The following is a 144,179-nucleotide window of genomic DNA, read 5'->3' as shown; positions in this document are numbered from 1 at the left end:
TTGACATCACTGACTGCTTCTTCTCCCTTTTGTTCACCAGTTTGATGGTCTTTTTTCATACAGCCATTGAATGGACTTGCACTCATGCCTGTGAAAACATCCGTATGATTGGGAAGCAAGCCAACCACTATCTCTTCTCTTAGCCCACCTTGCAGGGTTGTTGGGAAGCCAGAATAAAAAGGAAGAGCAACAACAGCGCAGGGTGTGTGTGGGGGGAGAAAGCTGGCCACTATTTCTTCTCCTAGTCCACCTTGCAGGGTCATTGGGAAGCCAGAATATTGGGAAGAGCAACAACAGTGCCAGGGGAGGGGGAGAAAGCCAGACAACACCTCTTCTCTTAGCCCACATTGCAGGTGTCAAGGGCTCCTTGGAGGCCTCTCTCAGTCTAATCCAGTAGCCAAGTCCAGACACAGACAAAGGGATTCCTTTCAAAGTTTTATTCTTCTTTTACAACTTAACAACTCTAGAGGTAGCAACTAGATCTGAGCAGCAGAGTACCTCTGCCCTAAGTTGGAACAGTTGGTCCCTGTTTGAAAGGGAATTACTGGCAGATCCCTGAACTTAAGGACTAGGGAGAGTCCCTCCCCTTTTCCCTTGGATCCTCTGGGCGCAGCCGTTGTTTGCGCGCCAACCGGGCACTACGCCTCCTTTCTGCGCCCTCCATTTGGCGCCGCTCTCTGCGTCGGCGTCGCGCGTCCACCAAGTCTGCTATCTGCGTTCTGTCACTCCCTGGACTGCTATCTAAGCTAGGAATGCTGGTGGGAGGAATCTCCGTCAGCTGTGAGCCCTGGGAAAGAGGAGCATGCTCCTCTCCCAGGAGCGACTGCTCTTCCTCAGAATCAGAACTACTCTGGGATTCTATGGGCTCAGTGTCTACCCTGACAGCAGGGTCGTTGAGAAGCCAGAATAAAGGGGAAGAGCAACAACAGTGCGCGGTGTGTGTGCGCAAGCTGGGTCTAATGAAGGAAGTGTCCCCGTGAAGCAGATGCTTGGAGGCGGGGGGGCTGCTAGGGATGGCTTGGTGCATTGACTGTACACAAGTCTGTTTGTGGATTTCTTACTTCTGTAGTTGGGAATCCGGAAATCGGTATACCTTTCAAACTCAGTAGTGCAAGCAACGTACTGCATTTAATTCCATCACACGCTGACATATTTAGCAGAGAAGTGGCTTACCCCAGAGGACTAGCAGAGCCAGCAACCTCAGGGTAAGCCACCGAGAAGACTGTCTCTCCCTCGCCACAAAGTCGGAGGAAGGAGGGGGCAGGGGACCAGCTCCCATAGCCCACTATCCTGGCCACTAGAAGGGCTTCTGATGTCCCTCCTGCTGTGGAGGAGTGGAGGGATGGGCTGAGCCATCAATCGTGTTACAGGAACCAGTGATCAGGGGAGGGGAGGGGGCATGGGGCCAGCAGCCCCCTTCTGTCCTGATTGTTCAGTGCAGCTCTGCCCACCATGAAAAGTACAGCACGCAGGGAAGCGCTATGAGAGATGCCTGTATACAGGGCCAGTCTAAATCCCAGAAAGGATCCGAAATCAAAAGGACCAGTTTGTAGTGGGATAAAATGCCAGCTGTGAAAAGAGCCAAAGTCACAAAGGAAAACACAGGGAACTTGTGCAGTGTGCCTTTTTGTGGACTCTGAATGTGTGTATATCACATATGAATGTACGAGTCACTCTGTTTAGGCGTTTGCCTAACGGCTTAAAGTGGGTACTGACAGTGATGGGACTATGCATGCTGGCCCTGCCCCCTACATCTGCAGGGGAGCTGGCCTGGTCCCCCTCGATTCAGACCTTGCAGTGTTGAATCGGCAGCGTCTGAACAGGAGCTCTCCTTAGGTTCACTTGAATGTGAGAAGAACTCTTCTCACAATTGCAGACTCCGCCTTATCAGGGTTCCCGATTGCGCAGAGGGTTCTACTCGCATTCAAGCAAACATGAGTAGAACTCCCTTTCGGATCTTGCCAATTCAACACAGCACAGTCTGAACTGAGGGGCAGTTCAGCGTGTGTGGCCCCGACTCTCTACCCACTTTACGCCCTCATGCATTCAAGCGAATGCCCAAACAGGCCTAGTGTGTGTGTGTGTGTGTGTGTGTGTGTGTGAGAGAGAGAGAAAGTGCATTGGTGTTACATGTGATATGAATGTGTGTGTTATGTGTGAAATGAATATGTGTGTGAATGAAAGGATGTGTGTTATGTGTAAAAAATGGATGTGTATGTGAAGGAAAGAGTGTAGAATGGGAATGTGTGTTCTCCATCAATGAGTATGAATGTAGGTGTGGTGCATGAGAGAAAAAGAGCAAGAGTTTTGACCCTGCCCACCTCTAGCATGCAGCCTCGCAAGGAGGGAATGCAATCCTGGAAGGGAATGCAATCATGGGCTAAAAATGGTTCCGCAGCCCTGATGTAATATATCACTTAATCAAGAAGCTGTAGATTTTGACCACATTATTGATGGCTTTTGATCTGAACAAATGGTACACAGAATTCATAGTCTTCTCAGCTCTAAACTGTGGCCTATCATTTGCATCAGGGATGTCAAAGGTGGTTTGATATGATGCCGTCCACATCATAGCACAACCCAGTAGAAGTGGTTTGCAGTGGACTAACTGGACTAAATGGACTGAAGATTCCAGTTTTTGATGTCATTGGCCAGCACCAAACTATTTATTTACTCATTTTATATATGACATTTGTATGCCGCCCCATAACACAAAGTGTTCTGAGTGACCAAATAAGAGTTCCATTATATACTGAAAATGCTGTACCGTATAAATCTAGCAAATAATGGGGATCTAATTCTACCAGCACTTGAGCCCTATTCATCTTGCACTTTGAGGGACAGGTTGCAGAGATGGGGGGGGATTGTACTCCAAGATATTCTGCAAGAAGAAAATGAGGCTAATGGAATCAAACAAATGATCTATTGGAGTTTTACCCATTAGCATTAATCTTAGTACAGGCAGACCCTGCTGGTCTCATTTGGAATAATGGGGGGAGAAATGAACATTAATTTTAGAGTCTTTGCCAGAACGTTTAACTAATGAGCAAATCAAATTAAAAATGATTGGAGATTTGCCTTTCCCACACTTTGCCTCCTTGTATCATAAGGCCAGTTTCTCTGATATATTTCACGAGTCTTCCTATCACTTTTCTATTTGTTCTTAAGGCAGGAGAAGGGAACAGATGGCCTCTGAGGGACTTCTTAATTTTAAAAAAAGTTTTGAGTTTTCTAATAATAAAATTTAGGAGAAATACAACATATGTTAAAAACTCAGCAAAGAAAGTAAACATGGGCTTCTCTGCATGAGGCTTTTAACCTGTATCTTTACCAAGGCGTCTGCTTCCGGATTCTTTGTGGGATTAAGCTTGGCTCCTTTACACGTGCTTTTTTCGAGGGGTTTCTTTCTCTGCCTTTCTATATATTCCATTACACAACTACTAGGTGGTGCTTTGGTGTAGAAGAATTGGGCAAATGCATGAGAGCTCTATAACAGGATTCAGAGAAAATACCAGACTTTCCTTGTTAAGAAAAAGCATGTGATAATGGGTGCAAAGTACGGGAGAGGGCTGGAGGATGAGGATGTCTACAAATTACCTGGAGGATGACAACATCAGCAAACTACCATGAGTGAAGAATCATGAGTGCACAACAACAGCCTCATGTAGAAAGGCTCTATAACACAAGATGGGTTGGGTAAAAAGAGGAAAGTAGAGGGGTAGGGAATATATACAGTGGGAAAGGAGGTAAAATATGCTTTTCATGTAAACGGGTAAAGCTACAAATATCAGCATGTTGGAGCATCTTGCAGATAAAGAATAAAGAGCTTTCAAAATCAACATGCTGCTAATCTAAGTGTAATGATCTGTAAAGGAGTACCAACCATCAGAGCTCATGTCAAGGGTAGACATGGTTAGGCACCTGTTTTCTGCTCTAATCTGCCATTTTGAGGCTGTAGATTGTTGGCAAGTTGAAGTTATGCTCTTTCCCATATCTTCTGCATATATCTTTCCGATGGTGCATGTGTATAAAGAAGAATCATAGGCAAGAAGAAATGGGTCCTTGTTTTCTAATGTGTGTAGTACAGAGCAAATTGTATGTGTGTATGCAATGATGCTAATCATCTTCTTCAGGGTGTACCACAACCTAACAAACAAGACATTATTCCAATTAAAGTCTACCACTGGAAACATTTTGGACCCAGTCAACATCTTGAGTATGACAGAGTACAGATTTTAATTTTAGGTTACCTCAGAGTACATAGTATGCAATGGCTCCTTTAGTCTCATGCTGGTAGCCCAAAGGGGAAATGCAGTTTCCTTAACCAGTGCATGAGCTGGCCAGGCTGGCTGGCTGGCGGTGTGCCACCTACTCTCTTCCCCCATCATTGCTAGCAGAAGAGGCCGTTCCCTTGGCATAAAAGCATTTGGGGAAGTAATTCACTCCAGTGCAATTTAGAGAAGATCAGCCTGAAGTGAACTTTGTCCTGGGAGTTGCTTTGAAGTGACACGACAAAGGTGATCTAAGGGAGCTGATTTGTTTCAGATCCCGCAGCTGCACCCAAGGAAGCATGTTCTCAACTCATTAATATTCAGCTTCAAAACATCCTTTGATATTTCAAATCACCATTCCGTCGTCCTATTAATTAGTGTGTTCCTTTCAACTGAAAGAGATTTGGAGGGAGACTTTACATACACCAGCTTCTGATAGCATAAATTAATCGTAGGTGGCCGTAGCCCTTCAGGCATGAGAAGCCAGGGCTGGCCCTGCTTACACACGGTGAGGCAACTGATTTGGGGGGGCTATTGAAGGGACACATTGTAAGGCATTGAATGTATAATTATTGAATTCTTACTGTCAAGGAGGGTGAGCTATCGATACGATTTGGCTTCCTTTGGATACCATGCACCTTGACTAAGGGGACAGTGGGTGCCATTTACTGCTCCACCCCAGGCAGCCAATTGGCACAACAAGATGATTAAAACTTTGTTTTTACTGGTCAAAATGGCATGTGAGGAAAGGAACAGAGCAGATCCATGGTGCTTGCATCCATATGTTGATGAATTCATACAGCGCTTGTACATACAGGTTAAAAATCCCAAATCCATACAGCATTAAAAACAAGAAACCCTGTACAAGATAAATGGTAATGTTAAATGCTAATTTATGATCAGGAGAAAATAAGGAAGAAGCAGCTCCCCCCATCCCAGTCTGTGAGGTGTTGGTCAGCCCCAGCCAAGGCATCTTGCTGCCTGAGATGAGAACACGCACCGCCTCCGCCTTGCACCTCTTCCCCACCCCTTGCTGCTGCCTCGCACCCCTCCCCCTTCACTGCTGCCTCGTGCCCCTTCCTGGTTGCGGGGCTTTGTGAGAGCTTGGCTAGGACTCGCGAGATCTTGGCCATGGGGCACTTGCAAGAGCTCAGCCAGCCAGCTGGAGCCCTGGAACAGCAACGCTAAGGGGAAGGGGGGACTCAGCATGAGGGAGACAAGGTGGCTGGCTGCTCCAGAGAGGCCCGCCAGCTGCTCTCTCACTGCAGCAAATGCCACAGCAGGAGAGTGGCTGCCCAGGCTCTTCAGAGCACCAACTGGAGGTGGCAGTGAGCCTTTCTGGCAGGGTGTGGGGAGCGCCACAAGTCACTGCTCTGATGCAGGCACCTCAGTTTGCCTCATGATAGGATCAGTCCTGGCTTTGGCAGTAAGTTGCAATTCTCTTTAATGTCTGACCATCTTTTGTGAAGGAGAAAGCCATGTGAAATAAAAAAGGATGGTACAGCTAAGGGATAGGCCAGCTGAGATATACACCCCATGTGGATGTAACATGAACTAACCTACATCAGCCTTCTCCAACCTGGTCCTCTCCAGATGGTTTAGATTTCAAATCCCATCAGCCCCAGCTAGAGCTGCCAATGGTCAGGAATGCTGGGAGTTGTAGTCCAAAACAACTGGAGGGCACCAGGCTGGGGAAGACTGACATATGTGAATGAGCCTCCGGCTTGCATGTGTCTCCCTGCCTTTTCTTATTCTGGTCCAGCCATGAGGATGAATATCTTCTTTTGTTTTCAGCTAAACACACTTTCTATTTTTGTCCAAATAGAGATAAAGGGCATTTCTACATGAGGCTTTTACTGTGCACTCGTGATTGGTCACTCACGGTTTTCTTCAAGTCCTTTATACAACGTCGTCAACCTCCAGGGCCCGTCCCGTGCTTTCTTGCCATTATAGCACCATAATTCCCAACAGGGATAGCGCGATAAGAGATTTTATAATGCTTTGAAGTGCAATAAATTTCCGGTGAATTTCCGGCTTTATTGCAGCACCATCTAGTGGCTGTATAATGAAACATATAGAACTTGCCCCAAAAGAAAAAAACTCAGAAACAACCACAGGTAAAGGAGGCAATCTTAATCCTGCAAGGAATCCGGAAGCAGAAGCTCCGGTAAGGGTGCAGGATTTTAACCTCATGTGGAGAAGCTCAAATTATGATTAGTTTAAACCAGGGGTGCAGAACCACAGCCCCGAGGGCTGAATGCCCCACCCCCTGACCACTGATCGCTTGGTGCTTTCCTGGCTTTTGAGCTGTTTTCTCCCCATTCTAAAAGGCTGAAATGCCTCTCCTAAGGCTTAGCTACTGGCAGTAAGAGCTTTAGGCTAAAATATGCTGGCATATTTGGTATTTTTGGCATAATTCCTTTCGTCTTTGGCCCACCACTGGAATAGGTTTCTCAGAGAGCTTCTCTGAAACTGAATTTGGCTGTCAGCTGAAAGAGGTTCAGCACCCCTGATGCTGCTCTGCATGAGGATATGCATATGGGAACATACACTGAAGAGTCACTCTCAGCTTTGACAGCATTGATCATGTATGCAAGGTGCATGATGACGCCGAACTCAGTCCTCCCCCGGTGTCGTTAAAGCTTACCACTGACAGCCATCTGTTCATTGCTGCATGGGTGGGGCTCTAATACAGCAGTGAGGAGCATGTGCAGCCTGAGATGTAGAGATCCATCAACGGGAACAATGTGCATGGAGCTGAATCCTGGAGGGACCATACTTTCCTGAGCAGATCAGTCCTATTGCTAGATCAGGTCTAGCACACAGCAGCAGGCGAGTTCTGTATGTGCGTAGTTCTTCTCTGCCACCAGTAGAGGGCGATCTAAAGACATTAGGGAGTTCTGCGCGACTTTCTGAACCGCACAGGCTGAGAGGGAAGCTGTCAGAAAGTGGGAATCAAGGTCAGTAGAGCAGCATTTCATTTAATTATATCACCGCACAGAAAAGTGAGTGCGGTTGCTCAGTAAGGTAAGATATGTTAGGTTTGCTAAACTGAAGCCAGTGTCCGTTCAGTAGGGCGCATTCTTACTTTGGCAGGCGACGATCTGGAATGTCTGGTCTTTATAAAGAAGCAAATAGACGTTTGTGGATTTCTCAATTTCAGACTTGGTATGTGCTCCTGAAATGATCTTTAGGAACCAACAGTGTAACAAAAATGCTTACAATCCACACTGACCATTGGGAACTACACCAACAGAAGCAGTCCATGAATAGCTCTTTTCATGAGGATAAACCTGCAGGTGGGAAGATGTGTCACGCTGATGCCTGATTGTTGCCTGGTGAATTTATTGTTCTTAAGAAGCCCTTTGGTGTGCATCGGTACTGGCAACTTTTCTAAGGATTTGTTTGTGTGTTATTGTGTTCTACTATTTCCCTTATTATTCCTCATTTGTAGGGCTCGTCCAGAGAACAGCTTCCTTGGTGGCTTGTTTTATGCTGTACTGAATTAGAAATAAGAGGAAATATAAGAAACTGAGGCAAGAAATGCCAGCTGGTGTATATGTGCATGTATGTATATCACAGTACAATTGAACCCTTGGACAATTCCTACCATGCTGATCCTGCTACCCACCCACTCCTTTGGCTGTTTGCATATCTGCCACCTGGACAGTTTTCCTATAAAGTGCAGGCTTTACTTATAGAAGACTGGTTTGGTAAATCTAATTGGTCAAAGGGGTGGCTCTACCATTAGGCAGAGTGAGGAGGCTGCCTCAGGCTGCAGGTGCTGCAGGTGGCTGGGGAGATGTTGGAGGACAGAGCTGTGTGTGCCACATTGCCTGGCTTGCCCCCTCAAAGCTAGCCTGCTGCCGTCAGGTACAGTAGAAGATGCTGGTGCATTTCCTGGGGGTGGCCCTTCCATTAGGCAGAATGAGGCAGGGGATTTTGGGTGCCACAAAAGGGCAGCAAATTGTTAGTTATTTAATGTATTATTACTGGATTTTTACTGCCATGGATGGGAGAGAGGTTTCTGGGATTTTCTGCCTCAGGTGCCAAAATAACTAAACTGAATCAATAAATAGCTTGTCAAAATAACGTGACTGAACCTTGGGTCCAATGTAGCTGGACTGCGGTGGCGGGTGGGTGGGAGTGCCATTTGCTATTCTGCCTCAGGCAGCAAAATGTCTTGGGCCAGCCCTGTAGATTCAATCTCACTCTCATTGCCAAGTGAGGTAAATTTGACCCAGAATCAACGTCACATCAATGAGACCTGTGTGTCCTACTCCTTTGGTCTTCAGCTGGTTGGTTGGGACCCATGACTGACCTAAAATGGCTTGCAACAGCAGCACTACCACTGTGCAAACATATGGCATGAAAATTAAGAAGTGGGCTCCCAGATGCATATTCTGGGGCCAGGGTGGTGGTGTTCCCAGGTCAGAAAGGGACGTCTGTTTCTCCTTGTAGGTTGACCCTGCAGTTAAACAAGCTCATTGAAAAACTTGGGCCAGGGATTGACGCAGCCCTTTTGCAGCTCTCAGATGTGCTGTATCAGCATACCAGACGCTTGAAAATCCTTTCCATCTGGAAGAAACCTTACTGCTTTCTTTGCAAGTTATGGGTGGATGTGAGATGCTAACAGGAAAAAAGGAAAACAGGGTATGATCCCCAAGGAAAAAATATGTCTGTGGTGGTAAGTGGAAAGTTTTAAAAAATTTCTTTAGACTTTCCCCGAAGTGTTGAAACAACTCTTCATACGTCCCTGACTGTACCAGGGGATTTCGTCTTTCAGAAAAGATGTTATATTTTGGGAAATTCCATCTTGGCCAGGGCTGGTCCTACCATTAGGCAGAGGGAGGCAGCCACCTCAGGTGGTGCATGCTAAAAGGCAAGAAGTAGGCAGAGCTGTGTGTTTCTGTGCAGCCTGCCCTGTGCCCCCGAAATTAGCATTTTGCCCCTAGGTGCAGTGAAGGATGCTGTACCATCATCAGTGTTTGTGTATTTATTTACAATATTTATATACCACTCCACATCAAAGATTTCAGAGTAGTGAACAGCAAAATAAAAGAATAAAATCCCATAATTAAAACAATTAAAACATTTTAAAAGAACTTCAGTTCTTACTTCAGTAAGTAAAGAACTTACTTCAGTGCTAAGTAAGATTCAGCTGCCAGTCCCGTCTGCTTTTGTATATGGACTGAGGGAGGCACCATACTGTCCTTTGCCTCGGGCAGCAAAATATCCTGTGCCGGCCCTGACCTTAGCATAAACATTTGGTACAGCAGGCACCTCGCTCTTAACTCTCTCAATACCTATTCATTACAAAATCAACAAGGGTGTCTCTAGAGCAAATCTGTGGCATGTATAAACAAAGCATAATAATGGAACAGGGTGTGTATCAAAGAGCCTGTTGCAGGTAAAGCTGACTTGTGGATTTTGGGGAGAATTTAGCAAACATCCAGCCATTGATTTCCCTTTGGTTTCTTCCTGATTGATTTGTACAGGTCATGAAATTAGCACCACCACTTATGCCATGTGAAGCTAATGATGGGGAACTAGTGTCGCAATGTGGGGCCTGTCTTCATGGGAGATTTGCTGCAGATTGGGACCATTTGGAAGTCTTTTGTGGCACATGACATTGTGGCCAATCTGCAGCCACCTTGGAGATTACCTATGGGGAAGCTGCGTTTTTGCAGAATACTTTTACTCTGTTGTTTTTCTTTAATTCAGCTCCCCTGTTGTTCAGCTGCCGTGTTCCCATCCTTCCGCTTAACATTCAGTATGATCGGGCATTCCTAGGGGTGTGTCTTTCACCTGGCCATGCCCTTGGTAACCTAGGTAAGTAGTCAGCCTTTCCAACTCATCAAAACACTAGAGTGCTTTTCCATGGCTTCAGAATGCAGTGTTTGCTGCACTTCCTTTTTGCCAGTGGGAGTAACTAGCTTCCATTTCCCAGCCCAGCCCCTTGAGAGCTGTCATTATGCGCTTCTCTGATGCTTGTGTTACTTTGCTGCTTCTCCACATAGAAGGGCCGGCTGAAGCTGCCTCCCTCTGCTAGCACTGCTGCTGCTGCCTCTGCTGGCTGCGACCTCTCCTTCCTTTCTCACATTCTTTAGTTTTCACTGTATTGCCTTACTGATATAGCAAAATACCAGGGCTGCAGGCTCCTGCTCCTGGCCACCTCCTCTCACTAGATAACTAGTACTTGAAACAATGCAGCTCTGATTTTCTCAGTGGGAAAAAGATGCTACAGATTCCCAATGGAGGGAAAGCAGGCAACAAAGGCTGCAGACTGAGAATGGGTGAAGCAGCTAGATTGTTATATTTACTCCCTGGAAGTGTGCAACAGGGGTTTTATGACTGGGCAACACAGGCTGCAAAGGGTGAAGTGGCTAGATCCTTGTATTTACTCCCTGGAAAAGGAGAAAGGGGCTGGGAACTCAAACTCCCTGACTGTTGGCTGGAATGGGGTGAAATTGCGCTGGTGCGGTGCTGTCATGGGGAGCCTTCAGATGCTGTTGGGGATAACAACATGGTAGCTGGGGGTGGGGGAACCTTGACAGGGTTGGGAAATAAGCCTCTCTCATTGGTTGAGCAGTACCTGCCAGATTGATGATGTTCAGTTCTACTCCACCCACCCAACCCGGAAGTATGTTGCTTTCAAGCACTGTGTGACATGTGAAAAGTGGATTTTTAAGGTACAGTACACTCTGCTTTTCTTGCTTCATGTGTCGCTGACGGACCAAAGATGATTCCATGAAAATCTGGTAATACTCCAACACACTCCTCATTCTGCTGTCATGAAGATCCCACCATGCTGATCTACTCAAACTGACTCTTATGCGTAACTAGAGAGTAAAATACTTCCTCCATTCCCATAGTTGCTTTGTGATTAAGTAATTAGCGGTCTTTTAGAAGATGAACTACATTTCCTGCATGGCCACGTATCTTGATTACATGTTTTGTCTAGCTTCCAAATATGATTCAGCAAACAAACCTGCAGTTTTCACCTGAACTTCCACTTGGCTTTCCTAGCATCTTGTGGATTTTCAGGAGAGCGCATCGCACCTCTTGGAAAGCTCCTTTAGAGTTCTGACTGGTTATGACTTAAACCTGGAGTGGATTCACCACCCCATTGACATTGGAGCCACCACCTCCACTGAGCTAGTCCTATGTTTTCCAGAGCCCAGTCCTGGATATCAGCTGATACTTGAAATGCACACATCTGGAAGGTTTGGCAGCAACCCAGCATGAGGGCATTTAGTTTAACAGAGCTTGGCAAGCATGGAGTTTCAAAAAGGCTGCATTGTTCATGTGGGGAAAATATCAGATTGTGCTTCCCTCAATCACTGTTTATATAGCCAGGCAGCTCCCTGGAAAGTGTAGACTCTCACCCTCCAGCACCTACCGGGAAATGAATTTAGTTAAATTTCTACAGATTACTAGATAGTGTTCAAATAAGTCTGCTGCATTAAGAAAAAGATCAAGATCTTGTGCATATTTTTGTTGATGTTGAATTCAGGTTTGTTTGTTTTAATGGATAAGATCAATTGCCCTATCTTAGACCTCCTGCAGAGACCGAGAAAGCCTCATTCTAACTAACCGTGTATTTAATTTAAATCATTTGTGGTATCCTACACTGCAATTACTTCCAGATGGTTCTGATTCTCACACAGAACCACCTATATGGATGGTTGCATGCATGAACTGGGCCTAATTGCTAGATTGGGTGGCCATGTGTCCTACTTCAGAGAGGACGGCCCTCTGTTTGAAGGTCACCTCTGTTTGAAGGCTGTCTGGCCCAAGTCCAGTTTAAAGGATTGGGACCAAAATACCTATGGCATGCCCCTCCTGAAATGAACCTACCCGTACTCTATGTTCAGCATCTAAGGTCCCATCTCCTGAGTGCCTCCTCCAAGGGAAGCTTAGAAGGCAGCAATGAGGGAGAGAGCCTTCTCAGTGGTGGCCACCCCATCTGTGGAATGAGCTCCCTGATGAGATATGCCTGGCGCCAACATTGTTATCTTTTTGGAGACAAGTTAAGACCTATCTCTTTCCCCAGGCATTTGGCAGCACATAGAATCATAGAAGAGTAGGGTTGGAAGGGGCCTATAAGACCATCGAGTCCAACCAGTGCTCAGTGCAGGAATCACATGATGAGTTTTAATCGGTCCTGGATGAGTCTTTAGTTATGACTGACTGTTCAAAATTCTTTTTAGTTATATGTTGTTCGTATATATAGTCTGTGTGCATTTATGTAAATGGATTTTAAACTTTGTATATTGGACTTTACCCCTTCATGGATCACTGCCTTGTTGTGGCGAAGGGGCTTGCGTAACTCAGTGAAGCCATAAGCTATGCCATGCAGGGCCACCCAAGACGGACAGGTCATGGCGGAGAGTTCTGACAAAATGTGGTCCACTGGAGAAGGAAATGGCAACCCACTCCAGTATTCCTGCCAAGAAAACCCCATGGAACATATCACAAGGCTAAAAGATATGACGCCGGAAGATGAGCCCCTCAGGTCGGAAGGTGTCCAATATACTACTGGGGAAGAGCAGAGGGAATTTCCAAGTAGCGCCAGAAAGAGTGAAGCGGCTGGGCCAAAGCCGAAAGGACACTCAGCCGTGGATGTGTCTGGTGGGGAAAGGAAAATCCGATGCTGTAAAGAACAATATTGTTTAGGAACCTGGAATGTCAGATCAATGAATCAAGGTAAGCTGGAGGTGGTCAAACATGAGATGGCAAGATTGAACATTGACATCTTGGGAATCAGCGAACTAAAATGGACAAGCATGGGCAAATTTAATTCAGGTGACCATCATATCTACTACTGTGGGCAAGAATCCCTTAGAAGAAATGGAGTAGCACTCATAGTCAATACAAGGGTGGAAAAGCAGTACTGAGGCACAATCTCAAAAATGATAAAATGATCTCAGTATGAATCCAAGGCAAACCATTCAACATCACAGTAATTCAAGTCTATGCCCCAACCACTGAGACCGAAGAAGCTGAGGTTGATCGGTTCTATGAAGACCTACAACACCTTCTAGAACTAACACCCAAAAAATATGTTATTTTCATCATAGGGGATTGGAATGCCAAAGGAGGAAGTCAAGAAATCACCGGGATAACAGGCAGGCATGGCCTTGGTGTACAAAATGAAGCAGGACAAAGGCTAATAGAGTTTTGCCAAGAGAACACACTGATCATAGCAAACACTCTTTTCCAACAGCACAAGAGGTGACTCTACACATGGACATCAGCAGATGGTCAATATCGAAATCAGATTGATTATGTCCTTTGCAGCCAAAGATGGAGAAGCTCTATACAGTCAGTAAAAACAAGACCTGGAGCTGACTGTGGCTCAGATCATGAGCTTCTTATTGCAAAATTTCGGCTTAAATTGAAGAACGTAGGGAAAACCACTAAACCATTCAGGTATGACCTAAATCAGATCCCTTATGAATAAACAGTGGAGGTGAGGAATAGATTTAAGGGATTAGACCTGATAGAAAGAGTGCCTGAGGAACTATGGACAGAGGTCCATAACATTGTTCAGGAGGCAGCAATTAAATCCATCCCAAAGAAAAAGAAATGCAAGAAAGCAAAGTGGCTGTCTGATGAGGCTTTACAAGTAGCTGAGGAAAGAAGGGAAGTGAAAAGCAAGGGAGAAAGGGGAAGATATATCCAACTGAATGCAGAGTTCCAGAGAATAGCAAGGAGAGACAAGACGGCCTTCTTAAATGAACAATGCAAAGAAATTGAGGAAAACAATAGAATGGGAAAGACTAGAGATCTTTTTAAGAAAATCGGAGATCTCAAGGGAATATTTTGTGCAAAGACGGGCCTGATAAAGGACAAAGAAGGCAGGGACCTAACAGAAGCAGATGAGATTAAGAAGAGGTGGAAAGAATACACAGAAGAATTATACAGGAAAGATCTGAATGTCCCTGATAGCCATGATAGTGCGGTCACTGAACTTGAGCCGGACATCCTAGAGAGTGAAGTCAAGTGGATCTTAGGAAGCATTACTAACAACAAAGCTAGCGGAGATGACAGTCTTCCAGCTGAGCTATTTCAGATCCTAAAAGATGATGCTGTTAAAGTGCTGCACTCAATATGCCAACAAATTTGGAACACTCAACAGTGGCCACAAGACTGGAAAAGGTCAGTTTACATTCCAATTCCAAAGAAGGGCAATGCCAAAGAGTGTTCAAACTACCATACAATTGCACTCATTTCACATGCCAGCAAGGTGATGCTCAAAATCCTACAAGCTAGGTTTCAGCAGTATGTGAACTGAGAACTACCGGAAGTACAAGCTGGGTTTCGAAGAGGCAGAGGAACTAGAGGTCAAATCGCCAACATTCGCTGGATCGTGGAGAAAGCAAGAGAATTCCAGAAAAACGTCTCTGCTTCATTGACTACGCTAAAGACTTTGATTGTGTGGATCACAACAAACTCTGGCAAATTCTTAATGAGATGGGAGTACCAGACCACCTTACCTGTCTCCTGAGAAACCTGTACGAGGGTCAAGAAGCAACAGTAAGAACCGGACATGGAACAACCGATTGGTTCAAAATTGGGAAAGGAGTACGACAAGGCTGTATATTGTCACCCTGCTTATTTAACTTATATGCAGAGTACATCATGAGAAACGCCAGGTTGGATGAATCACAGGTCAGAATTAAGATTGCCAGGAGAATTATCAACAACCTCAAATACGCAGACAATACCACCCTAATGGCAGAAAGCAAAGAGGATCTAAAGATCCTCTTGTTGAGAGTGGAAGTGGAGAGTGCAAAAGCTGGTTTGAAACTCAACATTAAAAAAACAAAGATCATGGCATCTGGCCCCATCACTTCCTGGCATATAGAAGGGGAAGAAATGGAAGCAGTGACAGATTTTATTTTCTTTTGCTCCAGGATCACTGCAGACGGTGACTGTAGCCATGAAATTAAAGGACACTTGCTCCTTGGGAGAAAAGCTATGGCAAACCTAGACAGCATAGTAAGAAGCAGAGACATCACCTTGCTGACAAAGGTCCGTATAATCAAAGCTATGGTTTTCCCAGTAGTAATGTATGGCTGTGAGAGCTGGACTATAAGGAAAGCTAAGCGCCGAAGAATTGATGCGTTCGAACTGTGGTGCTGGAGAAGACTCTTACGAGTCCCCTGGACTGTAAGGAGGTCAAATCAGTCAATCCTAAAGGAAATCAACCCTGAGTGCTCATTGGAAGGACAGATACTGAAGCTGAAACTCAAATATTTTGGCCACCTAATGCGAAGAGAAAAGTCACTGGAAAAGACCCTGATGCTGGGAAAGACTGAAGGCGAAAGGAGAAGGGAATGGCAGAGGATAAGATGGCTAGAAAGCATCACCAGTGCAATGAATATGAACTTGAGCACACTCCATGAGAGAGCGGAGGACAGGAAGGCCTGGCATGCTATGGTCCATGGGGTCATGAAGAGTCGGACATGACTTAACGACTGAACAACAACAACAATTGGACTTTAACATTTTAATGTCTGTAGCCCGCCCAGAGAGTTTAGGCTATGGGGCGGTATAGAAATGTAATAAATAAATAAGATAATAAACCATAAGAAGGGAGAGCAAGGGCCTTAACGTTGCCCACAAAGTTAGCTCCTGGACAGCAGACTGTGCAGGCACACAGGTCACACATATAAAGGAGCATATGCAAATTTTGTGCAGATACGCATCCTCTTTTCCCCTCTTTTTGGATGATGTGCATGTGGCTACCCTACTGAGTAGGCAGTACAAGGCCCACATGTGGCCACGGTCAATTTTTGCAGATCCCCACTGTGATGGCAGGGATGGGGGCAGAATGTTAATTTTCCTTAAAAATGAGACATGTGGGGAGTGCACATGCTGTTTTAAAGCAAAATTCTGCTTCCAGAAGCATCCAGCAAATTTGGCGGTGGGAATTCTGGAGAGGGTGTTGGCCCTGCTGGGTTCCAAGGGGGAGAATTGAACCAGCAGAAGTTGCCCACATGGGTTTTAGAGGAACAGAGGCTCCTTAAACTCAACCCATTCCTAGGATGGGAAAAAGTTGATTTCTACTGGTTATGCCAATGTTAAAGTCTCCGGTGTGAAAAAGGTAGAACTTCTAGAAAGCACACAGCAAAGCACAAGGGAAGCATATGTCTGAGCATACTCTGCTGTTTCCCTTGGCATGGAATTTCTTTTAGGGATGCAAAGAAGCCCAGCATTCCGATTCTGAAGAAAGAAAAATACATTCATAAGTTGGGATGGATGCTTGCAGATCTGAGACAAAATTTTACCCCAATTAAAAATTCAGCTGCTTACATTTGATTTCCAAACACATTCAGATTTCACATTGAGATTTCATTTTGAGGAATTGGCTTATTAATGACTTTCAAGGTTGTGAAGTTAACTTGCCAAATTCAGAACGGTCATCAGAGAGAATGAACTAGATGATATATTTAAAAATTTGGAACCAAATTTGAGTAAAGAATTTGCCTGAGAATCTTTTCTCCCGAACCAGATGGTCTCCTACCTATTCTGATCATCCATACTTGCAAATCTGTGTTGTGAATGCCTTTATTTTAAGATGGAAATGCTATAATAATCAAAAGCTATTGTAGATAGGAGAGCGGCCCCTGGGGCTTTTGATTTATCTGTGTACTGAATGGAAGGTGTGTTATCACCAACACCTACAAGTGGTTTCGCAAGATAACTATCTAGCTATTTCAGACGAAGACTTGGTTATCTGATCCACAATGCACACTGCTGGTCAGTGGGTTATGAGGTAATTTGTGAGTGACTGGCTGGTCCATACAGCATGGATGTCTCAGGTTTGCATTTGAAAGCCAGAAATATGCAGAGGTCAGAAAGTCAAAAGGGCTTGTAGAAACATCACTGAATTGTTTCAGTTCTTCTGTCAACAGAGCACTGGAAGTATTTAGCATTGTGAGATTTATTATTGCTCAGAGACTGTTAAAAAGCCAGGGTCGGGGTGGGGTGGGGGGCCGGAGACGATTTAATTTTAAACATGGAGTGGGCAAATGTTTGGCTGGGTCCTTCATCTCTTGTCCTTGAGGATGGACCTTACTCATTTACAGCATGTATGCACTTCCTCCTTTGGTTTTGTAAGGTTTTGTATTTGTTTTTAACCAAGTGCTCTGTACAGAAGGTTTATGGAGCCTGGTATGATGTTGAGGGCCCTGCTGCGGCCCCCTGCAAGGACCCATGTGTGCTCAGGCCTCTGGTGAGCAATCTGGCATGGCCAAGACAGAGGCAATGCATAGGAGTGGAGGTAGAGATATGCCTGCCTTGAGGGGGTAGGGATGTCTGTCCAGGGCAAATAGCCCCAATTCTCCTCCTGCCTAGGCAGCCCTGAATACAGATGAGAACCCCATTAACTTCTATGCAGCATACAAGAATAAAGAAAGTACCTTAAGATGGTGAGATACTGAAGTACCTAGGGCTGTGCAAAGTCAGGGATAGCCCATTCCCTCTCCCTCAAAGAAGTCAGCAACATTTCTATGGTAGATGGATTAATAACAGCCAAATCAGTTGGTTTTTTAAATAGCTAAAGACAGAGCTCAAATTGCAGGGAGGTCAGAAGGAGCCCAGCTTCCACACCGTTCATAGAGGATAAGGCTATCAATGGCTACTAGTCCTGATGGCTAAATGCTATTCCCAGTATCAGAGGCACTGTGCCTATCTGTACCCATTGCTGGGCAACATGGGCGAGAGGGTGCTGTTGCACTCATGTCCACTTGTGGGTTTCTCACAAGCAGCTGGTTGGCCACTGTGCGAACAGAATGCTGGACTACACGGACCCTTGGTCTGATCCAGCAGGGCTCTTCTTATGTTCTTAAAGAAGACTGTCGGGAACTGGGCAAACTTTCTTATGCCCATTGTTAAGCTGCTGACTGCTTTTATCCCATTGAAGGGAACACGTCCAAACCTGCTCAGCGATGTGTTGCTTTGGTATGTCAGAGGAATTCACAAGAGGAATTCCACCTTGCTGGGATCTCTGTCTATTCTTGTCAGGCTTCTTCCAGTCCCTTCCCCACAATGTGCTAAAATAAGCTTTTGGAAATGTCAAAAATGAGAGACAGGGCTCCTTCACACTGGGTTTTTATCCTGCAATTGAGATTGCTCCTTCACGGAAGTTTGCAGGCTCTTTACATGACGCTGTGTTTGCGGGCTCTTTACATGATGCTGTGTCCCTCCAGGTTGTCGCTTGCACTAAATGCCCTTTGTTCCATTTTTAAATAGATTGCAGATAATGAGCTATCAAATCACCCCATTGTGTTCCGCTTCAGTTCCCTCCATGAAAAGAGTAAAAGCGGCGAGAAGAGGATTGAGATCAATGAAAGATAATGGAAGACTCAGATATGGGGAGAAGGAGGGGAAGAAAGCATGTGTAAAGGGAGTCAGTTGTGATCCTGCATTTAAAATGGAAGCAGAAAGCCCTGTTTTAAATGCAGGATTTTAGGCTGGTGTAGAAATGCCCACAGTCACATAGGAGAGTGAGGAGGCGTTCCTTTGGTTATAGGGAACAGAGCCACTGAGCAGCAGTGGTTGCTGTGGTTGAATGAAGGCAAAAGGATTAAAAGGAGCTGCAGGGTTGAAAAGCCACAATGACAACAGTTCTGCGGCCTGGATCCAAAGGTTATTGAGGATATTGGATGTATTTATTTATTTATTCATTCATTCATTCATTCATTCATTACATTTCTATACTATCCAATAGCTAAAGCTCTCCGGGCAGTTCACAAACATTAAATTAAATTATTGAACACACTTCATATGGTGAAAGGTTATGTACGTGAGGACTCACCAGCAAAGCAAAGAACCTGTTAAAACCAGATGTGACAGAAGTATATCCAATCATCCTTATGTTGGGAAAAGTGGAGAGTCATCTAGGCCTTTTGTGCAACACTCAGCCCTAGAAACATCCGATGAAATGAACACAACTGTTCAGAGTACCCAGTTGACCTGTGAAACTTCCTGCCACTTGGAACAATATTGGCACTACATTTGTAACTGCTGTGTGCCATACTTCAAATTACCCACAGTTTGAAATGGCTCCATCCCATTCTGGGAGGTCTTAAACATTGAAATCCTTCTGCTCTTAGTCTTACCTTACCAATGCTTCATCTGAATGGTCCTTTATAAAGCCCATTGCACATAGTCAGACCTCTTGACCTGAATTATCTCTACAATCCTTAGAACAGTCGTGCAGGAGGATATTCTCTTCCCCACCTTGGAGATGTGGGAGAGGAAGCAGAGACTGAGGAAATGACAGCTTGCTTAAAGCCATGTAGTGACAAGCAGGGCTGGCCTGAGATCTGAGATGAAGGACAAGATGGTACCTCCTCCCATTCCATGTAGAAAAGCGGACCAGGCTGGCAGCTGAAACTTGCAAAAGGCTGGCTACAGGACAGCATCCTCCACTGCAGCTGAGGGCAGCAGGCTAGTTTAAGGAGTGGAGCCACCCCACCTGGCACACACAGCTCTGTCCCCAAACACTTCACCATTGCTCCCATCCCTCAGCATCTGCCACCTGCGGTGGCTGCCTCACTTTGCCTAATGGTAGGGCCAGCCCTGATGACAAGAGTGAGAAGATGGAGCAGTCTCCTCTACGGCCCTTGTGCCCTCCCATCTCGGCAGTTGTGCAGATTGGGCCCCGAGGGAGGGAGAGGGCAAGCAAGTGGGCTGTTGTACTTTGGAGAGGAGGGGGCCTACTGAGGGCAACTTGTCGAAAACCTGAAGCCAGCAATGCTTATCCTGTTGGAACAGCAAAGCAATTGCTGTCTGTACTAAATTATCACTATTATGTTGTTGCTGTTGTTGTTCTATTTATTTTATTTATTTCCTGCCTTTCTGCCCAAAAATTGGCACTCAAGGCAGCTAACAATAAATCCAGATTGAAAGCAAAACCTTAATTAAATCATAACATAAAAATAAATGGATTAGAAACACAATAGTGAAAGAAATAAGCAGCATCAATCAACTTAAAACTCCTTAAGCCACAAATCAGCCTAAAGGAGTAAGGCCTATTATTGAACACACTTCATATGGTGAAAGGTTATGTATGTGAGGACTCACCAGCAAAGCAAAGAACCAGTTAAAACCAGATGTAACAGAAGTATATCCAATCATCCCTATGTTGGGAAAAGTGGATTAAAAAAATGGCTAGATAAAAATGGCTTTGTCTGCCAGTGGAAGAACAACAAAGAGGTGGCCAACCCAGACTCCATCAGCAGGGAGTTCCAGAGCCTTGGAGCAGCCACTGAGAAGGCCTTCTCTCACATGCCCACCAAATGTGCCTCTGCTGGTTGCAGGTGTGAGAGAAGGGCCTCCCCCAAAGATCTTAAAACCCGGGGAGGCTTGTATGGGAGAAGGCAGTCTTTCATTTAGTCTGGTCTGAAGCCGTATATGGCTTTAAAGGTAATAACCAGCACTTTGAATTATGCCTGAAAACAGATCAGTAGTCAGTGAAGCTGTTGCAACAACAAAGAAGTCACATGCACTCTGTAGCCAGACCTGGTCAATAGTCTGGCCACAGCATTCTGGACCAGCTTAAGTTTCAAACAGTTTTCAAAGACAGCCCCCTGTAGTGGACATTACAGTAGTCCAAATGGGATGTAACTAAGTCATGCATGACCATGGCCCAATCAGACATCTCTAGGAATGATACACTAGCCTTAGTTGTGCAAGCATAGTCCTGGCTACCATCAAAACCTGGACATCCAGGTTCAGGGCTGAATCCAGGAGTACACCCAAACCGTGAGCCTGAGTCTTCAGGGGGAATGTAACCCCACCCCATGCAGGTTACATCCACAGAGAAATGTATAGATTTGCACATGACCAGAATTCCTTTCTAGAGAGGCAATCATTCCCTAAAATTCAAATATTGTAGGTCTCTTTGAATTCCTAAGTGGATGCTAGGATACACTCAACATAAACCATAAGTGGGTACCACAGTCCTCGGATTTGCAATGCCAGCAAATAAGTACCGAGGGTGACTTAACACTGACCACCATGCCAGCTTGCACACATTTAACTGCCCATGGGCCACAAATCATGAGATTTGACAGGCAATGCAGAAAGTTAAGTGTCAGGGCCAGAGCTACTCATTCAAATGCTTGGTGTCAAGTAGCACGGTCTTACCACAATGTAACCAAACATTTGTAACATCACATTACATCAAGTCTTGGTTTCAGTAGCTTTATTTTCACATTGTAAGATGTGGTATTTTGACATTGTTCCTGGCTAGAGTGGGGCTGTCTGATCTGATTCAGACACAAAGCTTCAGGCAGCACAAAATAAACAAAGCATTAAAAGAAGGGGTCACTGGTTTTTCCACTTCCTGCACAAAATTCCACACTCTGGCTTCAGCTCCTCAGGCTACATGAAGTCTGTCTGTCATTTTAACCTACCTCCTAAATCTTCAGCCAGAAGAGAAATTATGTACTCTGCAGGTGAGCGCTTGGTTTTGAGCAAAAAAGTGGGCAGGGGGAAGCATTTATAAACATCTGTGCTGCTGATCCGTCACATCTGATTGCCTGGAAATGCCCTCCAATTTGCTACTTGGGTTCCTGGCCCCTTCACACAACACAGATACCCTTTTTTAATTGTTATATAATAACAACAATAATAAAGCTTTATTGATTTTTATTATTTAGAAGTACATTTATATCCTGCTCTTGTGCCAAAAATGGCACTCAAAGTGGCTGACAATAATAAAACACAGATAAAAACAGAACCTGGATGAAAACGTAAAAGCAAATCAATTAAAAACGCAGCAGTACAAAGAAATGAATAGCAGCTAACCGGTTAAAGACCCCTTCAGCAACAAATCAGCTTACCTGGCAAAGGCTTGCCTGCCTGGAAACCTCTTTTCTTGTCAACTGAAGGACAACAGAGCCAGAGCCAGCCTAGCTCCCTTTGGCATGGAGTTCCAGAAGAGCTCTGGTAGGGCAGTTTTCAGTTCCCAAACCAAGCAAATCTAGTCCTCTCCCTCTGTTGCTCTCTCCTCCTGACTCAGAAAACCTCTCAGAACTTCCCCGTTATCCTGTGATGAAGTGCATAGGCTGGTTTGTTACAGGGTGCTTCCTTCCAGATGAGGCTTTAATGTGCACCCCCTCTGCCTCATTTACAGATGTTTACGGGGGTGCAGATGTTGTCATCCAGTTGTAATCCTCCCAGTGGAGGCTGGTGGGTCCAATTTCGGGGGGGGGGCGCTGTGATTCCATTTGGGGTTTCAGTCATAGCCAGCCAGAACTCTAAGGAGCTATCCAAGGTGCTGAACCACATCCCCAAAATGGGTTCAGCACCTTGGATAACTCCTTTAGAGTTCTGGCTGATTCTGACTAAACCCAGAATGGATTTACAGCCCCACCGAAATTGGACCCACCAGCCTCCACTGAATCCTCCTGTGTTTTCCCACCGCTTCTTCCATTTTTTTCCCCTTAGGGCAGAAAAATTGTTAATAAAGAAAAGACCGAATAGTTGCACAATGCCTTCTGATAGTCAGCATAAGACACTTTTGCATTTGGAAGCACCCACACAAACTTGCAGCCAAAGTCCAACGATTCATTAATTATTGGCTTACATTGGGTTTGTTGCTGTTTTGCCAGTTCTAGGCATTTTGCAGACTCAGACTCGAGCATAAATGAGATCCACTGGAGCAGCTGAATATTTACCAACATAAGTTAGAGTCAGGGCTATTGGAACCAACCAGGAAGGGCTTGTGCTCTCTTGAACATGCTACATCTCACATCCTTTGGACACCAATATGCTGCCCCAGAGAACATGATATATTTCACTGGGCCTAGGGGAGAGGTGAATCGAACTCTTACAATGACAAGTTTGTGCTAGTTTTTTTTAAAGGGGGGGAAGTGTGATTGAAAAAAGAAGACATGCCAAAGTAACCAATAAACCAGAAAGTGGCTCACAAAGAATAATGTTTTAGCAATTCTAGAAACATAAAAAGAAAGAAAAACAGTAAAAGATAGAGAGTCAAACAGCAGAGTGTTTTTGTTTTTTTTTAATAGTCTGTCCTGGAAGAATCAGCTGGTATCATTAAATTTAGATTTGTTGACAAAATGTAGTCCTGGAAAATAGTTCATCTTCTGGTTAGGTCTCCCAAAGGAGTCGGATGAGTACAGCTGACCTGTAACAGGGGATGTCTGATTCACTCACAAGCCAAGAGAATATTCCATTGTGTGCCTAATGGGCTAATAGAGGTAATGACAAAGGGTTTTCATAGAATAGTAGAATAATAGAATAGTAGGGTTGGAAGGGGCCTACAAGGCCATCGAGTCCAACCCCCATTTTGGACCAGATTATGTTAGAAAAGAAACAGGATATCTTTCCAGCTTTTTGTCTGAGGAGACAAGGGGCAGTATCCAATGGGTACTTACGCCCCTGCTGATTCTGTTGCACCCCACCAATTCCCTTCCGCAAGTGGCACTCACCTCTTGCAGAATGGAGACTGAGCGTTTCTGGGAGCAACCAGAAATGAGCAGCAATGCTCATTTCTGGAAAAGGACAAGTCAGTGGAGCTCACATAAGGGAACTCTGCCAAGCTGTCCCGATCCAGAAATGAGCATTTCTGCTTGTTTCAGGGCTTCTTCTAGAAAGGGTTAAATCTCTGTTGGGCAAGCAGTGGGTCCCGCTTGTGCAATGACCTCAGCAGGACCCACTGCTTGGGCAACAGAATCGGCGGGGGCATAAGCGCCCCACTGGATACTGCCCAATTACCACCATTTCTAAGACAGCACTTTTTCCTGATAAATCCGATCTAATCTTGGTCATTCATGTCCTAGTTAAGGTGACAGGTCTTGGCTTTGTAGCCCTAATTCTCCTTCAGAATCACAGGATGTAGACAGGTAAGATCAGAACTTTGCCTGCTAAATTGGCACAAATTGGGAGTATTAGATTAGATTTCAGGTGGAGTCGTTTCAAACAGCAGAGTGCAATATGTTAAATGAAAGCCAAGAAGAGCAATTATGGGATGCTCAACACTTGTATTTAGACTTTGGTCTGAAATGTTCAAGATACTGTTCCAAGATTTAAAAAAAAAATTAAAATCACAAGCACCCCACCCATATCACCCAAGGAATTCTGCATAGTACTGGCAGAGATCAGTGTCTGAAGAGGTGGAGAGTGTTTAATGGGTGTAAACTTACTGCGGATAAAGGGATGGGATGAATGCCCACTGCACTTTGAATGCCTTTACACTACAGACAGATTGCATTTCTGGACAAAAGGAGATACCCCCATATCTATGGAATGGTGCCAGGAAACCTTGGCAGACACTCTTGGGGGGAATCTAGGAAGGTGTAACCCTTTCAGAATTACATCCCTCTATATGCATGGGAATAACAAAGGAAGAAGCTAAATACCAATTACAGGCAAGAAAACTACGCAGAAACATTATTTGGAATGCTACAGTGCAACATCCAGGATAGTGAATGTACTGAAAAAACAGGGTGTCATGTGTGGGACTCACAGTGCGGGCATCAAGTTTTTGAGGGCCCTTGGGCAAGACCCCCTCAATGGCCCCCTCCCTCCCTTCTCACTACCATTGTCCTGAGCTGCAGTTGTCACTAGCTGCACCATTGTCACTAGCTTTCTGATCATTGCTACTACTTACTTGCCTGCCAGGCAGAGAGCCAGTGAACAAATAGGCAGTGGCATCTTTTGCTCTTTCCTCTCACCATCACCATTGCCTGGGCCAGAGCAAGAGCAGGTGAACAAGCAAGATGCAGTGCTGAAGAGAAGAAACTCCAGGGGCCTCTTGTCAGTGGGAACCTGCTGGGGCGTGGACCCTTGGCAGGTGCCCAACCATGCCTGCCCTTGACGCTGGCCCTGTGCAGGAGGGGAAAGGTAGATTCCTCCCTGCTAAGATGAGGTATATTCCTTCTGATTGCTTCCAAGAAAATTACAACAACAATAATTTATGTGAAAAAGTGCAGCTATTCAGTTAAAGAATACAATTTTATTTTTAATAGAATACTGTTGGGCCACCATGTGGGGTCAGAGCCATTGGTTTAGCTGAGGAAGATAAGGCTTCATCATCCTGCTTGTGGAAGTAGAAGCTCTAGAGGTAAGGGCTTGGTGCGAGATCAGGAGTGGAGAGAGACTTGGGCATTTGTCTCAAACCCTTGTATACTGGTTTAACCTTTTTAACCATTAATTATTGTAATGAAAGTATGAGAGACCTGAAGCCTCTCCCAACTTTGCACGCTCAGCTAGTTCTTTCATTGATAATAAAAAAATAAAATAAAACAGACATCACTTGCTACTACCCCAAATGGGCCTTCCTATTGGATGGCATTTTGAGAGGAGGGGAAGGGGATGTCTCAGTTTCTCATACAGCCAAAATATTGTTTACCAGTAGCATATTTCACAACAAAGGGTAAAATCCAATGTAAGTCCTACTTAGAGTAGACCCACTGAAATAAATGGGACTTAGTGATGACAAATTCATGACTCATTCATTTCAATGGGTCTCCTCTAAGGAGGACCTATGTTGGATTTTACCCAAAATGTTTGAAGTAGGCAGGCATAATGGATTTAAAGAGTTATATTAGTGCAATAGACAAATAGCTGTATTATTAAGAAATCAGGTATCTTACAACTGAAAACGTAAAAACCCACTACTATAGATTAGGCTAATATTAGTAAAGGGGTGTGTGTGTGTATGTTTTAAACATGTTGTTAGAAAGGGACAAAGCACATACGGGAGCAATCCTAAGGCTGCTAGTCAGTGACTAGACGGCCAAAGGATATGTCAGTTTCCGGGAACCAACCTTGGTGCCTGCACTCCGAGGTCAGTTCCTGGAGGACCGACCTTCACCCCCTCCTGCGCTGTATTGTTGTTGTTTATTTGGTCTGTCGCTTCCGACTCTTCGTGACTTCATGGACCAGCCCACGCCAGAGCTTCCTGTCGGCCGTCACCACACCCAGCTCTCCCAAGGTCGAGTCTGTCACCTCCAGAATATCATCCATCCACCTTGACCTTGGTTGGCCCCTCTTCCTTTTGCCTTCCACTTTCCCTAGCATCAGCATCTTCTCCAGGGTATCCTGTCTTCTCATGATGTGGCCAAAGTACTTCCGTTTTGCCTTTAATATCCTTTCCTCAAGTGAGCAGTCTGGCTTTATTTCCTGGAGTATGGACTGGTTTGATCTTCTTGCAGTCCAAGGCACGCTCAGAATTTTCCTCCAGCACCACAGTTCAAAAGCATCTATCTTCCTTTGCTCAGCCTTCCTTATGGTCCAGCTCTCGCAGCCATAGGTTACTATGGGGAATACCACTGCTTTAACTATGCGGACCTTTGTTGTCAGTGTGATGTCTCTGCTCTTCACTATTTTATCAAGATTTGTCATTGCTCTCCTCCCAAGAAGTTAACATCTTCTGATTTCCTGGCTGCAGTCAGCGTCTGTGGTAATCTTTGCGCCTAGAAAGACAAAGTCTGTCACTGCCTCCATGTTTTCTCCCTCTATTTGCCAGTTATCAATCAAGCTGGTTGCCATAATCTTGGTTTTTTTGAGGTTTAACTGAAACCCAGCTTTTGCACTTTCTTCTTTCACCTTCGTCATGAGGTTCCTCAGCTCCTCCTCGCTTTCAGCCATCAAAGTGGCATCATCTGCATATCTGAGATTGTTAATGTTTCTTCTAGAGATTTGAACTCCAGCCTTGGATTCATCACCTGCGCTATATAATATTTCATTATACAGACACAAGATGGTGCTGTGTTATAGCAGAACTGAGCAATTTCACATGGCCATTAAAGTAGATTAACATTTATTACTGCATTACTCCTGGTCTTTTAAAAACCCAGATAAAGGTCAGAAAACATGGGAGATGCCATGGATGTTGACAATGTCATGTGAAGGACCTGTAAATTTCCGTGAGTGACCAATCATGAGCATGCAATAAAAGCCTCACATTTAAATGCTCCAAATGTTGTCTCAAACAGAACTGGCCTGGCCTGACATCTACAAGTCTATAAATAAGGAGTGGGGTGAATCTTTCAATGGAGGATGTTCCACAACCTTGGTGCCAGTGCAAAAAAGCCTCTGCCTGCACAGTCATCCATCATACATTAGATGGTAGAAGCACACAGAGCAAGCCCTCCAAAAATTATCTTTATGTATGTGTAGGTTTATATGGGAACAGAAGGTATCCTGGGCCCAGATTGTGAAGTCCAGCACTTTAAATTCAGCCAGAAATTGGGAGTAGTTATAAGTGTGGAGTTACATGCTCCAAGCATATGGCTCCAGTCAATAACCTAACAGCTGCATCCTTCTGAGCCCAGTGTACTTTTCAAAGGCATTAGCACTTCCAGCCCCACATAGAGAGCACTGCAGATTTCTAATCTAGATGCTAAGGCATTCATCACCATGGTTGGGTCATTATTCTCTAGGAAAGTGTGCAGCTGGTGAACCTATCAAAACTGGTAAAAGCACTCCTTCAGCAGCATCTTCTGGAACACAGCAACATAATATTGGAATGATGATTCATGCAGGATTATTCTACCCTTGGCACATAAGAGAGGCAATTGCTTTGATGAACTTGACCTATTTGACTGAATTGGTGAAGAACAAGCTAAAGCACTAATTGAAAAATGTATATGCAGAATTTTTGACTGTTATATTTCGTTACTTTCCCCACATTCTTTACGGCTAAGCTCATTTGCATGAAAAAAGGATCCTAGATTTTTAAGTTCATTAGTTCCCACTGCTTATTCCGTATAATCCCTTGTGAATATGATGCTGATGCCATTCAGCACGAAAGGATTAGAGTAACCTCAGGTGGGAAACACAGTAGCAATGAACTTCTAAGAAAACCCTCCCTCCTACTTGCTTTTCACTCTCAAAGCTCCCACCAGGGATACAAAAGTGGGGGCTTAGAGACAGATAATATGGCATGTCAGCAGAAATGTCAGACTGTGGTTAATAAAAAAAAGCTTTGCAAAATTTCCCAATTGTGCTAAAGCAGGAAAACGACAGCTGTGAAATGCAGATTCCCAGTAATGAATCAACGATTTTATAAAAATATCAGATTTTTTTATTTTGCAGCCTTCCTCTCCCAACTCTTTCCTGCCCCTTTAAAAAACATGTAAAAGCTTGCCCTTGTTTTTCCCTCTGTGTTCTCCTCCTACTCTCACTCCATATTGTTTTTGTTCTTTCATAAGAATTGTCTCACACCAGTTGTCAAGTACCAGTATTTGCTAATATTTATCATTTCTGTAGCTCCCATTACAGCATACTCAGTATTGAAAATAACACAGAAGTGACTCACCGGTTTGCATGATTGCAGCATGGTTAATAAGCCACAGTGGTTTGTTAACCCTGCCACATGTGCCAGTTGCATGCTGGCCAGATTTTCCTAATTAATGTGCTGGCGTGGCTTGCTGTGTCATCTGAGCCCATGTGGCATGGCTTGGTTGAGGGGGCAGCAACCCTCAAATAACCCATGGGATGTTGTTGGATTAGCTGAGGTTTGCTGCCCACCCCCAACAAGCCATGTTGCCTGGGTTCAGATGACACAGCAAGCCATGCCAGCACAGGTAATTAGGGAAATCTGGCCAGCACATGCAACAGGGGAAATAAGCTGCTGTAGCTTGTTAACCACACCACAGTCGGGTGAACGGGCCACTGGCTGCTGGCCCCAGACACAGCCTTATCAGCCTCAATGTTAAGAGCTGGGTGTTCGTGAAGCTTAAAACATTTCAGCCTTTACACACAAATTCAAATAAATGCAGTTCTATTAAAATACAGTTTTCTAGCTCATGTTTAGAGAGGTGTAGAAATTTGTTCATGCTTCCTGTCCAGCTTTATAGCATCTGTGTGAAAAATACACAATCCCTATTTGTCTCCCCCAAAGCCTAGCCTACATAGAAACTGCATCCTATTCCAGTTCCTTAACAGTGCAATCCTATGCATGCATGCATAAAAAGGAATTCTGATTGAGTTCCCCCTTGTAATCTTTAATTCATATAGGCTTGCACAGAATTTTAAGAGCAAGTGTCTATTTCTTATGACTAAACAATCTTTCCTGTTCCAGATTCAAAAAGCTTAGAAACTACATGAGATCTATGTGGCTTCCAGTAGTCACATGATGGTACAAAGTGCTTTGCAAGTATTCTCTCTCTTTTTTCTAACCTAGTTCTTTACCAGAATAATGGGGGCACATGTTATTAATGGAGTAGGTATGTGCAAAATATCCCAATTTTTCATACATTCCCCACAACAGAAATGGTTTTTTATAACTATATTTTTTAATTAATTTCCACTGATAATCAATTATTATAGAACACTTTAAAGTAATATGTTAGCATGACAAAGCTTTACAGTAACCCAAGCATATTAAACACATCTGAAATATGCTTAACCTTCATTCTTCTAGCAGTGTCTCTCTGTGCAAGCTATTTTGAATCAACACTGTTGTGATAACCCATTATTACTGCAGATTAAAAACAAGAGTTCAGTCAGTAAATACAGAGATGGAATTTTGGGGCTCACATAAGTAGTATAGTAGAAAGAAATAGTGACCACATTAGAAGGAAATGTTCAGAATAACATGGCCCATTTTTCCTTTGATATGATGGAAAAATTTCTCCATGGTAAGAACCTCCCACACGTTGTGTAATGATTTTTATACTTTTAGGATTCCTTGGCCATATATTTTATTAATTGATTGATTTGATTTGTAGCCTGCCTTTCTACCCAAAAAATTGGCACTCAAGGCAGTTTACCAAAATAATTAAAATTGATTAAAAGTATAAAACAATACATTAAAATACAATAAAAACATAGCAATTAGAGGGGGGAATAAGAACAGCACCCAACCCAACTGACCCATTTACAGGCCAAAGGCTTTCTTGAATAAAGTGGTCTTTGCCTGCCAGCCGAACAACAGTAGAGAGGGGACAACCCTAGCCTCCCTTGGGAGAGAGTTCCACAGCCTGGGAGCAGCCACTGAAAAGGCCCTCTCTTGGGTCGCCACCAAATGCACCTCTGAAAGTGATGGTCTTGAAAGAAGGGCCTCTCCAGAAGATCTTAAGAACCGGGCAGGCTCGTATGGGAGAAGGCGGTCTTTCAGGTAGCCTGGTCCCAAGATGTATAGGGCTTTATAGGTCATAACCAGCACTACGAATGCTGCTCAGAAACAGACTGGTAGCCGGTGAAGCTGCTGTAACAAAGGAGTCACACGCTCGCTGTAATGGGCCCCAGTCAATAGTCTGGCTGCAGCATACTGGACCAGCTGAAGTTTCTGAAAAGTTTTTGAAGGCAGCCCGACATTACAGTAGTCCAAACAGAATGTAACTAAGGTAGGTGTGACCATGGCCAGATCAGACATCTCTAGGAATGGGCACAGTTGGCACACTAGTCTCAGCTGTGCAAATGCACTGTTGGCCACTGCTGAGACCTGGGCATCCAGGTTCAGGGCAGAGCCCAAGAGTACACACCCAAACTGCAAGACTGAGTGTTCAGAGGGCGTGTAACCCCATCCAGCACAGGTTGAATCCCTATTCCCTGATCTGCCTTTCGACTGACCAGGAGCACCTCTGTCTTGTCTGGATTAAGCTTCAGGGTTTTTTGCCTATCCATTGTCCATTATCAACATCAGGCACTGATTTAGAACCTGGATTTGGCTAGAAAGGAGAGAGAGTTGGGTGTCATCAGAATACTGATGGCACCAAACCCCCAGACTCCAATCTCTCCCAGCGGTGTCACATATATGTTAAATAGCATGGGGGATAAGATTCTATCCTATAACTGTGTCTCCAAGTCCCACCTCAGACAGATGCCACAGAAGGATACCCTGATCAATGGTACTGATAGCTGCTGAAAGGTCCAGCAGAACTAACAGGGGGGTGTTTCTCCACAGCAGTGGAAGGAGACGGGAAGAGAAGCCAATCGTGGCTTATGTGGATTTTTCAAGGAGCTGGCTTTGCTCCACGCAGGGCTCCACGAGTAAGTGCATCGCACCATTCTAAGTCACTTCACAGAACATACTTCTGGGTGGGGTGGGGGATTGCAGTGAATGTCATCTGACTGGCAGGGGCTGCTCAACCAATAAGAGAGGCTCCCCCCCTCCAGGCTCCCCCCCCACTTTCTTCTTAATTACAAACCTCATTGAACACAATGGGAGTTACTTCTGAGTAGGCACTAATGGGTTTGTTCTTAGGGATGTACGAATCCCACTCACCAATCCGTTCCAGGGCATCGGTGGTGGGGGGGGAGGCGCTCCATCCCTCCCCCCGAATCCTCCCTGGCCGGCTCCGCTCCATGGCGACTGTGGAGCCACCGGCTGGGGCCGGCTGCAGCCAGAATTATGGCTGCGGCCGGGCTGCTGCGGCCGCTACCCCGGCCACCATTTGCGTGGCTATCAAGCTGTGATAGGCTATGTAGCAAAAGGCAGCCACGCAAATGGCGGCCGCTACACCATTTGCATCGCTTCCTTTTGCCGTGATAGGCTACGTAAATACTTACGTAGCCTATTATGGCAAGAGCAGGGGCACAAATGGCATAGCGGCTGCCATTTGCGCCCCTGCTCTTTGCCATGATAGGCTATGTAAGTATTTACGTAGCCTATCATGGCAAAAGGAAGCCACGCAAATGGTGGCCGCTACAATGGCCACCATTTGCAGCCACAGCAACCTGGCAGCGGCCGGGAGACCAGCCGGAGCCGCCGCCAGGTAAGCTCCATCCCGGGGGGATTCTGTGGGGTGGCGGGGGGGGGGGGAGGCCATTCCGCCATGGATCCCGGGGGGCCGGATTCTAAGGAATCCGGCCTCACTGGAGTCCGTGGCAGAATTCTGTGACATCCCTATTTGTTCTGGGAAAGACATGAAAGGGAAACCAGCCCTCTTTCTAACCCGATGGTGCGCAGGATCACTGTAAAGGAGGTGTTAATTAATTACTTCTGAAGACAATAAACCAAACAATGGAGAATTGCAACTTGGTAAAGTGTTTTACAGCCTTTAGGAAATTGGTGCTTTAGAATGTGCTATTTTGATTGATACTGTTGTTCTGCTGGCTCTGTAAATTCTGAAGTGTACATTCAGGGGACAAGCCTCACTGAGCACAATGGGAGTTACTTCTGAGTAGACAGACACTACTTGGTTTGTGCTGGGAAACACAGGGGCAGAAGACAGGAAACACCCCTTGGCCCAGGTCACGGTGAAAGGCACGCCCCTGGGCAGGGCTAGCATACCCAAGGTAAATGGGGGGGTTGGGGCACACAGAAACTATACCGGGGAGAACCCAACTTAAGGAAAAGAATCTGACTTTAAGCAGTCTCAGGAGATCTGGTTGTTCCCTGATAAGCTCCAGGGTGGCTGCTGGATGGCCACGACGTCATGTATCCCTAACGACCTCCAAATGTGGCCAGCTCAGAGTAAATAGCTCAGGGACACCCCCAGGGACAACCCCCCCCCCCCGCATCTAGTGCCCAGTGTAGATTGTCCACCAGGCTGACCAAAGCAGTCTCTGTCCCATAACCAGGCCTGAAGACACATTGAAATAGATCTTGATAACCCGTTTCATCCAGAAATCCCTGGAGCTGAAAAGCCATCACACACTCAGCACCTTGTCCGAGAATGGAATACTGGAGACCAGCTGGAAATTATCCAAAACAGTGGAATTCAGGGAGGTTTTTTAAAAAACAAACATCTTACCACAGCCTCCTTTAGGCAAGTCAGAATCACACTTTGCCAAAAAGAGGTGTTCACCACTACCCTCACCACTCAGCCAGTCCCCCCTTGGCTTCTTTTACAACCCAGGAAGGGCAAGGTTCCAGCACACAAGTGATAGGCCTTACCTCTTCAAGGATCCTATCCACATTCTTGGGCTGTACAACCTCAGAAGTGTCCGGTATAAGTGGATGTAACTTTGGCAGGGGCCAAAGTTACATCCACCAGCCCTGTATCAGTTATGGCATCTAAGTCAGCATAGATACAATTGATTTTATCCGCAAAGTGTCACGCAAATTGGTCACGGCAGACTATATACTCAAAATTAACTGACAAACAGCTTTGTTTGCTTATGTTACAACTTAAGTACTATGACTTGCACCCGTGCACAGCAGGAGGTGTCCAACATTACAAAGGGAGATGGGGAATCCTATAAGCAAGTGTGGGACTAGGCTGGTGTATCTTTTCAATGGCTAGACCTTTCCCTGGATTTCTCATCCTCCCTTCACTCAGCAGTTTTAAATCTACCATAAGGGAACCAATCAAAGCACCTCCCAAGCTGCACAGATAAACTAGGTTCCCTCTCTAGTGGTACCTGATAGAGATTGTCAGAAGTAGGCCACGATTGTCAGAAGTAGGCCAGAAGTGTGCATAAGCCACAGACGCTTGCTGTAAACTCAGCTAGGCAGACGATGTCATGCTACTACAGTGGAAATGGAAGTGACACTAGCATTTTTTAAAATTGGTTGACTCTTATCATAGCAGCTAAAGAGCCAACTGACCTCTCTCTCTCTCTCTCTCTCTTTCAAACACACACATGCACACACACCCAGCATTGGCATGTCCTCATTAATATATGTATCCTTTATAGCGAATGAGCTCACCAATTGCCAGTCAACACAGAATAGAATAGCTTTATTGATTTGATTTATCACCTCTGGCTACCAAACATCCTTCCTTGAACTGCAGTTCTTGCTTTCATAACCTGGCAGTAGGATGTCAGAGAAATCTGCAATGGAATCAAATGAATTCGGATTTCTATGGATCCAACCCACAAAGTCCATAGCAAACTGGCTTTTCTTGAGTCACATGGATTCTGCAGCTTGTAGACGTAAAACAAAACAACAAAAAACTCTCCAGGATTTCATGCAAATTTAGCCATTAAAAATATGTAAAATAAGAGAACACCGGGCGACAATGTGGATTTCCTCCACAGGCTAAAGAATTAAAATGTGCATTTTGGGAGGATTTGTGCATTTGAGGAGGGATTTACATATTTTTGCAAGTGCGAACTTCTGCAAATTCAGGAAATTGGTGAAAATCTGATTCTGCCAATGAGCAGACAATGGAACGAAAGGCACCTGACAATCCATGAAATCCTGGCACTGGAATACTCATCAATGATGATGCTAATTAAATCTAAACTTGTTCGATAAAGTTATTTGATGGATAAATTTAAAATCTTTAATTTATTCTGCTAACTGCTTAGCTGAGAAGTATCAAATAGCCATGACACTGGATATTATCTGATAGCGTCACTCCACCAACTCAAAAAGTACTAGTGGAGCTCCGCCAAATCTTTCCATTGCACAAGCAGTTATGCTTGCGCCAACAGTTACGCAAGTGTATGAAACTTTAGTTGGATTCTCCTCTTGTGTACAGTTTGGAACCTAGTTTCCACTAGCACAACGTCATTTGCATTAGTGGAATGACACGGTTGGATACTGCTCACTGTATAAATAATGCATTTTTAAAAGGACGTGCATATCTTGTCTAGGTAATCAGTATTTCTCCTTTCTCTCATTCAGTATCAACACTCTGCCACTCAACTCTGTACTGAAAGTGGTACTTTTCTGTGATGCAGAACTTGATTTTGTTATGTACAAGCTAATCGAAGAATTAAAACAGAACGTTCTGTATTTAGAACTATGGCAGTACATAAGCAACACGATTAGATTGCATTTCAGGTTAAACCAGAATGCGCTTCAGGGTTTATCACAGCACACTACAGCACTACAGGTATCAACTACAGCATTTTCTCTGAATGATAGGTGAAGGAAACTAAATGTGGCTGTCTCTGAACATAAGCAGAGTGCATCCTCCCTTATTGCTGAGGAAGAGAAAATAACACCTTTTGAGCTTTGGGGAAAAATTGGTCCTCAACACTTCCTTTTATTAGGCATTCACTGTTACTGGCTTTGACAGGTATTGAAAAGGTAGGCAGTTTAACGCAAAGTGTAGAATGAGAGAGTTATATTTCAAATATAGTCAGTTGTGCTTCATGCAAGCTGACTGGCTCTGCTGCTTACTGAACTCCATAGGTTTGTTGATATTAGAATGGGTCAAGATACCCTTAAAGGACAGCATGGCAGAATCAAGTACCATGCACTAATATTTATTTATTTAATTTGTAGTGTGTGTGTGTGTACGTGTACATGTATGTAAATGAAATAGATAAAAAAAGAGAATCTATAAAGCTGTCCCAATATGGTCCCAACCTTTCCTTTACAGACAAAAGTACTAATTTTGAAAAGATTAAAATGTTTATCTAGGCCAGTGGGTTTTTCCAGATAGATACTGATTATGATAAAGAAATAAACTAGCAACTGAAAGAAAACATTTATTGAATCAAAAGTCAATACTCTCCTTTTAATATCTACAAGACAACACTGAACTTACATTATTTAAGAATGAACATAATGTACAAAAAAAGTATGTTTGTTATAAAAATATGTCTCTCTTTTCTGGCGACTGAGCTGAAGATTATTATCATCATTATTTTGGACCAAAAAAATGCTCCCTGGAATTGATTTTCAGTCAGCGAGGATAAAAGCAAAAATAATTGTGAAACTCTAGAACACTTTGAAGAGAGTTTTTAAGAACTTACACATTTGAAATCCTGACCATGACGACCACAAGGCGTTTGGCCCAAGGTACTTCAGTCAAGTGAAGATATCAGACTAGACTACCTGAGCCAGGTACCTTCTCAATAAAATCATATTACAGCCATGTTTCCCTGCTGCCCCAGGAAGCTAGTGGGCACAATACACCATGAACAACTTCTGGGCTCACTCATAGATATGGACTGAACTGGAGCAAGGGATTCTACTCATATCAGATGTTTACACAGATTACCTCCTCAGTGGCTTGGACCTGGCAGTGGTCTTGGATAACGATATCATCCCATTACCTTTTGAAAAATGTTTATATATGGAGTAGTACCCAGAATTTTTTTTCTGAAAGGTGAAATGTGATTACCCCTCATTCTTGTGTCTGCCCCTTACAAATTATGAATGGGAGTGGAGAAAATACCAATAGGCATTAACTACAAAGCAATGGTACAGTGTAATCCCCTTTAGTTTCAATGAGGCCTGCATGAGGTTCCTATATATATTTCCTGTTGAAATGGAGTTTCTGCAGCAACATGTCTGTGAGTGTGTGTGCTTGTCACTTTAAGAACTTCTCCAATTAGGCTCAGTTATTTCACTTGCCAGTTAAGATGTTAAAAATGTTGCATGAGGAGGATTCTAATATGTGGTTTAAAAATATTTTGCTAGTGTTCAATCAACTGACTTCAGTTTCTTGTGACCAAGGGGGCATGAGGGTGGGGAAGACAGAAAGAAAAAAAAAAAGGACCACTCAGAGAAATATTTCAAAAACAGTGCAATATTAAAACACAATTTTTCACACTCTGTGAAAGAGGAACATGCTTTGGAACCTGAGCAAAAGGCTTGTTTACCAATATAGCAAAAAGCCACCCTGTATGTTGTTTTCGCTGGCATCAGTTCCTGCCAGGTTACTATGTTGCTCTTAGCAACTTACATGGCCCCTAAATACTTAGTACGCGGAAACTGCCAACTACTTAGGGAGGTCAACTAAATTCCAGCTATAATATTGCAGGCAGTTCAACATGCTGCTACTGGAAATGCCGGAATGGCCTAAAATTAAGCATTTAAAAAAAGAAAACAAAGAAAACAAGAAAAGCAGCCAACATAACAAATGCCTCTTTAACCAGACAAAAGCGCCACCACAACATTTAGTTTGTACGTTACTACACTGGCTTACAATCTTGAGGTCAGCTCTTTCAAAATAAATATACTGAACATTTACAACAAAATGCCTTATGAATGCAAGCTCTCTTTATTATTTCAAGACCAGCTGGATCAAAAACCTAAGATGACGAATTTCCAAAGCAGCTAAAAGTTGCACGTCCTTTCTTCCCCCAGAGAGATTGGCATGATCTGGTGCCATTGCACAACTTTTAAATCAGCAATAGTATCATCCATCTGCAAGAACAAGCATTTTTAAAAAAAATGTTTTTGGCACCCAACAGGCCACCATACCAAGCAAATTCACATAGCATGCGGTCATGTACTCTGCTCATTTCTGACTGTGTGAAATGGTCATTGTGCTTGCAGGCCCCAGACCTTAAAAAAACGAAGAAGACCTATATTAACCATGATGGAGTCAACACATTAATAGGAACTTGCTCGCTTTCTAATTACTGAGAAGGAAATAAAGATTTTAAAAATCAACACAGATGGGAATGTTGTAAACAAGGCCTTGCAGAGGAAGCACAAAAAAAAATTCAACCCAACACCAAACTATATGTTAAGACTTTAGATTGCTTAAAATATTGTTTTAAAATGCTGAGAGTAAATGGGGGAAAAAAGCTCCAAAAAGCAACTCAACCAATACTATGTCACAGATGTTTTGGTAGCAGTGAGATGTAAGCCTGCCACTTGAAAGGCACGACAAGACCAGTCTGATAAATATCATCCTCACAGCAGAACAAGAATGTTTCAGTGGTGTAATCACAAGGGGTGGATGATGAGCCATCAATTTCTCTCGTCATGAGCACAGGAAGCAGTCACCAAGGCATAAAGAGAGGGACACAGGAAAGAAGGTACAGAAATTCACAAGGACCTGCAAAGAACACAGCAATGAATGAGTAAGACAGGCAAAACTATGTTTTCAGAATGACGGCAGACAGATAGCTTGCAAAAAACATGTTGTAGCAACTGGTGGAGGCTGGTGGTAATTGCACCTTGGATAGCTCCTTTAGAGTTCTGACTGAAACCTGGAGCGGATTCACTGTCCCACTGACATTGGAGCCATCAGCTTCCACTGGTAGCAAGCACTGAATATGGGAATCTTTGCTTTAGTTTTCCCTAACCGTAACATGTAGCACAACTGACCCCATGTTCTGACATCATTCCAATGATGTCCCCACCCCCAGCAGCCAATAATGTGTGGAGGAGTCAGGGAATTGAGTAGCATAAGACCACCTTGAGTGGTCATCTGATAAAACCACCTTTTCTTATCTGAAATAAATGCATTTATACCCTACTTATGAGAAGTGGTACCGTAGTGCCCCTTCCCCACTATCCCATTTAACTCTTCAGATTTTGGTATTGCTGGAAAATTAAAGTGTAAATACCCTCTACAAAGACAAGAGTTAAAGCTAACTCTTGATGGGTAAGTGTACAAAATTTACCACAATCTTCTTTTAATAATTAGTACTGGAAATACTTGCTCTTGTCACTTGTTGCATAATACAGAACACACAATTACATGCATATCTTTCTTGTATTCAGCTCCTGCCAGATGGAGCAAAGAGTTTTGAGGTATAAAATGTAAATGAGTTAGTGATTTACAAAGGATTGTTTAAAAGGAGCACACTAGCTTGCAAACCTGTGTCCTTTCTATTGCTGATAGGCAGAAGAAGTAAGTAAGAGCATTGGCAAATGTTATCATACTCACTGGAAATATGTCCCACAGTTATCCTGCCTTTGTATCTACAAGCTGCATTTGAACATTTGCAGACATGCCTCCTCCATAGCCTCCTTTGGACTGCATTTGATTCTGAATTGAACTCACCTAGACAAAGAGGAATAGGATGGGAAAGAAAGGTACATGGTCAGCAATGAACTGGTGCTTCTCAAGCTCAATACGTCAGCATGAGATCATTGCAAGAATGTGGATTTGGTGGCACTTTTGAACATGGACTATAGAAAGCCAAACTATTGCAGGAAAAAGGACAGTGCAGATTTATATGCTTATCCTGCCCCCCCCCCTCAACTTCTCTTGCAGTTTAATCTTTTCACTCCACACAGACTTGACTAGTTCTTATGAAACTAATAAAACCTCTTACAGTATTGTCCTCTAAGTCCTGATTAATACATGCACATCACTCGATGTCTTAAGCACCCTTCATGCATTATTCACTCACACAATCAAGAGGAAGCACCACTGGTCACCCTCAAGACCACTTGGCTTTCTCAGGCTTGTCCTCAATGTCCATGTGCTAAGTGTATACATCTGCACGGGGAAAGCCTACAAACATGGATTTCTATGCACCTAGGCATCCTTGAAGCTTGGAACTATGTCCCAGGAAACCTACATGCAAGGATCTCTACACACATAGGCTTTCCCCTTGCAGATGTTCAGGTCTAATGTGTTGACAGCAGAGCTGGGAACTGCAGGACCTCAGGGGCAGGGCTAGTGGTGACACCCTCCAGCCCCTCGACGGCATGAGCACCCCTGCATGTGAGTAATGCATGAAGGGGGCTTTGGTCAGTCACAGCTGCAGTGTGAGTGGTCTCCACTGAAAAGTACTGTGTTTGAGATAACATCAAACTATATAAATGGTTTTGCCTGTGATGGCTGTTTCACATACATAAGTCATCACTTGATGTTGCACCAAACATGCACATGTGAACTGGTGCACATGAGAGCCAGTGTGGTGTAGTGGTTAGAGTGTTTGGACTGGGGAGACGTGGGTTCAGGTCCCCACTCAGCCATGAAACTCACTGGGTGACTTTGGATCAGTCACTGACTCTCAGGCTACCCTACCTCACAGGGTCGTTGTGAGAATTAAAATGGAGAGGAGGAGGATCAGGTACACTGCCTTGTGCTCCTTGGAGGAAAAGGTGGTACATACATGTAATAAATTAATGACTAAATGCACAAACTCAAGCAATACAGGTGGTTTGACAATAAAGAAGGATTTTTGTCCTTTTTTTTTTTAAAGGAGGTAAATAATATCGTACTATGTAAAACCGTTTTGGTCTCTCTTTCACAGTATATGTGCATTGAAGTATATGTCTCAAAATCGTTCTGTACAATTAGGTCAGCAGATATAAAAACGTGTGAATGAACTGGCTACTGAACAGATAGTGGAGACTGTGATTTCAGAAAAAAAAATTATGCTGGTAATAGGTAAACTGGTGCAAAATATTTTTTTTCTGCTTTGTAGTAGATACTTTTTTCAGAGAGATCTACACGCCACCACCCCCTTTCCCTCCTGTTTGCACTAACTGTGGCAACCTTAGACAGCTCCTTTGACAGCTGTCAAATGTAGCTGTGGTTAAGGCAAAAGGGTGCAAAAAAGGGGGTGGTTTGTACTTCTCTATGAAGCACACATACTGGGGATTCAGGGAAGAGGGGATTCCTAGCAGGGCACCTCCAAGGGTCGGGGCAATACTTAAGCTCTGGGGACCACCCTGGTAAGCGGGTGATCTGCACCCCTTTTCTCCACCTGTCAACTGTAAAAGGCTATAAAGTCAGCCTATATACAGTCCCCCCTTGTCAGTTACCTTGCATGTTTGACAGCTGAAACATACAAGGTACTAGACAAGGCAAGCCTATCTTTTTTGGGCAGTTGGAATTGTGCACTTGTGCAGGTCTGATAAAACAACAACAACAAATACAGGGACATGGATGCACATTACTGGTGCTGAAAAAAATAATTTAAAAAATATTTTTTGGACCCAATTTACACAAATGTGGGGAAGGAAATATTTCAAAAAAGCTGGGAACCGTGACCAGGGTCATGGTTCCCGCAGCAAGGGGGACTTAAGAGGCAGACAAGATGGGTTCCCTGGGATACCTGCTGGTGCCATCAGGAAAACGGAGGGGGAAGGAGGGGTAAAAACCCACAGTGAACCCAATTGTCTGTCAGGCTCACCGTGGTTTGTTTGGATGACAGCCCACACTCTGTGGCTTATTTCGCCGGGTTGGTTGACATGTCGTGTGAACTCAACCTTCTTGTATAATTTTATACACGATTGTCCATACCACAAATATATTAATCTCTCTCTCTCTCTGATTCTGTGTGCGTGTGTGTGCATATATATATATATATATTGGCCACTCCTGATATATATTTAACAGCACAGCTCCTGATGAGGGCGGAAGCCGAAACATTTAGCTTAAATATATTTTTTGAATACTCTGTTATTAGTCTTTCTATCTTTCTTATATATTTTACCTTAAGACTGGCTGCATCCACAGTGGATCCAGAGCTTCCTTGTTGTTTTGCTGTTTTGCTGATTTTCACCAACCTCTCTCTCTCTCTCTCTCGCATGTATATATTTATGTAGTGAGAGGAACTGGTTTGAAAATGTATTGATGGGTTATTCAGATGTACAAGTACCAAAGCACTTGCTCCCTCTTCTTCCCACGCCGCATAAAATGACTGGTTGAGAAGGGAAACACTGATTCTGGGGGGATCTCTACACCTCAAGTTCACTCACTGAACTGTGTGGGTCCATTACATGACATCGTCATTGTCCAGTCATTATTCCACTATTTCCTCCCACCTATCCCATGTTTTCCTCAAATGGAAAAAATGGGTATTTTCTGGATATGTGCAAATGGAGCGCCATGTCCTCCCCGTGTATTTCTCCCCTAGCGTGAATGAAGCGCTGAGTGTGGTTGCTGGGGGCGTGGTCATGATGTTGAAGGTGGTGATAAAGGTTTGATGGGCATTCAGCCTTCCCACTCCCGTGCCATTTTGGCTCCTCCCTACTTTCAGCCTGCCTGTTCAAAACAGAGCAGCAGAGCGGCAGCAAGGGGGGAGGCACAGCGGAGGAGCAGCAGAGCGGCAGGGACTGGCCAAAAGCATGGAAGGGGGAGGTGGGGGGGGGCTGTCAGCGTGTCAGTCCCCATCCACCAGTAATGTGCAAGGGGAGGGAAAGGGGCAGGAACCCAGGAGCAAGTATTGCTGAACTTGGAGTGTGTGTAATGCCTCTTCATGGAAACATAACACTATGGGAATGGCCATCTACACAGAAGGAAGTGTGCGTAAAGGGAATCAGTTGTGATCCTGCCTTTAAAACAGAAGCAGAAAGCCCCGTTTTAAATGCAGGATTTTAGGCTGGTGTAGAAATCCCCAATATCTGTGACTCTAAAGCAGCTCACTCGGCTGCCCCTCCCATCCCTGAGCAGGAAGTTCCCAATCCATCTCAGCAAAGGACTGGATTTCCTCTATTCCTTAACGACCTTTTATTTGCAACTGCTGCATTTTGGACATGATGCTGTTGGAGAGAAACAGAAAGCACGGTAAACTTGTTTACCCTGTACTTGTGCGGCAAGGTTAATGTCCAAAGCTGCTTTCAGATATGTGCAACTATGAAACCTTAACTCTGCCCTGTTTTAACAAGGCTGAATGAAAACAATCATAGGTTTGCGTATATATACTGTTTCTCCCCTCCCCAATAAAGACTGGCAGCTTGCTTCTTGCTTCCAGCAAACTGTGTTAACATAGGAATGTGTGCCTTTGAGGTTTTCTACCTGTACAGGTTCTAGGGTTATACAAATTTTCTTTGAGATGTTTCAAAGGTCATGCCATCAAATCAATACTAGAGTCCAACTATACAGTAGATTCATTATTTCTATCCATGGTGTTTGTGGGTGTGTGTATTCATGTTCTCCCTCTTTTTTATGTGGTTTTGTGGTTTATTCAGTCAGTCGCTTCCGACTCTTCTTGACTTCATGGACCAGCCCACGCCAGAGCTTCCTGTCGGCCGTCGCCACCCCGAGCTCTCCCAAGGTCGAGTCCGTCACCTCCAGAATATCATCCGCCCACCTTGCCCTTGGTTGGCTCCTCTTCCTTTTGCTTTCCCCACTTTCCCTAGCATGAGCATCTTCTCCAGGGTATCCTGTCTTCTCATGATGTGGCCAAAGTACTTCCGTTTTGCCTTTAATATAATTCCCTCAAGTGAGCAGTCTGGCTTTATTTCCTGGAGGATGGACTGGTTTGATCTTCTTGCAGTCCAAGGCACTCTCAGAATTTTCCTCCAGCACCATGTGGTAGCTGGAGGCAAATGTGCTTTTTGGTCTTTGGACCCGGGGCGATAACAATCCCTCAAAGCTGCTCAGGTAGACGGCACTAAGGATGGCTTAGCTGATTCCTCATAAGAAACTATTTAACATGCAGTTTTTTATATGCTGGATTATTTTTAAATAGACACCATGATTGTGTTCGGACGACCACTACAACATAGTTTACTATGATGGGGATGAACTGTACAAGCCACATGTTTGCATGCGCCTCCTCCTCCTCTAGCATGGCTATGAATAGATCAGGCGCTTTCACTTCAAATTTCCATTAACCACAGTGAAGTACATTTTCCGAACCATAAACTGTGGTTAATGTTAATTCTAGTTAGTTTAAACAAGCCAGCTGCAAAACCATGGTTTGAAAGTTGATGCCAGTTTGTGAGTTTGGATGGCATATCAAGCTGAATTTAAGCAAAAATGGAAACAAAAGCTTCCAAATTCCTCGTAGCTGTGCCAGAGGAGGGGAGTGGGGAGCATGTGGGCCTGAGGCTTGCTGCAGCTCTTTCTCATCATGCTAAACTACAGTTTAGCATGACATCTAAACTCTCATATTGTAAGAGTTTATTGTATAATAAAAGCAATACAGGAAAGAGCATTTTAGATCACAAGGAGGAAGCTACAGCTGTCTGTATGCTAACATTTTTTTTATTATGATAGACTATGATATGTGTTGGTGAAAAAGTTCTATGCTTTCTGTTTGGTGCTAGATAACAGAGCAAGTCTCCTTCAAGGAGAAATAAAACTATGCTTCCTACATTGTATTCTACATCTCCCCACCACTTGCAAATTTGAAACAGTCTATACGTGATTCAGTTTGTCAGTGTTCTAGGCTTTGTCCTATTACTCATCTGAATGAATAATGTTGTAGAATATGCTGATCCTAACAGTCATGTTAGCGTTTTAAAAATACAAGTGAATTCCTACTGTTTTTAAATAATATCCTAAGGGCACAGTCCTATGCATGTTTAGACAGAAAAAAGTCCTACAACTTCTAGCATTCCCAGACAGCTTTGCTGGGAATTGTAGGACTTTTTTCTGCCTAAACATGCATAGGATTGCATGCTAAGGCTATAATTCTATACACATTTGCCTGGGAGTATGCCCCATTGGACACAGTGGGATTTACTTCTGAACAGGAGAACATATATAGTGTTGAGCTGCAACTGTATTGTATATTTGTTTTCTTGTTGTCCCTGAGGAAGAGTTCCTTGACTAGAAATGAGCTAGGCCTTAATAAGGTAATGGATTCCTTGGCACGTTTGAGGTTTCCTCTTCTCTTCTTTTCCTGTACCGATGCATTTCCTCTCTCCCTTTTGTATAAAGATTGGCTTGTTTTTCAGTTCAAATGTTAGAGCTACAAAACTGCATGTTCAAAAGGTATCTAACCTAATTTAGTAAGCTCCATCATGATAAAACTCTGGATGATTTATGACATCAGCAAATAATTTAATTTGTAATGTGAGCCATTGAACATCTGTGCCTTAAAAAAAAATAAAAGCAATAAATATTTGTCATTTTTCTCTAATACTTGTGACAGAGTGGGTTAAACAATCTAAATTGTTTAATGCTCTAAAATCTATCACTTTTCAAAGAGACACTATAAAATGCTGCAGGATTCCTGGCAAAAACACTTACCGAATTCATTCCACTAAAGAGGTCTCCTGAACCTACATGAGCCGTGTGAACAAAGTTTGTTGGTTCACCAATCATACTCCGATCGATCCGCCGTCGTCTCTTCTAAATGGGAGGAACAAGACATCCGTTTAATCCAAAGGGAACTGAGATTTAAATCTGAGACATGGTCCAGATATGAAGCGTACCTGGAAAGCTACTCTTAACTACTTACAGAAACTTTAATGTAGTTTTAGTTCAGAACCCAAATTCTTGGTTAAAAGCACATCCCTGTGTTATCTATGAAGCCTTTTATATTTAAATTCATATCTAATCTCTGAGTGACATCTACATTTTATCTGTTCTCTCATACGTACGTGCGTGTGCATACGCCTATATACATACACATATTCTCTCTCTCTCTCTCTCCAGTATATATATATGTCCAAAGACCCAGGCCCACTAGTGGTGGGGCTTCTCTACACCAGAGTTTTATCCTGCATGTTTAAAGGGGTTTCTGCTTCCAGATTCTTTGTGGGATTAAGATCAGCTCTTTTACATGTGCTTACAAGTGCAGTTTTTCAGGGATTTCCTTTCTCTGCAAGTTCTATGTTTTCATTATACAGCCACTAGATGGTGCTGTGGTATAGCGGAATTGCAGAAGTACATGCAGCCATTATCGCACTTTTAGAAAAAATGCCAGACTTTCCCCAGTCTTAAAGCCTTGTGTAGAAATGCCCATGGTCTCGTTTTTCACATTTGTTTGGGTAGTTGACCTCTCCAAGGTCCACACTGTGTAATTTAAAAAATATTTTTATGGATGTGAGTGAGAGCTAAAGATCAGTCCGCAAGACAAGGGTAAGTAGTGAAATCTTCTGCTCCTTTCCTTTCTTCTTCAATATACATCCCTGTCACCTGCCAAAGGAACAGTGAAGTCTTCGGCCATCTAGCACAGAGCGTGTGTGTGTGTGTGTGTTTAAATGTCATGAACCCTATGTATGTTGCAGGTGTGTGTGTGATCAGGTATGTTTTCAGTTTGCTTTCACTACATTCATAATAATTCCTTGCCAACATATGCTAATTACTACACATCTGCTTATCACTTAATATACCTATTTGAACAGCTTGCCTTTCACACCCTGTAAGTGAACACAGCATATTAGGGCCTATGTTCCTATAGAGTTCAGAAGGATCTGCTGCTTCATTTTACCTAAGATGGAGCCAAATACAGCTGATGCAGTCCCTAATGACAGGCAGCAAATGCAACACCCTGATGCTGTGGGCAGAAGCCACCCTCCTGATCTAAAACACAAAAGTGAGATAGGTTTCTCTCTCTAAATTTATCAAAAAGAAATGACAATATTAATTCCAGAATCTAATATAGACGGCCCCCTTATCTATCATTGCAGAAGTAAAGAGTCCATGTTTTTCCTCTGAACAATAAAATCTGGGCTTTGGATTTTAACAAAAAAAAGAGCACCACGGTGAAATTAAATATTGCACAATTGCCCTAAAGAGGTTTCTTGACCCTGTTACTACTAGCCCTACAAACTTTTCCTCCATCACATATTTTAAAAGGATCAGCATCCTCCTACTCATGGTATGTGACAAGATGGTAGGACCACCTAGAGTTTTGGGTGGGAGTTTACACATCTCATCAGCAGGATTTCTGCTGTCCAAACACTGTCTCAGTTGAGTCACTGCAAATCAAAGCCACAGCTGAAAATACATCATGGGCCGTAGCCCATAAAAGCAAGATATGTTTGGAATGAACTCAAGCCCACAACAGACATGCCCTTTCCAGGGACCCCCCGCCTTTTCTGGATAACTAACACACCAGGATTGCTGAACTCCTTTACACAAATGTTAAGCATATAAAAGCATGCAAGATCTAGAGAAAAGAGCTGCTGGTACAATGATGCTAAACACATGTACTTGGATGTGGGTTCCATTGATTTCAATGGAATTTACTTCTTATTCTATCACTCACTTTAGCCACTGCAGTGAAATGTTATAAAAAAACTGTTATAACTGTGGGGAGGACAAAGGAGAGTGACTATGAAAAACCCACATAACTACAAATATGTATTCCTAGATGATTGAAGCGAATGTGCTGAGAATAGCTGACAAAGATATAAGCATCAGTACAGCTGGTGGTGCCTTCTAGGCATCTTCTCTTGCCGACCCAGCAAGAGTAGGGGAATCAGTCTGGAGGTGTTCAAGACTCCTAAAGTATCAGGTGGATAAAGATGAACACAAAATCATCTTAGTGTAACACCTATTTTAATTAATTAATTAATTAATATCCTGCCCTTCCTCACAAGGAACACAGGGTGGCTAACAAACCACATAAAACAGTACAACACACAAACACTATTAAATGATAGCTCTAAAATGCAATTAAGCCACATTGCAGTCATTTGTACAATTTCTCCACACGTTCAAGAGGTGAACCTTTTTAACTGGATGCTCCAGTTACTATGACAACTGAGGCACTAGCTGAAGTTGTTCCTGTTCTAAAGCTGCTAAGCACAACTTTACACCCACTCAGAGCACTACTAGAATATGTATAGGATCTAGTCTCTGTATTTTTTCAAATGTATATTTGTATGCCTTTTCACTCCCACACTCTTTCCCCATCTCATTTTATACAAGACAAATCTCCTATGCAGATCTCTCACCCATGCAGGAAGTTGAGTGTGCAATGCATGCACCACCATATCTCTTACCCACAAGCAATACCCTCATAGGAAATTCATTATTTGTGGCAGCAGCTCTCAGTGTAGTAGCACAGTATGATTACCTATCTGAAAATTATGTAGGGAGTAGCTAGATCTGCTACTTACTAATTCATATCTTCAACTTAAAATAAAATATATTCTACAGTCTGTCATGTATTTGTGTGGCAAAGATGGGAAAACACTAACCTGTTAAAGCTAAATCTCCCACCCCCATACTGAACTGTCGAGCGTGAAAAATAGGCATGAGGGATTCAAAAAGCTTGTTTCTGGCATTCTAAATCATTAATGGTTGCAAACATAGGTATTGTTCAATTATACACGGGCTAGGAATGCATCTAACTTTCAAAGGATTATGAGCAGAGGCTGGATTATTTCTCCAATTAGCAGTATCGACGCTTTTACATAACCTTGGCATGAATTTCTCTTCATGCTACTGCCTTTACTTGCTCAGCTTATTTCTGTGTGACCTCTCTCTACCTCTCAGTTATCCCTGCAACTTTCAGCAGGCAACTCTTCATATTACTCCAAGATTTTTAGCTCATCTCCTTCATCTGTTGCTAGAGGAGAACGTGCACAAGTATCACAGTAGAACCACCACCAAGAAAACTGACACCAGTGTTGCAGCAGTTCTAGTGCATTAACAGGCATATCTAAGTAGAAAATAACTTCTGTGGAAACTCTCTACACCGCACTCCTCCTTTCTGTACTACGCTTAGGACAGATCTTATGCTACAGACTTTAACTAGTTTAACCGTCATTTTCGTTTCCATGGAGAACTACATTTTGGAGGATGAAGGACTTCTAACAGAAGTCTCCTAACTACACTTCCCAGATCCCTTTGGAGGAAGCCATAATAGATAAAGTGGTGTAAAATTGATACGTTTGTAGTGTAGATGCACTCAAAAGGTGCTTCTAGATGGAGGGCTCCAAGCACTACTAATGAGATGGTATTTTGCAGCTATTCTGTCTTTTTCTCCTTAACATATTTTCTGCAGTAAGAAAAAAGATGGAAGAAGCAATGGGAAAACACGGGAGGACTAGAAGTGGAAGAAGATGTGGTCTGGATCCCCTGGATAATTCCATGACCTGTGCAGGGCTATTGCATGATAAAAGTCTTGTCTTGAAATACCCCCTGTTATGTACCTGAAACAGGCACCTAAAAAAAGAGCCAAGCATTTTCTGGGAAGTCCTTCAGTCTAGAAACTATCAAATTTGATCATAAGTGACAGAAAGCAGCCATAGCTCCGTGGCATACATGTTCTGCATGTACAGGATTCCAGGTTTCATCCCCAGTATCTCTAACTGAGATCATGGAGAACTACTGACAGCACTGGGATAGTTGGGTCATTGGTCTGGCACCACGTATGATAGTTCCTTATGTCCTATAGTCCTTAAGGCAGGAATCCTCAACCTTTTTGGACCCACGGGCACATTTGGGAATTTGAGAAACTGTGGGAACCATCATAAAATGACCAATCAGTGGATCACCCTTTGGCATCTACCTGTCTCATCTGTGGATCTTAGGCTGCATCGTATTGAGCAAAATTTTTGTTTCATGTCTATTGGACACTGCAACGTCTCTTTAATAAGGGATTGTCTAATTCATCTAATTGCTGGAGGTGCAATATCGATAATGCTTCTTTTAAACATATGTTTTGGCAATGTCCAGTAGTTGCTTCTTTTTTGGAGGAGGTTATTACACAGATAAATTTTGTACTGGAGCAGTCTTTAATATTCACTGATCTATAATATGCTCTTTTAAATTATTTGCCTGCTTCATGGAAATTAATCAATGGTCAGCGTAGATGGATTCTCTGCACCCTTTTGACAGCAAAAAGACTGATATTACAACACTGGAAGGATAAACATTCACCTCCAATAATGCAATGGACTGAGGACAGTTTTAATATTTGAAGGGGTAGTTTATAGACACCACCTTCAAATGGATACTTATTTGGATATCTGGTCTGCTTTTGTTGATGCTATGCATTTCTTATGTATTCATTGCTATGGATATATACAAATCCATGAATGTATATTAAAAAAATAATAACAAATAAATAAATAAAAGTTTTGCAGGTGCCCACAGGCACCACATTGGGAATCCCTTCACAGATGCTGCGTTGGGGACCCCTGCCTTAAGGAAACACTGAATGTAATACACACAGAGAGCTCCACTCAGACACACACTCAGTTTTATGGATAATTCCTCCAAGTTGGGGTGGGGAAATCTACTCAGGGATCATCTACTAAGTAAACAAGAAGTGGCTCCCTATGGCAAAAATGTTGCAGTGGGAAGTGCTCCCACTGAGGACTCCAGCTAGCTACATCCTCCTTCAGTATACTCCTATTCCCCTTCCCCATTCTCTGTTTCTTCTTTTTTCCAGGTGACATTTCATGGCTACCGAGCATACGGTATTTCAGGCTGTATTTGGGGGGCTATATTAAAGCACAAAGATCAACCATGTCACTGACTTAATGAGGGGGATATATCAGGTTTGCCTTGTTCTGAACAATTGTCGATCTCCATTACTTACCCTCTTACAGTCAGGTGTGTGCATTTGGGGTATTGAGGTTTTGTTGTAGTCATTAAACAGACCTTGATTTTCTACCAAACTGATTATACTTCAGAAGCAAAGACCTCACACACTGATGTTGCACTGCTTGGTCACAAAGTTCCTGTCTGTTTAGCTAGCTCAGCACACCATCACCTTAGCAATCTTTGAAAGTAAAGAATGCCGTCTCTAAACTGTTTATCCAATATGCCATTATATTACGGTGGTGTTACTCATCACATGATAAAACTAGCAATTTCAGGCCTTACTTCTTAAACAGTAAGATTTGTCAAATGATTCTTGAAAATAATAGTTCTTTCAAGAAGCATGTTTAGACTAGATGGCAGGGGAAACTCATCTACTATTCTAAAACTTTGCACAAACTCCATTTAAAAATATTCAGTGAATATACTATCCCATAATACTGATGGGATATTAGAACTAACATCAATGAAATGTTTTGCAACAGGACAAAACTAGAACTTCTATTTCTCAGATTTTCATATAGCCAGAATTCTAAACTATTGTTAATATTTTAACATCTTTGAATGGTTTCAGTTACAGTCAGCTTTCTGTACTGAATGCTTTCTTTCATCTAAAATTTGTAATTAACTGATGTCTTATAAAAAGAGGAAAATGGAAAATACAATTTAAAAGGTCTTTTTTATTCAGCAGTTTGTAAAATCCTTGTAGTAATAATCCTGAATCTATAGGCATTTATTTAATTATAAATACAAAATAAACTGACAAACTAATGTTGATTTAAGAACACAGTAATCCAGAATTTACCGGAGAATCGTTTTTATTTCCTACACGACTTGGGACCACAGTACCTGAAGGCATACCTCTCCTGAAATGAACCTACCCTTACTCTACATTCAGCATCTAAGGTCATCCTCCGAGGGAAGCTCAGAAGGTGGAAACAAGAGAAAGGGCCTTCTCAGTGGTGGCCCCCCATCTGTGGAATGAGTTTCCCAATGAGGTCCACCTGCAGCCAACATTGTTATCTTTTTGGCACCAGTTTAAGACCTCTATCTTTTCCCAGGCATTTGGCAGCACACGATGAGTTTTAATTGGTCCTGGATATGTCTTTAGTTATGAGTGACTGTTAAGTTGTTTTTAGTTATATACTGTTTATGTATATTGTCTGTGTGCTTTTATGTAAATGGCTTTTAAACTTTGTAAACTGCATTTTAATGTCTTTAACTTCTGTAAACCACCCAGAGAGCTTCGGCTATGGGGTGGTATAGGAATGTAATTAATAATGATTATGATGATGGTGATGATAATAATAATAATAGCAAGTTTTATAATGACATCAAGAGAAGTGGTTGGCTTTTGGAAAACTGACCCTCAAGTACATCCTTATTACTGTGCTAAATGGCTGTCATGTTGGAAACACTGGCCAACTGAAGATGTACCTTATAGGTACAAGTGGCAGTGACAGGCAAGATAGAAGTATCAGGGCTTGATTAATCTTCACAGCATCAATGTTATGGTGGAAAGCCCCAGCCAAATTAATGCTCTTACCAGGAGATAATAATTTATGAAATGCTTAATGTGGAGACTATACTCATCTTTCTGACAAAATTGAGGTGTGTTCATTTATTACTGGGCCCCTGGGTCTACCTGGGATGAGATCACATCTGCTGTCCCTCATCACAGGAAGAAGGTAACAGTTGACTGAGAGATCCCATATTTATTTGAATGGAGGATCTTGCAAGATAGATTTTTGTAGGGAAGCCTGAGGCCTGCTCCCAAACTCAATCCAGGTAGAATCTCAAGGACAAAGTAATAAGTGAACAGGCCCAGAAATGATTTTAGCTAGAAGAACACTCTACATTCCTGCTAATTAAAAAATATCACCTTAAAATAAAATGTGATAATATGTAAAGAACCCTGGCAGCTGCTCAAGTGATAGATGCGTATAACAAAAAAAAATAAAAATAAAAATAAAAGGCAGCAAAGAAGAAAGCAAACAAGAAAAATTATTATTTTTTCATTTGTCAAGTCTCTTGAAACTAACACAGGAAATATTTGGAGAGAGGTCAACCAACATGATGAAACATTACAGCTCCATGACAGGATATGTGTCAGTAGTTACAATATGAAATCCTTCCTATTCAACCAAATAAATGTCATATCCATTTGAGAAGGAAAAAAAGCAGAGTTGCCTTTCAGAAAACCTGCATAGAGAGAAACATCTCAGCCAGAACCTGGAGTCTATCAGAGAGAATTGTGAGTGAAACAGGCTCCCCTTCTAGTTTTCACATTATTACTTTTTGTTAGGATAATTAGCCTTGTAGTTCAATGGATGAATAGACAGTTCAAGTCTCTCTCCCCTGCTACCATTCACTTACCAAATAATGCATACACACAGAATATATGGACATACTGTTTACAGGAAAATTAATACTCAAAATCTCATCAAATATGTTTTGTATTGTACTTCTTAAACAGCCTTCCGAGGGATAAACAGATTGCATTGGTCAGGCATATGACTTTTAGCCATGTACGTGCCCCATTCACATAGAAAGCAGGCATAGGGTGGAGGGCCTATCTTTGTAAGAGGAGTGAAACTAGTACTGGAGTCCAGCTGGGAGAAATCTGCTTAAAGCAGTGGAGTGCAGTGAGATAAAGTGGGGATGTGGGAGATGGGACATGCTTTCTTTCCCCTTCCTTGAGTACCTCCATTTTTATGTAAAACAATATCCCCACACACACCGCTTTATATGTGAATGGTGCAGACACGTGGATGGTTGCCTCATTATGTCTCATTTGTCCCTCAGATGCCAAGTAAAACTCTATTTTTTAGGCATCACAAGGTTGCTCTCATTATAGGCAAGAGGAAAACACCAGCATCAAACATACTTGTCCAATAGATTCTTATTACCCTGAAGGAAAAGCAAAACAAAATAGTGCCTTCTGGTACGTTGCATAGTACAAAACCTGAGCTCTTTTGGGCCAACATTGGACCATGACAAGTAGAATGCAAGAGCAGGCGCTTAAGCAGGTAGCCTACCTAATGCTGCAACCTGATCTCTGACACTGAGAAACCATGCACCAACTTTCTGCTCCATATTTAGAGTACACTTATAAAGAACTGTTCACCTGCTCACCAGTAGTAAGAAATCACTTCTAGATGACCGGGCAGAGAACTGTTTTGGATTTTTTTTTGTCTTCTTCTTCTTCTTCCTCCTCCTCCTCCTCTTTTAAACACAACAGTGTGCCACAAATGACTAGCACAGGTCAAAAGGCTAGGTAATGTTATGAGCTAGTAAAATTTTGCAGACTTATCTGTAAGGCTTTCCAGTCAAATAGCAGCCACGGTTGGGTGGGGGAAAGACAGCCTCTCTTTCCTCAACTTCCTGCACGGCTCTGCAGTTGTACCTCACTCACATTCCTCCTGGTCTCTTTCACCACTGCCATACACCCCTAGACAACTTGGGGCTCAAAGCCCCAAGGACGCCATAAAGGTGCTGGTAGAAGTTAAGGGACTTAAAAGCAGATTTGGGTTGGGTGAACAAAAGGTGTAGCCAGGATCTGTACTGAGCTTGAACACCAGGGCAGGGCCTAGGAGCCTCAGTTATGCCCCTTATGAGTTTGCCCTTTGCTGTGTAACATTTTAAAATTGGACCACTTTAATCTTCTCATCAGACAGAACAGCAGTACCTTTCTATGTATTCTAAATTACAACGTAGTAGCCATATTTCACAGGTGGATACCAGGCAACATATTTACTAGAGAAAATATATGATTGCCTAAGACCTCACATAATAGTTATGAAACACAGATGTTTTTCTCCTTCATAAAGTTCCAAATAAATTGTTTTCAGTCAGACAATCACAATCCTATCATTTTCGGTTGTGATAGGAGACTTCACAAGTTATTAAGCATCATAAATTCTATGGCTGTTTCATCTGACTGAAGCGCTGAAAGAGAAACACCTTAATTGTACTTAAAGTGGAAAACAAGCTTTTGGGAGAATTCCTTTTCATTCCTGGATTATAATGCTCCTACAAAGGACACACAGGTCTCTCCTGCCCACTCCCCCCGCCCTGCCCCATTTCCACAGCTTTCAGGTGCCCATATGAGCTTTCTTGAAAATTACATGTGCAGTTATGCATGAGCTCCACAGTAAAAAAAGAAGAAACCCATTAAGATTTGGTGAGTTGTAGATATGTGCAAATGCACCCCAAAATAAATAGAGTCAGATGGGTGCCCTTCTTCCCACATAAATGTATTGGTCCAAAACACACTTACTTGGGAAGTTAAACAAACAAGTTATATTTTTACACATACTTGAGCAATTTGATAACCCAGTCTTAAGATGCAAATCAGAATAAGTGAGCTGGAAGCAGCAATTCATAAGCAGCATTCATTCTTGTACCCAGTAACAAGCAAATCAAAATAAAATGTATTAACAGACTGTGGCTGTGGTGATAGTATAAAATGATTGCACGGACTATATGTGCAATGAATAATGTGTGAACACACCTAAAGTGAACCTGCATTAACAAGTTCACAGAAGTATGTGTTCATTCAGCCCAGGTTCTTCTGTACATAGGAGCTGAACCATGGATTAAGTAGGATTCTAGGACCTATCTCCAGTAGCCCTATTCAAGCATTCAATAGATCTGCTCCAAGTATGACTAACTTTGGATACAACCCACTGTAACAAGGAGTTCACAGAGCTGTTCCATTCATGGTTCTTTCAATTTGCTTCTTTCAGAGAAAAGGTGTCATGTAAAGATCATGGATGTCCAATTCATACACTGAGATGTTACTGTGCCATTCATAGCTACGGAAAAGTCAAGTTGCTTACCTGTTACTGTAGTTCTTTGAGTGGTCATCTGTGCATTCACACATATTGTCATCTGTATCCTTTACTGTTTAGATTTTTTCCTCCTCCATGTTTAAAAGACACTCAGAATAAACTGTCACGGACTTCCATCTTAACTGATCATGCTCCCTGCCTTCTTTCCACCCCAACTTCTGATTTGGAACGACAGCTACACACCCTAGATGTCCGGAGAGCACTTGCCTTCTATAAGTCATGGACTGAGCCTTTCCGCAACTCACAACGGCTTTTCCTATGCTGTGGGGGTCCCAATGAGGGTTCTCCAGTCTCCTCTTAGAGCCTGGCATCCTGGATTGTACACACCATTCGACTGGTGTACGAGGTCGCCGGGAAATCCCTACGGGAAAACCCCTGAACGACTCAAATCAGAGTGCACTCGACAAGAGGAGTGTCGACTTCCACTGCCTTTGCAAGAGGGGTTCCCATCGTAGACTTGTGTGAGATGGCCACCTGGTCTAAGCTTTCTACCTTTATTAAGCACTACAGACTAGACGTCCAAGCTCAAGCGGACTGTGCCTTTGGCAGGGCTGTGCTTTCGTCAGTACTACACTGAGACACCAACCCACCTCCTGTAAGTTAGATTGTTACTCGCCCATATCGCATATGTGCGATGCACAGAGACCACGAAGAAGAAAGTCAGGTTGCTTACCTGTAACTGTAGTTCTTCAAGTGGTCATCTGTACATCCACCCCCCCCCCCACTGTCCCCACTTTGGTGTCACTGGTCTGTTGGTATCGAGGTGTTCTTCTCTTCGGTCTGGGACTACTTGTGGTCTCAAGGAGCTGAGGGGAAGGCGGAAACCCACGCTATATATGTCAGAGATGGTGAGGGAGGGGTTCCCACCAAAAATTTATGCAGCTTGGAAGTTTCCCGAACAAGTCTCCGCGCGGGCGCAGAGCCCATATATGTGATGCACAGAGACTACGAAGAAGAACTACATCCTGCCATTGATGGGAATCTGACCTACATTAGATGAACATATCCTGCGACCAGGTACCAGCTGAATATCAAAACATGAAATAAGGACTTGACACACTAACACACAATAGTTAAATAGTTAAAAACTGATATAGTTAGTTAAAAACTAATATTTATTCAATGCTAGGAAAATGCCCAAGTATCGGTGTCAACAGCTGAATAAGACTGTTGAAGTCTATGTCACTCTCACAGCTCTGTTTGCTGTATCTGCCTAGAAGGAATGTAATGGCCTACTTAGAATTGGTTTATCACTCATATCATTTCAGCAGACAAGTAATTAAATTACTTTAATTTACTAGAAAGGAAGAGCAACACATTTAGAACAAGATTTATTTAAAGTCAACAGCTAGATGACATATACTTGTCTGTGTTTTAATTCTATGGCAGGGATATGAAACATGGTAGCTCGCTAAGCTGAGGAATTCCTTCCTCCACCTAGGGAAGGAGTGCAAGTAAAAAAGAACAGTCCAACTTTGTAAGACATTGTGCAATAGCAGCACATCTGTACAATGGTTTTGCCTGCAGAAAATCACATTGCTTTTGGTTTCTGAGGCAATCAAGTCAGTTTCTTCTGAGTGTGTCTTTTAAATATGGAGGAGGAAAAAATCTAAACAGTAAAAGGTACAGATGCCACCGGATTTGCAGAATCTTTGACCTGCACAGCCCTAACACTTAATGCTTCTTGCTGGGTCTCTTTTGAGGCTTCCAAGTGCTAGTGCCACCACTGGCACATACTACTGTCTAAAGAGTTCCAGAAAGGAATCAGAACTGTAGCAACCACAGAATCTGCTGAATTTTTTAAAAAATGCTTCTATTTTACCCATCTACAGCAAAGCGTCTACAAATCGCAATTCTAGTTGTAACTGAAAACTGAGACAGAACATTGTCCGGTGGCATTCCATACTGCTGATATGCAGGAGAAACCTTAATGTCTGATGCTTCTCACTTGAAATTTTGTACTTGGATAGAGATACATGCAGTCTGAAAATGGTTCTCACCCATTTACATAGCTGGTGCTTCTCTCAGTAAATTACATAGGAGCGAGGGATCAATCTTTTCCAGATTGCTACTTTTGTGTATTTCTCTGAGAAAAGCATCACTTTACCAATGCATGCGCTGTTCAGAACAAATATGAGGTTCTCTATTAGTCCCCTTGTTTTGCTCTCTCATTATCTTCTAAGTGAAAGAACAATTTTGACCAAGCAAGGGACCCTGGAGTAGGGTAATTCTATTCTACCCATTACAACTTGATCACTATCCATTTCTAGAGACCGCAAGGAGACTACCTACCTCTCTATATTTAAGATAATTATCATATTATTATATACATTATTATTTATCTCAAAATGAATTAAGGCCAATTAAATTCCTCAAAGTATTCAGGGACTTTTTGGCTTTGTTTCCAATTTGTTTAAAACTTGGGTCAGGTAAAACTAATCAGAAAAAGAAGTGCTCTCATCTCAAGATGCGTCATGCAGAAAAAGGCAAGCAAAGTGATTAGAGAACTGAAGTGCTTTGCCTATAGGAAAGACGTTTTAGTTTTAAAAGGGCCAAGGATGTGACACAGGATTACAACATTCTGTATTGTCTGGAGAAAGTGGATGGACAGAAGTTTTACTTCCTTGTTCATAAAACTTGGACCATTTCCAATAAAACAGACAGGTAGTGTAGGCAGCTTCCTATGTTTCTATGTGCTCCTAGCACAGTCCTTAAAACTCCATTACAGGATTAAAGGCATTTCCGTATTCCAGCATTTCCCCCTTCTGACTGCATCTGAATTCTGCTCTGGTGGGCCCCTCAGTTTCAAGAGCAACTTTTCACCGGGTGGGAGGGATGCCTGTGGGAAGGAGGACCAGCCAGCTGCACCAGGTGGATCCTGAGCCTGCTTCTGCCCCTGCCAAACAGGTACTTAAGGCGGGGCTGCCAGAGGCAGCGCCTTGGCATGTGCCTCGTGTCGCGCCAAGTGCGCACTTAGCGTCGCACTTGGAGTCGCATGGAACAGTACCTGAAGACCCACCCACCGCCTCTCCAGAAACACCAGAAGCCACAGATACCAGTTGCAAATAGGAGCAGCAGAGGGCAGCAGCTTTAAAGACCAGCGAGAAAGGGGCAAACATAGATTTTATCTGCTCCTTCTTAGCTGCTGCTCTCTTTTATCTCGTTTATCTTTTATATTCTTTTATACTGTTGAATATTTTATATCTTAACATTTTAATATGTGCCTGGGAGGACTATTGAGCAACTCAGGGAGTCAGAGAGGTGCCACCATAACTGTGGTCACGGGCACGGGGAGGTATGGCGTTGGGGGATTAACAGGTCAGCTGAGGAGAAGCGGGCCTAGACACTTTACAGCTGTCCCCTCTTCTGATTCTTCCCCCAACCTGATGGTTCCTGGCAGCCTTACCAGTCTGCCCTCGAGCCTGGTAGTGCTGCTGCTGAATGCCAGGTCAGCCCAAAATAAAATCTCCCTCACCCATGATTTGATTGTCAATGAGGGGGCTGACCTGGTATGTATTACTGAGACCTGGATGGGGGAACTGGGAGGGGTCACTCTCTCCCAGCTGTGCCCTCCTGGGTACTCAGTGCAGCACCAACACTGACTCGAGGGTCAGGGAGGGGGGGGTTGCCACGGTCAATAGGAATTCAATCTCACTCTCTAGGCTTCCTGCTCATTCGAGTGCAGATCTTGAGTGTTTGTACCTTGTGTTGGGTACCCGGGACAGATTAGGGATTCTGTTGGTGCACTACCCACCCCGCTGCCTACCGGACTCCCTACCTGAGCTGACGGAGATGGTCTCGGACTTGGTGTTGAGGACCCCTAGGATGATGGTCCGAGGGGATCTCAATTTCCATGCCGAGGCCACTGTATCCGGGGCAGCTCAGGACTTCATGGCTGCCATGACAACCATGGGGCTGTCCCAACATATCATCGGCCCAACACATATAAAAGGACACACACTTGATCTGGTTTTCTCGACTGGGCAGGAGGATGGTGATATGGAAGTGGAGGAATTAACATCTGTCCCTTTGTCATGGTCAGATCACTTCCTGTTGAGGTTTAGACTCTTGGCAGCCTTCCCCCTCTGCAAGGGTGGGGGACCTATTAAAATGGTCCACCCCCGGAGGCTAATGGATTCTTATGGATTCCAGAGGGCTCTGGGGGATTTTCCTGCTGGTATGGCTGGTGTTCCTGTCGAAGCCCAGGTCGCTCTGTGGAATGCAGAGGAATGATGTGGAATGATGACTCGGGCGGTTGACACGATCGCGCCCAAGTGTCCTCTCCCTCTGAGCAGAGCCCGGCCAGCTCCTTGGTATACACCTGAGCTGAGGGCAATGAAGCAAGAGGGCAGACGGCTAGAACACAGGTGGAGGAAAACTCGTGCTGAGTCTGACCGAACACAGGTAAGAGCTCACTATCAAGCCTACTCTGTGGCGATCAGGGTGGAAAAGAGACAGTTCTTTTCCACCAGCATTGCATCTTCTCAGTGTTGTCCGGCGGAGATTTTCCAAGTGGTTCACGGCCTGTTACATTCTGGGCCAGGGAGACAGATGGTGGAACCCTCGGTGGCACGCTGTGATGAGTTTGCAAGGCACTTTGACGATAAAGTCGCTCAGATTCGTCATGAATTGGACACCATGATTAATGCAGTTCCATTGGTAGAGGCGTTCAGAGCACCGTCTGGTCCAGTTTTATTGGATAAGTTTCAGTTACTGAGGCCTGAGGATGCGAACAAGGTGCTTGGCCAAGTTCAATCGACCACTTGTGTGCTTGACCCTTGCCCTTCATGGCTTATTACATCGAACAAGGAGGGGATGTCCGGCTGGGTCCAGGAGGTTGTAAATTCCTGCTTGAGAGAGGGAGTGGTGCCTGCCGCTTTAAAAGAGGTGGTAATTAGACTACTCCTGAAAAAGCCCAACCTGGACCCAGAGAATGTTAACAATTATAGGCCAGTGGCCAACATCCCCTTCCTGGGCAAGGTGCTTGAGTGGGTGGTTGTAGGACACCTCCAGGCACTGTTGAACGAAACGAATTATCTAGATCCACTTCAATCGGGCTTCAGGCCTGGTTTTGGAATGGAAACTGCCTTGGTCGCCCTGTGGGATGACCTCTGCCAGGAGAGGGACATGGGGAGTGTGACCCTGTTGATTCTCCTGGACCTCTCAGTGGCTTTCGATACCATCCACCATGGTATCCTTCTGGATAGGTTGTCTGGGTTGGGAGTTGGTGGCACTGCACTGCAGTGGTTCCACTCCTACTTGGATGGCAGACTCCAGAAGGTAGTGCTGGGGGATTACTGCTCTGTGCCATGGCAATTGTGCCATGGGGTCCCACAGGGCTCTATTTTAACCCCTATTCTGTTTAACATCTACATGAAACTGCTGGGGGAGGTTATCCGGAGGTGTGGGCTGAGGTGCCATCAATATGCAGATGATACCCAGCTCTATCTCTGTTTCTCATCAAACCCAGGTGAGGCAGTGACTGTTCTGAATCAGGGCCTGGGCATGGTAATGGACTGGATGAGGACCAATAAACTGAAACTCAATCCAGACAAGACAGAGGTACTGTTAGTGGGTGGTTCGTCTGCCCGGCTAGGTGATATTCAACCTGTTCTGGAGGGGGTTGCACTCCCCCTAAAGGATCAGGTTCATAGTCTGGGGGTGCTCTTGGATCCAGAACTGTCACTTGAGGCACAGGTGAACTCAGTGGCACAGAGCACTTTTTATCAGCTTAGGCTGGTATACCAACTACGCCCTTATCTGGACAGAAATAGCTTAGCTACAGATATCCATGCTCTGATAACTTCTCGTCTGGATTACTGCAATGCGTTATACATGGGGCTGCCTTTGCAAATGGTCCGGAAACTTCAGCTGGTCCAAAATAGGGCAGCAAGATTGTTAACAGGGACTGGCCTGCGAGCTCATATTATGCCAGTACTTTTTCAGCTGCACTGGCTGCCAGTCCATTTCCAGGCCCGATTCAAAGTGCTGGTATTAACATTCAAAGCCCTTAACGTCTTGGGGCCAGGTTATCTGAAGGATCACCTCCTCCCATATGTGCCTGCCCAGACCTTAAGATCATCCTCAGCGGCCTTTCTCCGTGAGCCCCTTGCAAAGGAAGTGAGGCGGGTGGCTACTAGGAGGAGGGCTTTTTCTGCTGTGGCACCCCGGCTGTGGAATGAGCTCCCTAGTGAGGTTCACCTGGCACCTACATTGTATTCCTTTCAGCGCCAGGTGAAGACCTTTTTATTTTCCCAGGCATTTTAGCATTCTAGACTTTTAGCTTTGCTGTTTTAAATCTGTATTTTAAATTCCTGTACTGCTGCTAGGTTTTATTGTGGTTGTATTATTATATTGTGGTTTTAATGTTCTACATATTTTAAATTGTTTTATTGTGTGCCATTTAATTTTTGTGAACCGCCCAGAGAGCTTCGACTATTGGACAATATAGAAATGAAATGAACCAACGAACGAACGAACGAACGAATAAATAAATAAATATGCAGTGAGAAGGGTCCTCTGGAACAGCCCAGTGTAGATATGGTGCTCAATGCACGGTCTTTGGAGCTCAGCAACAGCATTAGTTACTGGATGCCACTGTGGTTTTACAAAGAAGGATGGAATATACATATTTTAAGATAAATTCTAGGTCTTAGCCAGTTCTAAGCTGAATAAAGTTTAATATACAAAACAAGGCAGACTGAAAGCTGACACATTACTCAGGTGACATAAGCAATTCGTTTGTGGATCCTGGTCTGCCACTGCTGCCTCAGGGGGCAATATTTTTGCTCAGTGGCTGCTCTCTGGCACCCAAGTTCCTGTAAGTTTCTTTCTGCTGGGCACTCATCTCTGGAGATCTCCTCTTTTCCCAAGCCCAAATGCTCTCATCTTCTGGCAAATGCACCTGCACTATTACGCAGGTCTTCTCAGCACCTCCTGCTGCTGCTTCTCCCCCTGCTCAGCCCTTTGCGAGCCTTTATAGTCCCAGAGGGTGTGCATCAAGGTGTCTTCATGTTGGCATGAGCAGCATCATGTCACTTCTGTCATGCCACTGCTTACTGGATGTGGGGAGAGGTTATACCATGGAGTGGGTGAAGAGTTGCAAGTGGCAAGGCATTGTACAATTCATTAGATTGAAAACACTGAAATCTAATTAGATGTTGGTTAAACATCAATATTTTTTAAAAACCTGGCAATTGTCCTCCATGCGCAAGCAGAACATTAAGAGATCAGCAGTTTTGCACTGTGTGAGGGAAGCATTTTGAGAACTGCAAAACACCTATTTTGTTGCATTGTTGGAATCATTTAAGATAATTTTGCAAAGTATTTTTATGTTTTAACTTAATACCACAAATACCATTTGTATTCTTAAAATGGGCAGCGTTCATCCATTAATTATTCACTAGAACATAGATAGTTGTGCCATCAAAATACCTTTAATCAGCTGGCATCACTGCAAATACTATTTAACTTAGACCGTATGTATATTGACATCCCACTGAATAAGATCACAATTCAAAAGGAGTGAGGCTACATGTACAAACATGCCCTTTTGGTGCTCTCTGATCTCACAGAATAGCCAAGTTTGAATTACCAGAGATAGAGATTCCACTGACTGAAGTTGTCTCAGAGGGGTCAAAAAAAGTATGTGACCTTTCAAAGAGAGAGCACACACACATATTATCAGCAGAGTTCAGGTGAGGACGTTAGCAAGGAACTTGGCCCAATGAACCAAGTCTATGTTTTTAAATGAATCAAGGACCAAAGAAGATATGACAGAGCACAAAAATTATGTGACTGCAATTAACATGTCTAGTTATTAAAATTTAATTAGCAGCTATGCGGGATGGGAGAGAAATCAAGATTGGGACCAATGAAAGCTTCACTCCTGGGGTGAAAAGAATTTCAGTGCACATGTGATTTTTGTTGGGACTATTGGCGGGGAGGGTTAAATTTCCCCTCCCCCCATGTTACGAGTCCTGACATCCCCCCTCCCCAGCAGCTACTTCAGTTTTAAAAAAATAGATACATTAATTGCAACCATGTAATTAACATCATGGGTTGTATCCAATATTGAAATGAATGGGACTTGAATTGAACTAACATTAGATACAACCCCATGTCTAGTTTGGCCTTAGGTGCTGGGATCATAGCACTAAGCAGTATTTTGTCTGCAATTCCTGAGCATTATAGCTTTCTGAACTATGTTATGGCACTATGGAAAAGTGTTTCAAAGCCTGTAAACACCAGGGATGACACACTATTGGCACAGAGTTGTCCTATCTATTTAAATGAGTAGGAAAGCACTTACATTTGAGAATGTTCTATGTATATACTGAAAGATCAGTGACCACACACAGTCACAGGATCAGGTACATGTTTCCAGGAACAATGCTTTTATGTTTTAAAAAGAAACAAACAGAACTGTGAGCCAACCTAAAATACCATATATCTAAAGGTTTGCTTGCAAAAAGGCTTATAAACCACCTGATGTCTGGCTGAGAGATTACCAATATTATTTTTCCAATTTTATATACCACCTTTCCACTAAAATAGATTTCCCAGGAGGGGACACACTTTTTTTTGGCTAGTATTAACAACTGCCAACAAAAATCTGAAAACCACATTTAACCACAATGCAAGGCTCAGGGCCCAATTTAATTGGTTCATCTACATTTCAAGGGCAATTAGTTTGCTCTCAATGGCAGCATTCTGCTTCAATTATTGTGGACATTCTGCTATACCCCAGGGTTAAAGCCGCATACCAACTAAAGATAACATTCAGCAGTACTTATTTACAATTTTTAAAGTGTATAAAGTATAGCTGAAGTCTAAAAATATGACTTGGAAATAATCATAATAACCGTCTCTTTTGCGACCTTGAATTCCTGTAGAAATCTGTGCGTTCCAAGTTCTGGAAATGTATCTAAAAAGGAACAATGGCCATTTGTACTACAGATAAATAGATACATTAAAATATTCCACGATGTATTATTTTGCTTAGCAGTCCAATCCTTATTACCAAATCTCAGGCCAGGCCCTCCAAAGAACCACACTGAGCTATGTCTCAGGTTGTGGACTGGGAGAAACAACAGATCAAAGCCTGCTTTGCCTGCCTAACAAAGCCTCCTACCATTTTGTTTGCTGGAAGCTGCTGGGTACTTCCATGCTCTCCCCTCCCCCATCACTGCTGCCACGTTCCCTGCCTGCCTACTGTTGCTGTCGGATGCCTTCTCCACCCACCGTTCTTGCGGTAGCCTACTGCTACCACAAGAAAGCCAGGAACTTTCTGGGTCCGGCTGTGGATATTAAAAATATATTTTATAAATCTGATTGTGCTTTTATTCCCAGGGAGAGGCACTGAGATTTTCTGTCTCAGGTACCAAATAACTTGGTCAGTCTTGGGTGCTAGGAACCTTGACTTGGGGTAGTGGGGGCTCTGCTGTTTTGCCTCAGGCAGCAAAGTATCTTTAGCAGGCCCTGCTGAAACTACATCTACCCCAAACTCTTAGAAACATAGCAGTCAGTGTGATCTTAATGCCATTTCATTAACTGCAGATGAAATTGTTAGCAAAAACAGTGAGAACATATAGACCAGATGTTTGCAAAATAAATGGTTTAACATCAGTGTGTCAAAAAAACCCTATTTAAAACCGAACTGAATTATTTTACTGGTAAGCATCAAATATTCTACAAGACAGCCTTCCCCAACCTAGTGCCCCTCAGATGTGTTAAACTACCTCTCCCACTATCCCCAGCCAGTGTGGCTGTTGTCTTGGGATGATGGGAGCTATAGTCCAATACATCCGGAGGATGCCAGGCTGGGGAAGGCTGTCCTGTAGCTACAGTCATGTACTACACCCATTTCATTGGATAGATTAAAGCAAGAGCTGGTGTATCAGGAAGTCTTTCATTCAATTCTTGTCCCTACCAAGAATTTGCACAAGGGTCCCTAGGCCATCCTTTCCCAGTCTCAGCTCCCTATAAGCTTTGAATGCTGCAGTGTCATATAAATGCCAAGTTACAGAAAGCACACAGAAGTTAACATAGAATTTATTCCTAGGGATGTTGGAGAAATCCACAACGGAACCAAATGAGTTCAGATTTTTATGAATCCGATCTGCAGGTTCTGCAGCAGACTGATTTTTCCCTTGTTGGGCAGATTCCGCAGACTTGTGGATTGTTTTTCTAACCTTAGGGAATTTTGTGTCATAGAAAAATATACAAAATTATTTAAAAAACGGCCACAAATGTGCATTTCTCCCATAGGCTAAAGCGTGAACAATTTGCATTTTGGGGAGAATTGCACATTTTGTGGGAATTTACAGATTTTTGCATGTGTGAATTTGTGCAAATTCAGAAGGTAAAAAAAATCCAATTCCCGCAATGGGCAGATGGAACAAAAGGCACCTGACAACCTGTGAAACACAGACATAATGGATTCTACACAATTCTACAACATCCCTATTTCTGCCCCAGTTCAACAGGATCCCAACTTGCAGATCCCATCCAAATGGTTGAATCCTACACTGTGTATATATTGCTGTGATCAATGCTGTCACTTACTGGGTAGGGAAAAGCAAAAAGGAAGGCTTAGACTTAGCCTAGCTGCCCCTTCTGTCCCTAGTTCTGACCAACTCATGGAACTGAAGAATTCATTAGGAGAGGGGCAGAACAGGTGTGCTGCCTCCTACCATCCCTCCCAGACTCTTGCTTGCTTCTTACAAGGGGTAATGGTAGAAGAACAGGCCAGTTAGCATTTGTGAAAGAGAGGCAAGGCGAAGTTCTAATCCCGAGATACTCTCCTATAGTTGTCACTTACATTCTGAGAAATACTGGCATTCTTTATTGTATCAATTAAATAACAATAACATCCTACATTCCCAAGTAAGATACATTCCTCTGTCTTATAAAGTCATAACCTATGAAAGGAAGGCAAATATTGTTTAACTTTCGGCATTTGCTGTGGTTCTTAAAGATTAAAGTTGTGTTAATTATGTTGGATTTTTCTCAGCAACTCTTCATGACTTGTATATGCAGCTTTGGAAAACTATTTTAGCAGTTGCTGATTTTTTTAACGTCCTGAAACTGTAATTTGTTGCTTATTTATTGTTCATGAAGTTTTTATATTTTTAACATTTTGCTTCCACACCACCTTAGGAGGGCAATGTGTCCTCAAAGGTGGGTTATTATGCCTTAAATAAACAAACAATGCATGAAAACACTTTGTTTTGAAACATTAGATCAGCCTTCCCCAACATGGTGCTCTCCAGATGTGCAGGACTACAACTTCCATCATATCCAGCCAGCATAGCCAACGAGCACCAGTATACTCTGAGTATTTAAGTCAATAACTTTCAAAACTTTCCTCCTCCTTTCAGAGAGTGTATAACTCCCCAGTGTGGTATTCAGGATATGAAACCCTCCCAAGTTCTCTTCATTAAAACTGGCATTTGGTCACATTTACAGCCTGAACTCTGGGGGAGTACCTTGTCCAACAATTATTAACATTACTGCCATGTTTAGAATATTTGTCAGGATCTTCAAAATTACATTCTTTGACAGTCACAGCAACGTAGCTAAGCTTTTGTTTATGCAAATGTTTCAGACTTTCCTAAAATCAGTTCAAAGCCATCTGGTCATAGTACATATATCGGTTCAGTTACTTGTTTAACCTACAAACTAGTTCATTTCTCAACAGATAAATTTGAGGGGAGGAGGCAGGTCAGCTCCATATGGGCTTGCTTGTGTATTAAGATCTGCCTCAGATGCCTTCTCTGGCTTCCAGTGCCATCAGAGAAGTAAGTGGCAGCTAGAGAGGTGGACTTTTCAGTGGTGGCACCCATCTCTGGAATTCTCTCCTCAAGAAGGTTAATCTGGCACATTAGGAGGCTGCCTTAAATCCAACCAGGAACATCAAAAGGGACCTGTTTCACGGCAGTAGCAGAATTTGGGAATAACCAGTCTCAAAGGCATACGGCTCAAAAGACAGCAATTTCACTGCTTCTACAATTCATTAGACACAATTTTATAAGCCATGTACTAAACCACGAAAGAAAACCAATTATAGTTAACAAACATAATTAAACTTTGAAAATAAAGTAAGATTCATACTTACAGGTTGAGGCTGTTCTGCAATACAGCAGTTGAAACACAACCAGAACTCACTCATGTTTGTTAATAGTTCAAAGTGCAAATACCAACGTTAGGAGCAAGACACAAAGCCCAAATCTGTAAGATACTATCTTCGCCTAGTACTTAGTCAATGTGCACAGTTCCCACAGTGGATAAATAAAATCTGTCCTTTAAGTTTCTCTCTCTAAACACAGTTCAAGTTGGTACCAAAGCAGTTCTCTTTTCTCTGTTTTCTCTTTCAAGATATTGGCCCCAGCATCATAAAAATGATGTTTTCCTTCAGTTGGTGGCTTCCAAGCAGTAATCTGGGAAAAGAAGACAAAAAAGTGTCACACTGCTCTTTACGTAATTTCTGAAATAATTGGTTAAAATCCTGTTGGTTAATACTTAGGTTCTATTTACAGAACATTCTAGGTTCCACAACAGTATACGCTGCACAGAATTGAAAATAAAAGGCTTATATTTTTTCTACAATGAAGTCAGTGAGGAATAAATCTCAAAATGCAGAGAACTGAAGTATGCCCTTTATGCTGCTTATCCTCCTATTCCCTAAGTTTGAGATGCTCACTAATGCCCTAAATGGCCATACTTCATATGAAAATTTTCTATACGGCATCACAATGTGACAGGGCAATGAAGTTCTTCCAGTTCTTTGAAAGTAATCCCTATTTCTTAGCACAATTAAGGTTCTGACGGGGTACCCCTCCACATCACCTTTGTTCATGTTGCCATCCTATTAAATAACCCAACCTCATTTAGGTGTGTTTCAACAACCGCGTGGTGTTCAAGCTCGCGCGCTGTCAACTAATATAATTTACTACTATTACCCTGCTGCTCTAAGTAATAGTGTTTTCAAAATGGAAAATAATACTTCAAGTATGAACTGTTACCTTAAAAGGGTTTAAGCTCCTGGAGTGGAAGAACTGACACATGCAAGATTCCATCCAGTCTTTTGCGAAACTGAAGGGCTAGTTAATCTCTAACTTGAAACTATATAACTGTTATACTTTGAAAGGGTAATGAAGCATTCTCCTAGTGCATTTACTTTGGCCAGGTGACATATTACCTATTCTTCCAGTCTTACACCTGAATAGCAAGGTCAAAACATATTATACGGAAAGATATAGAACAGAAACCATTAGGAGCCTTTTGTGAATTGATATAATCTCAAAATTCCTTCTAATACTGTACATACGTGATCCTGCACCTATCAGTTTGGAAGCGGCTGGAGCAATCAGAAAATAAGGCAGTCTTTTCTGCATACCAGGTGAAAGAAGGCATTCCCCATTCTCCCAAATCCTTTCCCCCACACATATGCACACTCTGGTTTTGGGTTGGCAGCTGGCCCTGACCCTGGGCCCTTTAGCACTATACAGCAGTGACAGAAAGTATCATGAGGCTGGGAAAGAAAAAGTGTCCCACTTCCCCCACCCTTCCCAGGTTCTGGCTGGAGCTCTGAACTGAACTCCTATTAGGGGTTGGGGGTACCTTCTCAAAGCTCCCTTCTTCCTCTCTTTCCCCAAAAGGCATAATCTATGTTCATGAAACATAGTGTAGTGGTTATATAATCAAGTGAGGTGCTGGTGGTCTGTAGCACCTATCTTTGAAGTGAGGAGAAATGTAACCTAACATTCACATCTGAACAGAAATCTGAGTGGGAGCAGTAATTTCCACCTCACACAGATAGGGACAGGGGAAAGATTTTTTTCTGATTGTGTGAAAGTGGGCAGTTCACATGACAAGACAGCCCACTGAGCGTTAGTTTACCTTCTATTTACCCTGTGGTGCATGCTGGCCACCATTATGAATATGTACCCCACCCCCGCAACTGCGGGTTGCTGTGAATTTTTATGTTGTGTGAACCTGGCCTGTTCTAGGGTTATGTGAGGGCTGTTTAGCCCTCAAATAACTCTCTCCCGCCAGGTTTGGATGACATGGCAAACCACGGCACCCCCTTCAGTTGGGGGTTACATATTCTTACTGGCTTACAGCATGTACTGCATGTCGTTTGAACCAGGTCAATGTGTGTCTGACAGAGAAGAAAACTGCACAAGCCTCTTGCTGTGAGGAATGGGGAAGGAAACTACACAAATCTGCTCAACCATGTAAGAGCACATGCAGTTTTGAAGTCTGGGGACAATTTGTGTCACAGTGAGTGGGGAAGCTTCTGTTTCTTTGCTTTCACTATCAGAAGTGGACTCAGTCTGTTGACACTGGATGTAAAGAAAGCCTATTTCTGTCTACTCATTGACTTAGCATTGGGCACACTTCACCTCAGGAGGCTGAGGGCCAAATCACACAACTACTGAGTGTGTGGTAAGCAACTTTTCTTTCTTGGCCCTGACTGCAGTCTGCTTCCATTGATCCAACTCAAGCAAGAGCTGGAAACTCTGCCTACCCTTGTGTGTATTTCCATTTGCAGATCCCAACACTTGCAGACTGGGCACTCCAATTCGTTCTCACGATTTCCTGTATAAATAGTACTATAAAAAACATAGGCTTATTACATGGAGTATAATTAAGCTGGGTCAGGCATATAATTATTATCAGATCTCAAGCAAGTGATCATGTGACAGTACACCAAATTCCTCTAGTTAAAAATTAATCTTTATTGTTTTGGGGAAAGGAGATATTAAGTAGTTCACAGGAATGAAGCTGTAGTTTGAAATTTTCTGGTTCTGAGCAAGTAAAATGAAAGCGGCTATCCTTTTTGGGACAGGGGTGGGAGGAGAAGAGAGACTGGAAACAATGGGAGTAAACTTGCCTGTGCAAAGCTCCAAATGTGTAGCTGACTATACTATTCTATGGTATATCTAATTTCTTCTGAAATAATACAGTTGGAATATTAAGCTTGTATGCTGGGAAAAGGTTTGATAGGGTTGCAACTGCCCTTTCTATGTGTCCTTCTTACCTTTTAGTTCTTCCTGCGCCACCCCAAAATAAATTTAGGGATCATGGTTTCAGGAAAATAGAACCCCCCCCCACCCAAACTAGGTCTCTCTAATAATTTACAGGGCCCCCCAAATTAAGACCTCCCCCAAAAGCAGGTCTAATATTTTACAGGTAACTTACAGAAGTATGTTCTTTTCCTCAAAAACAAGGGCCTGCTACTGCAAGATTTACAGATCAATGGGACTCAGGATTTAGCATTGCTTTCTGATACAAGGGAATTTTCATATACATGAATACAATACATATGCATGACAAATGGGAAAGCAAGGCCTGAAAAGAAAATGGTGTGATGTGGTCATGGGTAGTCCTGGCATGGAAGAGATGCCTTGAGGAAAACCGAATCTGTGTCAAGTAGAAATATCCCTTTATTTCCAGAATGCCCTATTCCCATTCATTCATTAATATTCTGCCATTTGGGAAGAAAAGGGGAATTTTGGTTTAAACAAACTGGGATCTCCATGCTGAAGCATGAGGGGAGGAACAAGGGAAGTGTGTGCAGGCCATGATACTTGTTCTTGGCTTCATAACCATGTTTTTATGAAGCCAGGAATGTTACGTCTGAATTGCCCCAGTATCACTAGCATTCTTGCGGGGCTGTATTGTCCAGATCAATGAGGAAGCATTGGACACTGTGTAAACGGTCCTTAAAAAGGTAAAGGTAAAGGTGTCCCCAACCAGTCGTGTCCGACTCTAGGGTGCGGTGCTCATCCCCGTTTCTAAGCTGAAGAGCCAGCTGTCCGAAGACGCTTCCGTGGTCATGTGGCCGGCATGACTGAACACCGAGGTGCACGGAACGCTGTTACCTTTCCCGCCGAAGCGGTACCTATTTATCTACTTGCAATTTCTTGCTTTCGAACTGCTAGGTTGGCAGGAGCTGGGACTGAAGACGGGAGCTCACTCCGTCACGCAGCACTCGGGTCTCGAACTGCTGACCTGCCGACCTTCCAGTCTGCAGTTCAGCATCTTAACCACTAAGCCACCGCGGCCCCTTACGGTCCTTACGCCCCTTTTTAACAAGAGCTAAATTTCACTGACAGCTCTGTATTAATGGTGGCCAATCTTTTAGTAAGTGTGCCACAAGTCCAAAATATGATATAGTGCCAGTCTAGCATAAATTATGCCACAAACGTAGCTTCCCCATGCCTTGGAGTGATTTTCCCACAAGGCCACTGAACTGGGGAGCAGGCACTACCTGAGCGCTGCAAAACCAAGCAGAAGTCTAAGTCTTACTCTTGCTATAGCCCGAACACTCCAGAACTGCTCATTCTGGCCATGAATGCCATACAGCTCTTTCTGTGCTAGTTCTAGCACCAAAAAAATCAGGTGGGCTATCCTTTTGTCATAAAGTGTTGAGAAATTAGGTTTAGACTGGGGAGACAGAGATTCAAATCTCCACTTTCTCCTCAGTTCACTTGATGACCTTGGAACATTCACCATTTTGCAGCACAACCTCTCTCATAGGGTTATTTGAGGATAAGGGAGGGGAGTAGGGAAAGAGGACCATATACACCACTTTTAGCTTTTTGGAGGAAGAGCTGAATAAAAACAATTGAGTACCCCAATGTAGCATTTTTTTTTCTTTTGTACATGAAATTGACAGCAGTCATAATCTGTCAGCCTTCCCAACCTAGTGCCCTCCAGAAACGTTGCACTGCACCTCTAATCATTCCCAGTCACCATGAATGATGGGAGTTGCCGTCCAACACATCTGTGAGGACACCAGGTTGGGGAGGACTGGTATATGTAGTGACTGTGTTCCTGATCACACCTTCTATTGTGAAAGTTTGTTAATTTTATTGGGCTAGATATCATGTTGCATAGTACGCAGATAACAAGCAAGCCAAATCTTTATTCTTCCGATAAGCTAACTGACTATTAAAATGGAGGTCACAAAACTATGTTCTAAAATGCCTGTGCTGGACTCCAGCACTATTACTCAAAACGTTCATTGGAGAACAAATTATATACATTTCTTCTACTCCCACATATACTTTAGTCTCTCCTTTTAACGTATGGTGGAAAGATTGTTGTTTATCTACTTCCCCAACACCACCACTTGTACAAAAGTTTCTCAACCTCCTTAATAGGTTTTGTTAGTTCCTCCTCTCCCAACAGAGGCTCTCTGCCTTCAATAACTTCCTGAGATTATGCAGAACCAGGTGGAAACCCTTCTCCATAAAAATTACTGGATAGATCTGAACACAATGAGCCTGTGGCACTTTCATCCTTGCTCCTGTGCCTTTGGCAGTAGCCTAACACATCAAAATACAGTAGTCAAAGCTTTTCCTGGCACAGAGATAAGTGAGGGTAAGAAGCATCACCGGCTAAACTTCTGTGTAATTAGGCTTCTTTTAAGGCACAGGACTAGGGCCAGTAAAAAAAAGTGGTAATCCTAATTTCAGAAGGCAAACCTTACTGCTGAGGAGAGAAAAAAGAAGAAGGAAACAATAGGAGCCAAGAGCTCCAGTGCTGGGTTGGGGAACAGGCAAAGAGTGCATATGCTTCACAGACAGGAAAAACAATGAAACATAAAGAAAATGTTTTGAAATGCTGGGGCATTACAGCCAGAGGAAGGATGGTCTTATTCTAGTTCTCCTTTTTCTTTTTCAGTAGAGAAGAGTAGTGATCAGCTTAGGAAGAACGTATTAAAGAAGTAAAAAGCAACTAGGGGCAGTCAGGCTGAAGCTGGAGGATATGTGCATATACCTTTAAATTGCTGGAGGCCACCATGGCTTCTCCTGTCCAGCCCTGTTGTTGACTGCCCTTTCCTGACCTGCTGTTAAATGATCAGGGCCCCAGGTATGCCACACAGCTACTACAGGAGGTGAGTGGACAACAGGGCACTAGACAGAACAGGCGTGAGCCTCGCAGCTGCTTGTCTCCTGCCACATCAGGAGATTTAAAGATATATACATTATTTACACTGTTCATAAATATAAAAAGGTGCTGAGCATCCTAAACAGAAAGTATAATTATTAATAATCATTGGAAAGTACAGCAGAATGAGAGGAAGGAGCAAGACTATAAGGTGCATTTTAAGAGCCATCCTGCTTTACACATAGTACAAGTACTTGCCTGTCTAGATGTCTCAGATTAATGAAGGCCCACAAGATTATCCTCTCAAACAAGACTGAGGTATAGATGTGGAGGACTAATATTTTTAATTGGATAAAGTTTTACTGTTACATAATTCCGCAATGGCATACTAAGTAAAAGAGAACCCTACAGTGCATTTCTAAGCATATTATATCCCTGACCTTATTAGCTTGAGTGAAGAATTAACAACTTAGATTTACAGCCAGTTCATTGTTGAAGATCTTTCCTTATCTTTTTCATCCGTAACTGTATGTGGTGTGAGGTAGAGGACTACTACTCCAATTTTATAGATGGGGAATCAAGGCTGAAGTACACATTTCCTCATTAAAACTGGCTGTGCTGTTGTCCACTTTTAACAAATGGCATTTTGCCCATCTCCTGTAGATTAAAACTGAAAATTTGGATTGGGGGGGGGAGTCAATATAGATCAGCTTTCAAACCTTTTTCTCTACAGAACAATAAGCAATGGTTCAACACCAAGTTTACTCACTTTCTATTAGTATCCCTTATGAATATACAGTGGAGGTGAGGAATAGATTTCAGGGATTAGACCTGATAGACAGAGTGCCTGAGGAACTATGGACGGAGGTCCGTAACATTGTTCAGGAGGCAGCAACGAAATCCATCCCAAAGAAAAAGAAATGCAAGAAAGCCAAGTGGCTGTCTGATGAAGCTTTACAAGTAGCTGACGAAAGAAGGGAAGCGAAAAAGCAAGGGAGAAAGGGGAAGATATATCCAACTGAATGCAGAGTTCCAGAGAATAGCAAGGAGAGACAAGAAGGCCTTCTTAAATGCACAATGCAAAGAAATCGAGGAAAACAACAGAATGGGAAAGACTAGAGATCTCTTCAAGAAAATCGGAGATCTCAAGGGAACGTTTTGTGCAAAGATGGGCATGATAAAGGACAAAGAAGGCAGGGACCTAACAGAAGCAGATGAGATTAAGAAGAGGTGGAAAGAATACACAGAAGAACTATACAGGAAAGATCTTAATGTCCCTGATAGCCATGATAGTGCGGTCACTGAACTTGAGCCGGACATCCTAGAGAGTGAAGTCAAGTGGGCCTTAGGAAGCATTAGTAACAACAAAGCTAGCGGAGATGACAGTCTTCCAGCTGAGCTATTTAAAATCCTAAAAGATGATGCTGTTAAAGTGCTGCATTCAATATGCCAACAAATTTGGAACACTCAACAATGGCCGCAAGACTAGAAAAGGTCAGTTTACATTCCAGTTCCAAAGAAGGGCAACGCCAAAGAGTGTTCAAACTACCGCACAATTGCGCTCATTTCACATGCCAGCAAGGTGATGCTCAAAATCCTACAAGCTAGGCTTCAGCAGTATGCGAACCGAGAACTACCGGAAATACAAGCAGGGTTTCGAAGAGGCAGAGGAACTAGAGATCAAATCGCCAACTTTCGCTGGATCATGGAGAAAGCAAGAGAATTCCAGAAAAACGTCTCTTTCTGCTTCATTGACTACGCTAAAGCCTTTGATTGTGTGGATCACAACAAACTGTGCCAAATTCTTAAAGTGATGGGAGTACCAGACCACCTTACCTGTCTCCTGAGAAACCTGTACGTGGGTCAAGAAGCAACAGTAAGAACCAGACATGGAACAACCGAGTGGTTCAAAATTGGGAAAGGAGTACGACAAGGCTGCATATTGTCGCCCTGCTTATTTAACTTATATGCAGAGTACATCATGAGAAACGCTGGGTTGGATGAATCACAGGTCGGAATTAAGATTGCCGGGAGAATTATCAACAACCTCCGATATGCAGACGATACCACCCTAATGGCAGAAAGCGAAGAGGATCTAAAGAGCCTCTTGTTGAGGGTGAAAGAGGAGAGTGCAAAAGCTGGTTTGAAACTCAACATTAGAAAAACGAAGATCATGGCATCTGGCCCCATCACCTCCTGGCATATAGAAGGGGAAGAAATGGAAGCAGTGACAGACTTTACTTTCTTGGGCTCCAAGATCACCGCAGATGGTGACTGTAGCCATGAAATTAAAAGACGCTTGCTCCTTGGGAGGAAAGCTATGGCAAACCTAGACAGCATAGTAAGAAGCAGAGACATCACCTTGCTGACAAAGGTCCGTCTAATCAAAGCTATGGTTTTCCCAGTAGTAATGTATGGCTGTGAGAGCTGGACTATAAGGAAGGCTGAGCGCCGAAGAATTGATGCTTTCGAACTGTGGTGCTGGAGAAGACTGTTACGGGTCCCCTGGACTGCAAGGAGGTCAAATCAGTCCATCCTAAAGGAACTCAACCCTGAGTGCTCATTGGAAGGACAGATACTAAAGCTGAAGCTCAAATATTTTGGCCACCTAATGCGAAGAGAAAACTCTCTGGAAAAGACCCCAATGCTGGGAAAGATTGAAGGCAAAAGGAGAAGGGGACGGCAGAGGATGAGATGGCTAGATAGTATCACCGATTCAATGAATATGAACTTGAGCACACTCCAGGAGAGAACACAGGACAGGAAGGCCTGGCGTGCTATGGTCCATGGGGTCACGAAGAGTCGGACACGACTGAACGACTGAACAACAATTAGTACTTAAGCTATACAAGAAGCAAAGATAGTCATACTGCTCCATGAGAAAAGACTCCAAGATCCACAGTTGGACAGTACCTTCATTAGGATTTACCAAAATGTCATAAAAGTGTGTGCAAGCTTTCAAGTTCTGGATAAGAGACGTATGTGTACGTTTAAGGCCTTTGACACTGATTATTTGTTTACTTCAAGACATAGTTAAACTATAGAATTCACTACCAAAAGATGTGGTCATGGCTACCAACTTAAATGGCTTAAAAGGGAGATTACACAAATTCATGGAGGATAATATTATGGCTACTAGCCAAAATGGCTATATACTATCTCCAGGTTCAAAGGCACCCTGCCTATGAATACGGATCACTGGAAATAACAGCAACAAAGCGCTATTGCTCTCATGTCCTAATGTGGGATTCCCATATAGGCTTCTGGTTAGCTACTATGGAAGACAAGATGCTGCACTAGACAGTCCTGTCGTCTGATCCAGCAGGGCTCTTATATTCTTAAGGCAGCTAACAATATTCTTAAAGCAACATATAATTAAGCCAACCAGGATGTAATGGTTTAGATCCAAACTACATTAATTGACCATAACTCATTAATACCTTAATGGCACTCAGGTTCCATGGATTCCAGTGGGAAGTATGTGCAACTTACTTAGGGCTAATCTGTTCTGGTGCTGAGGCATTTTAGACACATTTTTTCTATAAGTCACATTTGCTCCTCCCGGATCACACAGAAAGGAATCATGCGCAGTGACAGCTCTATTTATACTGCTTAGTTGTGTCTAGGGATGTACGAAAGTCACTTACCTTTTTGAAGGGTGACATTCGCGGTGGGGGGAGGTGCTCTGTCCCTCCCCGCAAAATTCTCTCTGGCCAGCTCCACTCCGCGGAGATTCCACAGAGCCGCTGGCCAAGGCCACCCGCAGCCAGACATCCAGCCACTGGGCAGCCTGCAGTGACGCAAATGGCAGCTCTCATAGCCGCCATTTGCGTCCCTGTATTTTGCCGTGATAGGCTACATAAATATTTACGTAGCCTATCACGGCAAAAAAAAAAAAGGAACACAAATGGCGGCCACTATGCCATTTGCACCGCTCTTTTGTTGTAATAGGCTACGTAAATATTTACGTAGCCTATCACACGGCAAAAAAAAGGGAACGCAAATGGCGGCCGCCATAGCCGCTGCCATTCGCGTTCCCTTAGTTTTGCTGTGATAGGCTACGTAAGTATTTACGTAGCCTATCACGGCTATATGGAAGAAGCGAATGGTGGCCGCAGATGCGGCCGCCATTCGCAACGCAGCGCTGATGGCAGCAGGTAGGTGCTCCGTTCCGGGCCCATTTCGTGGGGGGGGGGGCAGGGGGCTTCGTTCCGCCATGGATTTCGGCCTCACCGAGATCCATGGCAGAATTCTCTGACATCCCTAGTTGTGTCACATGCCTTTTGTAAGCATAGAAGTTTGGTGATATGTAGATAGAGTTTCCTCAATGCATTATTCAGATTTTGAGTTTCGGTGCAATATGTTCTGCTTAATGATGGCGCACAATCCTTCAATCGTGGTATTAATTGTGACTGTAGTGTGTTGGGACACTGCTGGAGTAGTCTGTGTATTATCCTCACTACTGTGTTCATGTTTTTTGTTCTTTTTATATTCCTGAGCACACGTGCACCTATGCAGCAATGCATACAGCAGATAATTATGCAGACTGATGTTCCATTATTAATATTTGTGAACAGAGTTGGCGCAGCATAAAGATAATTCCCCGACGGTGTGCTAGAGCTACCTGGAAGGTCATGTGTGACTATGCGGGGGGAGGCGCGTTTATTGATTCATTCCTGTGTGTCTTTGTACCTGTACAGAAGGTTACACTCTCTGAAACAGAATAGTCTGAATTGAATCTTATGAGGAAGGATTCAGAAACAATTTATCACACTTTAAAGGAGCCAGGGACAGCTCATAAAATGAGAAATGCCAAGGAGCATAGCAACATCAACTCCTCAGCAGGCCAAAATGCTCATTAAAATAAGGTCTCTGTGAGGCAGTGAAAAATCATCAAACAGGGGGCAAGGCATGCCTCCCTCAGCAGGGAGTTCTACAACTCTGGGCACAGCTGCTGAGAAGGCATGCTCCCACATCCCAACCAATTGTACTTCTGATACTGGGACACAGTGGAGAGCCTTTCCAACTGATATTAATGCACGACCAGGTGTATGGTATTAGTTGGACAGTATAAGAAGATAAGAGCCAATTCACAGCTGTCTACAGCCTGCATCTTAGTGCATCAGGAGCACAAAGGGCTCCTGGCAGATTTGCGGCACACACTGGTTACATGAACTTGCACCACTCTATACGTGGCAATTTCTATTGGCATGGTAGCCTGAAAAAGTGCAGACCAAGCATGTAAATCCCACTTTATGCATATAAGGCCCCAAAGACAAAAGTAGCTCTATACAGGCGCTACCTGGCTGTGACTCAAAGCCCACCAAGGAGCTGGCATCAAGCATTCACCACGCCTGATGGCTCAAAAGAACCTTTTAAGTGTCATAGCCACTAATATTGAAACTATCCAGTGTAATGTTACATGGGAGATGACAAGAAACAGAGGGACAGGACACCATGCTGCGATTAAACAGGCCATATAGCTCTTATTAACAGGATAAGCACAATTCAACAGGCCACTGATGAGGAGAGCTGCATATAAGGTATCTGTGACCAGGAAGAGTGGGTTGACTGTCCTGCCACAACTGTCTCCCTGGGCCTACCAGCTCCTAAAACAGTTTTCTTGGGCAAGCCTGCCCTCTCTGTGAGGGTGAACAGAGTGTCACTAAGCAGCTGCTGCCCAGACACTGCCACACAAATACCATCCTGTCCACCCCGATAGAGATGTTAACTTCTCCTGATCTCCTAATGAACCCCATTAAATTCGGAGTCTGCCCCCCTCACAGATTTGCTCTCTAAATTTATCCTTCTCTCCATCAATGGCCCACCTACCCCAGCTGTGATGAACAAATAGCATAACTAAATTGCAACACAGGCAAGGCGGTGCCCTGGAGAAACAAAATAGATGCCCAGCCATGGCTAATTAGGCAAGGCCCCTGCAAAAGGCAACCAGGCTCACTCACAGCATCCACCACAAAAAAGGGGAATGGGATACATTGCAGCAGAGGGCAGGAAACTGCCTAAATAGCCCAGTTTCCCACCTCTTGCTCATGGCATCTTCAGATGTTTGGTGAAGTCCATCATTGCGATGCTCCCCATAACCTACAGTAGCCTGACAAGTGTGTGAGGGGTACCCACCTCACCATCACAACTGTGATTCACCCCCACTCCATTAAACATTCACCATGCTGGCTGTGAATGATGGGGGTTGCAGTCCAACACATCTGGAGGGTGTCAAGTTGGGGAAGGCTAGCATAAGCTGTGCTGTGTCAGTGAGGGGCCTTTCTATTTAAATTCCTTATGCAGAGATAATGCTGTCTCTCAAGAACAGTAATTTTTCATTCCTGAATCAAATCCCTTAATGAATTTCCATGATGTAGAGAGTAAATTTACTAACTGAAAAATGGTTACATATCAGCTATAAATCTGAAGCAAGGAGAAGCTAGTGGAGCCAGGATGGTTTTAGAGTGGCAGTAGACATTTAATTTGAATTAAGAATGTTATTAAGCTCTCATAACCCAAAATAAGAAACTGAGAAAACAAGCTTTTTTGACAAGATCCACGTGTCTCTCATAGCTTCAATCCAAATATAAAGACAGGTTGAGATAAAGACATTTGAATGAAATTCCTCATTAATTACCATCCAAGAACAGCATTCCCCATTTTGAAATATTTAACATGCTCACTTTATGGGTCAACATTTCTTGCCTTCTGGCTGCCTCATTTCTTTGCTGCAACCTCAGACAGGAAATGTGGTAATGGGGCTGTTTCAGTTTTGGGAGGAACAGATAAAGAGCACAGAAACCCAGAGGAAGAAGGAGGAGGACTGCAGGTGCTAGCTAATGTATCATTTGAACTTAAGGTTTTTGTCTCCCTGTGTCTCACTTGTCTGGGCTCAGCGTACAAAAGAAACAAAAAAAAGAGAGTGTCATGGAGGGAGGGAGGGAGGGAGAAGCAATGTGTGTAAATCTGCTAGCTGGATTATGGTAGGTTTCTAATATCCAAGTTCATATTTGAGAGGAAACCATTTCATTGAAAGTGTTAAGTTTATGTTCAGACAGAGAGAGATGCAACCTAAGAAGGAAGAGGAGGAGGAGAAATCTATGCTTTTGTCACAAACATCTTCTTGGGACTAATAGTGGGTGTGGAAGACAAGCATGTTTCCATGATTTCGAACAAGGGCCACAATACCACTTTTAAAGTCTTAGCTATAAATATAGTGTGCTAGAAGGCACTTCCAAGCAGCAACTGGTGTTCTTGTTTAGATTGAGAAGAGGTAACACCATCCATAACTTCAGAGAAAATCGCTGTCAAGCATGCAGGACTGAGAGGGCACATAGGACATTTGGTTAAGCCATTTTCACCAGCGTCACTGGCATATTAGCATTCCTGCATTTTATAAATAAAATTAAAAGTTGGCATAGGCTACATAGTCCATCATATTTTGAATGGTTTTCTTCTGCTTTCTCTATTACATTAACATGCAACAGATTCCAGACCTAAAAAAACACATCACTTCTGAAAATGTCCTACGTTCTGTTTGCCCTGCATTCTCTCTGAAAGACGGAGGAGTTCGACAGCACAAGCAAACTAGTAATTCCACAGCAAAAGTTGGAGCAGCTTTAAAGAAGAAGTCTGAATATGTATTGTTTAAGTGTCTAAGAGACATCTGAGAAGTATCTTGGGAAGCTACATTGTTTTAATCAGCTACTCTACAAGTTGCACTAGGACATGAAGATGGCCTGAAATCCCATGTTCAGCAGAAGCAATCTTACTTATATTATTCCATTTGCTTTCTCTACCTAGCTGGCCACAGTGTGAACAACGGGAGTTTAAATAACATCCTCAATCATGGGCCCATTTACAATAATCTGATAGCATACCCTACTAGCATTGGGTCTAACTTAATATGTCCTAGGATCACTGTTTCAAATGCAAGAGAAATGTTGCTGCATTCAAACTGGTGCTAAGGCTGCAATCCTATACTAAGCAGGGACAGGGAGTAAGCCCAATTGAACTCATTGGTATTTATTTTTGAGAAGACACATATAGGATTGCGCTGTAAGGCTGTCATCCTAACCACACTTATTAGGGAGGAAGTTTTATTAAACTCCGCACCGTGGGTCTTCTGAGTAAGCATGCTTAGGACTGCACTGCAAGATGCCTTTTTATCTCTCTACACTTAACATCTGAATATGGTTAATGGGGCAGATAACTGGGAAACATCCATTTTAATACACATTCTAGGAACTAACTATATTTAGGTATTTAATTCAAATGATCCGGTGGGTGCACATTTTTCTCTTTCTGTAATTAGATATGGTCCTAAAGATGCACATTGGTTGCTATTTTTTCTTACAGAGAAACCCTACATCCAGGCTCTTGTCCTTGGGGTGATATTTTTCTATGCAAGGATTTAAGTGTTTCTTCTAACAGCAAGGTTAAATATTCAATTATCTGCTTGAGATATGCAAACTACTTAAGATTATATGCTTATCTATACTTATTTTCCTTCCTCTCCAATACTCTCAACACATATTGCAATGCCAGAAAATTTGAAGCAATCAACACTTTCCAAATAGGTCTTGATTTAGCTTAATACCAAAATCATTCTCGACTCATGAAAAACTACTGGACAAAATGCACTAGCATGTGGTGATCTAAGTAAAAAGAAAAAAAAAGATCTTCTCATGTGCTTTACTCTCCTTTCCACAATGGTGTAATTTTCCTTACGTGTCAGGCAATGCTGCCTGGAAATTAGGATCACACAACATTTGCGCCAACACAGCCTTGACATACTGTCAGTGTTATGTGTGGCTCACCCTATCCCATCCATCCATGAGCCATTTTGTATGCTACCACTGTTGTATAGGAACTTCTACCCTGTGGCTGCAGCCCGCACCCCTTCAGTAACTTCTAGATGTGCACGTGCAAGTGACATATATGGCTAAATAAGCCTGAAACACGACATTCTATCTCTTTTCCCATTTTAGATAGTTTTCTTCAGTTTTTTAAAAATATTTTTTTTTAGTAACATGCACACGTGCAAATGCACGCATACACACACTCTGCAGCTATGTGGGGGTGCCCTCTCTTTCATTATTGCATAGGCTTAGGCCCATGCATTTTGAAGAGCTGCTAAGGCCCAGGCTGATCTCCTAAATTCTAGCTTCCTGTCGCCCAAGCCTCCTTTTTGTGAGTGCGACTGGTGGAGACAGGACCAGTGGAGCACTCATGCTCTGCCAGTAATGGAAATGATGTCAGGTCAAGACCACCATCATGTGTACGCACTCGTGTGGGTGAAAGAGGGACCAACCATCTCTGTAAGGTTGTTGTCCATCTGTGCATGCATGAATGTGTGTTGCTGCTTCTTGAATCTGTATGGAAAGGGGTGTGAGCACATGTATTTGGAAGGGGGTGTAACCTACATGCTGTACTCCTTGATCATATAATGCATGTGTGTGTTTTTACCTTATGTCTGTGACTATTCCCTTTCCTAAGCCATTTGCTCGGCAAGTAGGTTATTTTCTGCTTTCTGATTGTGTCATAGTTGTAGTCTGGATTGTGTGGTAGCCGTGGAGGCCCAATTTCATATATGGATAGTCCTGCTCAGTGGCAGAAAACTAATAAAAATACGTAATAGAGAAATTTAGCTTTTGCACTAGGCTCCACTGTAAACTCCGCCCAGGGCCTGACAGCTATCAGAAAAATTATTTCAAGAATTAGTTCCCTCCCACAGTAGTATCACCCCCTAGAGGTGAGATGACACTAGCGTGGAAAGGAGTCATGCAATTTTACTTCAGCCACGTCTAGATATAACCATAGCAGTGTGAGCGGCTACTGTGCCGTCGCAATAACATATGTATCCCCCCATACGTTAGCTTAAAATAACTGGCTGGGAGATTCTGGGAACTGCAATCCAGCAGATCTGGAGGGCACCAGGGGAAAGCTGGCCTACAGTCTTCCCCCACTCAGGCCGCACAGTCTGCAAAAACAGGTGGCTTATCAAGGGCCTGGCAGGCTGCAGCAGTCTCGTAGACTACGTGTGCCCACCCTTTGCCCCATTCAATACCTTCTAATATTACTGCAGGCCCAAAGAGCAAAGAGTTCTGAATCATTCTTCTATCTTTCAGGGCCAGAGATGGAGCAACAGCATGGAAGTACTCCTACGTAAGCCACTATAGAATGCAACATTCTTCAGCCGAAACGCTGCATAAAGCTGTTATAAATAGTTCACTGTGCATCTGGATACTAAAACTATATTGCATTGCTGGCTTATCATTACTGCCTGAATAACGCCATTTCCTACACTCCAGTGCATCATGCATGTAGCTCTTCCCCCACATTAAATCATCATTTATAAGTTTATATATTTTAAAATTACAAATTAAATATATATTATCTTCCACAAAATACATCATGCTGCAGTTACTCCCACGCCACTTCCTCTTGCAGCTAACGGGGCATATGACTATTTAAGGTCTTGTAAGTAATGTGGTTATTTTTGGATTTTTGTTGCTTTGTGAGTGTTACAGCAGTAGCCAAAGCCTGACTATAAGGAGATCCTGTATAATCTGCACAACATAAAAAATACTCCCCTCCCCCCACCACTCCTGCTGGCCCCATCTTAGCTTTAAAATGAGACAAGCAATTTATGTCAGAACACATGGTTATCAACCCCATAATTAAAGTAAATTGTTTAATACATAAACCTTTTTGAATAAGAAGAACACTTTGAAGACAAACATACATTAATGCAATCTCTGAGCTGGATTTTTAACTCTCAGGTTTTCTTCTCTACCCTGCAATATTTTTAAAACTGTTTCCCTTACTGGTTATTGTGCATAGCTTACTTGGATTAAGGTTAATGTTACTCAGTCCCACCTCCTGAAGTCTGTTTACCCAAGCAGGCCAACACATAGCACAACACCTATAGCTGGTTTACAGACTTGCAAATATCACCACAAATGATCTTCAAAGTAAGGTCTGGGTGTGACACAACAAGTCTGATATATGATCAAATACAGTGTCTTGCATAAGTATTGACCTCCCTTTGACTTTTCCACATTTTGTTGCGTTACAACCTGGAATTAAAATGGATTTAATTAGGATATCTTGTCACTCATCTAAACATAATGGTCCATAATGTTGAAGTCGAGAAAAATCTACATATTTTACAAAATGATTTACAAATAAAAAACTGAAAAATCTGGATTGCATACATATTCAGCCCCTTTGTTGTGACCCCCCAAAATAAGCTCTGGTGCAACCAACCGCCTTCAGAAGTCACACAATTTGGTGAATGGAGTCTGTTGTTGTTGTTGTTCAGTTGTTCAGTCGTGTCCGACTCTTCGTGACCCCATGGACCATAGCACGCCAGGCCTTCCTGTCCTGTGCTCTCTCCTGGAGCGTGCTCAAGTTCATATTCATTGCATCGGTGATGCTATCTAGCCATCTCATCCTCTGCCGCCCCTTCTCCTTTTGCCTTCAGTCTTTCCCAGCATTGGGGTCTTTTCCAGGGAGTTTTCTCTTCGCATTAGGTGGCCAAAATATTTGAGTTTCAGCTTCAGTATCTGTCCTTCCAATGAGCACTCAGGGTTGATTTCCTTTAGGATGGACTGATTTGACCTCCTTGCAGTCTAGGGGACTCGTAAGAGTCTTCTCCAGCACCACAGTTCGAAAGCATCCATTCTTCGGCGCTCAGCCTTCCTTATAGTCCAGCTCTCACAGCCATACATTACTACTGGGAAAACCATAGCTTTGATTAGACGGACCTTTGTCGGCAAGGTGATGTCTCTGCTTCTTACTATGCTGTCTAGGTTTGCCACAGCTTTCCTCCCAAGGAGCAAGCATCTTTTAATTTCATGGCTACAGTCACCGTCTGTGGTGATCTTGGAGCCCAAGAAAATAAAATCTGTCACAGCTTCCATTTCTTCCCCTTCTATATGCCAGGAAGTGATGGGGCCAGATGCCATGATCTTAGTTTTTTTAATGTTGAGTTTCAAACCAGCTTTTGCACTCTCCTCTTTCACCCTCAACAAGAAGCTCTTGAGATCCTCTTCGCTTTCTGCCATTAGGGTGGTATCGTCTGCATATCGGAGGTTGTTGATAATTCTCCCGGCAATCTTAATTCCGACCTGTGATTCATCCAACCCAGCGTTTCTCATGATGTACTCTGCATATAAGTTAAATAAGCAGGGTGACAATATGCAGCCTTGTCGTACTCCTTTCCCAATTTTGAACCAATCAGTTGTTCCATGTCTGGTTCTGTGTGTAATTCAAGGGTCACATCATCTCAGATTAAATACACCTGTTTCTGGAAGGCCCTAGAGTTTGCTGGAGAGCATATTTTCTTTGAGCAATCATGGAGGACAGGTGAAGTGCCAGATAACTGGAGGAGGGCTAATGTTGTCCCTGTCTTCAAAAAGGGTAAAAAGGAGGAACCTGGGAACTACAGGCCAGTCAGTCTGACATCAATCCCTGGGAAAATTCTGGAGCAGATGATAAAGCAATCCATCTGTAAGCATCTTGAAAACAATGCAGTGATTACTCAAAGACAACATGGATTTATCAAGAACAAATCCTGCCAGACAAATCTCTCATTTTTTGATCAGGTAACCTCCCTTGTGGACTGTGGGAATGCTGTGGACATCATATACCTTGACTTCAGCAAAGCTTTTGACAAAGTGCCCCATGATATCCTGATGAGCAAACTAGCTCAAAGTGGGCTAGATGAAACAATGATCAGGTGGGTCCACAGTTGGCTACAGGATCGGACTCAAAGAGTGCTTATCAATGGGATGTTCTCAAACTGGGGAGAGGTAATGAGCGGGGTACCGCAGGGCTCAGTCCTGGGCCCAGTGCTCTTCAACATTTTTATGAATGACCTGGAGGAGGAGGTGCAGGGAATGCTGATAAAATTTGCAGATGACACAAAATTGGGCGGGATAGCTAATACCTTGGAAAACAGAAACAAATTTCAAAGTGATCTTGATAGACTAGAGCACTGGGCAGAAAACAACAGAATGACATTTAATAGGGATAAATGCCAAGTTCTGTACCTAGGAAAAAGAAACCAAATGCACATTTACAAGATGGGGGATACGTGGCTCAACAACACTACAAGCGAGAAGGATCTTGGAACTGTTGTAGATCACAAGTTGAATATGAGCCAATAATGTAATGTGGCTGCAAAAAAGGCAAATGCTATTGGAGCTGCATTAATAGAAGCATAGCTTGCAAATCCCGGGAAGTATTAGTTCCCCTCTACTCAGCACTGGTTAGGTCTCATCTGGAGTACTGTGTCCAGTACTTTAAGAAGGATACAGACAAGCTGGAGAGGGTTCAGAGGAGGGCAACAAGGATGATCAGGGGACTGGAAACAAAGCCCTATGAGGAGAGACTGAAAGAACTGGGTGTGTTTAGCCTTGAGATGAGAAGACTGAGGGGAGATATGATAGCGCTCTTCAAGTACTTGAAAGGTTGTCACAGAGAGGAAGGCCAGGATCTCTTCTCGATTATCCCAGAGGGCAGGACACAGAATAATGGGCTCAAGTTACAGGAAGCTAGATTACAGCTGAACATCAGGAAAAATGTCCTGACTGTTAGAGCAACACGACAATGGAACCCATTCCCTAGGGAGGTAGTGGGCTCTCCCACACTGGAGGTGTTCAAGACGAGGCTGGACAGCCATCTGTCAGGGATGCTCTGACTTGGATTCCTGCATTGAGCAGGGGGTTGGACTCAATGGCCTTTTAGGCCCCTTCCAACTCTACTATTTTATGGTATCTAAACAAACAGCATCATGAAGACTGAGGAGCTAGCAAAACAAGTCCGGGATAAAGTTCTGGAGAATCCCTAAGCAGGGTTAGGTTACAAAAAAATATCCCAAACTATGAACATTCCCTGGAGCACCATTAAATCCATAACTACAAAATGGAAAGAATATGGCAAAACTACAACTCTGCTTAGAGAAGGCTGTCCACCAAAACTCAGTGACCGGGTAAGGTGGGGATTAGTCAGAGAAGCAACCAAGAGGCCAACGGTAACTCTGAAGGAGCTAGAGAGATCCACAGCTGAGATGGGAGAAACCATCCATGGGGCAACTATCACCAGGAGGCTGCACAAAGCTGGGCTTTATGGAAGAGTGAAAAGAAGAAAGCCATTGCTGGAAAGAAAGAAAAACGTATCAAATCCCATTTGGATTTTGCCAAAAGGCATGTGAGAGACAGAGCATGTGGGAAACGGTTCTCTAGTTTGATGAGACCAAAATTAAACTTTTGGGCCTTACCTCAAAACACTACGTGTGGAGCAAAGCCAACAGTGCTCATTGCCCTGAGAACACCATCCTCACGATGAAGCATGGTGGTGACAGCATCATGTTGTGGGGATGCTTTTCATCAGCAGGGACTGAGAAACTGGTCAGGATTGAGGGTAAGATGGATGGAGACAAATACAGGGCAATTCTAGAAGGAAACCTGTTTCAGTCTGCAAGGGACCTGGGACTGGGGTGGATTGTCCACCTTCCAGCAGGGCAATGACCCTAAACACACAGCCAGAGTTACACTGGAGTGGTTTAAAAACAAGAACCTGAATGTCTTATGATGGCTCAGTCAAAGCCCAGACCTTTAATCTGATTTAAAACCTGTGGCAAGACTTGAAAATTGCTGTTCACCAATGGTCCCCATCCAATCTGACAGAGCTTAAGCAATTTTGCCAAGAACAATGGGCAAAAATTGCAAGATCCAGATGTGCAAATTTCAAAGAACGCAGGGGCTCAGATTTGATTTATGAACTCAACCTGTTCTATTTTCTTAACCTTAAATTTAAAAAATGCCTACCTTGCCTACTTTGAGATTTCCCCCCTACACTCCCCCCTGCATCCATAAATGATTAAAAGGTGGCTAATTCTAGAAATTCTAAAATGACATGAAGGATATAAAATTAAAGATGTGCAAACAAGAATGTTAGAACGCTCTCTCAACCTTGTTAGAATACAGTGATCTGATATTGTAACTTGCAGTACTAGTTCCCTGGGACTTCGGGGGATATCCAGTTCCCATTCTTGTATAAGATGGTGGGTAACTTATGTCCATAAGTTACATATGGACATAAAAAGACACACAGTTGTATCCCCCGAAGTCCCAGGAAACTAGTACTGCAAGTTACAATATCAGATCACTGTATTCTAACAAGGTTGAGAGAGAGTTCTAACATTCTTGTTTGCACATCTTTAATTTTATATCCTTCATGTCATTTTAGAATTTCTAGAATTAGCCACCTTTTAATCATTTATGGATGCAGGGGGGAGTGTAGGGGGGAAATCTTAAAGTAGGCAAGGTAGGCATTTTTTAAATTTAAGGTTAAGAAAATAGAACAGGTTGAGTTCATAAATCAAATCTGAGCCCCTGCGTTCTTTGAAAGGTTCATCAATTTCTATTATGTTTATGAAATTCAAATTTAAAGTGTGTATATACTCATTTCAGCTCTAATTTGCACTCTCCAGCATTTCATCTCTGTGACTAGATTAAGACAATTAAGCAAAGAACTAATGAGCTGCTACTTTTCTGTCTCTATTAATGAGTACTGACTAAGACATTTCTAGAAGTCATAATATTTAACGGTTTTCTAAATAAGGGGTTGCATCCAGTTGTGTCATTCTGCCAGTGGAAGGGAACTGGTGGTGGAACAGATTTCCCCTTCTCAGGGCCGGCCCTACCATTTTGAGGACTGATGTGCGTGCATGAGGTGGCAGAATGGCAAATTTGTGCTGCTCTCCCAGCCAGGAGGGCATGTGGTGGGGGCCCCTCTAGTGCGTGCTATGGAGAGCCCTGCCAACCACTCTTCTGCCGTGGCACTTACCACAGTGAGAGTGTGGCTGACGGAGCTCTCTGGAGCAACAGCCACACTCCCATCATGCGTCCCCCACTTCTCCTTACAGTAGCTGTAGGTCTCACAAGAGCTTGGACAGGACCCATGTGGGTTTGGGCAAGCTCTTGCAAGGGTTTCACAGCCAGGCAGGAGCACTAAGTGGAGGTAGAAGGAGGCAGCAGTGACGAAAGTGAAGGTTATCCCCTCAGGTGGCAAGATACCTCAGACTGGTGCTGCCCCCTCCCCACTGCATCCCCCCCCCACACACACAGACAGAGCCAAATCTGCTCCAGCATGGGGGGGCACTGAAGGGGGAGGAGAGAATGGGGATGTCAGCTACTGATTATTAGTAAAAGGTTACCTGCTTAGAGGAGCTCATATATTACATGGATGCTTGAAGTTATTGAACTTCATAAAAGGCAGCAGACACAATAAAAACGGAGAAAAATGTCTCATTCTGGCATAACACAAATATTATAACAGAGGAAGTGAAAAACTATAAAAAGTACTAAAAGGCCAGGAAATCATGTGCTACAGTTCAGTTGTTTGCAAGTGACTTTGTCGTGTGAAACTATATCAACTGGAAAGAAAATGGGTGTGGGGAGCAGAGGGGAGTGTTTTTAATCTCACCACCTTGCACCTATATATTCTTTTTCAGAAATCAATTTCATCGTTGAATGGAATTTCATGCATTCCCTGTATTCTGCTTTAATTATTCCTATAGAAAACATATGAGCTTCTAGTTTTTTATTACTCTACAAAAACAGCAACAATAACCCACTGTTTAGTACTTTTCCCCTGCATGCTTCTTTTGTTTATCTAAAGCACCTTTGCCATGCTAACTCAGAATGATGGGAGTTGTAGTCCAACACATCTGGAAAGCAACAGGTTGGAGAAAGCTGATCTAAAAATATTCAAAAGCCCCAAACGAGACAACAAGTTCAACTGGAACAAGGAAAGAAATCTCAATTTTTAGACTTAAACACAAATAGACATGGATATAATTTGCACATTTTAAAATTTAAAAAGTGTTGCTAGAACAGCTGTTCTGAGACAAAATAATGTAGAACCCAATCAATGGAAATGAAGGGCAAAGTGACAAGAACTCACACAGATAAGCTAGATTTTATGGTGCTGAAGATATGACAATGTGGAGTCTGACAATGTTTAGTGATTCCTATGATGGTGTACCATATGACAGCGAATAATAGCAGGCATTTTACTGGTGAATAATATGGTGCAGATTTTTAGTATGATGAAGACTTATGTTATTACAGCTTTATTATGAGAGAAACAACAGCACACAATAACTTAAAGTAACCTTATGACAAGAGAAAGAAGCAGCTAGCCAAGGTACCCAAATGGTTTATAGAAATGTGTCCTTTAAGGTCTATAATTACAAACATGTTTGGTTACATGAAACTTGATTATATTCATTACCTACTTTCAGAATTTGGAAGACATCTCATCAAATCAGCATATCATACAGTTCATGCAAATTAAAAAGGCCTTCCTTGATTTTCTTTCATATTGCTATTTTACATTAGTAGTTCATTCTAATCAATCCAAGACATAACTACCAAATGACTAACTGCCAAGCAAATTGCTTTAGATTAAAAAGTCTACTTCCTCGCATCCTCTTGTTTACAAGTAACTGCATCAGGTTCTTCCATCAGCCCAACTTCTTCATAGCACATAGGCAACTTCCCTTGTACTACACTGCTTGTTGAACTCGTGTATCTTTGGGGAAGCAACAATATGTTAGAACCATCCATCATGTAACTGACCATGGTTTCTAGGAAGTCGTGCAGAATCTTTCTACACTAACACTCTGATCCTAGGCACAATCGGTTGTATTCAGATTTAGTCATACTTAGAGTAGGCCCACTGACATTAATCAGACCTTCATTCATTGTTACTTAAGTCCCATTGATTTCACCTCTAACTATGACTTAGTCTGGATCCAACCCATTAACTAAGTCCCACTTCATTCATGGAACTTGTTTCCAATTTAGGACGGCGGGTCCAAAGTGCACTCAAGAGCTTTCCTGCATCCAGTGCAATTGTTCTCTCTATATAGCAGGCCCATCACAAAATGCTTTTAGGACTTGCCTCATAAGGGACTGCTGGCTAAGACACATCAAGTCCAAAGTCTCCCTAGATGCACAAGTTCTTTGCATCTTGGTCTAAGACCACAGCTTGAAACTGAAATCCTAAATATAGAATCATAGAACAGTAGGGTTGGAAGGGGCCTACAAGACCATCGAGTCCAACCCCCTGCTCAATGCAGGAATCCAAGTCAGAGCATCCCTGACAGATGGCTGTCCAGCCTCGTCTTGAATGGCTCCAGTGTGGGAGAGCCCACTACCTTCCTAGGTCATTGGTTCCATTGTCGTATTGCTCTAACAGTCAGGAAGTTTTTCCTGATGTTCAGCCAGAATCTGGCTTCCTATAACTTGAGCCCATTATTCCGTATACTTTCTGGGGCAAGTCAGCTCCAACAAAATCAATGGGACTTTCATGAGTAAACAAGATCAAGCTGTAAATCAGACCAAATATACTATTTGCACTGTTGCGTGCACCTTACTCTGACAGGGATGCTTCCATGAACCTATACTGAGGCTGATTTTACACATTACCTGAACATGCCAGAAGAAGAGGCATGAGTGAGTCATGGAATCAAAGTAATACACTGCTCCAGGTACTGAAAAAGTTCATATATCTCTCTGGAAGGCTCCCCCTTGATACCTCAGCTCAGCAGTGCAAAAAGAAAAAGTACAATTCATTTCCTTTTGGAACTTTCTAATAATGTGCAAATCTATGATCTGATTGTCATTAAGTGGCTAAAGAGACTCCTGATATTGTGGCCATCATTTGTTAGAATACTCCAAGAAACCAACCTAAATATCACATAAAAGACCTTTCTGCTGTTAAACAAATCTACCTATACATACTTTAAAGACTGATTCCTACATACAAATATAGGAATGACAAGAATGCTTTAGAGAACAAACCTCCGGGCACTCAATTGTCACTGATGCCTAAATTCTGGTAGCTGGCCCCCAGGCTGCTAAAGAGGATTGGAAGAATATTTCTTAGGGTGGCCAGGTGTCCTAGTTTACAGAGGATAGTTTCTATTTGAAGGCACCCTCTATTTGAAGAGCTATCTAGTCAGTGCCAGCCCAGTTGAAAGATAAACAGCTCTAAGAAGGAAGAGCAGGTGCCTTGAAGCTGTGCACCAACACTGCACACCTGGATAGCACACTGAGCAGGTACACAGGTCATCTGGTCATAGTCTTCCCCACTGTGGTGAGATATATTGTATTTCTATTTAAATGATAGCCATTATGTCAAAATTTGCATCTATACATATCAATTAGCATATATGGAATTTTATACAAATCTGTGTCCTCTTTTTTGTCAATACATTTCCTCTTTTGGGGGCAATGCGTAAGTGTCCAGCTTAAAGTTTCTCCTCCTCCCACGTGTTATGTGTAGAACCTGACCACTTCCTTGGTTTACTTTCTTACTCTCTAATTTAAACCAGCTGCCAATCACTGGAGGAAGGAAGGGTGGGCACCCCAGTCAGAAAGTATGAATTCATGTTAAGGTTTAGCTCCAGTCCTTTTCATTTAAGCACTGTGTGGAAGAAAGGGTGAGAGAATGAGAACAGAACACACCAGCAAGGATAGCTCCATCTTCTCACTTGTACACTCCTATCTCTATCTCTCCCCTATCACACTTGGCTTCTAGAAAATCTGGCTGGCTCCTCCATTTTGCAAAGATTTTTGATCCATTGTTCTTAGTAAAATAGACAGTCCGCTAAGGGAACCATAACCAAATATTCTAAAGAAGAACTGCATGCAGAAGTCCTATTCATTTCAATGGATTTTCATGCACTGTTGACAATCTCAGACCATTTTTTTTCACAGCATTTGACCTCAACATGAACACTGGAGTTCAATTTCCTAGAAAGGTCTTCTGGTTTACCGAACAAGTAAAAATATCAGCAGTGGAAAGTAGCAGCTCTATAGTCGGCACTATTTTATCTAGTGAGAGCAATATACCTTTCCATCTATAGCACAACATTCATGTAGCATTGCCAAACATCATGTTTATTAATATAGGCATCTTTTTGTTGTTGTTATGCAGCACCATCAGTTCCCTTGGTTACACAAGCAATCTTTCAAAAAGTCTCAGTTAAAACATACTGGCAGCTCAAAAGCAAACTACCAGATCTTTTAGAAATCTGATTTATTCCCTGGTATTTTGGTATACTTTCCTGCCATGTATTGTTTGATATTTTTAAAATTGCAGCATTTCAAACAAAGGCACATATTCTATCTCATACTTCTGTTTTAGTTTCCTCTTCTACCATCTACAAAACTGATTAAACAGATTACCTTCCAATTAAGGAATGACACTTAACATTTCCATATCTTAGCTTTCAGTCCACCAGATTGTCCGTATATTTCCTTCCTGCTCCTTCAGTTGGTTTTGCTTATAACCAACTGCTTCAAATCTGTTTTGATCAACTGAGAGAAAAATAAACTTAAGTTGCATGTCAATTGAATATAATGTTGTAGTTCCTCAGGTCTGAAATATATCTTAAAGGAATTATGTACTTACTACTACCAGTCCTGAAATGTGGTCTACTGACCTTTGTATAATAGGTTATATACATTTTTTCCAGAGGTCAGTATTCACAAGCTCATTGCAGAGATATAGTAAGATCTGCAGTGGCTCTCCTCACAACACTCTAGTCCTGCTGCCCCATGTCAATCACAAATATATACTATGCACAAATAAAATGATCTTAAGGGAAGCAGTGGTGCACCTAGGTAATTTTAGACCCTGGACTTAGTGGTCTTATGCGGGGTGGGGGAGAGTTTAGACGGTCATGTCTATTACTTCAGTTGCAAAGCACGCAAGCAAAATTTCTCTTCTCCCTCCTTCTACCACTGTTCCATGCTTCCACATTCTTGATATGAGCAAAAGGCAAAACAAAAACACTGTGTGCCAACCCCAATAAAAATAGGAATACTCTGAGCATGTGCAGTTTCATATTGTAAACTCACTAAAATTATAGTACCATTATAACTACTGGAATAAAGTGGAGCTTGCTTCTTCAGCCCTGATGCTAAACACATTTGTTAACAAGAAGTGCCATTTTGTTGTGGAGAAGGATACTTAAAGTAAATATAACAAAATGAGCGTGTGTAACTATGTACATACTCAGCTGGTTGGCCCCTAACAACATGTTTTTTGAAATAAGAAGGATGCTGCAGCGAGAAATGTCAGCTGTGGTGGGCCCCAGCTGGTCATGCTGGTCCAGGTGCTGACACCAGGCCTGTTTGTCGCTGCGCCCCATCACCTGTCACTCTGGCTGATCATTTGGAGGCCCCCTCAGCTGTGGGACCCTGGATGTTGACCCTGATGTCCAGCCCTAGCTGCATGACTAAAGGGAAGAGCTGCATCAACACTGGTGTGTGCGCGCGCGTGTGTATGTGTATCTATATCTATATATAAATAGGGCATCTAAAATAAAAGAGTATTCAGATTAATTGTGGGCATGGCTTGTCTGCAGAGTTTTGTCTACAGGAACATATACAACACCTTGTTGAAGTGAAATGATCTAGCAGTTTTTTCAGTCTCTGGACAATTCTCTGGTTAAGCATTTTGATCATCACAAAGCAATCATGATATATATTCTTACATGAACATCAGTGACACTGACAGCTGCACTTTCATATTTTTCACTTCTTTGTACAAGTAAAATTCTGATAGTCAAAAGAACACAACATTTACAGGGTTGGATCCAGACTAAGGATGCTTCCAGATAAGGCTTCATTCAAGGAACTTTACGGGTGGTCCAGACATTGTCTTCAATGTGTAGCCCTCCTGTGTTCTTCCACTGCTTCTTCCACCTTTTTTCTTACAAGAAAGACAAAATAGCTGCACAGTGCCTTTTGATAGCTAGTGATGGTGGCCCTCCATCAGGAAGAATCCTTAGTCACATTGCTCCTCATACTACCAATCAAAGAGACTGTGCTGCTAACCCACGTCTTTCTCCCTTAATGGATTTTTTGTGGAAAGAAAAAAGATGGAAGAACCCATGGGAAACGCAAGAGGGTTGCAAATTGAAGACAACATCTGGAACCCTTCAACATTCCATGAAAAAGTCAGGATGATTCCTTGTCTGGATGCACCTTTAAAATAGACAAATTGAAAACAATGGGACTTAGGTTAGTCATGACTAACTTGGGTTCCATTGACTTCAGTGGGTCTGTTCTAAGTATCACTTGGTCTGCATCCAATCTGGTATTAGAAAAATTCAATCTCTTAAAAATATGGTCGACCAGTTATAAATACAAATATGGAATTTATGCCCAGTTCAGTAGGCACAAAAAGCCAAATGGATTTAATATGTATAGTGGTTTACACACACAGTTTTAAAAATGTTCAATCCTTCAAAGGCAACACAGGGAAAACTAAAATTCAGAATGAAAAACAATAGTTAAAAGTTCAATTTAGGATTTATTGCGTGGGTGATGTGGAGGGGAAGAAGAGGAAGAGTTCGAGCCAGTTTCCAGTGTTTGTGGTGGGCACAACTTATTTTTGTTTTTCAGTCTGGCTTTTAAATCCATGTATAGCTTACTCTTCTAAAAAAGAAAAGAAAAAGCTGAACAAAAATACCACACGCACAAAGTTTCGCCTACAAGTGGAGGTAATTTAAAAGAAAGGGAATTTTCTGGGGAAAGGTATGAAACCACCTACGCCTTCAATGTTTTTGTTCAAGTTGGGAGACACGGGGAGATTTCTGCTTCTGAGTTAAACACACCTCTTTTCAGGAGCCTGGACTACTGGGTCAGCCAGGACTCAAAATGGACTGCTACTTCTCAAAAGTGCTTTTGAGGTTCTTATATGTTACATGAATCACTGAATTAATAGACTCGGTAACATGTAGACATAGCACAGGAAGTTTAGAAAGCATATCAAAGATGTACAATAGTTCAACCAAATCCTGCCTGTAGCAATACACTGCCTGAACACAAACAACCAGTACAGTTATTATTTTATTTCCCTCATCTATGAATATATAAGCCTTTGACACTTATCTAATAAGGGGGTACAACCACATCTAAGCTGCTCATTAAGTAAAATGATCACTTTTCATTGCCTTACCTCATCTTGCAAAAACAAAGGTAGTATGTCCTCACACTGCTGTTGTTTCCCATTTCTGGAGGACATGAAATAATAATGGCTTTTAGAATTGGCTGACATTACACATAAGAATTCAGCACTATTCACCACAAATTATTCTCCAGAGGGGGAAGGGCCACAGTAGCATTGTAAAACTGTTGTGCGTGCACATATGAAGGCAGTAGATTTAAATATGACATTTTTACTCTTTTAACTCCACAATTTGCTTGTGAACTAAACAGTTCGTATTATAACTTTTGTCCCAAGTAAGCTTAATTCTAAAGCTAAATTCTAAACAAAGCCAATAAATAAATAAATAAATAAATAGCGCCATCCATATGTAATGGACTACAACTCTCATGTAGTTGACCGTGCTGACTAAGGATGATGGGAGTTGTAGTCAGGCACATCCAGAGGACACCAGGTTGGGGAAGGCTATTTTAATTGTATTTTCCTGCCCATTTCTAGCCCAATCATTTACTTGTTAATTAAATAATAAGTTCCGCTATGTTCAATGCAGGGCCCAAGTAAAAATGCTAGGGTTGCAGCCTTGCTTTCCATGAAGGTGTGAAGCTGCCTGTAGTCCCTCAACTGTGCAATGAAAGTTCAGTTGTAAATTAATGATTTGTTGAAACGTAAGACAAAAAATGAGATATGTGAAACATTAATCAGAGAGACTAATATTTAGCAGGACTATTGCTTTGTCAGCAACATGATATGTATCATATTTAATGTATAAGTACTTTAACTATTGCCTTGAAGCCTCAAAATCCTCTGCTTGATTTGAGCTCTTGTACTTGAGAGAACCTGTATGCTGCCCAAAGAAACAATCTATATTGTTCAGCATTTGAGGAGGTGAAGTTATTGTCACTGATTAGCTGAAGTACTGTCCTGACATAGAATGTTCAGTTGCTCAGAGAGCTAAACAGTTTCCAATCCAGCTTCTGTGAAGCAAGTGGAAGTTGCTAGTTTGGCTGGGATTAAAAATCTCACACATGGGCACCCCAAGAATTGGGAAATGGTTTCATGATGCAGAGAAGAGAAGCTAAGAGGCAGGAATCCAGATTCAAGAAGGATGAAGAAGTGGATATAAGAGAATATGAGGACAAATAGGGAAAATGTAACTTATTAACAAATGGTTAGGGTTGTAATGTACTGCAGCCATAAGTTCCAGCTCATCGTTCACCCTATGTTCTCTTTTTCTTGTTGCAATTTTGCCTTTTTCTCGTTACTTCTTTTTTTTTTTTAAATAATAATTAAACATGTGAATGTGCCTTGGTGAACAAGGACTCCCCTCCTGCACTAAATCACGTTTAGTCGGATTTTAAAACAGTATGAAGGGTAACAGCCACATAACTATACCCTGCAGCAAGGCGGTATCCCACCCTGCCATCATTACCTGTGAAATTGCATTACAAATCGCTGAAAAGATAAGACTATCGTGCAAAGCCTAAAAATGTGGTCAGAGCACACTTTTGACCATTCATGTAGAAAGCTGCAGGCACTTCTGATAGCAGCTTCTCTAAGGTAAACCTGAGATGTGGGAAGTCATCCAAATGGATGCTGTTCAAAGGCAGGTCTCTTATCATGGACTCAGAAACACATACCTCAGTTTGCAGACTGTACAACTCATGTGGGCATTTGAAAGAGATAAAAGGGAAACCTAGGATGATGTTTTAGAAATGCATTGACTGTAGCAGCTAGATATTTACCATCACCCTTTCAAAAACCTCGCTGTGTTTGCGCTCAAAAGTAGCACCTCTGCAAGTGAAGCAGAAAGGCCAGGGGTTATTTGCTTGCATTTCATACAGTATGCATTCCAAGATAGAAGACAGGAGAATGCCAAGCTCACAGTGTTACATGGCCAGGATCCAGAGATCCTCTTCTATACACAAAGCTGATTCCTGCTGCAAAACTACTACATCCCTTGCATGAGGAAAACCACATTGCATTCAGAGAACCTCTTTTGCTTGCAGAAGCCTCACTCAATTTTGCAGAAGGTTCCATTCAATCTCACATGAGCAGACCCACTCACACAATGGGGCTTTCCCTTCCTCTCCTCCCCCTAGCCCCTACAAATCTGCTCCCAAGGCTCCCCAACTCTTGGGAGCATATTTGAGGGGGTGTGGAGGGCTAGGGGGCAGGGAGGAGGAATCCATTCTTCTGGCAGATGGACTCCACTGGATACAGCCCATGGGTTGTGCAATGATTTGCACACATCCATGTTTGGCCTGTAAGAATAGCATTGTTTCTTCTTGTAGCCCTGTGGATCATGGCCTATATTATCCTCCATCTAGCTAGAATTATAATGTGCATTCAAGACTAGCAATTCCATCATTGAGCTTTCAAACTGGCTGTGCATTCCATGATTTTGCACTATTCTATTTCTATCAAAAGTGAGACCTATCCCAAACTTTCTAGTTCCACGAGGCCTTGCAATAGGTTCCTATGCAGAGCACTGTATTACTGAATTGTGTATTGATGTGCATAGAAGCACAGCTGTTTAAACTGTGGAGAGGAACAAGAGAACTGATAGCACTGATCTCCTTTGTACTGGATTCTCGAGTATGGAGAAGGAGAATCTAGACATTTGTAGGCTTCTATGGATCTGTATTGCTTTTGCCAGGTGCTATGGCAAACAAGGTCCAAAAATTGTTGTTTGCATAAACTCACGTTTCTAGAAGTTATCTGCAGTTTTACATATTGTCTATGCTAAGTATACTGAAAAAATAGCTATGCAGTCCATAGCTAGATTCATGTTCCCCTGCTTGCTAGAAGAAAGGATGGTGTGATGTCTTGTGTTCTAGAGGTGCCATCTACAATTTCTTGCACATTCATACCAAAAATCAATTTGTCTGCCACTCAGTCACAGGTGATTTGGCATGAAGTATTATCATTCAACCCTTGCTTAGAAAAAGATATGGTACATCCATCTCCCCTCCACAAGCCTGTAGTGCAACTCTGCTTGGTGAATCACGTTAAACAGCTGGGAAATTAATGAAGCCTATTGTATTCACATCAGCAGCACTATCCTGATTAAATCAGTGCTTCTGTAAACAGCAAGTCTCATGGCTGAAGACATACATCTTATTCCCACTGAAAATTCCTTCAAAGGATTATGCTACAATAGGTGCTGCTCACCAGCAAGGGTTTAAAAACCCACATCCTATAAAAAAAATGATATAGCAATAGACAGATGGGGAGCAAGAAATAGAACTCATTAGAAATATTACACGTGTTTAAAAAGTATTATTTTTATCAAATGAATGTCATCTACATACATGGTGTAATAAAATACATGTTTTCTCTGCTACCTAGTAGGGGACTGAAACTAAGGGTATTTAAAGTATCACATGCATGCAAATCCTCCTCAGGTAGCTGCAAAGTTCTCAGACTCCAGCTCAAAATGTCTTACAATTAGATTAGCAATTTAAAAAACCAAAAAAACTAACAACAGCAATTGGAAAGTTAGTATTTTATTGTTTAAAAACAAATAAAGAAAAAAAAATCTACCCGTCTGCCTTAGAAGGTGGTGCTCTTGCTTATCGCAGAAGTTTGGCATTTCACTCATCCGCAAATGTGAGCACTCTCTGCCTGGAAGACTGCCTTAATTATTCTCTGCTAAGTCTAGTTGCCAGGGTTGCAGCTGTACAGCCAATTCCTGCTGAAATGCAGGTCTTTGGAGGGGGTACAAAGGCCTTCATTATCTTTTCTCAGCGTATATACAGAGAGAGAATGGAACCCTCGCTCCCCCCCCCCAAATAATTCCAGCCACTCAATCATGACTATTTACATATGAAGAGTCATGCGGGAAATCCAGCCCAACCAAGCTTCACAAGTCACATGTGTCTGCCAGAAGTTGTTCCAAGAAAGCAAAATGTTCTTCAGGTCCATTAATTGAGAAACCAATAACTTGAACATGGTTAACTTTGAAGTATATTTAAATAATGTTTAAGAGTTAGGCATACAATAAAATGAAGGGGGAAATACACTTGACAAGTTATGCTGTTACTTTTAAAACTAGCTCCTAAGGGTTTTTTCCTTCCAAAATTGGAAAACCTGAGGACCCATTACAGTGACACAGTGTTTTTCAGCCACAAAACTCTTGGAATAGAAGCAAAATTACATACATCTGAAAACATTTTGTCAGAAGAAATCATTCTTGAAACTTAATGGGAGACAATTTGTAAAGTGGATTGACCCAGGAATTCAGCCTCCAATGACAAAATCATGGGCTCTTACACAAGGATTGATCGGTTCCATAAAATCCTATGTAAAATGATGCTATGTGTGAAAAATCAAAACAAAAAAGTTACAGGATAATATCACATCAGAAATTGACTATCTGAAGTGGCCTAAAGTGCCAGTAAACTTTCAGTTGTAGTTACAGTAAGTGAGGGATGCAATGGCAAGGGGCAAATTTTGACGAGGGGGCAGAGTAGCAAGAATGGGGGAAGTAGATAGACTGATAGTATACTCAGTTGGTAGCATAAGTCTTAGAGTAATTCATTCAACACTGTATAATGATTGTTCATTGTCCTCGTGATATAATCTTAGATGCTTGGTAGGACCATCTTTCTTCATTGGTACAACTGTTTATATCTTGTAGCTTTATTAACCCAGAACTGTTACAGCAATAAAAATAATTTTGTTATATATATATATATATATATATACACGTGTGTGTGTGTGTGTGTGTGTGTGTATATATATATATATATATATAATTGGTTTAAAGCAAGCATCTATTTTGTGTGACAATGTCTAAACTTTTTAAGTATTAGTATCTTAATTGTCATTAACAGTATTATAAAGACTTATCACAATTGAGTAAATAACTCTTAAATACTAGAAAGAGAAGGATCCCCCCACCCCTTTAACTACAGAAAAATATACATAGTAGTTTATCTTGTGTTTTCATTCAAGATGAAGAGAACTTTCCTTCAGCATCAGCACCGAGCAGGAAATACATAAGTCCTCAGGGACACTAGATGAAAATACTAAATGAAAATACTAGTTTCTGAACATGCTGCAATTTGGTACCCACTGGATCAGGAAATGCCCAGGATAGGAATTGAGCAATCCTATGCATGTTTAGACAGAAAAAAAGTCCTACACTTCCCAGAATCCTTCCAGCCATTCTTAATAAGCTAAGGGTGAAACCCTATCCAGATAGGTGGCCGCCTCAGAACTCAGAGGTGACCGCCAATCCAATGCAGGGCAGGAGAAGCATGGAGGGGATTTTTCCCTCAGTGCTCCTCCTGCCCTGCATTTTTGGCTAGACAGGTGATTGTGGCTGTCTAGCCACGGGAGGGCTGAGTGGGAAAGGAGGCTGCTGTACAACACATTGGATGTGTCGTACAGGCATTTCTGCCTCCCCGCCCCGGAACGCCCCTAGACACGCCCCTTTTCGGCTGCTCCGCGCTCCTCTTGTGAGCACGGAGGATGGGGCTGTTCCGCACTGCCTCCAAGGCAACGTGGAAGTGGGGGGAGGTCAGTTCTCCGGGAACTGACCTTGGAGCATGGGCTCTGGGGTTGGTTCCTGGAAAACAAGATATCCTATGGCCGTCTAGCCACTGTCTAGTGGTCATAGAATTGTTCCCCAATTGACATTGAGCTTTCCAAGACCACAAACACAGTTTGGGAGCAGTCCATTTGAGGCTTATCTTTGATCAAACACTGAGGAAGAACTACTGTTACATTTCCAAGGTGCTTCTGGGTTGTGGAAACCTTGGAGCACTATCAATATGGACTTAAATGCTGCAAGAACAAATGGCAGGCAAAGACCCACTATAAAAGAAGCATTGCCTTCTTTTGCCATCCCTATTCTATCTATCCCCTTTCAGTAAACCCACAGTCAAGAAAACAACAGATTATTAGTTTCTGGGACAGCTGTCAGCATAAAGCTTATTTGTATTTCTACTGTACTATATGTATTTAATATTAGATTCAGTCAATAATGAAAGCAAACTTTGGCTGGCAGAAAAGAACAGGAGAGTGATATGGAGGTTTGAAAGAAAGATCAATGGTCAATAGTTAGCAGCCTACCAAAACCAGAACACTTCTGAGAAATTTCTAATTGTGCACATCATATAAGACCCAAACACCATGTCAAAATCTCTGCTGCCCATTCATAGCAAAATGTCATTAAAACAAACTTATAGCAAAGTTTTAAGCTACATTATATTTTAACAGTATTGCACCAAGTAATATATGCATAGTGTCTCAAATATAAGTATCTCTACAGGCAACAGATCCTGTCACTTGTATTATATATGCGCTATAGGTAAAAGATTGAATGCTATAAATAATGAATGATTGATTGATTAGTGGATGCAATGGTCCTGTGAAAACATGAGTATAGTTGGTTGTAAACATCCCAGCAGACTGTGTTGTTACAGATGGTCGTATATTATTAGCAACCTAATGGCTTCCAACAACAATAAAATCACTTAATCCATGTAACAACCATTTGTTAAACAGAGCTGAAATTAATGGACTTTCTACCTTTGCAAATATAATTGTATTTGCATATCTGAAACCCTTTGGATTTTGTTGTTATTTTAAACCTTTTCCTTCAAGTATTATAGTGTGTGTGTGTGTGTGTGTGTGTGTGTAAGAGAGAGAAAGAGAATTTTGCTGTCACTTTGGGCAAGATATCAAATGATTAATCTGTGTGACAAATTCTAACAACTTAGTTCTATTTCAGAGGGGTTGTTTCATCCATTCTATGCCTATGGGACCTTACTTAAATCATATGTGCTTAAGAACACAGCCTCAGGGTAGTGCTATAAATTCTGGCTGTTACAGGAAGACCCCTAGTATTACACCAGTGAACAACAGTGTGGAAGTAAAATCTACATATACACTGTCTGTAAACACCACTGCATATGCATCTGGAAACCTATCTAAGTCATATTTCTTAGATACGTTTAAACTTGATGTTTAAAAATATGAAAACATGAAATTTTATTCCAATACTTTATGTGGAAGTAGGCTAAAATGCACTGCATATATGTTGGGTTCGCAGTCATTAGGGGCTCACCCCACAGAAGGGTACCCCTCCCTCGGCCCTTGGAAGGGCAGGCTAGGGATGTCAGAGAATTCCGCCACGGATCTCGGTGAGGCCGAATGCCAGTGCATTCGGCCCCCCGAACTCTGTGGCAGAATGGCCTGCCACCCCCCCGCCCCCTGCGGATCCCGCCCGGGACGAGACTTACCTGGGGCGGATGTTCCGGACGGCGGCGGCTCCAGCGGCGGCTTCAGCGGGTCTTCCAACTGGCTGCCGCTGCCGCCATTTGCAGTCCGTTTCCCTCCCGCCCATTTGTGATAGGCTACGTAAAGACTTACGTAGCCTATCACATCTGGGTTAAAAAACAACAACAACGCGTACACGAATGGCGGCGGCTATGGCCGCCGCCATTTGCGTTCCTTATTTCTGGCTGTCTTAGTCTACGTAAATATTTACGTAGACTAAGACAGCGAAAATAAGGGGAACGCAAACAGCGTAGCGGACGCTATTTGCGTTCCCCCTTATTTTCGCCGTCTTAGTCTACGTAAATATTTACGTAGACTAAGACGGTGAAAATAAAGGGGAACGCAAATAGCATCCGCCACGCTATTTGCATTCCCCCTTAGTTTTGCCGTCTTAGACTACGTAAATATTTAGACGGCCAAAAATAAGGAACGCAAATGGTGGTGGCCGTAGCCGCCACCATTTGCGTACACTTTTTTGTTTTTTAACTCTTTACGTAGCCTATCACGGCTGACTACAGGGATGCAAACGGGATGCTATGGCCACCGCCATTTGCATCCCTGCTAGCCAGCAGCCGGATGTCCGGCTGCTGGTGGAGCCGGCTGGCGGCTCCGCAGAATCCCCGCGGAGCAGAGCCAGCCGGCCAGGATTCTGGGGGGAGGCGCAGAGCGCCTCCCCCCCAGCGGAACCCGGCGGAGCCAGGTAAGCGGGGTTTCGTACACCCCTAGGGCAGGCACATCGCTCGATTAATGGCAGGGCTGTAACCTAGTGGCAGAGGAACTGCTTTGTGGGCAGGAGGTCGAAGGTTCAGTCCCAGGCATATCCAGTTTAAAAAACTGGATACACAGAGAAGTTGTCACAGAGAGGAAGGCCAGGAACTCTTCTCGATCATCCCACAGTGCAGGACACGGAAGAATGGGCTCAAGGTACAGGAAGCCAGATTCTGGCTGAACGTCAGGAAAAACTTCCTGACTGTTAGAGCAACATGACAATGGAACCAATTACCTAGGGAGGTGGTGGGCTCTCCCACACTGGAGGCAGTCAAGATGAGGCTAGACAGCCATCTGCCAGGGATGCTCTGGCTTGATTCCTGCATTGAGCAGGGGGTTGGACTCGATGGTCTTATAGGCCCCTTCTAACCCTACTATTCTATGATTCTAAGCCAGACCCAAGCAGTACCTAAGCCTCTCTTCCTCAGCCATCTCACCTTTCACTTACCATATCTTAGGAAGTCTAAGACTTGCTATCTTAGGAAAGCTGTCTGAAATTGAGACACAGGACATCAGACTGCACAGCACACCTGAACAGGGTTTCATAAAGAAAGACATACCATAGATGCCAAAAGGCACTCAGCCATAGGTATCAGAATTGTTGTCAATAAAAGGGGACAACACTTTCCTCACTTCAGAATACCACCCCCTCTGCCTATTATCCACAGAACTCTATGGTGCAAATAGTGCAGTGTTAAAGTCCCTTACACAAATGAAATTTTGATCTGCTAATATTAGAATAGCTTTTGCTGGTTATATGCAGAAATATCACTGATCTCCATGTTACCAGTTGCAGAGTTTGACATTAAAGATCAGAATTTCATCAAATAAAGAAAAATCAATCATACTTTATAATGAATGTTACTTCTAGAATCTTTAAATTGGAAAAGAATAAAATGTCTACAAATTCAGTCTGCCTGTCCACAGCTGCAAGGCAAGACTGCCCATGAAGCAGTTCCCCCAACATATATGTCTCTGATTCCAAAACCACAGTGAGGCATAAACAGTTTGCAAATGTGCCAGAGATGCTGCAGTGAGAATAATTTCAAATGATTCCATTTTAAGGGCGCACCTTTAATTATGGCTGCCAATCTGGATTTCACGTTCTCCTAGTTTTTCTCCAGCAGACACAGACCAATTAACAGCCATTGCTGATGTATAATTGGTATAATTGGTCAACAAGGATAAAATAATCAGGACAGTGGCTTCCACTTATTGGCTAGAACAGGTGTGTTCAATCTTTTCAGCCCAGGAGGCTGCAGCTGGTGTCAGCTTGAGGGCTAGAAGCCACATACAAGTGTGCACACTTGTGCACACACGAAAGCACACACACACTGGGGTGGGGGAAGGCTTAGGATCTCCAAGGTAGCTTTAACCTCGCCCCAGCCCAACAAGATTGCTGGGGTGGGGGGAGGCTCTTTCAGGGTTGCTGAAGGAAGGGGAGACCCCCAGTGACCTCGATTGGGAGTGTTGTGGCCACATCTGAACCTGTGGTGCAGAAACAGCTCGACTACTTCAGCGTCGCTGAGGGAGGTTAAAACCTCCTCTCCACCTCAGCTACCCCAATCGGGATTGCTGCTTCCCTGCCACCATTAGGGCAGATCTGGCAGCAAAGGGGTCATGTGGCCACACAACGGACCTTGGGGAGGCTGCATGTGGCCTGCAGATTATGCACCTTGGGAGGGAGGAGCACACTTGCTTCTTACTGAACAATTGAGCAGAATACTGTGCTGTCACATTTTCCCTCACATCTCTCAAATTACAAGGGCTGGAGACTTACTTAAAAAGAAAAAAAAAGAAAAGAAAGAAGGCTAAGAACCTGGGCCACCTAATGCCTCGAAGGGCACTGGGTGGCATATCTAGAATCAAGGTAAAACATGGTGATCTGGACCATATGGCTAAAATCCATCCAAAAACCTACAGCTTTATAAAATGAACTTAAGTTTCTCATAAAATGCTAATAGACTGACTGAGAAAAAGTGCTTTGGTAGCTTTATATTAAACTTAGTTGTAATTACTCCTCCTCCTCGAAGTTCAAGTAAACTATACATATTGAATTTAATCACGGTGGTGTCATATAAGCAGCTAGAGAAAATGCCCCATTAGTATTCTTAAAAGAAAACTCACAAGAACGGCCACTAAAAGGGATGCAATTTTTCTTCAACCTCCTATTCTTCTAGTGGGAGGTAGTATTCATAAGTCACAGAAATTCAGCACTTTCCAGGAATGAGAAAAATACTTTGGATAGAAGCACATACACTATGATGATATAAAAACAGTTCAAATCCAGAACATACTAATACATTTGTATTGTCCATTGTAAACATTCAACTTGTTTCAACATAAAATAAGTTATTTTTCCAAGGAACAATTCCCCTTTAAAGCAATTTTGAAGAGAACTATGGCCTTCTGCCTCATATTGACTAGTGACTTATTCCTCCCATTCCAGAAAAGCAAGAAGCAGCAAATTAGAAAATTAAAAATAAGAACACATTTCTAAATGAAATGTAGATAGATACCATAAATACCAATGCCAGCAGGAGCAACAGGAGAATTAACTGCTGTCAAAAATAATTCACTCAATTAACTCAGGGTCATGAAGCACCTGGACCTTCTGTCAAAGTTAGTTTATATTACATATGAATATTAATCAGTCTGTTTTTATTGTGGAAACAAAAGATATTTGCATATCATAATTCCAATGTACTGCTCTTTGGAGGCTCATTACCAGAGAGGTACTTCAACTGCTATTTAGAAATTCATGAAAGTGCCATGAAATCAAATCCAATCTATTTAAGGTTAAATTCCCTGTCATGCTCTGATGAGCGCAGTACCATGATGAATTTGCTTCCCATCTGTTCTTGCTATTTAGCCTAACAATTTCCAGGGTTAAAAGCAAACAGATAGATTTCCAACTGCATTGCTTCATAACCAGACACTCTCCCCCCTCAACTACAAACAGTTTAGTAAATGGAAAGATTCCTCTTCTTCTTCCCTGGAAAGCCTACTCTGAGGAAAGCCTAATCTTCCAAAGAATAGCATTGCTTTAATAAATCAGCACTACCAAGATCGCACTTAAAGAGCTACAAGAATTATAGACGATTTAAACCAAACTGCATGTGGAAAGCCTGAAGAAACAGGCTACTTTTGATGTGCAAGAGGGGTGGATTTTAGAGTCAGGTCGAGGCCATGAGGGATATACCAAAATATAGGCCTGTCCTTAAGCTTGGGTGCTAGACTTGGAGCTTGAATAGAATAAAGGCCTTGAGCTGGAGCCTGAAGTGAAGCAGGCAGAAGATACTGCTCTACCTGAGAGGCAAGGACAGGAGGACAATCCTATTCATATTAGGACTGCAAAGCACTATGATACAAGATACATTAAAAAGATTGTTATACATAATACATTTTAAGTTCCCTATGTCTGACCAGAGAGAACTTCAGCAAGTAGTCCTTGAAACATCTGAATCAACCTAAAAGTCAGAAGAAACAGGAAGAGATAGAAGCAGAGGAAAACATCTATTCCTGTTTGTGAGTACATTCAGCGAACTGCCTAAACCTGTTCCTGTTTGTGGGGTGCAATTTAGGGAAAAGGAAAGGAAATGTCCCCAACCAGTCGTGTCCGACTCTAGGGTGCAGTGCTCATCCCCGTTTCTAAGCCGAAGAGCCAGCGCTGTCCGAAGACGCTTCCGTGGTCATGTGGCCGGCATGACTGAACACCGAGGTGCACGGAACGCTGCTACCTTTCCCGCCGAGGTGGTGCCTATTTATCTACTTGCAATTTCTTGCTTTCGAACTGCTAGGTTGGCAGGAGCTGGGACTGAAGACGGGAGCTCACTCCCGTCACGCAGCACTCAGGTCTCGAACTGCTGTCCTGCCGACCTTCCAGTCTGCAGTTCAGCGTCTTAACCACTAAGCCACCGCGGGAAACCTGCGGGAAACCTGCAGGGAAACCTGGTATTTAGGGAAACCTGGACTTAATTTTGATAGCTTATTTTGCTGGGGAAGACTCTCTTACCTATTAGGAATGGTAATCAAGCATATTTAATTTAAGAACCTTTAAGCAAACCCAACCTGTTCATTTGAAGAGTGACATTTTAATTCCTTTTTTGTAGGTAATTTCCAGTAATGAATATTTTAGTTTTTGTTCATTTTGAAAGATTGTCTCTAGTGGTGGTTTCAATATCCCATGCATATAACATAGGAAACAGGCTACTGAATTTCTTTTAGGCAGAGAGAGTTTATTCTAATGGTACCAGCTAAAGTTTTATAGCTCATGCAGCATTCCCTAGTGGTGAGGTCTAATTCACTTTATTAAAAACTGTGGCAGCATGTTCTATTGACTAAAGCCTCAAAGTTAATTTTTTTTAAAAAAGAGTGGAGTCACTATCACAGGTGGCATTTGTTGGTTATGCAGACTGCTTTTTATGTAGTGTTTTTTGAGGAGGAGAAATGTGAGAAGTGCAATCTAACATTCTAATTTTCAGAGCATCATAGTAATATGATAATCTGCTCCTACTGCAGAAGTTTTTGTGGCTGAAATGGCACTTGCTGGAGATGCTTTTAGGATTAGGACATACTGTGTTCTAAGCACAGAGTTAGGCTAAACAGCACAGAGCCTGGAACCCTTCCAACTCTATTGTATTATCAAAACACTCAATTGATTGCTGGAGATATGCATGGTCTTTAATGCCACTGACAGCAGAAGGGGAAGGGGAGAGTGTAAAAGAAGGGAATGATATTAATCAATCAGTTGTGGAAACTACATTCACTGCTGAAAACAAGTGTGGTGTGCTTTATTTTAAATTATAGCATGTTATATGCACTCAGTTAACCTTTGCACTTTCGTTATGCCTTATTTTACATTCATATCAACAGGGTGCACTCAGCAAGATTAGGCAATCTCAAAGTAAATATGCTTTCATATAAGTATTTAAACGTTATTCTGACAAATAATGAACACACATACCTCAGAGACCTACCTGTGTTTACCCTGTAAGTGAGCCCCTCTTAGATAGCATTTTACTTCTGGCACTACCAATGGGATTGACAAATGGTTACTTCAAAACAAGGGACATTATGTTACATGCCTGCAGAAATTCCTTTTATGCTCTTATCGTAGTTGGATATTTAGAAGGAACGAGGCCCTAAAATACAAGACATCTGGCAAACTGAACACCAGAAGCTGCCTTAGGGCACTACCAGATAGAGGATTCAACATACCAAATGCATTACAATTTATTTAGGAACTGAGTATTCTTAACCAAAGAGCAGGATCAGCATTGGTGGCATTAGACCAGTGACCGTGGAATACCACTTCCTCCATACCTCACACACGATAGCCCGAGCCAGGGGTCTATGAGCTCCTTCACATGGAACTTTTATCTTGCTACTGAGATTGCTCACTCATGGAAGTTTGTGGGTCTTTTACATGACGTTGTTAACTTCCAGGGCACATCCAGAGGTATTTCCTGCTTATTTCATCACAAAAAGATTAGGAACTAATGAACCATTTTTTAAACTCGGGGTGTTATGTGATTAAAACAGTCACTAGATGGTGCTTTTCACTGTGTTCTACGGCACCTTGAAAATTTAAAGCTTCCCCTCTCACCAATCATGTGGTCGCTGTCTGGGAGCCTGCGATAAACACGGAAAGGCTCCAGAACGGGAGGACTACAGGGGGTTTCTTTAGTGTAAAGGCAGCCTCAGTGTCTGTAGAATCAACACAAAAGGGGAAAGCATGGAGGAGTGCACAGTCACTGTCAACATCCACAAGTTCAAAGATAACTTCTGTGCAGTGAGGGGCCTTCACTACTCATGTACGTCAGTGGGCACCAATATGCCCCTGGTCATCTTTCTTGGCACCTGCCAAAATACCCTATCCCTCATACTTTTTAAAACAAATGAACACGTTTTGCTGTGAAATAGGTTTGTTGAAGCTGAAAACCATGGATTCAAAGGAGTAGTTTAGTGTGTCAGGGCTCTATCTTGTCTTTTGGGGCAGATTACTTGTCCTTTGCTATGTCTCCCATGGCAACCATTTTGTGGTGGTGCCCAGGACAATTTCCAGGACAATTTCTCTAATTGTCAAATGTGCCCACGGCCCAAAAATGTTGTTTACCCCTGCTATAGGCTCTACACTGTGTGAAGAGCCTACTTGAGTAGAGAAGGCTCCCCGCTGCAGAAGTTATATCCCTCTAATTCATGGCAGGTGACAAAGCTGAGGAGGCAGAGCTAGCATACTTGTCTTTGCTCTCCCCCCCTCATGTATTGATTAAACACAGAAGTAGAACGCTTGAATAAGGCTAATGAAGTGATACAATCAACACCACAACAAACCTTCATTGGATTCCCCATACCAATAGATCAAGTCTCTGAAAACAGGGCAGATTAGGGATGGACATGAAGTCTGAGCCCAGAGTCTTCAGGCATGTAATCGAGTGTCTTAACCAGGTGGCCTCAGCACCACATAACACCGCTATAAGTACAATCACGCCTAGGATCAAACCGTTAATCAAACGGAAGGTGGAAGGGAGGCTTTCTTATCCTTCCTACTCTCTCCCAGTGCTGACCCAAGACATTCTGCTGCCTGACATGGAGCCCCAATAGCACCCCCACCTGTTAGGTAGCACTTCCCCAACCTGGTGCTCTCCAGATGTGCTGGACTACAACTCCCAGGTTCTGGGAGCTGTAGTACCAACACATCTGGAGGGCACCAAATTGCAGGACACTATGCTAGGTGAACACTTGCTTTATCCGTCACCCCTATCTGCCTTCATCTATTCTCCTCACCCCTGGCCCCACAATGCCATCTAAAGCAAATTGCTTTACACTGAAGCATGTCAGGGCCAGCTCTGTTCATTCCACAAAGAACTGTACATCTGACAAATTGAGAACCTGGCTGATGTTACCATATGACACCTGATCACATTACTAGTGGCCAAACTTAAAAGAAAACAAATGTCATGACACAAGCTACCCCTTTCTTCTCCACTCAGGATAACAGAGTTTTAGAGCTCATCCTACGATTTTTCTCCCCCGCCCCACTTCACATGATTTCTAACAGTAAATCTAAAGTTAGTGAGAAATTAAGTGTATGCATGAACACACTTCTAGCCACAGCTTTCATGATTGTACAACTAAGTTTTTAAATATCTTCCTTAGCTAAGAAAGCATGGGAATTGCAAGGGAAGCATCTTTATTCAGCTCAATTACAAACTGTATCCAAGCCAGCTGCGTAGCATGTTACTCTATATGAGAAAAGGAAGACATGAGTTAAAACCCTGAAGGGGCAAATCTCATTGTTAGCTATATGCAGCCAAAAAGAAACCCAGAAAGAGGAAGTGCATGAATACAAACCTTCCTAAGGGAGAATCTGAAATAGAAGACAACCTTTGCAGCATCAAATAATGATGCACTGCAGTGCTTTCAGGCTCACTTCTTAATTCAGAATGCAACTCAAATACAAAGCAACCGCAATGAATTACTGCTTTGTTATAAATATAGAACAAAATATTTAGAATATGGAATGTGGAAATGCACAATACTTAGTACAATAATTTTAAAGATGAATAAAATAATATTTAAAATATTAATGCATTACTAAACTCCATGGCAAAAAAGGGCTGCCTTGAACCACCAAAGCTGAAGGTGGATAGGGAGAAAATGTGCTGCCTATGGGGAAGACATTTGTAGCATGCAGAAATGTCCCTGAAATACTGTGTATGTAGTGGCATCAAGAGGCAATTGTAAAGAGATATAATGCTGTTTGTAGCTACTTTGACTCTTGTGAGCAGTGCAAGGGGGGAATCAAAATAGTCTACACTGGCAGAGACATACACCTAGCTTTCACACCCAATTAGAATCAGTTTGTAATTGTTCAAAGAGAACAGTTACACAAACGGCATAATAACATCACCCCAACTAACAAAAGAAACATTACATAGCATATCGTTTAAAACAGTGTTTGGATTTTTGGCTCTTGCCACTTGTCTGGCAATCTCATGCACGTGAGTCTTCAAGGGAAAAGCTCTGCCAGCAGTTTAGATCTAAACTGTTGGAAATATGGATCTTGCAGCAGTTCTGATACAATTCACATGGAATGCAATACCTGTTAAGTATGTCCATATGCACGTGATGGAGGTTTTTATGGAAAATGCTCCTCGTTGCAGTAGTTCAAGGGGAAAAGCCATGGCATGGAGCAAACTTCTTGAAGGGAACATGTATGAAAGGGAAATGGAGATTTATTTTCTATTAAATTTCTTAATTGTCCAATAAAATCCCACATTAAAACATCGTATTTCTAAAAATACCCTAACCCACCCCAAATGCCTGACTGAACAACCATGTTTTCAATGCATGGCAGAAGCTCATTAAAGAGGGGGTATGGCGGAGTTCCCTAGGGAGGGAGTTCCATAGAGTGGGGGCCACCACAGAGAAGGCCCTCTCCCTTGTCCTCACCAGCCTAGCTGTCCTGGCTGATGGGACAGAGAGAAGGCCATCCGAGGCTTGTTGAGCGGCCTGTCTGGTGTTGCTGGGTTTTAAAGGTCAAAACCAACACGCTGAATTTGGCCCAGTAAACAACTAGGTAGCCAGTGCAACCCCAGTTTTCCTCTGGGGAAGCACAAGAGTTCCTTTTCCCCGCACAAGTTGAGAGAGCTGGAAAGCCTCAGCTGTAGTGTCATTGTAAGTACTGCAGACACATACCAGTCCTGTTTTCCTCTTTACTCCGGTGTCATCAGCAAAGTGGTCTCCGCCTGGATCACTTCTCCCAACACTCAGACAAGAGTTGACTCTTCATTTCTATTATCCCTTGAGTACTAGAAGAAGGAGCACTCTAGGACTACAGCTGTCCTCCCTGTTGATTACATCTTTCCAACTCCTTCTTGACATAAATGTGGAGGAAAGGAACTTGTGCTTAGCCAGAGGAAAACACCATTTCCCTTTCATATATGTGGAAGCTTCCCTTCTCAGTAGTGACCACAGAATCTCTTCTGGTTCCCTATGATTCCCAAGAATCCACATTCAATGTCTTTCCCATAAGGGTTCCACATAATTATTTACGAAGTTACACTGATGGTGGTGGTGGAGGAGCTTTTTTTGTATGTGGCCTCTTTGTAGGGACCATATGCTAGTAAACATTCGCCTATCTGAAACTATGCATAAATCTAAAACCATACCTATTATAAAACTGGTCATAAAAAATCCTATTCTTAGGACTAGTTTTAAAATAGGCATAGTTTAATAATAGGCAGAGGGTTTTTTTTTAAGAGAAGTTAAAATAGATAATGACTATTGCGTAATTGTATACAGTCTGTTAAATTGTCAATTCATCAGCATCTTTACACTAACTACATTGAAACTTGTGTATATGTCAATTTTACCTGTTTTGTGTTATATGAATTTGTTACTGTTATATATTTTGTTAAATACAATTTTTAAAATCCTAAACCTTACCATTATGCTCAACTCAGCTGTTATTTAGAATGCTTAAAACACACTGATATGCAAGTATGAATTTGATCATGAACACTGTAGTAAAATATGGCCTGATCCCAATACAGTTACTTTATCATTGTGGCCACATAATCCAGGGTGAAAATGGGTCCAATTCTCTTTGAAATATGCATTTTCAAGAAGCTCTTCACACAATGTAATACTTTCCTTTTGCATACCAAAGAAATGTGAAAGCAAATACATTTCTTTCTGAGACACTTGGCAGGAAGGCACACATGAGATGTAGGGATAAAAAAAAAAGCTCTTCCCCAACCTCAAAGTGCCTAAGCCACGCATTGCATTTATGAGCATGTATGTGCAAGTGTGTGTGTGTGTGTGTGTACACATACATTATTGTCCCTGCTCCAGCTAGCTGTGAAACCAACTTGGTCATTAAACCCTCAAGATGTTCCAGACTGCTACTAGCATCACAGCAACCCAGCTACAGAATCTTGCATAAGGATCTAGTTTATTAGAATTGTGGAGCTACCTCTTTACATTAGTTTACTCAGTACTACACCATTAGCAGGACACACATAACAATATGCAATTCCATATTGCTAATGGTTCACTTCTTATAAGGGATACAGTTTCCGGTGGTTATCAAGTCTCCATAGTTAATGGATTAGTCACAGCTACTGAGTTTCTTCAAATGACATCTTTCAGTTGTTTTCAGGAGGTTGTTCTATATGCATTGTGTCCTCTTGCAAATTGAAGTAATTTACAAGAAAGAAACACCGCAGCCTGCTCGTTTCTTTGCCAGACCCAGGTCTACATGGGCCCAAGGGGCAGGTCTTGCATCCCATCCTGTTTTGAGAAGGGGTTCTGACTACTGCAAAAGCAGCAGAGTGCACTTAAAACAGTAAAACAGAAAGAGCCTCATGCTGATGGAAAGTGGCTGCTGGATGGTGGCAAGCCTACCATCGCAGTAGGAAGGAGCCATTTGGCAGCAGTCAGTAGTGCTGAGTGCATATTTGATTAACCAAATCCACAATGAGTGATCTCAGAGATGACTGCATCCAAGCCCTCTTTCAGGTTTCATTCCCCCATCCCATTCCAGGACGCCTCTGAACTCATGACAGTGAAGCTGCTGGTACTAGTGATGAATCCTCTTCCTAGGACTACCAAGACCCTGATTCTCTCAGGCTGACTGAACATCGTAGTAGACACTTAGGACTCCTTCACACCGGACTTTTATCCTGCAATTGATATGGCTCCTTCATGGAAGTCTGCGGGCTCTTAACATGACGCAGTGACCAGGCCATGACCCTCCTGCACTAAATGCCCTTTGTTCAGTTTTTAAATAGATCGGGGATAATGAGCTATCAAATTACCCTGTTGTGTTCTGCTTCAGTTTCCATGAAAATACTTAAAGCGGCAAGAAGAGGGGTAAGATCAATGAAAGGAAGGGGGAAAGGGAGTGCGTGTAAAGGGAGTCAGTTGTGATCCCGCATTTAAAATGGAAGCAGAAAGCCCCATTTTAAATGCAGGGTTTTATGCTGGTGTAGAAATGCCCTCAGTGCCTCTCATCCTGTGTAGTTCTCAGTACACTCTTTTGTCACTCAAACCACCTTCATAGGGTTAAGATAAAGTGGTTAAGATTCACTCAGTCTAGATTAATTTAACCACCTTCTTTTAAGTCCATCACATTGGTAAAAGGGTAGTCCCCCCACCTCTTTCTGCATGTCTATTGACAAAGATGATTCTCTACATGAGACTTATGAATATGGGGCCAAGGGGTTGTAGTTACAAGGCTGCCATCTTCTTCAGTGTTACTTGGAAATGTTTCACTGACATTACTTTACAACACATCTAAGGGCTTCTTCACATGGAGCTTTTATCCTGCTACTGAGATGGCTCTGTCACGGAAGTTTGCGGGCTCTTTAGATGACAGCATTACCCTCCAGGGTGTCTCCCGCCATTTCCCCCAGCCTATCCTGTGTTTTCCCCAAACACAAAAAATGTGTTATTTTTTCCATCCCATGGACCACCATGACCTCCCCGTGAAATTCCCCAATAGCGGAAGAAAGCGGCTGCGGGCATTTGTTTTCAGTTGTTGGGGCTGATGACGGTCAGGATGACGAAGGCATTGAGAATGGGCTGTGGGCGGATTTGACAGGCGCGAGGGCTTGCGCTCTCTCCCTTTCTTGCAAGGGGATGGTGCACAGTTTGAGGGCGACTCCTGCCTCTGCTCAAGTCTTGCTAAGGAAAGATCTGCGCCTGACTGCCCCCTGCTGTCAATTTTCCCCTTTGCTTCAAGGCAACCCCCCTCCACCAAACTGCCCAAATTCTGGCAGCAGCACAGCATGCTGCCCACTTAGCAACAGGGTGCTAAAGAAGTGCATTGCCTTCAAACCATGTGTCTGCCATGTAAATGCTTAAGCACATTTCTTGATTGGAGGAGGAAGAGGGTAAAATGCCTCCCTACAGCTAAGGGAGACAGATCTGATCCCCCACCCCACCAAGCTCAGAATCAACGTCCTCTGTTGATTCAGAGCACCTCATTAAATTCAATGGGGCTTACTCCCAAGTAAGTGTGCCGAGGGTTGCAGACTTACAGCTCTCAGTCCTCATCCACCAGTAAAGTGCAAGAGGAGGGAAAGGGGCAGGAACCAGGGAGGAATTATGGCTACACTCTGAGCAGCGTCACTATCCCCCTGAGAAGGAAAGAAATGAAAAATAACACAAAGGGGACAGCCATCTAAAGAGAATGACCTAGTCCTGCAATGATACCAGATGGGGAAAGAATTGATGTGGAATTGTCTGCCCGTGTGATGGAGCCCTAAGTATTTATACCTGAAGTATCATCCAGCTGTACTCAAGTCAATTACCCAGCTTAGTCTTTTTTACATCTGTGAAGCCACTGCGGCATGGCAGTGGGCAGCATCGGCCTTAGACTGAGGGAAGACCCTACTTGGCCATGAAGCTCACTGGGTGGCCTTGGCAGCCAGCTTAATTGACTTCACAGGGATGTGAGGAATAAAATGCATGAGGGGAGTCCATGTACTGCCAGCAGCTTCCCTCTAAGGGCAAACAGTGGCATCAGGAAGTAGAAACCACGACAGTAGCATGTGAGAAAAGGGGTTAGCCTGTCTCTACCTGTGTTGCATTCCCAAACAAGACTTCGGCGTCTTGTGGCAGCTATTTATTGATTTTTTAAAACTTTTTTAAAGTCGTAGCAGATATTTAAACATACACAAATGCAAAAATACAGATTTAATGTGACATTTATTTTCTATATTCTGGTGGTTTTTGTGCTTCAGAGATTCTCTTGATTCTTACTCCAACCGCCCAATCAGCTTGAGCCTGCTATCCCTGCCTTTAGCTCCTCTTAAACAGCCAGACCTTGCTCCCACATCTCAATAAGGACTACATTCTTGGATAGCGGTCCTTGTTTGTTTTCCTAAGTGGAATATTTGCTTGTTCCTTCAAAAGCTAAAATGGAGTAAACTTCCAGAAGTAATCTAGCTCCTAGCCTCAAAGGAGAAAGTGTGTGTATGTCGGTCAAATAAGCATTTTATAAATACTTTAAAATACACAATGTTTACATACAATAACATTTATAAATATACAATAAATGTACAATTTAATGTGTGTCACTAGGGGTGTTATGCTCCAATACTAACGAAGAGACCTAATCTCCCCACCTTCCAATATCTGAACTATTAGACAAATCATAAGAGCCTAAAAGCAGTTAAAGTGTATTTAATTATTACTTTTTAAGTAGCAGAGGTCTCTGCCAAAACAGAGGTGAAGGAACTAGCTGGCAAGTCACAGATTCCATGACAATATGCTAGTGAGTAGCATACTACTACAGAAGAAAATATTTTAGAGAACTGGAAAAGAGAACTTAGACTACACAGTCAAAGCAAACTATCACAAGTGTGATTGAGTCTTGTGATGAACAAGTGCTTTCAGAATGTAAGTTCAGAAACAGAAGGAGTTAGAGAAGACTGAGCAGCTTTCTTTTAAAAGTCGATGGAGGGAGAAATCCTATGGCTACTAGACACTGAGGGCCATAGGATTGCTCTGTTTCTGGGAACGGATCCAACCTCAGTTCCCAGAAACTACACTTCCCGCTCCCTCACAGGTGGTGCAGTTCCCTCTGCCAGCTGTCTTTCTGTACTCAGAATGGAGAGTGGAGGCAGGAAAAGGGGGGAGTCCTGGAGGCAGGGAGGAGACCACGGAAGCTGTTTTACACAGCTTCCTATCAGGTCTCCAGGCCCTTTCCCTCCCCATCCCCAAAGCTGCACCTGGACTGGCAAAACCACCTGTTTGGGCAAAAATGCAGGGCTGCTGGAGCACGGAGGAAAGGATCCCCTCCATGTTCTAGCTGCCCTGCACAGGATAGTCACAGCAGCCTCCAATTTCAGTGCATTTTGACCTAATTAAAAAGGGAAGTCTAATTAGAACTGCAGTCAGCCAGCATTTTAGATATTCTCTTCAATAACTTTAGTACATAAGAATCACCTCCAGGTGACTAGAAAAAGAATTTCAATACAGAGTTTACATTTATCTTCTTTTAGGCTGCAAACATACGTATGTGTGCACACAAACAGGTTAGCAAAACTTTGTGAATATGTAACTTTTGATGATTTATTTGCAGGGCCTGGGATTTCCATCTAATCTGCCTTAGTTTAAATGCCAAGAACAAAAAATCCCATATTGAAAGATCATGCTACAGAATTCGTATTACACTGGACTATGTTTTCATATTGTACTCATGTTTTTTGAATTCCTCTTATCTTCTTATTGAATGGATTAGCCTGTTACCACCTTATTGGATGGCTTTATCCAAGTGTACCTGTAACCCTTTTGTGTATACACTTGCCCAGCGTATACCTTCTCATCTGATGAGAAGGAGGTTGTGGCCTATGAAAGCTCCTGAGGCCCAGGCCATATACATCACTTTGCACATGTAGCTAGAAGCAATGCTTTTCCTTTCTTACTCTAAAGAAAGCACAGAAGGCCATATCTTGATTAGGGCCCTAAGATGGTGGTAGTACAGCTTTAACCCTTTGTTCCTGAGCTAGGGTACCAATCCAGATTTTCATTGTTAAAAAGTGGTCTATTGTTTTAATGGGTCACTTCTGGAGAATGAAATTTACAGGCACAAGGGACTGCTATCCACACTGGGACCACAGTGCAGAGCAAAGGGTTAAAGCCCTCTAAAATTCCCCCAGGCTAGGATCCCAATCCAGAATAGGCCCCTGTACTTACCTTAGAGTAAGTAAGATAGATACAACTACTAGTAATATCTTCAAAATAACATGTAGCTTGACCTTCTGATGCCATGGCATTTTTGCCCTTTAAAAAAAAAAGAAATCCTACAGAGTAACAGGTTATGCCATATATTTCCCTACTTGACTATTCAGGGCCAGTTTACAAGGCAGCCTCAGATCTGGTTTCCGAAGCTCTTCAATAGAGGAAGCAATAAAGACTGTGGGTTGCATCCAAACTAAGTTAGCTGAATTGATTTCAATGAGAGAAATGACTCATGACCCATTGATTTCAAAAGGAACTTAGTTTGGATCCAACCCAAGTTCCGGAGCATGTACAGAGCGTCTCCTTCCTTCACATCCAAGGCTGGCCCAACTGCACAAAGAACTCAGTTGCCTGGGGCAGCAATATTTTTAGGACATCAGGGAAGAAGTGTACAGCTGGAGAAGTGCACCGAAGGATCCCCTTTAAACTTCACAGAAGATGCTGGGCAAATGCACATGATCTGAGATTTCCCTCTTAGCATTCCCTGCAACATTGCACAGGCTCAAAAATTCTTGACCTGTGCCTGACCAAAACCACCGAGTCATAACAGAGAGTTCATGAGGGTTTATGGGGAAAGGCTTTACTGTTAGGTGCATTCACTTCCATTCATTCATGAGTAGTGAATCTCTTTTGAGAAAATTAAATACTGCTGGTCAAAATAATTCTCCCTGTTCAAGTATTATCACTGATTCTGTGCATGTTCAAACTAGAAAAGTGTAGCTGGGACAAACATTCTACACATATTTGGTAAAAGTGAGAACTCCCTTACTTAGCACAGAGTCATATTATTTAAAAGCTGACATCACAAAAGCTTCTAAGTTTTAAACATCTTTTTAAAAAAGCATTGGCAAATGTTACAAGTCTTAGCTGAGCAGTCTCATCACTCAACAAGTGGATTGTGCAGTGTTTCATAAATCAGGTGCTTACAAATGCTTCCACTGCCCAAACAGGTCGCTATCTCTGGGAACTACAACCTGCCTGGCATGAGATAAGACTATCCATTATGGTTTCCTATCAAATTTATTCTCTGGGAAGAAAGAATAACAGCTTAGATAATGGACTATATATTTTTGTAAAGGGGGATTTATTAAAGGTGGCATCCTGTATGCAAGAACAAATAGATGCTTTCATCAAAGCCGTGTGATTAAGGAAGCATTTCAGGCAATGATCTGAGTAATTCTGAAAATGACAGAATTTAAGAAGAAACTGCAAGGTAGTTTCAACTTGGCATTCATTATGGCAAGTATGAGGCTAAGGTCCTGCAAAAATGAAACCAACAGAAAGAATTTTGTTAGCAGTAGCAAAAGCCTTTTTCTCCACAGATGTATGTTAATCCTTCTAGGACAGACTTCTTCATCCTAGTGCCCACCGGATGTGCTAGATTACAACTCCCATTATCCCCATGCAGCATGGCTATCCTGCCTGGGGATCATGGGAGTTGTGGACAACACACCTGGAGGGCATCAAGTTTGGGAAAGCTGCTTTTTGGAGTCTGCTCCTGTAACAAATTCAGTAATTTTTGTTGCTCACCGAAGATGGCAAGTAAGTTAACAACTGAGGTAAGTGATCTCTGAGAAATCCACCATTTTCCCTTACACCTACTCAACCCAATGTATGGTGAAACAAATGCATTTGAGCCAAGATGTAGACATCTCACTATTCCCCCTTCCCTCTCCACTTCTCTCTCTCAGCCCCCCTACCAAACATCCCTAGGGAAACCTGTCTTGCACTTTGAGATTCATGATTCTAGGGTCTATCTAAAAAAATAATAATACAGTAAATCCTATGAAATGACATTATGAAATGAGCATAAGTAAAAAAAAGAAAGAAAAAAGAACCTGCAGTTCCTTTTCAAGCAGAAAAGTGCCTAATTTTATAAAGTAATGTATTTTTAACCCACACACTAACCTAACCCATATTTGTAATACTGAAGAGCTATGCTACTCATAGCTATACTATGCAACGGCAGCAAATACTTATTAGTGTGCATAGTATAGCCTGCAACTGAACTTTCTACCTGGGCATGCAGTTCGTTGTAAATACAGCTTGCATTCTGCAAGCATAAATAACTTCTTGACTGTCACTGGAAATCCCCTCTTTCCTCAATCAGAAGCTGCCTCGGGAATGCAAAGGGATGTTCACTCACTCTTCATTACGGTCGAATGACTAAAATAGCACAATAATCAACATAAAACACGTTGACCAGTAACAGGAAATAAGACTATAAATGTATAAAACCAAAAAATTATAAAAGTTCTAGACATTTCAAAAAAGTTCTAGACATTTCAAAGAATATACTGAATGAGTGGAGTAAATTCTTGACAGATTTTGCTTGCTGCTGCAAAACATTTGGCAGCAATAAGAGTAATGGATGCTTTTTTTATCAGAGAGAAGTAAAAGGACATAAAATGCTTCCAAGTGTCCTGGCAGTTTAGATAAAATGGAATCAATAAAAGTTTTACAAATGTCACAATAAAAAAGACAGTACAGAAGAACATGGGTCACTGTTTCAATCTCTCCTGAGTTACAGGGACACTTCTGTTCGTAGTAGGGAGTTTTATGGAATCTGCCCTCCAAGACAGCTGAGGGGAGGGAATTGAGACGTGCCAATGTAAAAGCTCTGTGGTACTTCTGGACTGAGAGTGAATAGAAGTAATTTGCTAGTTTGTGAAGTCGAAGTGCAGTATCAATTAAAGTGGAATTTGACGATAAACTCAAGTCAACTTGATATTCAATATCTGCTAGGCATTGCCTGAGCGTTGATATGGCCTTCTCATACCCCAGAGAAATCAAATAACTAGGGGAGAGTCCTCAAGACAAAAGGTTTTGAGATAAAACTTTAGTCCAAAAAGATTCAGATACATCCTGAAAGAATAATGGAGCTAGGCCTCTTGGGGAAAAAATTAACTTTAACCAAAAGTTAAAAATGGAAAGCCAAACCCTAGTTTCAACCTTCTGGAGGCCAACTTCTAGTCTCAAAGCAGCATTGGAAACACAGCGGGGCACCTGGAGGACAGCCCTCAGAAATTCTGATTGTATTGCTTCCATGGGGGCAAAACTGGGATGCGGCCAAGTTGTGCGCTGTTCAAGAGTTGGGCTAATGATTTGGCCACAAACAGCTTTACTGCTGCCGGTACATAGTGACCTCCTCTTGTACGGAAGAAATGTAAAATAGCAGTGGCACTTCTTTGGGCTGTCTGGGTGGCATATTCTGCATGCACCTTCCGGCTGCCATTGGCTTGGAAAACAACACCCAGGTATTTAAAGATCTTTGCCTGTTCAGTCTTATGGCCATTAACAAGCCAACTGTATGTCCTCGGTCTTTTGGCAAAGACCATGGCCTTTGTCTTCTGATAATTTATTTGCAGATGTCATTCATGACAATATTAGGCCAGGGCATGAAAGGCTCTCCTCAAGCCTATAGGTGACTGAGCCAGGATTCTGTCTTTATGCCGGCATCGGCATAAAGTAGCACCAAGAGGTGTCTATCAGCTAGCTTGGGAGGGTGGATGTCAAAACGGTCAAGAGCTTTAACTAATGAGTTTATGTAAAAGTTAAACAACAGAGGAGCAAGTATGCAACCTTGCTTTATACCTTTGAATGCTGAAACAGGGCTAGACAACAGACCTGCTGGGTTGCATCTAATTTTTGAAGAGGCGCTTTCATGTAACTTATACATAAGAAGTAGTAAGCAGCGATCCACTGAAGTAGCTTCAAGTTTATGCCAAAGTTTATCTCTGGAGATGGAATTAAAGGCAGATTTAAGATCTGCAAAAGCTGTGAACAGGAAGTTTTAAGCTTATTGATGTGTTTCTCCACAAAATGTTGAAGGATTAAAGCTTGGTCCATAGTGGATTGGCCTGATCTAAAGCCAGCCTGTTCATCAGCCAGAATGTTTTCATGTTCCATCCAAGTTTGAAATTTCCACTAGAGGTGCCTGGCATTGCTAATAATGGTAAGTAAGCTGATTGGGCGGTAATTGACTGGGTCATCTTTCCTTCCCTTTTTAAAGATGGGGATGATGATAGCCAAGCCCCAATCTGGAGGAATATGGGCAGTTCGATCTATGTATGTGAAGAGAGTAGCTAGAATAGGAGCCCACCAATCAATATTTCTTTTGATTAGCTCTGGAGGTATATAGTTGCAGCCAGGGGCCTTGCCAGGTTTTAGTTGGTTTAACAGATCAGTGATCTCAGAGATTGAGACAGGAGGCCATTCAATAAGGGGTCCTGAGATACGCTTCATCCGGAAAGTAGGTGCCTCTTCTTTGTGCATATAGTGCATGAAAATGTGTCTCCTATATCTCAGAAGAGATATGACAATCCAGACGTTGTGGACCACAGGTAGGAAGCACTGTAGTCAAGTGCCAGAAGGAGGCCATATCTTTGGGCCTCACAGCATGGATGAGTTGTTCCCACCCTGCTTTTTGAGCACACTCCTTTTGGGCCTTAAGCAGGGTTTTATAGCGTTTTTTGTGTGATATTAAATCAGCCAATGAGACTGCTAAGGGGTTTTCCTTGTAGGCCCTGAATTTAGCAATCAGGCCTTTCTTAGCACAAATGCAATCCTGGTCAAACCAGCTCTTAGATCTGAACTGGGTAGTCTGATACTTCCCGGGGTTTTTAACTGTTAAATGAGCCTTTAATTCATTGATCAAAATCTCAAAAACATCTAAAATTGCAGAGTTTGCACCGGTTGTGAGGATGGAAGAACGAATCCTGTGGAAATGATCAGCATTTAGCAACTTCGTAATGGACCTGTCCACCTTCTCTGTCCATTTGATCTTAGTGGTTCCAAGCCTCAATGTTAGGCTGAAAAGCAGCGACGACGTGCATATAGCATTCAAGGGGCTTTAGGGCTAAGGTCAATATGATTACTGTCAAGTCGATTGTCTATCACCAAATGATCCACAGGTTTTAACAGGTTACATGAGGAAATCAGGTGATCAATAGCACTCATCCTAGTACCTGACCAAAATGTGTATTTTCCCAGGATGTCACAGGTAACACTTCCACTTAGAATACATAAATCCAAACAGTATGACATTTGGGCCAGGCATAGTCCAGCATAACTGCAGAAAGGTGGCTTTGAAAGGCGGGAGTTTTGAAAGGGGGGGAGTTTGTAGGAAAGAAAGTTGGCCTTTCAGGAGGACAGAGATGATGATGAGCGTAGAGGACAGTGTCGTCTGGTCCCAATCTGGCATTGAAATCACCCCCAATAAGTACTTGTGTAATCTGGGTGGTTAATATCAAATTTCCAATATATAATACTAGATCTTGCCATAGCGTGTTAATCTGTCGTTGAGGAGGAAGACATACGTTCAGGAGTAACATATTGAACTGATTGGATCTAATTATTATTGCAAGTGCAAACTGATTAAAAGAGGGAAGATTAGTCAATGACATGCGAAGCTGTATAGAGACAAAAATGCCTAGGCCACTCCTAGGCCATCCCTTCTTATCACTAGGGGAGGCATGAAGTTGGTAGACAACGAAACCATTTAGTTCTATATCATCTAGAGCCCAGGTCTCTTGTAACATCAAAATTGTCCCATTGTTTCAGAAATGTTAGCAACCATGTACTGGCACTAGAAGGACAAAAATGATCGTTGGGTCTTTTAAAGGAAACAAAAAGAGAGAAAAGCATGCATCAGTTTAAAAATTACTCTCTAAGTGTTTGCCTGCATTACAGACTTTAATCTGGTTTATGAAAAGGATTCCCAACCAAATGACTTGCATCAATGCAACATTTCTTGGGGACTGATCAACTACATGATTTACAGAGCCAATATAAGCTTTACACTATTGCTAGGTGACCAAAGTTATACATGCTGAGAATTAATGTCTTAAATTTGTAGGGGGTTGCTTTTAGTGAACAAGCATGGGACAAAGACTTGTGGGTCAGAAATTTTCTCGCCTTTCATAAAAACTGTAAAACGACACACCTGCATTAAAATGGATGTAGTAGAATATGATACCCCCACCCCAGCAACTTCCCTCTCTCTGAAGAATTTTGTACTTCAGATTTCAATTGGTACAAAAACTGAATCTGGGATGAAGGACAAAAAGAGAGAAAAAATTATCCTCAAAGAAGTATAAACTGATAATGCTGTAGTATGTTTAGAAGCCACATGTGACCTCCAGTTATTCAGCAAACAAATGGCTTGCTGTCTTTGGATCCTGTTTTATACATAGAGAAAACAAATAGCTCATTGTTCTGCACAAAAATAGTTGCAGAGAATTAAATATTTTATCCCTACTTGTGTCTCAAAGTACTACTACAAACACTCTACTGTGAAGATACATGAGATAAAATTTAGAACAAGAAATAACCAATCATCTTAAAGTCTAAGGAACTTCTCAACTTAACCGTTCCAGAAATAACCACATTTAAGCAGCAAGATGATGACAGCGACGATATTTAAAATGTCAGAGCACTAACTGGTTTATTTGTGGCCTGATTTGTTTGTTACTTCATCCGATGCATGAAGTAGACTGAGATACAACAGGCATACAGAAACATGGGTAGACTGAAGTAATCAAGTTAATGAAGTGAAAGCTAAAGATAACAGTACTACAACAGTACTGGCCGTGTGTCCTACTTTACGGAAGACAGTTCTCCACTTGAAGGGCTGTCCAGTCTAAGTTTGTGTAAAGATACGTAAGAAGGGAGAGCAGGAGCCTAGAAATTGCCCATCAGCAGTTAGTACCTTGACAGCAGACAGATCAGACACACACATCATCTGGGTCTTCAACACTATGGTGAGATGTATTTCTATTAAAATTACAGTATTTCTAAATTTGTATCTATACATGTATATTAGCATATGCAAATTTTATGCAAATCACTACCCCTTTTGTCCCCCTTTTTGGTGATGCATTTCCTCTTTTTTGACAATACATAACACATAATCTGCACACCAGAGTACTAAATAACATGGATGTAGTACATACACTGTGTAAAATTATTTAATGTAGTAACCCATCCATAATCATATTCAAAACCTAGCCAATATGATCAACATCAATTAATTAATTCCAATTCTAAACCTGCCTATGTCAATTGCCCTTCAAATTGTACTGTTCAATTATTATGACTCTAGGCGAGGTTGCACACTGACAGTCTGTCCACACAAATCAGGGGATGCAACTATATAGCTATGACTGCCCCTGCACATTCACAGTTACAACTATCACTTCCTGGTGGCAATTCATTTGAGCGTAGCAGCGCATTTTCCCACTACCGCACTTGTAAAAATAGGCACTGTGGATCTGCAGATATAATTAGGGATGTGCCAAATATTCAAATCCTTGAACCAGCCCTTTAAGGCCAGTTATCCTACTGCTCCGTACAGAGTGTCAGCCTAAGGTTAGCGCCATACATATTACCATTCTGGGCTACTACACATATTGTCCAGGCACGTCGGTTTTACATCTGGTGAACAGCCAAGACAAAATTTGTAGATCCTTCTCTACTGAATTCCATTAGGTTTCGTTAACTGCCATGACTGTACGTTTAACAGTAATCCTGGAAATCTTCTGATGTGGTTGTTCAAAATCAAAACAACATGAACCACTTTGCTTGACTTCCTGTATAAGTGTTCCCAAATTCATCTCAAAGTAAATATAGTTAGCACAAGGAAATATGGTACACTAACACTAAGCTACCAAAGATAGTTCTAGGGTACACTTACAAGCAAAGTGATTTTTTTCCCCTTTAAGACTTATCACTAATGCATGAACCTCAGGGCCTCATTTCTAATCCTCATGTATCAATCACTTGGAAAGAAAGGAGACCATAACTGCTTAAAATGTCATTGCAAATCTCATTTAAAATTCTAATACAAATAAGCTTAATAGAGTAGTAAAGGTACAACACTATTGATCCAGCTTCCAAGGGATTAAATGAAGTCATTCATGGCTTTGGATCCCAACAACAAACTAAAGCACGGAAGAATGAAAGGGGGTGGGAATCTCATCTTTAAAAAGAAGTAAAATGCTGTCAACAAGAGTGATAACCAGTAGCCTCTATCACAATTAGTTGTTCATTTACAAGGCAGAGGTCAACTGATTTATCTCCACAATCCATTTTCCATTACATGCATACAGAACTTAATATGGCCTTTATTCTTGAAAATAATACATAGTTGTACCCACTGTAACACTTCCACATAATATTATTTTACCAAACACCTTATTACTAAATCATTTATCTTTAAAACCTCTATGGCAGAAAAAATGTCACTTTGAAGCAATACAAAAAATTAGTTACTTTGAGTACCGTTGCTGTTTTTCCGTTTATTACTTAGCCTGCCTTTCCCTTTCTACTGAAGTCAATCTCTTTCTTTCTTTCTTTCTTTCTTTCTTTTCTTTCTTTCTTGTCACAGAGAAGAAATACCATGACAAGATGTTGAAAAAGCCCCTGCTGTCTTTCTGTCATGACAAGACACAGCCTTTACTCACATAATGACAGTTCAAGTGAAGCAGGCTACAGTAGAGTTATGACAAGCAACGTGGGGGTCAGAATTACTGAAATGCCACTAGACAGATTGTTTTCCCTTGCTGCGGGGTGTTACTATGAAATCACAGGATAGGGCTGGATGCGCCCAATCTTGTCTGACCTCGGAAGCTAAGCAGGGTCAGCCCTGGTTAGTACTTGGATGGGAAACTGTCTGGGAATCAGGCTTCCTGCACTGAGCAGGAGGTTGGACTTGATGGTCTTATAGGCCCCTTCCAACCCTGATTCTATAATTCTATTTATGAGCCTTAGAACCAAAGGAATATTGCCTGTACTGTATTTTGCACATCTGGTACAGATATGCAGCTACCTGAGTCCTCCAGTTCTGTTTCTTTTTAAGGCTGAAGTTCTGTGCCTTACCAACAATGTTAAGTTCAACTGGATCTATCAACACTTAACTGCTGTCAGATTCATACCCTAAGTTTCAAGGCCTTAATGCTGTGAAGAAGAGTTTGAAGGTATGTAGACAATATTTGTTGAAAGGTCAGAAACCCAAAAGGAATCTGTAAGAAATCAGAGAGACAGACTTCTCAAACCAACACATCTTTCTGTCCACCTAAGTCCTTGCAATAGTATTCTGAATTCTGCACATTATATTTTAAAAAGATCATGCAAACTAAGCAACTGTGTAAAATGGCTCTGTCTTATTTCCGAACATTTGGGTTTTCTTGGCATAGGACTGGATTTTTCTGGCATAAAGAATTGCCAACACTGGTTGTAACTAAAACCTTGTAAAGCTGACAAAGCTATTCCCTAGAAGTGGATTAGAATTTCAGAGGTTGCAGTCACACTTACTATTGTTTCCAGAGCTGAGCAAAGCTCTTCCCACATTAACTAGTTGTGTCTATCATTTTTCCAGATGAAATTATTGTCTATTTGCTCCAATCTCTTCCTTTCTACACATTATGCTGGGAATTGGCTGTCTCACACTCCCTTTCAACAAGAAAATATAGATGATATTGCTGCATTCCATAAAAACAATGCACAAGAGGACAGGAAAAATAGTTACTTTGAATATAAAGATCGTCTGTATGTTTCTTTCACCTGGTTTCCTTGAGACAATTAATGGACCTAGCAGCAACAACTAAACCAACACAGAACTACTATGGGGAATTTGTGAAACTAGAAATCGGGGCAATTCAAACGCCAAACCAGTGAGAAAATGGTGGTGTTAAGTAGCTACAGAAGAACTTCAAGGCTGCAATCATAAGCACACCAACTGGAGAGTAAGCTTCACTGAACAAAGTAGAACTTACTTCTGAGCAAACACGCATAGGATTGTACTGTAAGAAACATTTTTTTTTCTGGTGATAAAAGGTATTTGACACTTAAGTCCAAATATATGTCCACTGTCAACAGAGCAGCTACAAGGAGACAAGTTACTTGTGTGTGTGTGTGTGTATACACACATATATACATGGAGCCAGTCCTGGAAATATTTACATACTTTAAAATGTTCATGAATATTACTGACCTGACTATAAAGATTGATAATAATACTCAGTTGGGTAAGCATTTCACGACCAAAGAGCTTTATCACATTTCAACATTTATCTTTAACAGAGCATGCTTGGGCAAAGGAGGAAATGGCAGTAAAAACCTAAAAGAAACAAAACACAAAGACTAAAGGCAAAAAGCTGTGAAATAATTAAGATTTGGAGAATGTTGACATAATCAGAGACACTCTAAAAAAATAGCAGAAATTAAGGTGAATGAGAAAATGTGCATCTTACTTTATAATAAAAAATTAAACAAGAAATTATTATGGGCAGTTATAAAATATTGATCATCAGCCTATAAAGCTCCATTAAGTGGTTGGAAACTGAATTGGCAAAATAGACCAAGGATCAAATTTATGACTACATATTACTACTATCATTATTATTTAGTACCATCAACGTGCACGGCACTTTGTAGACAACAATGAAAAGGAGCTTAATTTGCTACAGGGGAGGCAACAGAGGAAGAGGAGACTTTTCAGTTGCACACAGCTAGGCTTGTTTCACCAGGGGATGAGGACTCAGGGGTTGTGCCAAAAGCATCACAGAAAAGGTGGCTTTTAAGGAGGAATCTGAAAGGGAAAAGAGAAGTGGCACCACACAGACGAGGGGTGAGAAACATGTGGCCCTCCAGTTGTTTTGGCCTACAACTCTCATAAGCTCTAGTCAGCATAGCCAATGGTAAGGGATGATGGGAGAAGTAGGCCAAAACATCTGGAGGGCCACACGCTGCCCACCTCTGACATAGACTTTCTGGGAGAAAGACTGAGGCACAAGGAGCAGAGGTGTTTAAGGGAGCAGGAGATCTTTGGACAGTCGATGGAGGAAGAGAGAAGGACATGGGACAAGGAGGTGTTGGGAAATGGGCAGGGTACTAAGAAGGCCAAAGCCATAGAAGAGTTTGAGGGTAAGGATGAAAAGTTTATGCTGGAACCTGAATTGACAGGAAGCCGGTATAGGAATTTAAGAATGGTCTACGATTTTCATAAGGACTGAGTGGCTAGAGACATGAATGATTTTGATGGCAGAGTCCTGGGCAGAGGCAAGAAGGCTGAGGTATAAAAACTAAGCATCAAGCATCTTACCCTTTGAGCTGAAATCAGACCAGAACCTCAGGTTAACAGCTATTATTATATAATCCTCCATTTTACCAGCTAAGCTACTGAAGAAGCATGCCAACAAAACAAATATTTAGGATGGGGCAGTGCTGCTGGACCGGTGCAGTGTCCTAATTTGTGGGGCCTTGCACCGTGGTGGTTGATGAGAGAAACCAGGATGTGGCTCCACTGCAGAAGCATGAATTAATATTTCCATGTCAGCAACAGATGTAGCACAGTAGTTTTATGCAAAGCATGGGCAGAAAGGCAAGATGAGGTCAGAACAGGAAAGGTCTCATCAACAAGAAAAGCTGAAGAGATGGCCACCCTAGAGCCAGATGAATATAACAATACAGTCCTAATATTTAAAGCATTTCTGAAAATACCGATAATTAATGGAGAGGGTCTTTTTGCCTCTCTGAGGTCATTCCTTGGGTTCATGAAGCATATTAAGAAGAGTCTATCTAGTGCTCTCTCCCTCCCTCCCTTCTGTGGATCTGTCTGATTCCAGGACAAGAGCAAATTTTAACAGACATCACATCTTAGCTGCTCTGGGAAGGGTCACTGGCAAAACACTAAAAATGCTCTGCTACAGTGTATCTCCAAAATAACACTAATGTAATCAAGTGAGTTACCACAGACTGCAACCCAATTTCCAAGTTTCATTTTTGTGCAGGTCCGTACAACTATTTCATAACATGTGAACAGCCATGCCAGTGTATTCCCCCTTCATCCCCAATACAAGTGTTGGTAAATGGATACAGAAAACAGCTTCCCAATGAATATATTGGTAAAAAGAGCAAACCTGGTACAACCATGTCCATCTTCAAATATACTGTGTCCTCATAAACGCATCTGGATGCATATATATAACCTTCATCTGGAAATGAATCTTGAAATGGGTGTAGCCAAAATAATTAGAACTATACAAGTTCTCCTCTGTAAAAATGCTTAGTTAAAACATGGACTCATCATTTAAAAACATCTAGCTTAACACTACCACAGTCACTGCTTCTGGTTTTTAAATCAGAGTAGCAGGTTCATTTCAAGATTCTCGTATACCATTACATTTTAAAATATATGCACAACTTTAAGGAAAAGCAGAAATTTGCTTTTAAATCATATTCACTTCAAACCATCCATCACCCAATAGCTTCGGCTATTGGGTACTATAGAAATATAATAAAAATGTTTTTACATCAAATTGGCCACTTACAAGGTAGAATCTATACATTTTGTAGCCTGGAGTAATCAACAGTTTGGACAAAACTCACCACATACAAGTAAGCAACCTTAAACATATTTACCTGGGAACAAGCCCCATTAAACACAGTGGGGGTTTACTTCTGAGTAAATATACATAGGATAAATGTGTGGCAGAAGGTTGAGGGTTTAAAGTCAACTGGAAACAAAATGCATTTTGGTTCATAATTATTGTATTTAAATTCAAATAACTTCATATATGAAATACTAGAACCATACGTAGGAGTGGCTAACCCATCAATGAATTTTATGAAGAGGTTTGATGCATACTGCTAGGTTGTCTCCCCTCTTTGTAATATTTGTCTGGAAGCTTAAAAATGTAAGCCCAACATAACATTCCTCCACCTGCAAATCACAGAAAGAAGACCGGGATATTTTCCTACATATGCACAGGCAGAAGCACCCTGCTTACATGTACTGATAGTACTGCTGCATTACAGAGCAGTTACCACACCCTCTCTGCCAAGGAAAGGAAAGAAAAAAAAGTAAAGCCTCCATTTGTCCTTCAGCCCAAGAAATACTGACACTGAGCAACCTGTTCAAAGCACTAGCTACCTTCGTCTTACACACATCCAGAGCCAGCATTTTTTAATTATTTAAAATGGTTGATGCTTTCCACTTCCACCACACATAAGAGGCTCAATACTAAGGGACTTCTTCTCCCATTTACCAGGGAGCAATTCTTATTAAGAGCATTAATATGCTCACAAGAAAACTTATACTAGAAGGAGAAGTGAGTCAATCTGGCATCTTGAGCCATCATAAAGAAAAAGGGGAAAAGAGGAGAAGATAAAATGCAAGGGTGCCTTTTGCCTTTGCCTGCTTTAACACCGTAAGAGAAACCAAAGCATTAATTTTGTTCATATTCAGATACACTATGTGAGTCGGAGAGGAATGAGCAAAGGAAAAGCCTCTTGGTCCTTTGCTTAATCATTAGCCAATCGCAGGATTTAGAGATGACACAAACCACTGCTAATGTTGTTTTATCAACCTCTGCATGTGTAATGAACCAATCAATGGGGTCTCAGTTTCTGCAGAGGAAAGCAGAGGTACAAACACTATTCCTATTCCGTGCCATTGTGAGACCTCCCCTGCTCCTGACAACACTGGCTAGTTCAGCAAGACGCGCGGGCGCGCGCGCGCACACACACACACACACATCAATCAACGCTGCCCATTCCTGATGCTTTCCCCGCTGCGGCGGAACGGCTTGTTGCGGCTCCACGGTCTTGCCAGCTTACAGTGGCCAACCAAGGCAGCTGGTTGGCCACCGTGTGACGAGAATGCTGGACTACATGGACCCTTGGCCTGATTCAGCATGGCTCTTACGTTCTTATTTCACATTCAACACCCCTCTTTTCCCGTGGAAGGAAAGGCAGCGCCATGGAGCAGAGAGATTTTTAACACCCCTCCCCCGAACGGAACAGGGGGCTACAGCGGCCTCGCACTCCACACCGCTGAGGCCACGCGCGGGCGGGACCCCCCCCCCCTCCTCGCAAGAACACCTTATCGCTTGAAGCGCCGCTTCTTGCCGGCAGCCACGAGACCACCCCAGCCAGCCACTTCTGCAGCGTTCCCGCTCGCCTTCAGCTGGAAGGAGCCAGAGCGCGCCGTTCCATCACTGGCTTCTTGTTGCTGCAGGCTTCGGGTGTGCGTGCGGCGAGAGAAAGTAGCAGAACAGCGCGCGGGGGGGGGGGGACACGCTTACCTGGCCTCACCGCCAGCCCCCATAAGCCCTGCATGAAACGCGACCAGGCGGGAGAGGGAAAGGCAGAGCCTCTGAGAGAAGCCTGCTCTCCGGCTGCACTCACCTCCCTACCCCCGCGGCCACCTCGCGCGCTTTCTCCTTTGTCTGGCTTCCTCTGTCGCTCTTCTCTGCACCGGCGGCGCCTCGCCGTGCTGCGTGTCGGCTGCGCGGCCGGCGGGCGGGCGAGTCCCCTCCCCACCGCTCTGGGGATGGCGAAGACGAAGAGGAGGGCTGCTCTGAGCCGAGGCGGGCTGAAAGGCAGGCGGGGGTGGGTGGGGAAGGAAGGCGAAGGCGCCGCCCTCAGCCCCTTCCTTTCACTTTGCTACGCAAAGCGAGCTCTGCCTCTCGCGCCGGCTGGGCTCGCTCGGTCTCGAGGGCAGCAGTCGGCGAATTCCGCGCAAAGGGAGCTGCCCGGGTGGTAGCAGATGGATGCGGCTTCTGCCGACGCCCCCTCCCGCCCCCCGCCGGAGCGCCCCGGCAGCCGCGTAGGGGCGGAACCTGCTCAGCCCGATGACACAGAGCGAATGCCCCCGGAGACGCATGGAGGGGCTGCCAACACGCTCGCCCCTCGGTGGACTGAAGGAGAGCAGCCGCGCATGAGCGGCCTCGGCGGGCCAAGGGGGGTGCGGGAAGGAACACCAATGCGGGTCGGTACGGGGAAGGCCAACTGGCCCCAGGAGGGAGGGGATGCTGTCAAACGGCAGCGACCGCAGAGGGAAGTTGGGAGACGACTGCGCTACAAACTTAAACGGGGTTAAGCTTGTCATCGCATCCCCCAAAGGGCTCTGGGAGTTGTAGTTTGGGGGAGGGATTCTGTCAGGGAACCCTTCATTCCCCCCATCAAATTTGCAGCGAGTCTGTAACAGGGCATTCCCGAGCCTGGTGCCCTCCCGCTTGGCCACGCTGCCTGGAAATGATGGGAGTTGCAGTCCAACACATCGGGTTGGTTCAGGCTGCTGTACGGTATGTTGGGGGACTTAACTGGTTTATAGTGATTAAATATATGTTCAAATTGGTTTCTTGTGGCATAAGTCACAACCTACTGCCAGCTTCCTCAAGTGCAATACTAGAAGCTTGCAGCCAAAGAACTGGCTGCTTAGTTCAAATCAGTATGTGAAATTCAGCCTGTCTGGTTGCTTCTTGAGCCTTAGGGTTGCCATGTGTTGCTGGTGTTACAGTAATAGTAAAACCCACATGGGGTCTAGACCTAGCAAACACTTATGTTAGCCATTCTCTCTCTTAACCAACTGCCTGCCCCACATTCCTGTGGATAGCTGCACCATCCATAACACACAGTCCCTCCTGACATTAAGACTCTTTTTCTCAACCTGTTCCCTATTGTTCAATATCCTTGTCTCTGGGCTCCCTATCCCTTAGCTTAGCTTCCTTTCACCCTGGAACCTTTTCCCAGTCTTCAGCCTGCCCCTGTGCCAAGTGTTAATACCAACCACACTGCAAACAATTTAGTTCCCTGAGCAACTGAACATTCTATACCACCAGACAGCTCAGCTGATCAGTGTCAGAGGCTTCACTGCCACAAGCAAAATGCAGTATAGACTTCCATACAAATTAGAACAGGAGCTACATACATATAAAATAGAAATATATCAAAAGAGACAGTTTTCATAGAAGAAAGTGAACTGAACAAAGCACAGCTTGGAAAGGAAGAAGTCTTGGGGGAAAATGCCTGAAACACAAGGTAGTTAATATGTATTAACCATACTATTTGCATCTGCATCCGTTTTGGAAAGACTATCATATGTGCATGGTATCTCACAATGAGAAAGCAGCAGCATCATATAGAATGCCACTAGCAATGTCCTTAATGGTCTTGCATTTTTCTCATCTAACCTCTCTGCACTCCTCCTCAACCTTTGATGGTCCTTCCTTGCTTCTCTTGATGCCTTTGGCTGATCTGCTACACTGGGGTTACAGTGGGGCTTTATGGACAGAGGAGTCACAGTCTGCTGTGACTTAGCTACTCTAATGTCACAGAGATGAAGACATAAAGGACCATCAAAGGTCGAGGAGGAGATTGCAAGTGCAGAGAGGTTAGATGAGAAAAATGCAAGACCCCTAAGGACATTGCTAGAGGCATTCTAATTTGTATGGAAGTAAGGGTTAGGCAGCCAAATGCTGATGTTAGCAGGGAGGGAAAGATTTATACAACCTTAAAACTGGAACATTACATCAATCAGCAAGCTTAAATTAAACTCAGCAAGTATTGCCATGGGCTTTAAAATGACACTTTGTTGGTGCTGTAAATCAGGCAAGTGGTTTCAAAGACTTTTAATGGACGTTCATTGGAAACAAAAACACTTGCTGTTTATATGTCCTTCTCTCCAGCCATCTGATTTCGTGCTCACAACCACTGTCGCATTAAGATTCCCACTTACTCCAAATATAAACTCATAAGGGTTGTATCCAATGTTAGTCCTACTTCGAACAGACCTATAGAAATGAATGGGACTTAAGTTAGATAACACTGGATACAACTCATATTAAAATAATGAGGGGGTTACTTTTTCTGCCATTCTTTAAACACCCTTGCCATGTCTACAAACTGATGGTTAAAAGTAGGGATGGCGGAGAATTCCGCCACGGATTTCAGTGAGGCCGGATGCACTGGCATTCGGCCCCCCGAAACCAGTGACGGAATGGCCCCCCACCCCCCGCGGAATCCCCCCAGAAAGAAACTTACCTGGGGCTCTGGCAGTGGCGGGTCTTTCAGCTGGCTGCCGCGGCCGGAACTCTGGCTGCAGACGGCCCTGGCCGGCAGCTCCGCAGAGCCAGCCAGGGAGGATTCTGGGGGGAGGGACAGAGCGCCTCCCCCCCCCACCGCAAATCACACCTGCAAAAAGGTAAGTGACTTTCGTACATCCCTAGTTAAAAGTAGGTGAGATAACAATGCAATCCTATCCATGTCTATTGAGAAGTCCTACTAAGTTCAATGGAAATTACTCCCAGGAAAGTGTGGGGAGCTCTTTGCAGCTTAAGTGAGGGCCAAATTATTGTCTCTATAGAAAAACATATTTCACCTATGCAACTCCCCAAACCTTCTTTCCTCAGGGGTATTCTCTCTTGTTCTAGATGAATATACAACATATACCACATTCATGTTCTGTTAGCAGCACAACTTCTAAAGCAGAATTAACACACTCCAAGATAATTCTCAAGGTCCTTAATATCTGTTTGTTAAAACATTCATAGCCATCCTCATACTTAATTAAAAACTCAATCCCAGTGTTATAATTCACAGCTTCTGCGCATATTTTCACAATCTTTTGAGTCTGCATGTCTTTATTATGCAGTCTTTATTATGCAGTGCAGTCAGATGACTACTCAGAAGTAAAGCCCATTGAGTTTATAGGATTGCAGCCTTAGTCTCTATCAATTAGCTTTGGGCATTCTCACGATCACTAGTGGGAATAAATTACCATTATGACATCCATTAGAAAATGAAGGGGCAATAGGTTTTTCTACAAATGAACTTGCCTAGCTCCCACATTATCACAAAGCAAGTAGTTGGCTTCCTTACCATTACAGCCACACCTTTTTTTCTCTTTCCCAGCAGCATAACCCCAGTCTGCTATTCTACCCAGTTTCCAATAGCTGCCAGAGTTCATAATTTCTCCTGTATTGTTATTCCTCTTCCACCTCCTCTTACTATCCTTGTAATTATATCTTAGTAAATTTAATATGTTTGAACCAGAGGCAGCACTTTTTGACAAGTCTTCAATCCTAAACACACTTACTACCCAATAAGTTCCATTGAATATAGTGGGTCTTACTTCTGAGTAAACATGCCTAGGATTAAACTGTAAACCATAGAAAATGCTTTGAAGTGCATTCCAGTCTCTCTTCTATTGTTCATACCATGTGCTATTTCTTATATAGTATCATCAGCGAATGTGCATGGCATTTTATGGAGCAACAAGACAGGGGTAAGTCCCTGGCTCTGAGGAGCTTACAATCTAAAATTCAATACAGGGGAGGCAACGGAGAGAACATAGGAAAATGGAAGTGAAGGCAAATAAGGAGAAAATGTACGGTTTGTTTGTCTCTTCTAATTGCATTACACCTCCTGCTAACCCATAATGGTAACCATCTCTTAATAAATGGATCCATCAATCTAACTGCTCCAGAACATAGATGTTTTAGCCAGGGAGACATGCGTGAATAAAGATAATCAGGATAGAATGCAGACGAGAAACTGAGTGTACATTATCAGCAAAACAACTTATCCACGCACGTTACAGAGCCTTTAAGGAAAAGGCCAAGAAAGCCTCGCTTTTTGCACTGCTTGCACCTGTTAGTTCGTTGAAAGGGATTTTCTCTCTCCACACATAACCCTAAAAGCATAGGGGAATGATACAGACATGCATGTAGGCACGCACAAAATTGCAAGCGTAGGTTTTGCACTTGAATAATAGGCACAGTAGGAGACGAAAACAAAATTAAAGTTAGCGGCACGCGAGAAAAATGCCCCCAAAGCGCTCTTGCATCCCACGTGCAAGTGAATGGGCAACCGAGTAACAGAGGCGCTCTTGGCGCCGTCGGAAAGCGTCCTCTGCTCCTCCCCCCGTTTTAACAAGACGAGGGCGAGGGGCGCTTCCCCTGGCAGGAATGGCTAGTCCGGGAGTCGTTGCAAGAAACCAGGCGAGCTCAATTCTCCCTCCGCAAGCAGCTTACGCTTGACGGGTTCGCGGGTGGGGACCAAAACAAGTCTATACAGTACGCAGCTACTGCAGCCACTTCAGTTCGTCAGCCCTTCTCTCTTCTTCCAGACTTTCTCGCGCAGCCGCGGAGGTTTCAAACAGCCGTCCGAGCCCGCGCAGCCGAGTTGGGGAGAAGTGAAGCGCCGCCTGGCGCACAGACCAGGAACACAACGGGACGGCCGTCGAGTCCCAGTCCTGTCTCTTTAGCGCGGCACGTGGGCAAAAGGACTCCTCCTCCTAACACCGGAATAGAATAGCTGCTCCTCTGAGGTCCACCTTCCCAACCCGGAGTGCAAATTCGAGTGTGTACTTCACTCCTAACCATGCATTAACAGGCTAAATTAGGGACGGGGTGCTGTTGGTAAGCGAGAAAAGAGTCCGTATTATTCATAGGTATAGCTTTGGCTATACGTTAAATAAAAAGAATGAAAAAGAAATGTTGACTTGATAATAGAAAGAATGAAAAAGAAATGTTGACTTGGTTGACAAACCATGGGAATAGAATAAGATAGCACTTGACCAGTAGGGTCCTTAACTAGAGTTTCCTTGATTAAATAAAAAGAGATGCATAGTTAATTCTCGATTTGGTTTCTTTTTTGTCTTTATTGAGGTCAATGGCAGAGAATTTCCTTGACCAGCTCCATTATCCTCACTGAGTTTTTTTTTTAAAAATTACATTTCTATCCCACCTTTTTCTCTCTTGCAAGGAACCCAAGGCGGTCTTTCTCCTCTCCATTTTGTCCTCACAACAACCCTGTGAAGTAGGTTAGGCTGAGAGTCAGTGGTTGGGCTGAGAACTTCATAGCTGAGTAGGGACTAGAACCCAGATCCCCCAAGTCCCAGTCCAGCACTCTAACCACTACATGACACTGGCTCTGTGTGATTGGGTTCTGAAGGAATATAGGATATGGGGTAAGTGTGCTTCCCTCTTACGCTTCCATGTCAGCCAGGGTGTCTGAGCAGTTGCACATAGCAGTGTATCGTACATTTTACCAGCAGCATACTGAGGCTTCTGTCATATATAGCCATTCAGCTGGTGTATTTCAAGTGTAGGATTGTGCCTTCATCTATTTAAACTAGCCTACAACTAAGTTGCTATGGTTTTAATTTGGCATTTTAATTTGGCATCCTTTTCTGCCTGCAGTTTTTAATTTGACATTTTGTTTCTCTTGTCTTTATTACACTGCCAACCTGTTTCTTATGTATGCTTTACAGCTGTTATAATATTATAAGCTCTTATATTAAAATTAAATATCATGCTTAACCTGCCTAATTCCAGCCCTTCTTCATATATCATGTGCTCTTTAAAATATAATAAGAAAGACTGTATTTGAGTGGCAAAAATGCCATTGGTGAAAATACTTTTGAACAGTGTAATCCTATACATGTAAGTCCCACTTTGTTCAGTGGGGCTAACTTCCAGATAGATGGGCATAGGATTGCAGCCTAAAGCTGCAATCTTGTACCCACTTACCTGGGTGTAAGTCCCACTGAATTCATGAGGCTTACTTCTAAGTAGACACAGGATTGTGCTGTAAACTGGGCTTTACAGACACAGAATCCCCATAAGGTTTCTGCACCTATCTTTGTTCCTTCCAAAACCCTTTCCTCTTCAGGGCTTTAGTCTTTCACCCTTCCTTTTTCACTCTGTTAGAGCCATAATTTAATCCACCTAATTTAACTGGATATTTAATTTATAAACCTGCAAGCAAAATTAAATTTAGTTGATGGATGTGTGATACTGGAAGCTGGCTGGCAAATATATTTTGGCCCTGATGCAGGCCATCTATTATTGTGTTCCGTAATTATTTGACTGCCAGTTGCATTCACAGTACATGGTGACTCAGACATAGTTGGCATTTTTGATTTGCAGCCAGTTTTCTAGTCTAATTTTGATAATTTTTATTCCTGGCTACCAAAATTGATGGGATCCCTTCTGAACAAACAAACCTCAAACAGAACAAAACCCTATATGGGGAAAGATCTGTTCATGGGCTATATACAAATGATATCAGGGTCATTCAAGGCGAATGCTTGGTGGGGGTGCCATTTTGTATTCCCACACACCCCAGCCTCTGAGAGGCTGGGGTGTGTCTAGTGATCCAAACCTGATATTCTGGACTGATAAAAGATGGCATGCGGCTGAAAAACGTATTTCTAGCAGCAGTGGTGTTGCTTCGGTTCAAAGGCAGAGGGTGATGGTATCAGAAGATTCAGTGGCTGTCTCACTGATAAGTGGCTGACTTGCTTGTATCCCAAGTGGTATGGGAACAGTTTCCCTGTGGTCCAGTTCCACCCAGATCAGGGCATGTGTGTATGAATGAACCACAGGAACAGGGCCGATTATGTTATCCAGCGTCGGTTCCAGGTTTTTGAGGGCCCTTGGACAAGTCACTTTCAACGGGCCCTGCCCTCAGTGTGTCTATCTTCTCAGCGCCATTGTCACCAGCTGCTCTAGCTCCTCACCCTCTTTCTCATCATTGCTCCCACTTGTTGGTTTGACAGGCAGAGAGCCAGTGGACAGGTAGACAATGGCATTTGCTGCTGCTCCTTCTCACCATCACCATTGTTTGGGCCAGAGCGAGAGGCAGGGGGACAAACAGGCTGCAATGATGAAGAGGAGGAGCAACAGGGGGCTTTTGTTAGCGCGCCCCTGCTGGGGTGTGGACCCTTGGCAAGTGCCCAACCATGCCAACCCTTTACATCAGCCCTGATGTTATCTCTTCTCATTCCTCTTCTCCAGGACAGCTGTAGTTGTAGAAGGACAGCTAGGGATTGAGTGGGGAATTCACAGCAATTTCATCAAATTATAACTCCTGAGATGCTTTGGGTTAATCCCTGATAGCAAAACTGGTATAACATCAATAAAATTTTTCAATGTAGCTGTACACAGGAAGGCCATGGTAGAGCGGGAATTTGATTCCAAGTGTAACATCATGTTGTTCATTATTTCTAGAAGGCTGAAACACCTCTCCCATGTTTATAATTTCATATCTATCAACTATAATACATAATTCTATCCACCCACCCCACAGTCCGTTTCAGGACTCTTGCGCACTCCTCCTTTTATCTTTGACAGATCCCAACAAATGGGAAAAGATCTGTATCTACAGCAAAGCCTCTCTGGAAGTAGGATACTGATGAATCCAGAGCTTGAACTAGACAGACATCACTAGTTTCTTTAGTTATAGAAACACTATGTCAAGGCAGAGTCTGGTGAATCATTTCAGCCAACGTGAGATAAACACATTTTATATAGTGTCTATTTGACATGGGACAAAGTTCATTCTGGGTGTAACTCAATAAGCTACAAAAATATCCACCAGCCAATAGTGGATATTTAAAAGATACCCTGAAAGAATATATTGCTATAAAGAAAGGCAGCTTCAAAACATCCATGCCATCTCAATGGGAAAAGACCATGGCCTTCAAGAGGGTGGTCTTCTCAGCAAAAAAGGTGTGTGGTTGAACTTCTTATCCACTTCCTGCTAATGCTCAGCCCCTCTTTCCCCCCTAACCACTGCAATGCAGGCGCAGCCTATCATGCAGGGTAAAGGAAAGCTGAATCTGCCAAAAATCCCCTTCCTCCAGTGGTTTTAAATCTTCTTACTTTCTGGGGATGTTTTCCACATCAGCTAGTCTGCCATGCAACCAAAGTGCATTTGCAGAGGACTCTGGGAAATGTTCTGGACTGACCAGTTTAGTTCAAGCAAGGCACTGGCCAGCCATGTTGGGTCTCGCCAACATGTGTAAACAAGAGGGCAAACTGATCCCTAACCAGACTCAGATAAGAAGTTCAAGGGCTTGGAAAAGCCTGATTCCATGGAGAGGTGAGTTGTACAGGCCTCTAAAGAAAGAAAGGAAATAAATTGGGGAGCAATCCTATAGCTGCTAGACAGTGGCTAGACGGCCATAGGATATCTTGTTTTCCAGGAACTGACCTCCTCCTACTTCTGCGCTGCCTCAGAGGCAGCACAGAACAGCCTCATCCTCCGTGCTCGCAAGAGGAGTGCGGAGCAGCCGAAACGGGGCGTGTCTGGGGGCGTTCCGGGGCAGGGAGGACGGAAATGCCTGTACGACACATCCAATGTGTCATATAGCAGCCTCCTCCCCTGCTCCACCCTCCTGTGGCTAGACAGCTGCAATTGGCTGTCTAGCCAAAGATGCAGGGCAGGAGAAGCGCGGAGGGAACAATCCCCTCTGTGCTTCTCCTGCCCTGCATTGGGTAGGCGGTCACCTCCGAGTTCAGAGGCGGCCACCTACGTGGATAGGCTTGCGCCCTTGAAGTCTTTTCCAGCTCAGATTAAAATCTGAGCCAGAGAAGAATTCTTGGCTTCTCTCCTCATAACCCTCCTAGCCCCAGAACACTCCCACCCCCACATTCCAAAACTCCCCTGACTTCCCTTTACTTACCAGGTCAGCAGTGGCAGTGTGAGCCAGGAGAGGAAATGATGAGGTCTGGCACATTAGTCTCCCTCTCCTTTGCTCTGGAGGAGAGATGCATAACCACTCTTAGGATTTGTTGACCTGCCGGATCTATATGGGACTTCTACGCCAGTCCTACTGCACCCCAAAGTTGATAGAGTCAAATGACGCATGCCCTTCTCTGTAGCCAGTGAGCTGTTTCTAGCTCTAAAATTCGGTGCTTTTGAAGTCACTTTTCTGACGGATTATCCCATCGCGGCACTTTCACGGCGCTTTCAGGGTCTGTGTGAGCTGAACTGCCGTTGCTGTGGGCTGCTGGAGCAGCACTGATTGGTGGAAGGGAAATTGGCAGGGGGTGGGCACAGGGAGAGCAGAGTCATGTCTACCCAGAAGTAACTTCAAATTGCACTTTGCCTAGTACAGGAGCAGAGTGATCAGGAGAATTTTGCCTGTTGTTAGACCTCCCTCCTTGTTCCAGCTGTCACTGGCCAGGTAAGTCAAGGGAACAGTGTTTGGGGATGGAGTGGGCTGGCAGGGGGCCATTTTCTGAGCCTCAAGTTTGCTCGGAAAATGGTTCAGTTTTCTCCCCCCAAACGTGGAAATAGTTTGGTTCATGTCTGAATCAATCTGAGGAGCACTCGCCCATCCCTACTGTGAATCCAAATTATGTCCTAGAAAGCTCTCAACACTCCTCTGCAGTTAGGCACTGCAGGGCAATATCAGTAATTCAGTAATTGGCTGGTGATTTATCAGCTGCACAGGAATTTATTTCCATTTGTTGATTGGTTCTTCTGTTGCTCATTGGCTGCTGCTTAGTTAATTTATCTTTTTTCTTTTGAGTTTTTGACTGATCAGTCTTTATTTTATCACTTGGTTTTGGTTTTAGTTGTGTAAGCCATCTTGAGTATTTGCTTTTGGAACTGAAGAGGTAGGATAAAATTGTTCTACTAAAAATAAATACTGATCTTTCCATTGACCAGTTTCGAAGGAACCCCCAAATCCCCCAGAAGACACTTGCATCTGGTCATCTAAAGCGCTTTTCTGCCACAAAACACATTGTTTAAATATCTTGGTATGTTTTTATAAGATTAAAACCCACTATGAGAGCTGGTGAATCACTTGTGTGACGCTACGCTGGAGTCACATAGGAGATAGAAGTCCACAGCAGCTGCTAATGCTGATATATAGGATTGTGCATGTTAGCAGTAATAAAGGATTTCAGGAGCAATCGTATGTGGATCAATGGTTGCTTCTGATCCCGGGGGGCGGCCGCTTATCCAGTGCAGGACAGGAGGAGTGGTGAGGAGCGGATCTCCTCCTCGCTCCCCCCATCCTGTTTTCGTGCCGGCTGTCTAGCCGCAGGACCTCAGAGCTAGAATGTGTCATACTGGCATGTGTCGTACTTCCCAGCCCACCCCTGAGAATGCCCCATTTTCGCTGCTCTGCACTGGTCTTACGAGCGCGGTGCGCGGGGCTGATCCGTGCTGCCTACAAGGCAGCATGGGAGGGTGTGGGGTCGGTTCTTAGGGAACTGACCTCATAGCACGGGCTCCAAGTTCGGTTCCTGGGAACTGACCTATCCTATGGCCGTCTAGCCGCTGACTAGCGGCCATAGGATTGCACCCTTAGAAACTTTTTTTTTGCAATGGGTAAAATACAGTCTATCTTGTAGTTTCTAAATCTGCTGCAACAGCTTGAATCTACGGGTGTAAGATTAATCTAAGATTAAGTTTGGATCCAGTTTTGGCAGTTCAAAAAATAGATCTCTTCACTTTGGAGTGCTTCAGGGATGACCTGTTGTGCCCCAGGGTCTGAAACAGAGCCTTGCTTTGGAAATCCAAGACATCATATGTCTCCCCACTGACTTACACAGGGAGATGAACAAACAGCTATAACTTTTTAATGTTTTACAGAAACAGTTGACATTTCCAGGCAGGGTAGCCCTTTCTGAGTAGATAAAGCCTGCCAAATATCAAACAAATAGGTAGAGGGCTTTATGTGCTAGGTGCCTTTACAACTGAGGTGTGTTGTTTTTTTTAAAAAAACTTGTAAATAAAATTGTCTATAGGATTAGGGTGCTGTATTCTGATATGATGGCACAATCCTATGCATGTGTACTCAGAAGTAAGTCCTGTTAAATTCAATTGGACTTACTCCCAGGTAAGTCTTAAACACATTTATTCAATCCTTATTTACATCCACCTAAAGTGGAGTTAGAATTACAGCCTTTGCCTTTCATACAGCTATATTTGGTTGGGCATATAGCAAAAACTGTTGTTTTTTTTTAAATAGCTACATATAAAAT

General features: G+C 42.9%; 1 protein-coding gene across 7 annotated transcripts; it reads right to left on the bottom strand.

Moving 5' to 3' along the window:
- Window positions 1–36,224: 36,224 nt before the first annotated feature.
- CDC42SE2 (CDC42 small effector 2) lies at window positions 36,225–137,616 on the bottom strand. 7 transcript variants are annotated; one of them, XM_084834022.1, is made up of 9 exons: window positions 137,424–137,616; window positions 135,433–135,582; window positions 95,809–95,863; window positions 93,027–93,158; window positions 69,383–69,467; window positions 66,968–67,289; window positions 44,741–44,842; window positions 38,744–38,860; window positions 36,225–37,906 (listed from the first exon to the last, which is right to left on the bottom strand). In XM_084834022.1, the coding sequence occupies exons 6-8, from the start codon at window positions 67,019–67,021 to the stop codon at window positions 38,762–38,764; spliced, it is 255 nt and encodes an 84-aa protein (XP_084690148.1). In that variant the 5' UTR covers window positions 67,022–67,289; window positions 69,383–69,467; window positions 93,027–93,158; window positions 95,809–95,863; window positions 135,433–135,582; window positions 137,424–137,616; the 3' UTR covers window positions 36,225–37,906; window positions 38,744–38,761. The 7 variants fall into 7 exon arrangements, with proteins under 7 accessions (XP_084690148.1, XP_084690147.1, XP_084690149.1 ...); XM_084834021.1 differs by lacking the exons at window positions 69,383–69,467; window positions 93,027–93,158 and having other exon boundaries at window positions 137,424–137,526; XM_084834023.1 differs by lacking the exons at window positions 69,383–69,467; window positions 93,027–93,158; window positions 95,809–95,863 and having other exon boundaries at window positions 137,041–137,526.
- Between the last annotated feature and the right edge of the window lie 6,563 nt (window positions 137,617–144,179).

This window comes from Heloderma suspectum, chromosome 2 (assembly GCF_057233095.1).
Source record: "Heloderma suspectum isolate Gila_16-S chromosome 2, 16-S_ref, whole genome shotgun sequence".
Lineage (NCBI taxonomy): Eukaryota > Metazoa > Chordata > Lepidosauria > Squamata > Helodermatidae > Heloderma > Heloderma suspectum.
This window is presented reverse-complemented; position numbering and strand designations above follow the sequence as displayed.

Bases quoted from the DNA above. Each gene is read 5' to 3' on its own strand.
- CDC42SE2 (XM_084834022.1), bottom strand. From the start codon at position 67,021: ATGAGTGAGTTCTGGTTGTGTTTCAACTGCTGTATTGCAGAACAGCCT. The intron at 44,843-66,967 runs GTAAGTATGAAT...CCTCCCATTTAG, and splicing joins TTGCAGAACAGCCTCAACCT to AAGAGACGACGGCGGATCGA. The intron at 38,861-44,740 runs GTAAGTGTTTTT...CTCTTTGTCTAG, and splicing joins TCTTTAGTGGAATGAATTCG to GTGAGTTCAATTCAGAATCA.